Genomic DNA, 144,179 nt, shown 5'->3' with positions numbered 1-144,179 from the left:
CCCCTCTACTGTCACCCACTAACCACACACAATCCCCCTCTACTGTCACCCACTAACACCACACAATCCCCCTCTACTGTTACCCACTAACCACACACAATCCCCCCCTACTGTCACCCACTAATACCACACACAATCCCCCTCTACTGTCACCCACTAACACCACAATCCCCCTCTGCTGTCACCCACTAACACCACAATCCCCGCCTACTGTCACCCACTAATATCACAATCCCCCTCTACTGTCACCCACTAACCACACACAATCCCCCTCTACTGTCACCCACTAACCACACACAATCCCCCTCTACTGTCACCCACTAACACCACACACAATCCCCCTCTACTGTAACCAACTAACCACACACAATCCCCCTCTACTGTCACCCACTAACACCACACACAATCCCCCTCTACTGTCACCCACTAACCACACACAATCCCCGTCTACTGTCATCCAGTAACACCACACACAATCCCTCTCTACTTTAACCCACTAACCTCACACAATCCCCCTCTACTGTCACCCACTAACACCACACACAATCCCCCTCTACTGTAACCCACTAACCACACACAATCCACCTCTACTGTCACCCACTAACACAACACACAATCCCCCTTTACTGTAACCCACTAACCACACTCAATCCCCCTCTACTGTCACCCACTAACACCACACACAATCCCCCTCTACTGTAAACCGACTAACCACACACAATCCCCCTCTACTGTCACCCACTAATACCACACACAATCCCCCTGTGCTGTCACCCACTAACCACACACAATCCCCCTCTACTGTCACCCACTAACCACACACAATCCCCCTCTACTGTCACCCACTAACACCACAATCCCCCTCTGCTGTCACCCACTAACACCACAATCCCCGCCTACTGTCACCCACTAATACCACAATCCCCATCTACTGTCACCCACTAATGCCACAATCCCCCTCAACTGTCACCCACTAACCACACACAATCCCCCCTACTGTCACGCACTTACACCGCACACAATCCCCCTCTACTGTCACCAACTAATACCACAATCCCCCTCTACTGTAACCCACTAACCACACACAATCCACCTCTACTGTCACCCACTAACACCACACAAAATCCCCCTTTACTGTAACCCACTAACCACACTCAATCCCCCTCTACTGTCACCCACTAACACCGCACACTATCCCCCTCTACTGTAACCGACTAACCACACACAATCCCCCTCTACTGTCACCCACTAATACCACAATCCCCCTCTACTGTAACCCACTAATACCACACAATCCCCCTCTTCTGTCACCCACTAACCACACACAATCCCCCTCTACTGTCACCCACTAACCACACACAATCCCCCTCTCCTGTCACCCACTAACACCACAATCCCCCTCTACTGTCACCCACTAACATCACACACAATCCCCCTCTACTGTCACCCACTAACCACACACAATCCCCTTCTACTGTCACCCACTAACCACACACAATCCCCCTATACTGTCACCCACTAATACCACAATCCCCCTCTACTGTCCCCACTAACCACACACAATCCCTCTCTACTGTCACCCACTAATACCACAATCCCCCTCTACTCTCACCCACTAACCACACACAATCCCCCTCTTGTCACCCAATAACACCACACACAATCCCCCCTACTGTCACCCACTAACACCACACACAATCCCCCTTTACTGTAACCCACTAACCACACTCAATCCCCCTCTACTGTCACCCACTAACACCGCACACAATCCCCCTCTACTGTAACCGACTAACCACACACAATCCCCCTCTACTGTCACCCACTAATACCACAATCCCCCTCTACTGTCACCCACTAATACCACACACAATCCCCCTCTACTGTCACCCACTAACCACACACAATCCCCCTCTCCTGTCACCCACTAACACCACAATCCCCCTCTACTGTCACCCACAAACATCACACACAATCCCCCTCTACTGTCACCCACTAACCACACAGAATCCCCTTCTACTGTCACCCACTAACCACACACAATCCCCCTCTACTGTCACCCACTAATACCACAATCCACCTCTACTGTCCCCACTAACCACACACAATCCCTCTCTACTGTCACCCACTAATACCACAATCCCCTTCTACTCTCACCCACTAACCACACACAATCCCCCTCCTGTCACCCACTAACACCACACACAATCCCCCTCTACTGTCACCCACTAATACCACAATCCCCCTATACTCTCACCCACTAACCACACACAATCCCCCTCTTGTCACCCACTAACACCACACACAATCCCCCCTACTGTCACGCACTTACACCACACACAATCCCCCTCTACTGTCACCAACTAATACCACAATCCCACTCTACTGTAACTCACTAACCACACACAATCCCACTGTACTGTCACCCACTAACACCACACACAATCCCCCTCAACTGTCACCCACTAACCACACACAATCCCCCTCTACTGTCACCCACTAACCACACACAATCCCCCTCTACTGTCACCCACTAACACCACACAATCCCCCTCTACTGTTACCCACTAACCACACACAATCCCCCCTACTGTCACCCACTAATACCACACACAATCCCCCTCTACTGTCACCCACTAACACCACAATCCCCCTCTGCTGTCACCCACTAACACCACAATCCCCGCCTACTGTCACCCACTAATATCACAATCCCCCTCTACTGTCACCCACTAACCACACAAAATCCCCCTCTACTGTCACCCACTAACCACACACAATCCCCCTCTACTGTCACCCACTAACACGACACACAATCCCCCTCTACTGTAACCAACTAACCACACACAATCCCCCTCTACTGTCACCCACTAACACCACACACAATCCCCCTCTACTGTCACCCACTAACCACACACAATCCCCCTCTACTGTCATCCAGTAACACCACACACAATCCCTCTCTACTTTAACCCACTAACCTCACACAATCCCCCTCTACTGTCACCCACTAACACCACACACAATCCCCCTCTACTGTAACCCACTAACCACACACAATCCACCTCTACTGTCACCCACTAACACAACACACAATCCCCCTTTACTGTAACCCACTAACCACACTCAATCCCCCTCTACTGTCACCCACTAACACCACACACAATCCCCCTCTACTGTAAACCGACTAACCACACACAATCCCCCTCTACTGTCACCCACTAACCACACACAATCCCCCTCTACTGTCACCCACTAACCACACAGAATCCCCCTCTACTGTCACCCACTAAAACCACAATCCCCCTCTGCTGTCACCCACTAACACCACAATCCCCGCCTACTGTCACCCACTAATACCACAATCCCCCTCTACTGTCACCCACTAATGCCACAATCCCCCTCTGCTGTCACCCACTAACACCACAATCCCCGCCTACTGTCACCCACTAATACCACAATCCCCCTCTACTGTCACACACTAATACCACACACAATCCCCCTCTTCTGTCACCCACTAACCACAAACAATCCCCCTCTACTGTCACCCACTAACCACACACATTCCCCCTCTACTGTCACCGACTAACACCACAATCCCCCTCTACTGTCACCCACTAACACCACACACAATCCCCCTCTACTGTCACCCTCTAACCACACACAATCCCCCTCTACTGTCACCCACTAACACCACACTCTGCCTCTGCTGTCATCCACTAATACCACAATCCCCCTCTACTGTCACCCACTAACCACACACAATGCCCCTCTACTGTCACCCACTAACACACACAATCCCCCTCTACTGTCACCCACTAACACCACAATCCCCCTCTACTGTCAACCACTAACCATACACAATCCACCTGTACTGTCACCCACTAACACCACACAAAATCCTCCTCTGCTGTCACCCACTAAACACACACAATCCCCCTCTACTGTCTCCCACTAACACCACACACAATCCCCCTCTACTGTCACCCACTAACCACACACAATCCCCCTCTACTGTAACCCACTAACCACACACAATCCCCCTCTACTGTCACCCACTAACACCACACACAATCCCCCTCTACTGTCACCCACTAATACCACAATCCCCCTATACTCTCACCCACTAACCACACACAATCCCCCTCTTGTCACCCACTAACACCACACACAATCACCCTACTGTTACGCACTTACACCAACACAATCCCCCTCTACTGTCACCAACTAATACCACAATCCCCCTCTACTGTAACTCACTAACCACACACAATCCCACTGTACTGTCACCCACTAACACCACACACAATCCCCCTCAACTGTCACCCACTCACCACACACAATCCCCCTCTACTGTCACCCACTAACCACACACAATCCCCCTCTACTGTCACCCACTAACACCACACAATCCCCCTCTACTCTTACCCATTAACCACGCACAATCCCCCCCTACTGTCACTCACTAATACCATACAATCCCCCTCTACTGTCACCCACTAACACCATAATCCCCCTCTGCTGTCACCCACTAACACCACAATCCCCGCCTACTGTCACCCACTAATATCACAATCCCCCTCTACTGTCACCCACTAACACCACAAAAAATCCCCCTGTACTGTAACCCACTAACCACACACAATCCCCCTCTACTGTCACCCACTAACACCACACACAATCCCCCTCTACTGTCACCCACCAACCACACACAATCCTCCTGTACTGTCACCCACTAACACCACACACAATCCCCCTCAACTGTCACCCACTAACCACACACAATCCCCCTCTACTGTCACCCACTAACCACACACAATCCCCCTCTACTGTCACCCACTAACACCACACAATCCCCCTCTACTGTCACCCACTAACCACACACAATCCCCCTCTACTGTAACCCACTAACCACACACAATCCCCCTCTACTGTCACTCACTAACACCACACAAAATCCCCCTCTACTGTCACCCACTTACCACACACAATCCCCCTGTACTGTCACCCACTAACACCACACACAATACCCCTCTACTGCCACCCACTAACCACAAACAATCCCCCTCTACTGTCACCCACTAACCACACACAATACCCCCCTACTGTCACCCACTAGTACCACACACAAAACCCCTCTACTGTCACCCACTAACACCACAATCCCCCTCAGCTGTCACCCGCTAACACCACAATCCCCGCCTACTGTCACCCACTAATACCACAATCCCCCTCTACTGTCACCCACTAACCACACACAATCCCCCTCTACTGTCACCCACTAACACCACAATCCCCCTCTACTGTCACCCACTAATACTACAATCCCCCTCTACTGTAACCCACTAACCACACACAATCCCCCTGTACTGTCACCCACTAACACCACACACAATCCCCCTCTACTGTCACCCACTAACCACACACAATCCCCCTGTACTGTCACCCACTAACACCAAACACAATCCCCCTCTACTGTCACCCACTAACCACACTCAATCACCCTCTACTGTCACCCACTAACGCCACACAAAATCCCCCTCTATTATCACTCACTAACCACACACAATCCCCCTCTACTGTCATCCACTAACACCACACACAATCCCCCTCTACTGTAACCCACTAACCACACACAATCCCCCTCTACTGTCACCCACTAACACCACACACAATCCCCCTCTACTGTCACCCACTAACCACACACAATCCCCCTCTACTGTCACCCACTAACACAACACACAATCCCCCTCTACTGTCACCCACTAACCACACACAATCCCCCTCTACTGTCACCCACTAACACCACACACAATCCCCCTCTACTCTCACCCACTAACCACACACAATCCCCCTCTTGTCACCCACTAACACCACACACAATCCCCCCTACTGTCACGCACTTACACCACACACAATCCCCCTCTACTGTCACCAACTAATACCATAATCCCCCTCTACTGTAACTCACTAACCACACAAAATCCCCCTCTACTGTCACCCACTAATCACACACAATCCCCCTCTACTGTCACCCACTAACACCACAATCCCCGCCTACTGTCACCCACTAATATCGCAATCCCCCTCTACTGTCACCCACTAACACCACACACAGTCCCCCTCTACTGTCACCCACTAACCACACACAATCCCCCTCTACTGTCATCCAGTAACACCACACACAATCCCTCTCTACTTTAACCCACTAACCACACACAATCCCCCTCTATTGTCACCCACTAACACCACACACAATCCCCATCTACTGTCACCCACTAACCACACACAATCCCCCTGTACTGTCACCCACTAACACCACACACAATCCCCCTCTACTGTCACCCACTAAAGACACACAATCCCCCTCTAATTTAACCCACTAACCACACACAATCCCCCTCTACTGTCACCCACTACCACCACAAACAATCCCCCTCTACTGTCACCCACTAACACCACACACAATTCCCCTCTACTGTCACCCACTAACCACACACAATCCCCCTCTCCTGTCACCCACTAACCACACACAATCCCCCCCTACTCTCACACACTAATACCACACAAAATCCCACTCTACTGTCACCCGCTAACACCACAATCCCCCTCTGCTGTCACCCACTAACACCACAATCCCCGCCTACTGTCACCCACTAATATCACAATCCCCCTCTACTGTCACCCACTAACCACACACAATCCCCCTCTACTCGCACCCACTAACCACACACAATCTCCCTGTACTGTCACCCACTAACATCACAATCCCCCTCTACTATCACCCACTAACCACACACAATCCCCCTGTACTGTCACCCACTAACACCACACACAATCCCCTTCTGCTGTCACCCACTAACCACACACAATCCCCCTCTACTGTCACCCACTAACACCACACACAATCCCCCTCTACTGTCACCCACTAACCACACACAATCCCCCTCTACTGTCACCTACAAATACCACAGTCCCCCTGTACTGTCACCCACTAATACCACAATGTCCCTCTACTGTCAAACACTAATACCACAATCCCCATCTACTGTCACCCACTAATACCACAATCCCCCTCTACTGTCACCCACTAATACCACAATCCACGTCTACTGTCCCAACTAACCACACACAATCCCCCTCTACTGTCACCCACTAATACCACAATCCCCCTCTACTCTCACCCACTAACCACACACAATCCCCCTCTTGTCACCCACTAACACCACACACAATCCCCCCTACTGTCACGCACTTACACCACAATCCCCGTCTACTGTCACCCACTAACACCACACACAATCCCCCTGTACTGTCACGCACTAATACCACACACAATCCCTCTCTTCTGTCACCCACTAACCACACAAAATCCCCCTCTACTGTCACCCACTAACCACACACAATCCCCCTCTACTGTCACCCACTAACACCACAATCCCCCTCTACTGTCACCAACTAATACCACAATCCCCCTCTACTGTAACCCACTAACCACACACAATCCACCTCTACTGTCACCCACTAACACCACACACAATACCCCTCTACTGTAACCCACTAACCACACACAATCCCCCTCTACTGTCACCCACTAACACCACACACAATCCCCCTCTACTGTCACCCACTAACCACACACAATCCCCCTCTACTGTCACCCACTAACACCACACAAAATCCCCCTCTACTGTCACTCACTAACCACACACAATCCCGCTCTACTGTCATCCACTAACACCACACACAATCCCCCTCTACTGTAACCCACTAACCACACACAATCCCCCTCTACTGTCACCCACTAACACCACATACAATCCCCCTCTAGTGTCACCCACTAACCACACACAATCCCCCTCTACTGTCACCCACTAACCACACACAATCCCGCTCTACTGTCACCCACTAATACCACAATCCCCCTCTACTGTCACCCACTAATACCACAATCCCCCTCAACTGTCACCCACTAACCACACACAATCCCCTCTACTGTCACCCACTTACACCATAATCCCCCTCTACTGTCACCCACTTACCACACACAATCCCCCTCTGCTGTCACCCACTAACCACACACAATCCCCCTCTACTGTCACCCACTAATACCACAATCCCCCTCTACTGTCACCCACTAACCACACACAATCCCCCTCTACTGTCACCCACTAACACCACAATCCCCCTTTACTGTCACCCACTAACACCACACACAATCCCCCTCTACTGTCAGTCACTAACCACACACAATCCCCCTCTACTGTCACCCGCTAACACCACAATCCCCATCTACTGTCACCCACTAACACCACACACAATCCCCCTCTACTGTCACCCACTAACCACACACAATCCCCCTCTACTGTCACCCACTAATACCACACACAATCCCCCTCTTCTGTCACCCACTAACCACAAACAATCCCCCTCTACTGTCACCCACTAACCACACACATTCTCCCTCTACTGTCACCGACTAACACCACAATCCCCCTCTACTGTCACCCACTAACACCACACACAATCCCCCTCTACTGTCACCCTCTAACCACACACAATCCCCCTCTACTGTCACCCACTAACACCACACTCTCCCTCTGCTGTCATCCACTAATACCACAATCCCCCTCTACTGTCACCCACTAACCACACACAATGCCCCTCTACTGTCACCCACTAACACACACAATCCCCCTCTACTGTCACCCACTAACACCACAATCCCCCTCTACTGTCAACCACTAACCATACACAATCCACCTGTACTGTCACCCACTAACACCACACACAATCCCCCTCTGCTGTCACCCACTAAACACACACAATCCCCCTCTACTGTCTCCCACTAACACCACACACAATCCCCCTCTACTGTCACCCACTAACCACACACAATCCCCCTCTACTGTAACCCACTAACCACACACAATCCCCCTCTACTGTCACCCACTAACACCACACACAATCCCCCTCTACTGTCACCCACTAATACCACAATCCCCCTATACTCTCACCCACTAACCACACACAATCCCCCTCTTGTCACCCACTAACACCACACACAATCACCCTACTGTTACGCACTTACACCAACACAATCCCCCTCTACTGTCACCAACTAATACCACAATCCCCCTCTACGGTAACTCACTAACCACACACAATCCCACTGTACTGTCACCCACTAACACCACACACAATCCCCCTCAACTGTCACCCACTCACCACACACAATCCCCCTCTACTGTCACCCACTAACCACACGCAATCCCCCTCTACTGTCACCCACTAACACCACACAATCCCCCTCTACTCTTACCCACTAACCACGCACAATCCCCCCCTACTGTCACCCACTAATACCATACAATCCCCCTCTACTGTCACCCACTAACACCATAATCCCCCTCTGCTGTCACCCACTAACACCACAATCCCCGCCTACTGTCACCCACTAATATCACAATCCCCCTCTACTGTCACCCACTAACCACACACAATCCCCCTCTACTGTCACCCACTAACCACACACAATCCCCCTCTACTGTCACCCACTAACACCACACACAATCCCCCTCTACTGTAACCAACTAACCACACACAATCCCCCTCTACTGTCACCCACTAACACCACACACAATCCCCCTCTACTGTCACCCACTAACCAACCACAATCGCCCTCTACTGTCATCCAGTAACACCACACACAATCCCTCTCTACTTTAACCCACTAACCACACACAATCCCCCTCTACTGTCACCCACTAACACCACACACAATCCCCATCTACTGTCACCCACTAACCACACACAATCCCCCTGTACTGTCACCCACTAACACCACACACAATCCCCCTCTACTGTCACCCACTAACCACACACAATCCCCCTCTACTTTAACCCACTATCCACACGCAATCCCCCTCTACTCTCACCCACTAACAACACAAAAAATCCCCCTCTACTGTCACCCACTAACACCACACACAATCCCCCTTATTGTCACCCACTAACCACACACAATCCCCCTCTACTGTCACCCACTAACCACACACAATCCCCCTCTACTGTCACCAACTAATACCACAATCCCCCTCTACTGTAACCCACTAACCACACACAATCCACCTCTACTCTCACCCACTAACACCACACACAATCCCCCTTTACTGTAACCCACTAACCACACTCAATCCCCTTCTACTGTCACCCACTAACACCACACACAATCCCCCTCTACTGTCACCCACTAACCACACACAATCCCCCTGTACTGTCACCCACTAACACCAAACACAATCCCCCTCTACTGTCACCCACTAACCACACTCAATCACCCTCTACTGTCACCCACTAACGCCACACAAAATCCCCCTCTATTATCACTCACTAACCACACACAATCCCCCTCTACTGTCATCCACTAACACCACACACAATCCCCCTCTACTGTAACCCACTAACCACACACAATCCCCCTCTACTGTCACCCACTAACACCACACACAATCCCCCTCTACTGTCACCCACTAACCACACACAATCCCCCTCTACTGTCACCCACTAACACAACACACAATCCCCCTCTACTGTCACCCACTAACCACACACAATCCCCCTCTACTGTCACCCACTAACACCACACACAATCCCCCTCTACTCTCACCCACTAACCACACACAATCCCCCTCTTGTCACCCACTAACACCACACACAATCCCCCCTACTGTCACGCACTTACACCACACACAATCCCCCTCTACTGTCACCAACTAATACCATAATCCCCCTCTACTGTAACTCACTAACCACACAAAATCCCCCTCTACTGTCACCCACTAACCACACACAATCCCCCTCTACTGTCACCCACTAACACCACAATCCCCGCCTACTGTCACCCACTAATATCGCAATCCCCCTCTACTGTCACCCACTAACACCACACACAGTCCCCCTCTACTGTCACCCACTAACCACACACAATCCCCCTCTACTGTCATCCAGTAACACCACACACAATCCCTCTCTACTTTAACCCACTAACCACACACAATCCCCCTCTATTGTCACCCACTAACACCACACACAATCCCCATCTACTGTCACCCACTAACCACACACAATCCCCCTGTACTGTCACCCACTAACACCACACACAATCCCCCTCTACTGTCACCCACTAAAGACACACAATCCCCCTCTAATTTAACCCACTAACCACACACAATCCCCCTCTACTGTCACCCACTACCACCACAAACAATCCCCCTCTACTGTCACCCACTAACACCACACACAATTCCCCTCTACTGTCACCCACTAACCACACACAATCCCCCTCTCCTGTCACCCACTAACCACACACAATCCCCCCCTACTCTCACACACTAATACCACACAAAATCCCACTCTACTGTCACCCGCTAACACCACAATCCCCCTCTGCTGTCACCCACTAACACCACAATCCCCGCCTACTGTCACCCACTAATATCACAATCCCCCTCTACTGTCACCCACTAACCACACACAATCCCCCTCTACTCGCACCCACTAACCACACACAATCTCCCTGTACTGTCACCCACTAACATCACAATCCCCCTCTACTATCACCCACTAACCACACACAATCCCCCTGTACTGTCACCCACTAACACCACACACAATCCCCTTCTGCTGTCACCCACTAACCACACACAATCCCCCTCTACTGTCACCCACTAACACCACACACAATCCCCCTCTACTGTCACCCACTAACCACACACAATCCCCCTCTACTGTCACCTACAAATACCACAGTCCCCCTGTACTGTCACCCACTAATACCACAATGTCCCTCTACTGTCAAACACTAATACCACAATCCCCATCTACTGTCACCCACTAATACCACAATCCCCCTCTACTGTCACCCACTAATACCACAATCCACGTCTACTGTCCCAACTAACCACACACAATCCCCCTCTACTGTCACCCACTAATACCACAATCCCCCTCTACTCTCACCCACTAACCACACACAATCCCCCTCTTGTCACCCACTAACACCACACACAATCCCCCCTACTGTCACGCACTTACACCACAATCCCCGTCTACTGTCACCCACTAACACCACACACAATCCCCCTGTACTGTCACGCACTAATACCACACACAATCCCTCTCTTCTGTCACCCACTAACCACACAAAATCCCCCTCTACTGTCACCCACTAACCACACACAATCCCCCTCTACTGTCACCCACTAACACCACAATCCCCCTCTACTGTCACCAACTAATACCACAATCCCCCTCTACTGTAACCCACTAACCACACACAATCCACCTCTACTGTCACCCACTAACACCACACACAATACCCCTCTACTGTAACCCACTAACCACACACAATCCCCCTCTACTGTCACCCACTAACACCACACACAATCCCCCTCTACTGTCACCCACTAACCACACACAATCCCCCTCTACTGTCACCCACTAACACCACACAAAATCCCCCTCTACTGTCACTCACTAACCACACACAATCCCGCTCTACTGTCATCCACTAACACCACACACAATCCCCCTCTACTGTAACCCACTAACCACACACAATCCCCCTCTACTGTCACCCACTAACACCACATACAATCCCCCTCTAGTGTCACCCACTAACCACACACAATCCCCCTCTACTGTCACCCACTAACCACACACAATCCCGCTCTACTGTCACCCACTAATACCACAATCCCCCTCTACTGTCACCCACTAATACCACAATCCCCCTCAACTGTCACCCACTAACCACACACAATCCCCTCTACTGTCACCCACTTACACCATAATCCCCCTCTACTGTCACCCACTTACCACACACAATCCCCCTCTGCTGTCACCCACTAACCACACACAATCCCCCTCTACTGTCACCCACTAATACCACAATCCCCCTCTACTGTCACCCACTAACCACACACAATCCCCCTCTACTGTCACCCACTAACACCACAATCCCCCTTTACTGTCACCCACTAACACCACACACAATCCCCCTCTACTGTCAGTCACTAACCACACACAATCCCCCTCTACTGTCACCCGCTAAGACCACAATCCCCATCTACTGTCACCCACTAACACCACACACAATCCCCCTCTACTGTCACCCACTAACCACACACAATCCCCCTCTACTGTCACCCACTAATACCACACACAATCCCCCTCTTCTGTCACCCACTAACCACAAACAATCCCCCTCTACTGTCACCCACTAACCACACACATTCTCCCTCTACTGTCACCGACTAACACCACAATCCCCCTCTACTGTCACCCACTAACACCACACACAATCCCCCTCTACTGTCACCCTCTAACCACACACAATCCCCCTCTACTGTCACCCACTAACACCACACTCTCCCTCTGCTGTCATCCACTAATACCACAATCCCCCTCTACTGTCACCCACTAACCACACACAATGCCCCTCTACTGTCACCCACTAACACACACAATCCCCCTCTACTGTCACCCACTAACACCACAATCCCCCTCTACTGTCAACCACTAACCATACACAATCCACCTGTACTGTCACCCACTAACACCACACACAATCCCCCTCTGCTGTCACCCACTAAACACACACAATCCCCCTCTACTGTCTCCCACTAACACCACACACAATCCCCCTCTACTGTCACCCACTAACCACACACAATCCCCCTCTACTGTAACCCACTAACCACACACAATCCCCCTCTACTGTCACCCACTAACACCACACACAATCCCCCTCTACTGTCACCCACTAATACCACAATCCCCCTATACTCTCACCCACTAACCACACACAATCCCCCTCTTGTCACCCACTAACACCACACACAATCACCCTACTGTTACGCACTTACACCAACACAATCCCCCTCTACTGTCACCAACTAATACCACAATCCCCCTCTACGGTAACTCACTAACCACACACAATCCCACTGTACTGTCACCCACTAACACCACACACAATCCCCCTCAACTGTCACCCACTCACCACACACAATCCCCCTCTACTGTCACCCACTAACCACACGCAATCCCCCTCTACTGTCACCCACTAACACCACACAATCCCCCTCTACTCTTACCCACTAACCACGCACAATCCCCCCCTACTGTCACCCACTAATACCATACAATCCCCCTCTACTGTCACCCACTAACACCATAATCCCCCTCTGCTGTCACCCACTAACACCACAATCCCCGCCTACTGTCACCCACTAATATCACAATCCCCCTCTACTGTCACCCACTAACCACACACAATCCCCCTCTACTGTCACCCACTAACCACACACAATCCCCCTCTACTGTCACCCACTAACACCACACACAATCCCCCTCTACTGTAACCAACTAACCACACACAATCCCCCTCTACTGTCACCCACTAACACCACACACAATCCCCCTCTACTGTCACCCACTAACCAACCACAATCGCCCTCTACTGTCATCCAGTAACACCACACACAATCCCTCTCTACTTTAACCCACTAACCACACACAATCCCCCTCTACTGTCACCCACTAACACCACACACAATCCCCATCTACTGTCACCCACTAACCACACACAATCCCCCTGTACTGTCACCCACTAACACCACACACAATCCCCCTCTACTGTCACCCACTAACCACACACAATCCCCCTCTACTTTAACCCACTATCCACACGCAATCCCCCTCTACTCTCACCCACTAACAACACAAAAAATCCCCCTCTACTGTCACCCACTAACACCACACACAATCCCCCTTATTGTCACCCACTAACCACACACAATCCCCCTCTACTGTCACCCACTAACCACACACAATCCCCCTCTACTGTCACCAACTAATACCACAATCCCCCTCTACTGTAACCCACTAACCACACACAATCCACCTCTACTCTCACCCACTAACACCACACACAATCCCCCTTTACTGTAACCCACTAACCACACTCAATCCCCTTCTACTGTCACCCACTAACACCGCACACAATCCTCGTCTACTTTAACCGACTAACCACACACAATCCCCCTCTACTGTCACCAATAATACCACACACAATCCCCCTGTGCTGTCACCCACTAACCACACACAATCCCCCTCGACTGTCACCCATTAACCACACACAATCCCCCTCTACTGTCACCCACTAATACCACAATCCCCCTCTACTGTCACCCACTAATACCACAATTCCCCTCAACTGTCACCCACTAACCACACACAATCCCCTCTACTGTCACCCACTAACACCATAATCCCCCTCTACTGTCACCCACTTACCACACACAATCCCCCTCTGCTGTCACCCACTAACCACACACAATCCCCCTCTACTGTCACCCACTAATACCACAATCCCCCTCTACTGTCACCCACTAACCACACACAATCCCCCTCTACTGTCACCCACTAACACGACAATCCCCCTTTACTGTCACCCACTAACACCACACACAATCCCTCTCTACTGTCAGTCACTAACCACACACAATCCCCCTCTACTGTAACCCACTAACCACACACAATCCCCCTCTACTGTCACCCACTAACACCACACACAATCCCCCTCTACTGTCACCCACTAATACCACACACAATCCCCCTCAACTGTCACCCACTAACCACACACAATCCCCTCTACTGTCACCCACTAACACCATAATCCCCCTCTACTGTCACCCACTTACCACACACAATCCCCCTCTACTGTCACCCACTAACCACACACAATCCCCCTCTACGGTCACCCACTAATACCACAATCCCCCTCTACTGTCACCCACTAACCACACACAATCCCCCTCTACTGTCACCCACTAACACCACAATCCCCCTCTACTGTCACCCACTAACACCACACACAAGCCCCCTCTACTGTCACCCACTAACCACACACAATCCCCCTCTGCTGTCACACACTAAAACCACAATTCCCCTCTACTGTCACCCACTAACACCACACACAATCCCCCTCTACTGTCACCCACTAACCACACACAATCCCCCTCTACTGTCACCCACTAACACCACAATCCCCCTCTACTGTCACCCATTAACATCACACACAATCCCCCTCTACTGTCACCCACTAACCACACACAATCCCCTTCTACTGTCACCCACTAACCACACACAATCCCCCTCTACTCTCACCCACTAATACCACAATCCCCCTCTACTGTCCCCACTAACCACACACAATCCCTCTCTACTGTCACCCACTAATACCACAATCCCCCTCTACTCTCACCCACTAACCACACACAATCCCCATCTTGTCACCCACTAACACTACACACAATCCCCCCTACTGTCACCCACTAATACCACAATCCCCCTCTACTGTCACGCACTAATACCACACACAATCCCCCTCTTCTGTCACCCACTAACCACACACAATCCGCCTCTACTGTCACCCACTAATACCACAATCCCCCTCTACTGTCACCCACTAATACCACACAGAATCCCCCTCTTCTGTCACCCACTAACCACACACAATACCCCTCTACTGTCACCCACTAACCACACACAATCCCCTTCTACTGTCACCCACTAACCACACACAATCCCCCTCTACTGTCACCCAAAAACACCACATTCCCCCTCTACTGTCACCCACTAACATCACACACAATCCCCCTCTACTGTCACCCACTAACATCACACACAATCCCCGTCAACTGTCACCCACTAACCACACACAATCCCCTCTACTGTCACCCACTAACACCATAATCCCCCTCTACTGTCACCCACTTACCACAAACAATCCCCCTCTACTGTCACCCACTAACCACACACAATCCCCCTCTACTGTCACCCACTAATACCACAATCCCCCTCTACTGTCACCCACTAACCACACACAATCCCCCTCTACTGTCACCCACTAACCACACACAATCCCCCTCTGCTGTCACACACTAAAACCACAATTCCCCTCTACTGTCACCCACTAACACCACACACAATCCCCCTCTACTGTCACCCACTAACCACACACAATCCCCCTCTACTGTCACCCACTAACACCACAATCCCCCTCTACTGTCACCCACTAACATCACACACAATCCCCCTCTACTGTCACCCACTAACCACACACAATCCCCTTCTACTGTCACCCACTAACCACACACAATCCCCCTCTACTCTCACCCACTAATACCACAATCCCCCTCTACTGTCCCCACTAACCACACACAATCCCTCTCTACTGTCACCCACTAATACCACAATCCCCCTCTACTCTCACCCACTAACCACACACAATCCCCATCTTGTCACCCACTAACACTACACACAATCCCCCCTACTGTCACTCACTAATACCACAATCCCCCTCTACTGTAACCCACTAACCACACACAATCCACCTCTACTGTCACCCACTAACACCACACACAATCCCCCTCTACTGTAACCCACTAACCACACACAATCCCCCTCTACTGTCACCCACTAACACCACACACAATCCCCCTCTACTGTCACCCACCAACCACACAAAATCCTCCTGTACTGTCACCCACTAACACCACACACAATCCCCCTCTTCTGCCACCCACTAACCACACACAATCCCCCTCTACTGTCACCCACTAACCACACACAATCCCCCCCTACTGTCACCCACTAATACCACACACAATCCCCCTCTACTGTCACCCACTAACACCACAATCCCCCTCTGCTGTCACCCGCTAACACCACAATCCCCGCCTACTGTCACCCACTAATACCACAATCCCCCTCTACTGTCACCCACTAACCACACACAATCCCCCTCTACTGTCACCCACTAACACCACAATCCCCCTCTACTGTCACCCACTAATACTACAATCCCCCTCTACTGTAACCCACTAACCACACACAATCCCCCTCTACTGTCATCCAGTAACACTACACACAATCCCTCTCTACTTTAACCCACTAACCACACACAATCCCCCTCTACTCTCACCCACTAACACCACACACAATCCCCATCTACTGTCACCCACTAACCACACACAATCCCCCTGTACTGTCACCCACTAACACCACACACAATCCCCCTCTACTGTCACCCACTAACCACACACAATCCCCCTCTACTTTAACCCACTAACCACACACAATCCCCCTCTACTGTCAACCACTAACACCACAAACAATCCCCCTCTACTGTCACCCACTAACACCACACACAATCCCCCTCTACTGTCACCCACTAACCACACACAATCCCCCTCTACTGTCACCCACTAACCACACACAATCCCTCCCTACTCTCACCCACTAATACCACACAAAATCCCACTCTACTGTCACCCACTAACACAACAATCCCCCTCTGCTGTCACCCACTAACACCACAATCCCCGCCTACTGTCACCTACTAATATCACAATCCCCCTCTACTGTCACCCACTAACCACACACAATCTCCCTCTACTGTCACCCACTAACATCACAATCCCCCTCTACTGTCACCCACTAACCACACACAATCCCGCGTACTGTCACCCACTAACACCACACACAATCCCCTTCTGCTGTCACCCACTAACCACACACAATCCCCCTCTACTGTCACCAACTAACACCACACACAATCCCCCTCGACTGTCTCCCACTAACCACACACAATCCCCCTCTACTGTCACCCACAAATACCACAATCCCCCTGTACTGTCACCCACTAATACCACAATGCCCCTCTACTGTCACCCACTAATACCACAATCCCCATCTACTGTCACCCACTAATACCACAATCCCCCTCTACTGTCACCCACTAATACCACAATCCCCCTCAACTGTCACCCACTAACCACACACAATCCCCCCTACTGTCACGCACTTACACCACACACAATCCCCCTCTACTGTCACCAACTAATACCACAATCCCCCTCTACTGTAACCCACTAACCACACACAATCCACCTCTACTCTCACCCACTAACACCACACACAATCCCCCTTTACTGTAACCCACTAACCACACTCAATCCCCCTCTACTGTCACCCACTAACACCGCACACAATCCTCGTCTACTTTAACCGACTAACCACACACAATCCCCCTCTACTGTCACCCAATAATACCACACACAATCCCCCTGTGCTGTCACCCACTAACCACACACAATCCCCCTCGACTGTCACCCATTAACCACACACAATCCCCCTCTACTGTCACCCACTAATACCACAATCCCCCTCTACTGTCACCCACTAATACCACAATCCCCCTCAACTGTCACCCACTAACCACACACAATCCCCTCTACTGTCACCCACTAACACCATAATCCCCCTCTACTGTCACCCACTTACCACACACAATCCCCCTCTGCTGTCACCCACTAACCACACACAATCCCCCTCTACTGTCACCCACTAATACCACAATCCCCCTCTACTGTCACCCACTAACCACACACAATCCCCCTCTACTGTCACCCACTAACACCACAATCCCCCTTTACTGTCACCCACTAACACCACACACAATCCCTCTCTACTGTCAGTCACTAACCACACACAATCCCCCTCTACTGTAACCCACTAACCACACACAATCCCCCTTAACTGTCACCCACTAACACCACACACAATCCCCCTCTACTGTCACCCACTAATACCACACACAATCCCCCTCAACTGTCACCCACTAACCACACACAATCCCCTCTACTGTCACCCACTAACACCATAATCCCCCTCTACTGTCACCCCCTTACCACACACAATCCCCCTCTACTGTCACCCACTAACCACACACAATCCCCCTCTACTGTCACCCACTAATACCACAATCCCCCTCTACTGTCACCCACTAACCACACACAATCCCCCTCTACTGTCACCCACTAACACCACAATCCCCCTCTACTGTCACCCACTAACACCACACACAAGCCCCCTCTACTGTCACCCACTAACCACACACAATCCCCCTCTGCTGTCACACACTAAAACCACAATTCCCCTCTACTGTCACCCACTAACACTACACACAATCCCCCTCTACTGTCACGCACTAACCACACACAATCCCCCTCTACTGTCACCCACTAACACCACAATCCCCCTCTACTGTCACCCACTAACATCACACACAATCCCCCTCTACTGTCACCCACTAACCACACACAATCCCCTTCTACTGTCACCCACTAACCACACACAATCCCCCTCTTCTCTCACCCACTAATACCACAATCCCCCTCTACTGTCCCCACTAACCACACACAATCCCTCTCTACTGTCACCCACTAATACCACAATCCCCCTCTACTCTCACCCACTAACCACACACAATCCCCATCTTGTCACCAACTAACACCACACACAATCCCCCCTACTGTCACCCACTAATACCACAATCCCCCTCTACTGTCACCCACTAATACCACACACAATCCCCCTCTTCTGTCACCCACTAACCACACACAATCCCCCTCTACTGTCACCCACTAACCACATACAATCCCCCTCTCCTGTCACCCACTAACACCACAATCCGCCTCTACTGTCACCCACTAACATCACACACAATCCCCCTCTACTGTCACCCACTAACCACACACAATCCCCTTCTACTGTCACCCACTAACCACACACAATCCCCCTCTACTGTCACCCACTAATACCACAATCCCCCTCTACTGTCCCCACTAACCACACACAATCCCTCTCTACTGTCACCCACTAATACCACAATCCCCCTCTACTCTCACCCACTAACCACACACAATACCCCTCTTGTCACCCACTAACACCACACACAATCCCCCTCTACTGTCACCCACTAATACCACAATCCCCCTCTACTGTAACCCACTAACCACACATAATCCACCTCTACTGTCACCCACTAACACCACACACAATCCCCCTCTACTGTCACCCACCAACCACACACAATCCTCCTGTACTGTCACCCACTAACACCACACACAATCCCCCTCTACTGCCACCCACTAACCACACACAATCCCCCTCTACTGTCACCCACTAACCACACACAATCCCCCCCTACTGTCACCCACTAATACCACACACAATCCCCCTCTACTGTCACCCACTAACACCACAATCCCCCTCTGCTGTCACCCGCTAACACCACAATCCCCGCCTACTGTCACCCACTAATACCACAATCCCCCTCTACTGTCACCCACTAACCACACACAATCCCCCTCTACTGTCACCCACTAACACCACAATCCCCCTCTACAGTCACCCACTAATACTACAATCCCCCTCTACTGTAACCCACTAACCACAAACAATCCCCCTGTACTGTCACCCACTAACACCACACAAAATCCGCCTCTACTGTCACCCACTAACCACACACAATCCCCCTGTACTGTCACCCACTAACACCACACACAATCCCCCTCTACTGTCACCCACTAACCACACACAATCCCCCTCTACTGTCACCCACTAACGCCACACAAAATCCCCCTCTACTGTCACTCACTAACCACACACAATCCCCCTCTACTGTCATCCACTAACACCACACACAATCCCCCTCTACTGTAACCCACTAACCACACACAATCCCCCTCTACTGTCACCCACTAACACCACACACAATCCCCCTCTACTGTCACCCACTAACCACACACAATCCCCCTCTACTGTCACCCACTAACACAACACACAATCCCCCTCTACTGTCACCCACTAACCACACACAATCCCCCTCTACTGTAACCCACTAACCACACACAATCCCCCTCTACTGTCACCCACTAACACCACACACAATCCCCCTCTACTGTCACCCACTAATACCACAATCCCCCTATACTCTCACCCACTAACCACACACAATCCCCCTCTTGTCACCCACTAACACCACACACAATCCCCCCTACTGTCACGCACTTACACCACACACAATCCCCCTCTACTCTCACCAACTAATACCACAATCCCCCTCTACTGTAACTCACTAACCACAAACAATCCCACTGTACTGTCACCCACTAACCACACACAATCCCCCTCTACTGTCACCCACTAACACCACACAATCCCCCTCTACTGTTACCCACTAACCACACACAATCCCCCCCTACTGTCACCCACTAATACCACACACAATCCCCCTCTACTGTCACCCACTAACACCACAATCCCCCTCTGCTGTCACCCACTAACACCACAATCCCCGCCTACTGTCACCCACTAATATCACAATCCCCCTCTACTGTCACCCACTAACCACACACAATGCCCCTCTACTGTCACCACAAATACCACACACAATCCCCCTCTACTGTCACCCACTAACCACACACAATCCCCCTCTACTGTCACCCACTACCAACACACACAATCCCCTCTACTGTAACCAACTAACCACACACAATCCCCCTCTACTGTCACCCACTAACACCACACACAATCCCCCTCTACTGTCACCCACTAACCACACACAATCCCCCTCTACTCTCATCCAGTAACACCACACACAATCCCTCTCTACTTTAACCCACTAACCACACACAATCCCCCTCTACTGTCACCCACTAACACCACACACAATCCCCATCTACTGTCACCCACTAACCACACACAATCCCCCTGTACTGTCACCCACTAACACCACACACAATCCCCCTCTACTGTCACCCACTAACCACACACAATCGCCCTCTACTTTAACCCACTAACCGCACACAATCCCCCTCTACTGTCACCCACTAACACCACAAACAATCCCCCTCTACTGTCACCCACTAACACCACACACAATCCCCCTCTACTGTCACCCACTAACCACACACAATCCCCCTCTACTGTCACCCACTAACCACACACAATCCCCCCCTACTCTCACCCACTAATACCACACAAAATCCCACTCTACTGTCACCCACTAACACCACAATCCCCCTCTGCTGTCACCCACACACCACAATCCCCGCCTACTGTCACTCACTAATATCACAATCCCCCTCTACTGTCACCCACTAACCACACACAATCCCCCTCTACTGTCACCCACTAACCACACACAATCTCCCTCTACTGTCACCCACTAACATCACAATCCCCCTCTACTGTCACCCACTAACCACACACAATCCCCCTGTACTGTCACCCACTAACACCACACACAATCCCCCTCTGCTGTCACCCACTAACCACACACAATCCCCCTCTACTGTCACCCACTAACACCACACACAATCCCCCTCTACTGTCACCCACTAACCACACACAATCCCCCTCTACTGTCACCCACAAATACCACAATCCCCCTGTGCTGTCACCCACTAATACCACAATGCCCCTCTACTGTCACCCACTAATACAACAATCCCCATCTACTGTCACCCACTAATACCACAATTCCCCTCTACTGTCACCCACTAATACCACAATCCCCCTCAACTGTCACCCACTAACCACACACAATCCCCCCTACTGTCACGCACTTACACCACACACAATCCCCCTCTACTGTCACCAACTAATACCACAATCCCCCTCTACTGTAACCCACTAACCACACACAAACCACCTCTACTGTCACCCACTAACACCACACACAATCCCCCTTTACTGTAACCCACTAACCACACTCAATCCCCCTCTACTGTCACCCACTAACACCGCACACAATCCCCCTCTACTGTAACCGACTAACCACACACAATCCCGCTCTACTGTCACCCACTAATACCACACACAATCCCCCTGTGCTGTCACCCAGTAACCACACACAATCCCCCTCTACTGTCACCCACTAACCACACACAATCCCCCTCTACTGTCACCCACTAACACCACAATCCCCCTCTGCTGTCACCCACTATCACCACAATCCCCGCCTACTGTCACCCACTAATATCACAATCCCCCTCTACTGTCACCCACTAACCACACACAGTCCCCCTCTAATGTCACCCACAAATACCACACACAATCCCCCTCTACGGTCACCCACTAACCACACACAATCCCCCTCTACTTTAACCCACTAACCGCACACAATCCCCCTCTACTGTCACCCACTAACACCACAAACAATCCCCCTCTACTGTCACCCACTAACACCACACACAATCCCCCTCTACTGTCACCCACTAACACCACAATCCCCCTCTGCTGTCACCCGCTAACACCACAATCCCCGCCTACTGTCACCCACTAATACCACAATCCCCCTCTACTGTCACCCACTAACCACACACAATCCCCCACTACTGTCACCCACTAACACCACAATCCCCCTCTACTGTCACCCACTAATACTACAATCCCCCTCTACTGTAACCCACTAACCACACACAATCCCCCTCTACTGTCATCCAGTAACACCACACACAATCCCTCTCTACTTTAACCCACTAACCACACACAATCCCCCTCTACTCTCACCCACTAACACCACACACAATCCCCATCTACTGTCACCCACTAACCACACACAATCCCCCTGTACTGTCACCCACTAACACCACACACAATCCCCCTCTACTGTCACCCACTAACCACACACAATCCCCCTCTACTTTAACCCACTAACCACACACAATCCCCCTCTACTGTCAACCACTAACACCACAAACAATCCCCCTCTACTGTCACCCACTAACACCACACACAATCCCCCTCTACTGTCACCCACTAACCACACACAATCCCCCTCTACTGTCACCCACTCACCAAACACAATCCCCCCCTACTCTCACCCACTAATACCACACAAAATCCCACTCTACTGTCACCCACTAACACCACAATCCCCCTCTGCTGTCACCCACTAACACCACAATCCCCGCCTACTGTCACCTACTAATATCACAATCCCCCTCTACTGTCACCCACTAACCACACACAATCCCCCTCTACTGTCACCCACTAACCACACACAATCTCCCTCTACTGTCACCCACTAACATCACAATCCCCCTCTACTGTCACCCACTAACCACACACAATCCCCCGTACTGTCACCCACTAACACCACACACAATCCCCTTCTGCTGTCACCCACTAACCACACACAATCCCCCTCTACTGTCACCAACTAACACCACACACAATCCCCCTCTACTGTCTCCCACTAACCACACACAATCCCCCTCTACTGTCACCCACAAATACCACAATCCCCCTGTACTGTCACCCACTAATACCACAATGCCCCTCTACTGTCACCCACTAATACCACAATCCCCATCTACTGTCACCCACTAATACCACAATCCCCCTCTACTGTCACCCACTAATACCACAATCCCCCTCAACTGTCACCCACTAACCACACACAATCCCCCCTACTGTCACGCACTTACACCACACACAATCCCCCTCTACTGTCACCAACTAATACCACAATCCCCCTCTACTGTAACCCACTAACCACACACAATCCACCTCTACTCTCACCCACTAACACCACACAAAATCCCCCTTTACTGTAACCCACTAACCACACTCAATCCCCCTCTACTGTCACCCACTAACACCGCACACAATCCTCGTCTACTTTAACCGACTAACCACACACAATCCCCCTCTACTGTCACCCAATAATACCACACACAATCCCCCTGTGCTGTCACCCACTAACCACACACAATCCCCCTCGACTGTCACCCATTAACCACACACAATCCCCCTCTACTGTCACCCACTAATACCACAATCCCCCTCTACTGTCACCCACTAATACCACAATCCCCCTCAACTGTCACCCACTTACCACACACAATCCCCTCTACTGTCACCCACTAACACCATAATCCCCCTCTACTGTCACCCACTTACCACACACAATCCCCCTCTGCTGTCACCCACTAACCACACACAATCCCCCTCTACTGTCACCCACTAATACCACAATACCCCTCTACTGTCACCCACTATCCACACACAATCCCTCTCTACTGTCACCCACTAACACCACAATCCCCCTTTACTGTCACCCACTAACACCACACACAATCCCTCTCTACTGTCAGTCACTAACCACACACAATCCCCCTCTACTGTAACCCACTAACCACACACAATCCCCCTTAACTGTCACCCACTAACACCACACACAATCCCCCTCTACTGTCACCCACTAATACCACACACAATCCCCCTCAACTGTCACCCACTAACCACACACAATCCCCTCTACTGTCACCCACTAACACCATAATCCCCCTCTACTGTCACCCACTTACCACACACAATCCCCCTCTACTGTCACCCACTAACCACACACAATCCCCCTCTACTGTCACCCACTAATACCACAATCCCCCTCTACTGTCACCCACTAACCACACACAATCCCCCTCTACTGTCACCCACTAACACCACAATCCCCCTCTACTGTCACCCACTAACACCACACACAAGCCCCCTCTACTGTCACCCACTAACCACACACAATCCCCCTCTGCTGTCACACACTAAAACCACAATTCCCCTCTACTGTCACCCACTAACACTACACACAATCCCCCTCTACTGTCACCCACTAACCACACACAATCCCCCTCTACTGTCACCCACTAACACCACAATCCCCCTCTACTGTCACCCACTAACATCACACACAATCCCCCTCTACTGTCACCCACTAACCACACACAATCCCCTTCTACTGTCACCCACTAACCACACACAATCCCCCTCTTCTCTCACCCAGTAATACCACAATCCCCCTCTACTGTCCCCACTAACCACACACAATCCCTCTCTACTGTCACCCACTAATACCACAATCCCCCTCTACTCTCACCCACTAACCACACACAATCCCCATCTTGTCACCAACTAACACCACACACAATCCCCCCTACTGTCACCCACTAATACCACAATCCCCCTCTACTGTCACCCACTAATACCACACACAATCCCCCTCTTCTGTCACCCACTAACCACACACAATCCCCCTCTACTGTCACCCACTAACCACACACAATCCCCCTCTCCTGTCACCCACTAACACCACAATCCGCCTCTACTGTCACCCACTAACATCACACACAATCCCCCTCTACTGTCACCCACTAACCACACACAATCCCCTTCTACTGTCACCCACTAACCACACACAATCCCCCTCTACTGTCACCCACTAATACCACAATCCCCCTCTACTGTCCCCACTAACCACACACAATCCCTCTCTACTGTCACCCACTAATACCACAATCCCCCTCTACTCTCACCCACTAACCACACACAATACCCCTCTTGTCACCCACTAACACCACACACAATCCCCCTCTACTGTCACCCACTAATACCACAATCCCCCTCTACTGTAACCCACTAACCACACATAATCCACCTCTACTGTCACCCACTAACACCACACACAATCCCTCTCTACTGTCACCCACTAATACCACAATCCCCCTCTACTCTCACCCACTAACCACACACAATACCCCTCTTGTCACCCACTAACACCACACACAATCCCCCTCTACTGTCACCCACTAATACCACAATCCCCCTCTACTGTAACCCACTAACCACACATAATCCACCTCTACTGTCACCCACTAACACCACACACAATCCCCCTCTACTGTCACCCACCAACCACACACAATCCTCCTGTACTGTCACCCACTAACACCACACACAATCCCCCTCTACTGCCACCCACTAACCACACACAATCCCCCTCTACTGTCACCCACTAACCACACACAATCCCCCCCTACTGTCACCCACTAATACCACACACAATCCCCCTCTACTGTCACCCACTAACACCACAATCCCCCTCTGCTGTCACCCGCTAACACCACAATCCCCGCCTACTGTCACCCACTAATACCACAATCCCCCTCTACTGTCACCCACTAACCACACACAATCCCCCTCTACTGTCACCCACTAACACCACAATCCCCCTCTACAGTCACCCACTAATACTACAATCCCCCTCTACTGTAACCCACTAACCACAAACAATCCCCCTGTACTGTCACCCACTAACACCACACAAAATCCGCCTCTACTGTCACCCACTAACCACACACAATCCCCCTGTACTGTCACCCACTAACACCACACACAATCCCCCTCTACTGTCACCCACTAACCACACACAATCCCCCTCTACTGTCACCCACTAACGCCACACAAAATCCCCCTCTACTGTCACTCACTAACCACACACAATCCCCCTCTACTGTCATCCACTAACACCACACACAATCCCCCTCTACTGTAACCCACTAACCACACACAATCCCCCTCTACTGTCACCCACTAACACCACACACAATCCCCCTCTACTGTCACCCACTAACCACACACAATCCCCCTCTACTGTCACCCACTAACACAACACACAATCCCCCTCTACTGTCACCCACTAACCACACACAATCCCCCTCTACTGTAACCCACTAACCACACACAATCCCCCTCTACTGTCACCCACTAACACCACACACAATCCCCCTCTACTGTCACCCACTAATACCACAATCCCCCTATACTCTCACCCACTAACCACACACAATCCCCCTCTTGTCACCCACTAACACCACACACAATCCCCCCTACTGTCACGCACTTACACCACACACAATCCCCCTCTACTCTCACCAACTAATACCACAATCCCCCTCTACTGTAACTCACTAACCACAAACAATCCCACTGTACTGTCACCCACTAACCACACTCAATCCCCCTCTACTGTCACCCACTAACACCACACAATCCCCCTCTACTGTAACCGACTAACCACACACAATCCCGCTCTACTGTCACCCACTAATACCACACACAATCCCCCTGTGCTGTCACCCAGTAACCACACACAATCCCCCTCTACTGTCACCCACTAACCACACACAATCCCCCTCTACTGTCACCCACTAACACCACAATCCCCCTCTGCTGTCACCCACTATCACCACAATCCCCGCCTACTGTCACCCACTAATATCACAATCCCCCTCTACTGTCACCCACTAACCACACACAGTCCCCCTCTAATGTCACCCACAAATACCACACACAATCCCCCTCTACGGTCACCCACTAACCACACACAATCCCCCTCTACTTTAACCCACTAACCGCACACAATCCCCCTCTACTGTCACCCACTAACACCACAAACAATCCCCCTCTACTGTCACCCACTAACACCACACACAATCCCCCTCTACTGTCACCCACTAACACCACAATCCCCCTCTGCTGTCACCCGCTAACACCACAATCCCCGCCTACTGTCACCCACTAATACCACAATCCCCCTCTACTGTCACCCACTAACCACACACAATCCCCCACTACTGTCACCCACTAACACCACAATCCCCCTCTACTGTCACCCACTAATACTACAATCCCCCTCTACTGTAACCCACTAACCACACACAATCCCCCTCTACTGTCATCCAGTAACACCACACACAATCCCTCTCTACTTTAACCCACTAACCACACACAATCCCCCTCTACTCTCACCCACTAACACCACACACAATCCCCATCTACTGTCACCCACTAACCACACACAATCCCCCTGTACTGTCACCCACTAACACCACACACAATCCCCCTCTACTGTCACCCACTAACCACACACAATCCCCCTCTACTTTAACCCACTAACCACACACAATCCCCCTCTACTGTCAACCACTAACACCACAAACAATCCCCCTCTACTGTCACCCACTAACACCACACACAATCCCCCTCTACTGTCACCCACTAACCACACACAATCCCCCTCTACTGTCACCCACTCACCAAACACAATCCCCCCCTACTCTCACCCACTAATACCACACAAAATCCCACTCTACTGTCACCCACTAACACCACAATCCCCCTCTGCTGTCACCCACTAACACCACAATCCCCGCCTACTGTCACCTACTAATATCACAATCCCCCTCTACTGTCACCCACTAACCACACACAATCCCCCTCTACTGTCACCCACTAACCACACACAATCTCCCTCTACTGTCACCCACTAACATCACAATCCCCCTCTACTGTCACCCACTAACCACACACAATCCCCCGTACTGTCACCCACTAACACCACACACAATCCCCTTCTGCTGTCACCCACTAACCACACACAATCCCCCTCTACTGTCACCAACTAACACCACACACAATCCCCCTCTACTGTCTCCCACTAACCACACACAATCCCCCTCTACTGTCACCCACAAATACCACAATCCCCCTGTACTGTCACCCACTAATACCACAATGCCCCTCTACTGTCACCCACTAATACCACAATCCCCATCTACTGTCACCCACTAATACCACAATCCCCCTCTACTGTCACCCACTAATACCACAATCCCCCTCAACTGTCACCCACTAACCACACACAATCCCCCCTACTGTCACGCACTTACACCACACACAATCCCCCTCTACTGTCACCAACTAATACCACAATCCCCCTCTACTGTAACCCACTAACCACACACAATCCACCTCTACTCTCACCCACTAACACCACACAAAATCCCCCTTTACTGTAACCCACTAACCACACTCAATCCCCCTCTACTGTCACCCACTAACACCGCACACAATCCTCGTCTACTTTAACCGACTAACCACACACAATCCCCCTCTACTGTCACCCAATAATACCACACACAATCCCCCTGTGCTGTCACCCACTAACCACACACAATCCCCCTCGACTGTCACCCATTAACCACACACAATCCCCCTCTACTGTCACCCACTAATACCACAATCCCCCTCTACTGTCACCCACTAATACCACAATCCCCCTCAACTGTCACCCACTTACCACACACAATCCCCTCTACTGTCACCCACTAACACCATAATCCCCCTCTACTGTCACCCACTTACCACACACAATCCCCCTCTGCTGTCACCCACTAACCACACACAATCCCCCTCTACTGTCACCCACTAATACCACAATACCCCTCTACTGTCACCCACTATCCACACACAATCCCTCTCTACTGTCACCCACTAACACCACAATCCCCCTTTACTGTCACCCACTAACACCACACACAATCCCTCTCTACTGTCAGTCACTAACCACACACAATCCCCCTCTACTGTAACCCACTAACCACACACAATCCCCCTTAACTGTCACCCACTAACACCACACACAATCCCCCTCTACTGTCACCCACTAATACCACACACAATCCCCCTCAACTGTCACCCACTAACCACACACAATCCCCTCTACTGTCACCCACTAACACCATAATCCCCCTCTACTGTCACCCACTTACCACACACAATCCCCCTCTACTGTCACCCACTAACCACACACAATCCCCCTCTACTGTCACCCACTAATACCACAATCCCCCTCTACTGTCACCCACTAACCACACACAATCCCCCTCTACTGTCACCCACTAACACCACAATCCCCCTCTACTGTCACCCACTAACACCACACACAAGCCCCCTCTACTGTCACCCACTAACCACACACAATCCCCCTCTGCTGTCACACACTAAAACCACAATTCCCCTCTACTGTCACCCACTAACACTACACACAATCCCCCTCTACTGTCACCCACTAACCACACACAATCCCCCTCTACTGTCACCCACTAACACCACAATCCCCCTCTACTGTCACCCACTAACATCACACACAATCCCCCTCTACTGTCACCCACTAACCACACACAATCCCCTTCTACTGTCACCCACTAACCACACACAATCCCCCTCTTCTCTCACCCAGTAATACCACAATCCCCCTCTACTGTCCCCACTAACCACACACAATCCCTCTCTACTGTCACCCACTAATACCACAATCCCCCTCTACTCTCACCCACTAACCACACACAATCCCCATCTTGTCACCAACTAACACCACACACAATCCCCCCTACTGTCACCCACTAATACCACAATCCCCCTCTACTGTCACCCACTAATACCACACACAATCCCCCTCTTCTGTCACCCACTAACCACACACAATCCCCCTCTACTGTCACCCACTAACCACACACAATCCCCCTCTCCTGTCACCCACTAACACCACAATCCGCCTCTACTGTCACCCACTAACATCACACACAATCCCCCTCTACTGTCACCCACTAACCACACACAATCCCCTTCTACTGTCACCCACTAACCACACACAATCCCCCTCTACTGTCACCCACTAATACCACAATCCCCCTCTACTGTCCCCACTAACCACACACAATCCCTCTCTACTGTCACCCACTAATACCACAATCCCCCTCTACTCTCACCCACTAACCACACACAATACCCCTCTTGTCACCCACTAACACCACACACAATCCCCCTCTACTGTCACCCACTAATACCACAATCCCCCTCTACTGTAACCCACTAACCACACATAATCCACCTCTACTGTCACCCACTAACACCACACACAATCCCTCTCTACTGTCACCCACTAATACCACAATCCCCCTCTACTCTCACCCACTAACCACACACAATACCCCTCTTGTCACCCACTAACACCACACACAATCCCCCTCTACTGTCACCCACTAATACCACAATCCCCCTCTACTGTAACCCACTAACCACACATAATCCACCTCTACTGTCACCCACTAACACCACACACAATCCCCCTCTACTGTCACCCACCAACCACACACAATCCTCCTGTACTGTCACCCACTAACACCACACACAATCCCCCTCTACTGCCACCCACTAACCACACACAATCCCCCTCTACTGTCACCCACTAACCACACACAATCCCCCCCTACTGTCACCCACTAATACCACACACAATCCCCCTCTACTGTCACCCACTAACACCACAATCCCCCTCTGCTGTCACCCGCTAACACCACAATCCCCGCCTACTGTCACCCACTAATACCACAATCCCCCTCTACTGTCACCCACTAACCACACACAATCCCCCTCTACTGTCACCCACTAACACCACAATCCCCCTCTACAGTCACCCACTAATACTACAATCCCCCTCTACTGTAACCCACTAACCACAAACAATCCCCCTGTACTGTCACCCACTAACACCACACAAAATCCGCCTCTACTGTCACCCACTAACCACACACAATCCCCCTGTACTGTCACCCACTAACACCACACACAATCCCCCTCTACTGTCACCCACTAACCACACACAATCCCCCTCTACTGTCACCCACTAACGCCACACAAAATCCCCCTCTACTGTCACTCACTAACCACACACAATCCCCCTCTACTGTCATCCACTAACACCACACACAATCCCCCTCTACTGTAACCCACTAACCACACACAATCCCCCTCTACTGTCACCCACTAACACCACACACAATCCCCCTCTACTGTCACCCACTAACCACACACAATCCCCCTCTACTGTCACCCACTAACACAACACACAATCCCCCTCTACTGTCACCCACTAACCACACACAATCCCCCTCTACTGTAACCCACTAACCACACACAATCCCCCTCTACTGTCACCCACTAACACCACACACAATCCCCCTCTACTGTCACCCACTAATACCACAATCCCCCTATACTCTCACCCACTAACCACACACAATCCCCCTCTTGTCACCCACTAACACCACACACAATCCCCCCTACTGTCACGCACTTACACCACACACAATCCCCCTCTACTCTCACCAACTAATACCACAATCCCCCTCTACTGTAACTCACTAACCACAAACAATCCCACTGTACTGTCACCCACTAACCACACACAATCCCCCTCTACTGTCACCCACTAACACCACACAATCCCCCTCTACTGTTACCCACTAACCACACACAATCCCCCCCTACTGTCACCCACTAATACCACACACAATCCCCCTCTACTGTCACCCACTAACACCACAATCCCCCTCTGCTGTCACCCACTAACACCACAATCCCCGCCTACTGTCACCCACTAATATCACAATCCCCCTCTACTGTCACCCACTAACCACACACAATGCCCCTCTACTGTCACCACAAATACCACACACAATCCCCCTCGACTGTCACCCACTAACCACACACAATCCCCCTCTACTGTCACCCACTACCAACACACACAATCCCCTCTACTGTAACCAACTAACCACACACAATCCCCCTCTACTGTCACCCACTAACACCACACACAATCCCCCTCTACTGTCACCCACTAACCACACACAATCCCCCTCTACTGTCATCCAGTAACACCACACACAATCCCTCTCTACTTTAACCCACTAACCACACACAATCCCCCTCTACTGTCACCCACTAACACCACACACAATCCCCATCTACTGTCACCCACTAACCACACACAATCCCCCTGTACTGTCACCCACTAACACCACACACAATCCCCCTCTACTGTCACCCACTAACCACACACAATCGCCCTCTACTTTAACCCACTAACCGCACACAATCCCCCTCTACTGTCACCCACTAACACCACAAACAATCCCCCTCTACTGTCACCCACTAACACCACACACAATCCCCCTCTACTGTCACCCACTAACCACACACAATCCCCCTCTACTGTCACCCACTAACCACACACAATCCCCCCCTACTCTCACCCACTAATACCACACAAAATCCCACTCTACTGTCACCCACTAACACCACAATCCCCCTCTGCTGTCACCCACACACCACAATCCCCGCCTACTGTCACTCACTAATATCACAATCCCCCTCTACTGTCACCCACTAACCACACACAATCCCCCTCTACTGTCACCCACTAACCACACACAATCTCCCTCTACTGTCACCCACTAACATCACAATCCCCCTCTACTGTCACCCACTAACCACACACAATCCCCCTGTACTGTCACCCACTAACACCACACACAATCCCCCTCTGCTGTCACCCACTAACCACACACAATCCCCCTCTACTGTCACCCACTAACACCACACACAATCCCCCTCTACTGTCACCCACTAACCACACACAATCCCCCTCTACTGTCACCCACAAATACCACAATCCCCCTGTGCTGTCACCCACTAATACCACAATGCCCCTCTACTGTCACCCACTAATACAACAATCCCCATCTACTGTCACCCACTAATACCACAATTCCCCTCTACTGTCACCCACTAATACCACAATCCCCCTCAACTGTCACCCACTAACCACACACAATCCCCCCTACTGTCACGCACTTACACCACACACAATCCCCCTCTACTGTCACCAACTAATACCACAATCCCCCTCTACTGTAACCCACTAACCACACACAAACCACCTCTACTGTCACCCACTAACACCACACACAATCCCCCTTTACTGTAACCCACTAACCACACTCAATCCCCCTCTACTGTCACCCACTAACACCGCACACAATCCCCCTCTACTGTAACCGACTAACCACACACAATCCCGCTCTACTGTCACCCACTAATACCACACACAATCCCCCTGTGCTGTCACCCAGTAACCACACACAATCCCCCTCTACTGTCACCCACTAACCACACACAATCCCCCTCTACTGTCACCCACTAACACCACAATCCCCCTCTGCTGTCACCCACTATCACCACAATCCCCGCCTACTGTCACCCACTAATATCACAATCCCCCTCTACTGTCACCCACTAACCACACACAGTCCCCCTCTAATGTCACCCACAAATACCACACACAATCCCCCTCTACGGTCACCCACTAACCACACACAATCCCCCTCTACTTTAACCCACTAACCGCACACAATCCCCCTCTACTGTCACCCACTAACACCACAAACAATCCCCCTCTACTGTCACCCACTAACACCACACACAATCCCCCTCTACTGTCACCCACTAACACCACAATCCCCCTCTGCTGTCACCCGCTAACACCACAATCCCCGCCTACTGTCACCCACTAATACCACAATCCCCCTCTACTGTCACCCACTAACCACACACAATCCCCCACTACTGTCACCCACTAACACCACAATCCCCCTCTACTGTCACCCACTAATACTACAATCCCCCTCTACTGTAACCCACTAACCACACACAATCCCCCTCTACTGTCATCCAGTAACACCACACACAATCCCTCTCTACTTTAACCCACTAACCACACACAATCCCCCTCTACTCTCACCCACTAACACCACACACAATCCCCATCTACTGTCACCCACTAACCACACACAATCCCCCTGTACTGTCACCCACTAACACCACACACAATCCCCCTCTACTGTCACCCACTAACCACACACAATCCCCCTCTACTTTAACCCACTAACCACACACAATCCCCCTCTACTGTCAACCACTAACACCACAAACAATCCCCCTCTACTGTCACCCACTAACACCACACACAATCCCCCTCTACTGTCACCCACTAACCACACACAATCCCCCTCTACTGTCACCCACTCACCAAACACAATCCCCCCCTACTCTCACCCACTAATACCACACAAAATCCCACTCTACTGTCACCCACTAACACCACAATCCCCCTCTGCTGTCACCCACTAACACCACAATCCCCGCCTACTGTCACCTACTAATATCACAATCCCCCTCTACTGTCACCCACTAACCACACACAATCCCCCTCTACTGTCACCCACTAACCACACACAATCTCCCTCTACTGTCACCCACTAACATCACAATCCCCCTCTACTGTCACCCACTAACCACACACAATCCCCCGTACTGTCACCCACTAACACCACACACAATCCCCTTCTGCTGTCACCCACTAACCACACACAATCCCCCTCTACTGTCACCAACTAACACCACACACAATCCCCCTCTACTGTCTCCCACTAACCACACACAATCCCCCTCTACTGTCACCCACTAACACCACAATCCCCCTCTACTGTCACCCACTAATACTACAATCCCCCTCTACTGTAACCCACTAACCACACACAATCCCCCTGTACTGTCACCCACTAACACCACACAAAATCCCCCTCTACTGTCACCCACTAACCACACACAATCCCCCTCTGCTGTCACCCACTAACCACACACAATCCCCCTCTACTGTCACCCACTAACCACACACAATCCCCCTCTACTGTCACCCACTAATACCACAATCCCCCTCTACTGTCACCCACTAACCACACACAATCCCCCTCTACTGTCACCCACTAACACCACAATCCCCCTCTACTGTCACCCACTAACACCACACACAAGCCCCCTCTACTGTCACCCACTAACCACACACAATCCCCCTCTGCTGTCACCCACTAACACCACAATCCCCCTCTACTATCACCCACTAACACCACACACAATCCCCCTCTACTGTCACCCACTAACCACACACAATCCCCCTCTACTGTCACCCACTAATACCACACACAATCCCCGTCTTCTGTCACCCACTAACCACACACAATCCCCCTCTACTGTCACCCACTAACCACACACAATCCCCCTCTACTGTCACCCACTAACACCACAATCCCCCTCTACTGTCACCCACTAACCACACACAATCCCCTTCTACTGTCACCCACTAACCACACACAATCCCCCTCTACTGTCACCCACTAATACCACAATCCCCCTCTACTGTCCCCACTAACCACACACAATCCCTCTCTACTGTCACCCACTAATACCACAATCCCCCTCTACTCTCACCCACTAACCACACACAATCCCCATCTTGTCACCCACTAACACCACACACAATCCCCCCTACTGTCACCCACTAACACCACACACAATCCCCCTCTACTGTCACCCACTAATACCACAATCCCCCTCTACTGTCACCCACTAATACCACACACAATCCCCCTCTTCTGTTCACCCACTAACCACACACAATCCCCCTCTACTGTCACCCACTAACCACACACAATCCCCCTCTCCTGTCACCCACTAACACCACAATCCCCCTCTACTGTCACCCACTAACATCACACACAATCCCCCTCTACTGTCACCCACTAACCACACACAATCCCCTTCTACTGTTACCCACTAACCACACACAATCCCCCTCTACTGTCACCCACTAATACCACAATCCCCCTCTACTGTCCCCACTAACCACACACAATCCCTCTCTACTGTCACCCACTAATACCACAATCCCCCTCTACTCTCACCCACTAACCACACACAATCCCCCTCTTGTCACCCACTAACACCACACACAATCCCCCCTACTGTCACCCACTAACACCACACACAATCCCCCTCTACTGTCACCCACTAATACCACAATCCCCCTCTACTGTAACCCACTAACCACACACAATCCACCTCTACTGTCACCCACTAACACCACACACAATCCCCCTCTACTGTAACCCACTAACCACACACAATCCCCCTCTACTGTCACCCACTAACACCACACACAATCCCCCTCTACTGTCACCCACCAACCACACACAATCCTCCTGTACTGTCACCCACTAACACCACACACAATCCCCCTCTACTGTCACCCACTAACCACACACAATCCCCCTCTACTGTAACCCACTAACCACACACAATCCCCCTCTACTGTCACTCACTAACACCACACACAATCTCCCTCTACTGTCACCCACTAACCACACACAATCCCCCTGTACTGTCACCCACTAACACCACACACAATACCCCTCTACTGCCACCCACTAACCACACACAATCCCCCTCTACTGTCACCCACTAACCACACACAATCCCCCCCTACTGTCACCCACTAATACCACACACAATCCCCCTCTACTGTCACCCACTAACACCACAATCCCCCTCTGCTCTCACCCGCTAACACCACACTCCCCGCCTACTGTCACCCACTAATACCACAATCCCCCTCTACTGTCACCCACTAACCACACACAATCCCCCTCTACTGTCACCCACTAACACCACAATCCCCCTCTACTGTCACCCACTAATACTTCAATCCCCCTCTACTGTAACCCACTAACCACACACAATCCCCCTGTACTGTCACCCACTAACACCACACACAATCCCCCTCTACTGTCACCCACAAATACCACAATCCCCTGTACTGTCACCCACTAATACCACAATGCCCCTCTACTGTCACCCACTAATACCACAATCCCCATCTACTGTCACCCACTAATACCACAATCCCCCTCTACTGTCACCCACTAATACCACAATCCCCCTCAACTGTCACCCACTAACCACACACAATCCCCCCTACTGTCACGCACTTACACCACACACAATCCCCCTCTACTGTCACCAACTAATACCACAATCCCCCTCTACTGTAACCCACTAACCACACACAATCCACCTCTACTCTCACCCACTAACACCACACACAATCCCCCTTTACTGTAACCCACTAACCACACTCAATCCCCCTCTACTGTCACCCACTAACACCGCACACAATCCTCGTCTACTTTAACCGACTAACCACACACAATCCCCCTCTACTGTCACCCAATAATACCACACACAATCCCCCTGTGCTGTCACCCACTAACCACACACAATCCCCCTCGACTGTCACCCATTAACCACACACAATCCCCCTCTACTGTCACCCACTAATACCACAATCCCCCTCTACTGTCACCCACTAATACCACAATCCCCCTCAACTGTCACCCACTTACCACACACAATCCCCTCTACTGTCACCCACTAACACCATAATCCCCCTCTACTCTCACCCACTTACCACACACAATCCCCCTCTGCTGTCACCCACTAACCACACACAATCCCCCTCTACTGTCACCCACTAATACCACAATCCCCCTCTACTGTCACCCACTATCCACACACAATCCCCCTCTACTGTCACCCACTAACACCACAATCCCCCTTTACTGTCACCCACTAACACCACACACAATCCCTCTCTACTGTCAGTCACTAACCACACACAATCCCCCTCTACTGTAACCCACTAACCACACACAATCCCCCTTAACTGTCACCCACTAACACCACACACAATCCCCCTCTACTGTCACCCACTAATACCACACACAATCCCCCTCAACTGTCACCCACTAACCACACACAATCCCCTCTACTGTCACCCACTAACACCATAATCCCCCTCTACTGTCACCCACTTACCACACACAATCCCCCTCTACTGTCACCCACTAACCACACACAATCCCCCTCTACTGTCACCCACTAATACCACAATCCCCCTCTACTGTCACCCACTAACCACACACAATCCCCCTCTACTGTCACCCACTAACACCACAATCCCCCTCTACTGTCACCCACTAACACCACACACAAGCCCCCTCTACTGTCACCCACTAACCACACACAATCCCCCTCTGCTGTCACACACTAAAACCACAATTCCCCTCTACTGTCACCCACTAACACTACACACAATCCCCCTCTACTGTCACCCACTAACCACACACAATCCCCCTCTACTGTCACCCACTAACACCACAATCCCCCTCTACTGTCACCCACTAACATCACACACAATCCCCCTCTACTGTCACCCACTAACCACACACAATCCCCTTCTACTGTCACCCACTAACCACACACAATCCCCCTCTTCTCTCACCCAGTAATACCACAATCCCCCTCTACTGTCCCCACTAACCACACACAATCCCTCTCTACTGTCACCCACTAATACCACAATCCCCCTCTACTCTCACCCACTAACCACACACAATCCCCATCTTGTCACCAACTAACACCACACACAATCCCCCCTACTGTCACCCACTAATACCACAATCCCCCTCTACTGTCACCCACTAATACCACACACAATCCCCCTCTTCTGTCACCCACTAACCACACACAATCCCCCTCTACTGTCACCCACTAACCACACACAATCCCCCTCTCCTGTCACCCACTAACACCACAATCCGCCTCTACTGTCACCCACTAACATCACACACAATCCCCCTCTACTGTCACCCACTAACCACACACAATCCCCTTCTACTGTCACCCACTAACCACACACAATCCCCCTCTACTGTCACCCACTAATACCACAATCCCCCTCTACTGTCCCCACTAACCACACACAATCCCTCTCTACTGTCACCCACTAATACCACAATCCCCCTCTACTCTCACCCACTAACCACACACAATACCCCTCTTGTCACCCACTAACACCACACACAATCCCCCTCTACTGTCACCCACTAATACCACAATCCCCCTCTACTGTAACCCACTAACCACACACAATCCCCCTCTACTGTCACCCACTAACACCACAATCCCCCTCTGCTGTCACCCGCTAACACCACAATCCCCGCCTACTGTCACCCACTAATACCACAATCCCACTCTACTGTCACCCACTAACCACACACAATCCCCCTCTACTGTCACCCACTAACACCACAATCCCCCTCTACTGTCACCCACTAATACTACAATCCCCCTCTACTGTAACCCACTAACCACACACAATCCCCCTGTACTGTCACCCACTAACACCACACAAAATCCCCCTCTACTGTCACCCACTAACCACACACAATCCCCCTCTGCTGTCACCCACTAACCACACACAATCCCCCTCTACTGTCACCCACTAACCACACACAATCCCCCTCTACTGTCACCCACTAATACCACAATCCCCCTCTACTGTCACCCACTAACCACACACAATCCCCCTCTACTGTCACCCACTAACACCACAATCCCCCTCTACTGTCACCCACTAACACCACACACAAGCCCCCTCTACTGTCACCCACTAACCACACACAATCCCCCTCTGCTGTCACCCACTAACACCACAATCCCCCTCTACTATCACCCACTAACACCACACACAATCCCCCTCTACTGTCACCCACTAACCACACACAATCCCCCTCTACTGTCACCCACTAATACCACACACAATCCCCGTCTTCTGTCACCCACTAACCACACACAATCCCCCTCTACTGTCACCCACTAACCACACACAATCCCCCTCTACTGTCACCCACTAACACCACAATCCCCCTCTACTGTCACCCACTAACCACACACAATCCCCTTCTACTGTCACCCACTAACCACACACAATCCCCCTCTACTGTCACCCACTAATACCACAATCCCCCTCTACTGTCCCCACTAACCACACACAATCCCTCTCTACTGTCACCCACTAATACCACAATCCCCCTCTACTCTCACCCACTAACCACACACAATCCCCATCTTGTCACCCACTAACACCACACACAATCCCCCCTACTGTCACCCACTAACACCACACACAATCCCCCTCTACTGTCACCCACTAATACCACAATCCCCCTCTACTGTCACCCACTAATACCACACACAATCCCCCTCTTCTGTTCACCCACTAACCACACACAATCCCCCTCTACTGTCACCCACTAACCACACACAATCCCCCTCTCCTGTCACCCACTAACACCACAATCCCCCTCTACTGTCACCCACTAACATCACACACAATCCCCCTCTACTGTCACCCACTAACCACACACAATCCCCTTCTACTGTTACCCACTAACCACACACAATCCCCCTCTACTGTCACCCACTAATACCACAATCCCCCTCTACTGTCCCCACTAACCACACACAATCCCTCTCTACTGTCACCCACTAATACCACAATCCCCCTCTACTCTCACCCACTAACCACACACAATCCCCCTCTTGTCACCCACTAACACCACACACAATCCCCCCTACTGTCACCCACTAACACCACACACAATCCCCCTCTACTGTCACCCACTAATACCACAATCCCCCTCTACTGTAACCCACTAACCACACACAATCCACCTCTACTGTCACCCACTAACACCACACACAATCCCCCTCTACTGTAACCCACTAACCACACACAATCCCCCTCTACTGTCACCCACTAACACCACACACAATCCCCCTCTACTGTCACCCACCAACCACACACAATCCTCCTGTACTGTCACCCACTAACACCACACACAATCCCCCTCTACTGTCACCCACTAACCACACACAATCCCCCTCTACTGTAACCCACTAACCACACACAATCCCCCTCTACTGTCACTCACTAACACCACACACAATCTCCCTCTACTGTCACCCACTAACCACACACAATCCCCCTGTACTGTCACCCACTAACACCACACACAATACCCCTCTACTGCCACCCACTAACCACACACAATCCCCCTCTACTGTCACCCACTAACCACACACAATCCCCCCCTACTGTCACCCACTAATACCACACACAATCCCCCTCTACTGTCACCCACTAACACCACAATCCCCCTCTGCTCTCACCCGCTAACACCACACTCCCCGCCTACTGTCACCCACTAATACCACAATCCCCCTCTACTGTCACCCACTAACCACACACAATCCCCCTCTACTGTCACCCACTAACACCACAATCCCCCTCTACTGTCACCCACTAATACTTCAATCCCCCTCTACTGTAACCCACTAACCACACACAATCCCCCTGTACTGTCACCCACTAACACCACACACAATCCCCCTCTACTGTCATCCAGTAACACCACACACAATCCCTCTCTACTTTAACCCACTAACCACACACAATCCCCCTCTACTCTCACCCACTAACACCACACACAATCCCCATCTACTGTCACCCACTAACCACACACAATCCCCCTGTACTGTCACCCACTAACACCACACACAATCCCCCTCTACTGTCACCCACTAACCACACACAATCCCCCTCTACTTTAACCCACTAACCACACACAATCCCCCTCTACTGTCAACCACTAACACCACAAACAATCCCCCTCTACTGTCACCCACTAACACCACACACAATCCCCCTCTACTGTCACCCACTAACCACACACAATCCCCCTCTACTGTCACCCACTAACCACACACAATCCCCCCCTACTCTCACCCACTAATACCACACAAAATCCCACTCTACTGTCACCCACTAACACCACAATCCCCCTCTGCTGTCACCCACTAACACCACAATCCCCGCCTACTGTCACCTACTAATATCACAATCCCCCTCTACTGTCACCCACTAACCACACACAATCCCCCTCTACTGTCACCCACTAACCACACACAATCTCCCTCTACTGTCACCCACTAACATCACAATCCCCCTCTACTGTCACCCACTAACCACACACAATCCCCCGTACTGTCACCCACTAACACCACACACAATCCCCTTCTGCTGTCACCCACTAACCACACACAATCCCCCTCTACTGTCACCAACTAACACCACACACAATCCCCCTCTACTGTCTCCCACTAACCACACACAATCCCCCTCTACTGTCACCCACAAATACCACAATCCCCCTGTACTGTCACCCACTAATACCACAATGCCCCTCTACTGTCACCCACTAATACCACAATCCCCATCTACTGTCACCCACTAATACCACAATCCCCCTCTACTGTCACCCACTAATACCACAATCCCCCTCAACTGTCACCCACTAACCACACACAATCCCCCCTACTGTCACGCACTTACACCACACACAATCCCCCTCTACTGTCACCAACTAATACCACAATCCCCCTCTACTGTAACCCACTAACCACACACAATCCACCTCTACTCTCACCCACTAACACCACACACAATCCCCCTTTACTGTAACCCACTAACCACACTCAATCCCCCTCTACTGTCACCCACTAACACCGCACACAATCCTCGTCTACTTTAACCGACTAACCACACACAATCCCCCTCTACTGTCACCCAATAATACCACACACAATCCCCCTGTGCTGTCACCCACTAACCACACACAATCCCCCTCGACTGTCACCCATTAACCACACACAATCCCCCTCTACTGTCACCCACTAATACCACAATCCCCCTCTACTGTCACCCACTAATACCACAATCCCCCTCAACTGTCACCCACTTACCACACACAATCCCCTCTACTGTCACCCACTAACACCATAATCCCCCTCTACTGTCACCCACTTACCACACACAATCCCCCTCTGCTGTCACCCACTAACCACACACAATCCCCCTCTACTGTCACCCACTAATACCACAATCCCCCTCTACTGTCACCCACTATCCACACACAATCCCCCTCTACTGTCACCCACTAACACCACAATCCCCCTTTACTGTCACCCACTAACACCACACACAATCCCTCTCTACTGTCATTCACTAACCACACACAATCCCCCTCTACTGTAACCCACTAACCACACACAATCCCCCTTAACTGTCACCCACTAACACCACAAACAATCCCCCTCTACTGTCACCCACTAATACCACACACAATCCCCCTCAACTGTCACCCACTAACCACACACAATCCCCTCTACTGTCACCCACTAACACCATAATCCCCCTCTACTGTCACCCACTTACCACACACAATCCCCCTCTACTGTCACCCACTAACCACACACAATCCCCCTCTACTGTCACCCACTAATACCACAATCCCCCTCTACTGTCACCCACTAACCACACACAATCCCCCTCTACTGTCACCCACTAACACCACAATCCCCCTCTACTGTCACCCACTAACACCACACACAAGCCCCCTCTACTGTCACCCACTAACCACACACAATCCCCCTCTGCTGTCACACACTAAAACCACAATTCCCCTCTACTGTCACCCACTAACACTACACACAATCCCCCTCTACTGTCACCCACTAACCACACACAATCCCCCACTACTGTCACCCACTAACACCACAATCCCCCTCTACTGTCACCCACTAACATCACACACAATCCCCCTCTACTGTCACCCACTAACCACACACAATCCCCTTCTACTGTCACCCACTAACCACACACAATCCCCCTCTTCTCTCACCCAGTAATACCACAATCCCCCTCTACTGTCCCCACTAACCACACACAATCCCTCTCTACTGTCACCCACTAATACCACAATCCCCCTCTACTCTCACCCACTAACCACACACAATCCCCATCTTGTCACCAACTAACACCACACACAATCCCCCCTACTGTCACCCACTAATACCACAATCCCCCTCTACTGTCACCCACTAATACCACACACAATCCCCCTCTTCTGTCACCCACTAACCACACACAATCCCCCTCTACTGTCACCCACTAACCACACACAATCCCCCTCTCCTGTCACCCACTAACACCACAATCCGCCTCTACTGTCACCCACTAACATCACACACAATCCCCCTCTACTGTCACCCACTAACCACACACAATCCCCTTCTACTGTCACCCACTAACCACACACAATCCCCCTCTACTGTCACCCACTAATACCACAATCCCCCTCTACTGTCCCCACTAACCACACACAATCCCTCTCTACTGTCACCCACTAATACCACAATCCCCCTCTACTCTCACCCACTAACCACACACAATACCCCTCTTGTCACCCACTAACACCACACACAATCCCCCTCTACTGTCACCCACTAATACCACAATCCCCCTCTACTGTAACCCACTAACCACACATAATCCACCTCTACTGTCACCCACTAACACCACACACAATCCCCCTCTACTGTAACCCACTAACCACACACAATCCCCCTCTACTGTCACCCACTAACACCACACACAATCCCCCTCTACTGTCACCCACCAACCACACACAATCCTCCTGTACTGTCACCCACTAACACCACACACAATCCCCCTCTACTGCCACCCACTAACCACACACAATCCCCCTCTACTGTCACCCACTAACCACACACAATCCCCCCTACTGTCACCCACTAATACCACACACAATCCCCCTCTACTGTCACCCACTAACACCACAATCCCCCTCTGCTGTCACCCGCTAACACCACAATCCCCGCCTACTGTCACCCACTAATACCACAATCCCACTCTACTGTCACCCACTAACCACACACAATCCCCCTCTACTGTCACCCACTAACACCACAATCCCCCTCTACTGTCACCCACTAATACTACAATCCCCCTCTACTGTAACCCACTAACCACACACAATCCCCCTGTACTGTCACCCACTAACACCACACAAAATCCCCCTCTACTGTCACCCACTAACCACACACAATCCCCCTCTGCTGTCACCCACTAACCACACACAATCCCCCTCTACTGTCACCCACTAACCACACACAATCCCCCTCTACTGTCACCCACTAATACCACAATCCCCCTCTACTGTCACCCACTAACCACACACAATCCCCCTCTACTGTCACCCACTAACACCACAATCCCCCTCTACTGTCACCCACTAACACCACACACAAGCCCCCTCTACTGTCACCCACTAACCACACACAATCCCCCTCTGCTGTCACCCACTAACACCACAATCCCCCTCTACTATCACCCACTAACACCACACACAATCCCCCTCTACTGTCACCCACTAACCACACACAATCCCCCTCTACTGTCACCCACTAATACCACACACAATCCCCGTCTTCTGTCACCCACTAACCACACACAATCCCCCTCTACTGTCACCCACTAACCACACACAATCCCCCTCTACTGTCACCCACTAACACCACAATCCCCCTCTACTGTCACCCACTAACCACACACAATCCCCTTCTACTGTCACCCACTAACCACACACAATCCCCCTCTACTGTCACCCACTAATACCACAATCCCCCTCTACTGTCCCCACTAACCACACACAATCCCTCTCTACTGTCACCCACTAATACCACAATCCCCCTCTACTCTCACCCACTAACCACACACAATCCCCATCTTGTCACCCACTAACACCACACACAATCCCCCCTACTGTCACCCACTAACACCACACACAATCCCCCTCTACTGTCACCCACTAATACCACAATCCCCCTCTACTGTCACCCACTAATACCACACACAATCCCCCTCTTCTGTTCACCCACTAACCACACACAATCCCCCTCTACTGTCACCCACTAACCACACACAATCCCCCTCTCCTGTCACCCACTAACACCACAATCCCCCTCTACTGTCACCCACTAACATCACACACAATCCCCCTCTACTGTCACCCACTAACCACACACAATCCCCTTCTACTGTTACCCACTAACCACACACAATCCCCCTCTACTGTCACCCACTAATACCACAATCCCCCTCTACTGTCCCCACTAACCACACACAATCCCTCTCTACTGTCACCCACTAATACCACAATCCCCCTCTACTCTCACCCACTAACCACACACAATCCCCCTCTTGTCACCCACTAACACCACACACAATCCCCCCTACTGTCACCCACTAACACCACACACAATCCCCCTCTACTGTCACCCACTAATACCACAATCCCCCTCTACTGTAACCCACTAACCACACACAATCCACCTCTACTGTCACCCACTAACACCACACACAATCCCCCTCTACTGTAACCCACTAACCACACACAATCCCCCTCTACTGTCACCCACTAACACCACACACAATCCCCCTCTACTGTCACCCACCAACCACACACAATCCTCCTGTACTGTCACCCACTAACACCACACACAATCCCCCTCTACTGTCACCCACTAACCACACACAATCCCCCTCTACTGTAACCCACTAACCACACACAATCCCCCTCTACTGTCACTCACTAACACCACACACAATCTCCCTCTACTGTCACCCACTAACCACACACAATCCCCCTGTACTGTCACCCACTAACACCACACACAATACCCCTCTACTGCCACCCACTAACCACACACAATCCCCCTCTACTGTCACCCACTAACCACACACAATCCCCCCCTACTGTCACCCACTAATACCACACACAATCCCCCTCTACTGTCACCCACTAACACCACAATCCCCCTCTGCTCTCACCCGCTAACACCACACTCCCCGCCTACTGTCACCCACTAATACCACAATCCCCCTCTACTGTCACCCACTAACCACACACAATCCCCCTCTACTGTCACCCACTAACACCACAATCCCCCTCTACTGTCACCCACTAATACTTCAATCCCCCTCTACTGTAACCCACTAACCACACACAATCCCCCTGTACTGTCACCCACTAACACCACACACAATCCCCCTCTACTGTCACCCACTAACCACACACAATCCCCCTCTACTGTCACCCACTAATACCACAATCCCCCTCTACTGTCACCCACTAATACTACAATCCCCCTCTACTGTAACCCACTAACCACACACAATCCCCCTCTACTGTCACCCACTAATACCCCAATCCCCCTCTACTGTCACCCACTAACCACACACAATCCCCCTCTACTGTCACCCACTAATACCACAATCCCCCTCTACTGTCACCCACTAACCACACACAATCCCCCTGTACTGTCACCCACTAACCACACACAATCCCCCTCTACTGTCACCCACTAGCACCACACACAATTCCCCCCTACTGTCACCCACTAAGAACACACACAATCCCCCTGTACCGTCACCCACTAATAACACATTCCCCCTCTACTGTCACCCACTAATACCACAATCCCCCTCTACTGTCACCCACTAATATCACAATACCCCTCTACTGTCACCCACTTACACCACACACAATCTCACTGCCATCACCCGCCAATAAATTAGCTTATCTCCCTGTTGACCCGCGTTCCCGGCAGTTTTGCAGACTGGTGCGCTGGTTAAAGCCATGAACAGTGCTCTGTCCTGAAGGCCTTGGAGGTCCAACTTCCCTAATGAGGGATCTTTCCCCTGTGTTCCGAGGAGTGAAATCAGCTTCCCAGGGGTGCGGTGATTTCTAGCTTTTGTCACCCCCTTGGCACCCTCTGCTGGAGTAACCAGGCACCCTGGGCTGCGGTCTGGAAAGCTGGTGGTGAAGACACCCAGGCCATACTGCCCTGGCCGCCCTGGACCAGGATCTTGGGGCACAGTGAGACTGAGGCCACACAGGGGCCCCCGGAGTGGGCCTGGTGGGTTCCGGGACCAATCGCTGTCTTACACTGCCTCTCCATGGCCAGTCTAGGAATAACCGCCACGGGCCTTGGCAAACCTCAGTCGGCTGAAATGACCACCAAGTGGTACACTGGGTGGGCCCATCGGTTTCCTCAACAACTGTCCCTGCGCCTCCAGACACAGGGTGCTGCATCTCTTGCCCCACACACACCTGGGCATTGCCCCAACCTCCTACTCGCCACGTTCACGAGCTCAGCTGCCGCCGACAGCCCTGCCCACCGTGCACTGGCGCGGGCAGAGGCATCTCCCATCTTGCCTAGAACCTGCTCCTGGCCCAGGGTGGGGCCCGTGGAGGAGGAGGGTGTATCTAGCACTTGCCAGCGGGTCCCTAGCGGCTGAAGCCCAGTGGAGGTCTGGGGGTTTTGTGCCCTCACACAGACACGGACCACGAGGGACGGGCAGTTTCCAGGTTTCCTGCAGTGTACGTGCTGCAGGAGACAGGAGTGAGTAACGTGACAGCATCGGGGAGCCTGCCGCCACCAGCGTGGTCAGACCAAGAGGCAGAGAGGGATCCAGCCCCAAGCCCAGGCCGCTGTCCCTGCACGCGACACATGAGACAGGACCGGTAGAGGCCCAGGGGGCACACAGCCCCACTGCACACGGCCGTAGAAACGAAAGGGTCCTAGGCCAGAGGACTCAAGAATGCACTGAGATTTCACACCCACTCACACATACCCCATACACATGTACACATGCACACATGCCTCTACACATATACACTCAACATACACATAACACCATACACACCCCATATATATATATACTTACATATATCCCATACACACTCACACATACCCATATACATATACATGTGCACACATGCCCCCACATATACACACTCAACACACATACATACACAACATCATGAGTCAATGTCACTACACACTGTCACCCAGTCTTGACTCAGTACTGTCCCACTGTCACACACAATCATGACTCATACCCCCATACACATTACACTCACACATAGCCCATATACATATGTACTCACACACAACCATACATCTATACCTATTCACACATGCCCCCTCACATATTCAATACACATTCCCCCACAACATACACTAGCACATACTAACACATACCACATACACATATGCATATGCACACATGCCCCCATATACACATACACACTAAATACACATATACCTAAATATGCACACTCAACATATATTCACATATACACTTAAAAACATACACAACACACCCACAATTGTATATATACACACATACCCCTATACACATACACTCACACATATCCCAACACTCATACATATCCTCACATATACCCCATACATATATACATGTGCATACATTCCTATACACACATAAACACTCAAATACACCTACATACACTCACACAAACCCCGTACACATGCACTCATACTCTACACATCCAAAAGGCAGGTTGACACATATACATTCAACACACATACACACTCAACACATGTCTATGATAATACATATACCATACACATACATGTGCACACATGTACATTATATTCACAGGCATACACAACACAATAAACATGTACATACATATGCTTACATATATACTCATGCATATATTCTCACATACATATTACACAACACACATGCATACTCAACATATACTCACATAGATGTGTACACATTTGACATAAAACACACATGCACTTATATACACTCTCATATACATAATGCACCCTCACATACTTGCACCTCACGCACATGCACTCATACACACACATACATGCATAGGCTCTCATGCACTTGCATGTATTTACACATGCACTTATGCACACATATATACACATATATACATGCACTCTCATACACTTGTACACTTGCATGCTTGCATATACTGACATAAATGCACATTGACATACATAAATCATACATGTACTCATACATACATATGCACTGTCAGACACACATACACAAAAATGCATTCATAAATATGCACTCACATACTTTTATACACTTGCACATACACACATGCACTTGGATACACTCACACCCATATGTGCACTCCCACACACCTGTACATGCACCACTCTTACACTCACATATGTACATACACTCATAACTTTCATACACCTATACATGCATACAACCATACATATTTATACACCCATATATGTACTCACATACACACATACATGCACTCATACATATACATGCATTCATTCATACATGCTCATACATCCATATATGCATTCACAATTGCATACTCATACATACATGTATGCACTCAACAATACATGCACTCACACTCACATTTACATACATATATACACTCAACCAAACATGCACTCATACTCTCATACATCCGTCCATACATGCACTCATACACATACATGCACTTGTACACATATATCCATACATGCACTCTCACACTCACACTCATACACACATACATGCGCAGGAGCCCCAGTATCTCACCTGGAGGAAGCAGGAGGGTGAGCAAGCGTCCCTGGTCAGTGGCAGGATTTCGAAGGCTGGGGTACAGGACAGCCTTGCAGTGAGTTACTCCTGGGGAGCCCGACACGTGCTGTGGCCCTGGAGTGGCCATCCAGGTTCCACTCCCACCACTCTGGCCACCGGAACGCCCTCAAGTAGGCAGCCGAGGGGGTCGCACAGCCTCCCCCAAGCCTGGAGGCCGACTGCAGGCGTGAACAGCCAGGACAGGAGACCCCCCCAGCAAAGACGGCCTCTCCCCAGCTCTCCCTCGCACAGCCCTTTGCCCTTCCCCAGCAACGCAGGGAGAGCGCCCAGCAGCAGCACCTCAGCCCACATGGCCACGCAAGCATGTGTGTGGACGTGGCAGACACTGGGCATGCGTGTGGACAGACATGTGTGCACATGTGACACATGGGGGAGGGCAGTGGCAGACATGTGACTAATAGCAGGTGTGCATGTGTGGCAGACACCGGGTGTGTGTGTGTGTGTGTGTGTGTGTGTGTGTGTGTGTGTGTGTGAGAGAGAGAGAGAGAGATAGCAGGTGTGTGTGTCAGACAGATGGGGTAGACTTGTGGCAGATACTGGGTGGGAAAGACACAAAGCAGGTGGCAGACACTAGGATGTGTGTGTCAGTGCGCTCAATTGTGTGTGGCAAGCACACACCAGGGGTGTGTGCGTGTGTGGCAGGCACTGAGTGGGCAGGCACGTGTGCAAGTGTGACTCCTGGTGTGCAGATGCCAGGCCAGGTGTGTGGTGCTGCTGGTGGCGTGGTTCAGGCCCGAGTGCAGGGTGTCCCGGCTGCCCCTCACACACTGGCCAGCAGTGACCCGCATCCCTGGAAAGACGGCCAAGCGTGGGCTCCCCTGGGCTCGTGAGCCGGCACCGTGGTGGTTCCTGGGAACAGCTCCTCCCGGCCCGCGCCTGTTGACTCGAGCCCTGTCCTAGACCCGCCAAGACCCCTGCCGATCAGGGGACGGACTTCCGTGACCGAGGCTGCCCAGGAAAGATCCCTCTCCCCAGAGCAGAGTCCGGTCAGCGGCGGCCAGGCCTTGACTCCAAAGCCCTTGGAACAAGCTCCCCACGACCCCACCGCCCAGCCCCGCAGTGGCCGAGAAGCCTGCCTTGTCACATGAGTGAGTCTGACTTGTGACTGGCTGGGACCCCGTTTCCTTGGCCAGGATCCCTGACCTGGGCCTGGGGCTCACATGCGGCTGCAGGCCCTGTCCATGCTGCATCCCGAACTGGCCAATGAACCGTCTCTTCAAAAACCAAGGACAGAACCAATTCATCTGAAAGATAATTACTTTAATTCTCTAAGTTTTCACTTAAGCAACATAATAAAGGCAGATTTATGTGACTTGATATGACCTTTTTTACAAAAAAAAAACGTTCCCGCCATTCCTGGTCAGTAGATATAAATATTTACAATGAAAAAATAGGCAAGGAAAAGGAAATCTTCATTATTCAGGTTGGTTTCTTCCCAACAGAAAGCGTCCAGAACCCTGTCAGACAGACCTGCGCCTCACGGGCCCTGCCTCACACCCTCCGAGTCAGGAAATTAAATACAAAATGTAAACTCTGCAGGAAAGAATAGACGTGGTAAGTGCATTCGGATACAAAGGTTCTCACAGAGGTTAATATTTTACAACACTAAAAACCAAAATAAAATGCTCTATTTCTGAGCGGGATGTTTGCTCCATTCAGTTCGATTATATTCACAAACTGCGCCTGAGGGCGCTGGAGACAGCAGCGTGTACTCGTCTCTGCGGGGGGCGGGGACAGCCCCCACTCGACCTTCTCGGAAGCTTTTCAACAAGTGACAGAGACGCGGCCTCGCCCCGCAGGCCGGGGCTCACGTGTGGGAGCTGCGCCGGCCACGGGAGCCCAGGGACACGCGTAGCCGCGGCTCCCGCGCCCGGTAGTGCTCGTTGAAGTCCAGCCGGAAGCTGAGGAAACGCAGGCTCTCGTCGGGGCTGGTGGTCAGCAGCACCAGGAACTGCTGCACGATGCCCTGAGTGGAGAGCGAGGACTGAGCCCAGCAGCCGATGGACAGGCCCTCGTGTCCTCAGTCCTGTCAGCTCAGCAGCTGGCCCCAGGTTCCCTGCTCCTGCCCAGACACTCAGTCACACCTGCTTCCTGCGCGGAGCTCGGAGATGCCGCAGCATCCTGCACGCATGCACTGCGCTCTCGCACTCTCCTTGCTCTTACTCTGGCTCTTACCCTGGCTCTCCCTCTCATCTCTCTCTCCCTCTCATCTCCCTCCCTCTCATCTCTCTCCCTCCTTGCTCTTACCCTGGCTCTCCCTCTCATCTCCCTCCCTCTCATCTCTCTCTCCCTCCTTGCTCTTACCCTGGCTTTCCCTCTCATCTCCCTCCCTCTCGTCTCTCTCTCCCTCCTTGCTCTTACCCTGGCTCTCCCTCTCGTCTCCCTCCCTCTGGTCTCTCTCTCCCTCCTTGCTCTTACCCTAGCTCTCCCTCTCCCATCTCACTTTCGCTCTTGCCTTCTCTCGCTCACTCCCATCTCACTCTTTTCCTTCTCTCTCTGGCTCGCTCTCGCGCCCTCGGCGGGCTCTGGTACTCGGAGGCCTGGCATGCTGGAGGCTGAGCAATCGACACAGGAAGCTCCGGGCAGGTGTCGCCAAGGCTGGGCCAGGGCACGAGGGACAGCGGCCGACGGCCCGTGCAAGGGCACAGGCGGCACAGGCTACCCACCTGGTAGAAGTGGGTCAGGATCCGCAGCTGCGAGCACATCTTGGGGATGGATTCCTGGAACTCTCGGACCCGCTGGTTCTCCTCCTCCTCCTCTGCGGCCGTCACCCCCCACTGGCCCTGAGCAGGAAGAGCAGGGGAGCTGTCTGTCGGGGCCGGGAGGAGGGCATCCACACCCCGGTGAAACCTGTACCCGCTTCTGAGGCCATGGGTGCCATGCACCCCCGTCTCCAGAGAGGAGCGGGGTACCTGCCCCCGCTGGTACTGACCAGCCCTGCCCCACAGGGGGGGAGGCCGCACTGCCCCCGCACGGCTGGCGGGCGAAGATAGAGCGCGCCTGCTCCAGTCAGCCAGGCACGGCCCTGTGGGCTGCCGGGACCCATTCCTTTTCCAGGCTGGGCGGTACCACACAGCCCGTCTGGTCAGTGGCTGCCTGGCCTCTCGAAGACACACTCCCGAGCGCCCGGCACAGCCGGTTCTGCCTCTGGCCCTTCCGTGTCTGCAGCCAAACCGCCGGCACACCCACGACAGACCCAGAGCACAGCGGGAGGGAGGCTCTGCATGGGGCTGAGAGTGGGCCCCAGTCTGCGCACGGGTGGCGGACGTGGTGGACGACACGCAGACGAGGCCGAGAGCCTGCACAGCTGGGACAGGCCTCCCTGTGCCCAGAGCACTGCCATGTCAGCAGCAGAGCGGAGAAAAGCGAGCCTGCATGGGAGCATGGCAGCAGGGCCACAGGCATCTGTATGTGCGTGTGCGAGGGGGGGACACACACATGCACACATGCGTGCAGATGATGGTATGGGGGCTGTGCATGTGCGCCTGTGTAGATGGTACACAAGCATGTTTATGCAGTGTGTGTGTGTGTAAGACACATGTGGGGAGTATCAACGTGCCAGGCAGATGCAGGGCCCCTGTGGGGGTGGGGGCGTCTGTGATGTGGGTGTGTCTGTGTGTGATGTGTGCCCGCTTTTGACGTAAGTGTGTCTGTGTGTGTTGTGGGTGTGTCTGTGTGACGTGGGTGTGTCTGTGTAACGTCGGTGTCTGTGTGAGGTGGTGCGTCTGTGCGATGAGTTGCATCTGTGGGTGCGTGGTGGCAGCTGGGATGTGGGTGTCGTCACACCATCTCAGGATGGAGGACCGCAGAAGCAGGCCTTGCCTGGCGGCAGTCGTGACACAACTCTGGGGTATTGTGTCTCTGGGGACAGCAGTGAGGGGGTGCTGGACTCCAGGGCAGGGAGGAGCTGTCCCAGCTCTAGGAAGTTTGACCAGAAAGATGCATGTCCGTGTCGTCCACCCCACCCCCACCCCGCTTCCTGTCACACAGCCGACCCCCACCTGCTGCTATCCCCGGCTCCTGCGCAGTCACGCTCAGCCACACTCAACCCACTTCCCGTGACCCCCCACACAGCTCTCCCACTTCCTGTGACCCCCCCACAGCTCTCCCAATTCCCGTGACCACCCACACAGCTCTCCTACTTCCCGTGACCCCCCCACAGCTCTCCCACTTCCCGTGACCCCCCACACAGCTCTCCCACTTCCTGTGACCCCCCCACAGCTCTCCCACTTCCCGTGAGCCCCCCACAGCTCTCCCACTTCCCGTGACCCCCCCACAGCTCTCCCCACTTCCCGTGACCCCCCACAGCTCTCCCCACTTCCCGTGACCCCCCCCACAGCTCTCCCACTTCCCGTGACCCCCCCATAGCTCTCCCCACTTCCCTTGACCCCCCAGCCACAGCTCTCCCCACTTCCCTTGACCCCCCAGCCACAGCTCTCCCCACTTCCCGTGACCCCCCCACAGTTCTCCCCACTTCCCGTGACCCCCCACAGCTCTCCCCACTTCCCGTGACCCCCCCACAGCTCTCCCCACTTCCTGTGACCCCCCCACAGCTCTCCCACTTCCCGTGACCCCCCCACAGCTCTCCCCACTTCCTGTGACCACACAGGTGCAGCTCTGCCCCGTGTCCTGTGCCCCCAGCTGGTACCTCTGTTTCCCGCTGCTTCTTCCTCTCCTCAAACTGGAGGCGCCTCTGCAGCTCCCCGAGGGCGGCCCTGTAGATAGCATCCTGCGTGTTCTGAAGCTCGATGATCTGATCGAACACAGCCCGGAGCTGGTTCAGGAGCGTCTGCCACGAGAAGACATTTTTCCCGTTAACGGAGCCCCACGCATGCACAGTTCCTAGCACAACTCAGCACCGGGGAGCCCAGCTCCCGCCCACCTTACCCTGGAGTCTGCGTCCAGCAGGCACCGGGAGATGATGGTGTCCAGGAAGACCTCGTGCGCGGCGATGATGTGGTCCAGGTCCTGGGCCTGCCGCACCTTGCTCCAGAGCTCGTCCCAGGAGCACTCCAGCACCTCGAAGGTGATGTAGTACTGCATCTGGTGGATGAAGTGCACCATCTCGGACGCCAGCACGTGGCAGTGGTGCAGCACACCGGAGAACTCTGCAAGAGCCACAGCCGCCTCAGCCTGGGGGCCAGCACGGACGCCGGGTCTCCGCCGGCCCCAGGTACAGCAGGGCGGCGGGAACTGCTGGGAAAAGCCACGGCCAGCAGCCCGGCTTCCTGCCGGACACCCGCCTCCCAGCTGTTGGGAGAAAAGGGGTCATTTCCTTGGGACGAGCTGTCACCTGTCCCCCCAGGTGGCCACAGGAACCCAGAGACGCCACTGCCAGCGCCCCCTAAGCTGCCCTGGCAGGAACACTGTGCCACGCCGCGGGCGCAGACATCAGCGAGGTGCCCAGCGGCACGGGACGGGAAAGGCCCAGCCCACCCCGAGCAAGGCCTGTCCATCGGCACCAGGGCACACTCACTCAAGCCCCGCTGTCCTCCAAAGCCCAGCTCCACAACTGCCCGGGAGAGGGGACACGGCCCGTGTGTGGTGGCCAGACAGAGCCCCTTCCTCCTCGGCGGCGGGCGGCACCCGGGCCTCGTCCTGCTGCTTCACGAGACTCACAAGAGGCCACAGCAGCAGCTGCCCTAAGCCAAGCTCGATGCACTGCACGAGCGGAGGCACTGCTTCTCCCGGACTCGCCTGACGGGCTCCAAGGACGCCACGGACCCTCCACGAGCCTGCCCCAGACCTGTGCAGACATCCTCACGCCCGAAACCCCCGGCCCTGGTTCTGCATGGTCTGGGCTGTGTCCCTGGCCAGACGCAAGCCCACTGCACCTTGGGCCATGACCGGACGGTGGCGTGAGGAACAGGGCCTGGGAACTGGTCCCGATCAAGGACGTGCGTGGAGGCCCCGTCCCAGCCCACAGGTCACGCTGGCCAGAGCAGACAGCCTCGAGCGCCACCGAGCAGCCTGCAGGGGGCTGGGGCGGCACCCAGGGCGTGCCCAGGCCCAAGGGTGCAAGCACTGGCTCCGCACATGACCCCGAGCACACATGGCCCCGCCCACCCCCTCCCGGCTCCCCCGTGGACCTGGGAAACGCCAAGGGACGGCGGTCAGGTCACACCCTCCTAAGCCCTACGGCAGAGACACCAGAGACCTGGACCCTCGCCCTCGAGGGTCAGACAACAGTGACCCCCCCTACAGACCTAGCCCACACTGTGAACACGTCTGCACACACTGACACGCAGACGAACGGGGCGGGTAAGGCTGGCACAGGGGTGCAGGCACCCAGTCTCACCCCATCCTCTGCAGAGGCGGCTGTGGACTTCGAGACTCTTCACTGCCCTCTAGAGCTCTCTGGGAGAGCTGCACGTGTGATGGAGCTGACACTTCCGCCCACTCAGACCCCGAAGAAATCCTCTATCTTTCTCCCAAAAGGAGAGAGACCCTCACAACTCCAAAAGCAGCCGCTGCTAGGCGGAAAGGCTCCACCACAGTGCTCCTGCCTGCTCTTGAGGCCAGGGACCCAGAGCTCGTTCAGGCTCCTGCGGGTTCCCGGCCAGGGGCAGTGGGCAGTCACCCTCACTGTCTCAGCATCCGCAGAGGGCCCAGGCGAACACCTCGCAGAACCTACACCCGAACGAGCTGGACCACGAGCCACGTGCTCCTGGGGCTCCTGGCTGTGACTGACGCCACAGCGCTTCCCTGTATGTGGACAGGCCAAGGGGACAGCGCCCGCCCTTCAGTGCTCACCCTCCTCTGCGAGGAGCTGAAAGGATGCCTGAACACTGGAGGAACTGAGTGGGACCCGAGGGCAGAAGCGACAGGACAGCGGGGAGGGCCAACCTGGGATCGATCCCCAGCATCCGGGGTCCCCTGAACACCTCCAGGAGTGACTCCTGAGTGCAGAGACAGGAGAAACCCCCGAGCATCACTGGTGTGCTGCGACCCAACCTTACACACGTCCTCCGGCTCCCACCCAAGTCCGAGAAGCATTCTTGGCAAGTGCCTGGCTGGAAGCACCAGGACGGGCCTCACCAGCGCCGGCTCACCTGGCATGCCTCGCAGGAGCTTGGCGTTGCACATGTGGCCCTTGCGGATGTCAGTCAGGATGTACTCCATCCGTTTGGCCCTCCAGAGGAAGTTGAAGACCCTCAGGTAGTGGCTCATACACTCCCGGGTGAACACCTGGAGGAAACGGGTGGTGAGCACACACGTCAGCACACCTCAGTGGCGTTCCTGTGTAGGAAGGCTCCAGGCTGCGACGCCTCCCTCCTCTCCACCACAGACACACGGTACCTCCAAGGAGCCACCAACCACTGGGGCACCTCGGCACTCACAACTGACACTGCACCACTCTGGCTCACGGCGTCACAGGGAGGTGCCGGCACCAACACTGGAAGGCCGTCAGCCCCCAGCACACCCGCAAGGGCCTTACCGTGGCGATGGGTCCATCGACGTGGTAATCCAGGCTGAACACGTCCCATCCGGTGTCCCCCGGGGAAACCTGAACAAAGACAAGCAGCACCACCCTGCTCAGCGTCACAGGGCATGCAGGGAGGGCAAAGGCAGGCAGGGCGGGCACGCTTTCCTGGGAACTTTTAAGTCCTTCCAGAAATGCACGGCCCCTTTCTACAGCACAGAAGGGCTGTCTTCTAGGGCAAGTCCTGAAAGTCAGTCCTGGAGAAACAAACGGCTCTGCTGGCAGCGAGCAGGCTCTGACTTTCTGGAACCATCCCCTGGGAAAAGTCAGCACACAGTGGTCCATCCCACAACCCCAGCCACCGCGGGAGGGTGAACGCCCTGGGCCCAGCGGGCAGCCTGAGCCCCCCAGCGGCCAGTGAGGAGCGCGGGGCTCTCCCCCCATCCCCGCAGATTGTACCTCCAGCAGCCGCACGTCCAGCCTCCGGAGGATCTCGGGGCTGTCGAACTGGGCATTGGTGGCCCGGACGGCCGTCTCCAGAATCCCAGTCAGGTTGTGCTGGTACAGAGTCGTAGCTGGACGGACGAGCTCTGGCCTTAAGAGGGTTTTAGAAACGAGAAGTGGCATTACCCGAATTCTAAATGAGCTCCGTGAAAGCTTGCAGCGCAAGTTCCAATTACAGAATCAAGAAAATAAATGTGATCGCAACAACACAAGAACTCCAGCCCCACAGTTGGGGGGTGGAATAGCCTTTGCAATCAGAGCCAGGCTCCTGTGCACCACCTATGTTGGCCGATCCCAGCGTAGGCGCACACAGCCTGCGAGCGCCAGGCGAGCACGGAGCAACTCGGCTCCTCGTGGGACACAGAAGGTGCCGGCCAGCTCTGAGCCCAAAGGCGGGCCCTGCTGAGCTGTGCTGCTCGCCTGGGTGCGGCAGTGGCCAGCCGCTGGCCAGGCAGCCGGGAACAGGGGCTGGGAGGTGGGGGTGCAAGCAGCAGCGAGGCGGAGATGCTCCGAGGAAGCTGTGCACCATGGCAGGGCCCAGGCACCTCCCGAGCACACTGTACTGACCCCTCAGCCCACAGAACCCTGTGCACAGGAGTCTGCATGGCCACAGTTGTGCAGCCAATGAACGAGTCACCCTGAGCCAAGGGAAGCCCCGGAGCAGGGGTAGCTGCCACCCCCCGCAGCCGAGCCTAGCCTGGCATCACCGATGGGGTGTGACAGGCCAAGTCAGTGCCCAGGTCTCTCCTGGTGGCTCCTGCATGCGGATGGAGCCAGACGTCTCCCCAGTTCAGCAGGGAACTTCCGTGTCCCCTTCTTCCTCCTGCTCCCTCCCCTGCACGAGGCTGCTGCACCCCACCAGGACCCCTGTCTGTGGGAGCTGCACCGGGGGGCGCCAGTGACAGTGACCTCGGCCCACTTACCGCTGGACCCTTTGTCATCTAATGAGAAACCCAATGTTTCTTTCCAGCAACACCTACCCAATACGTGAAACAGGAGGCTTGCCTTTCACACAGGCTGTGTTCCCGGGACAGCCCCAAACTCCTGAGCCTTGGGGTCCTCTTCCCCGCCCCCCACCACACACACACAAGCACATACCCTGTGAGCCGTTGGGGCCCTGTTCACACACACACGCGCACCCCTGTGAACCGCAGGGTGACCGCCAGGCCCCACGACAGCAGTCCGGAGCACCGGTGCATCGCAGCCTTACTTGAGCAGGTCCATGAGGTGGCGGATGAAGTCCCCCTGGCCGAGGAGCAGGTAGCGCCGCATGGCCTGCATGTGGTCCAGCAGGCTGTACCTCTGGCTCAGCACATCCAGCAGGTGCCGGCTCGTCTCAAAGTAGGCGGCGTCGATCTTGCCCTGGAACGTGCTCTCCAGGTCTGTGAACAAGTCGGCAGCTGGGGCAGGGAGAGGGGTGCCGATTAGCCTCCGCTGAGGGCGCAGCATGCATGCGGGTGTGCAACACACACACACACACACTCTCCCGTGCACCCTCGAACACTCACGGCACTCTTCCCCGCTCACACACCCCCAGCCCTGCTCTCCTGCAGGGTGCTCAGCGCACTGTGCCAAGCAGGGGCGCCAGGGAGCGGCCAGGAAAGGAAACCGAGCACTGGTGTGGGGAGCTGTGAAGCTGGGTGGGACAGGTTGCCAGAGCCTCAGAGACCTTCCGGAACGGTCTGCAGTTCTCAGGCCTTGGGAGCCCTGCAGACTGCACAGGTGGACACGGCCAGCTGAGCAGAGTGCACGAGGCAGCGCCTGGCCTCTGCACACGGGCAGGAGCAGACACAGCACACGTGTGCCACCGGGCCTGCCGTTCCCGGGGGGACCCAGCCTGGCTTCAGCTGCTCAGGGAACTCGAGATGGGCAGGCGGGTGCACGGCAGGACGGCAGGTGCTGGCCCAAGCTGCTGAGGACGTCTCCCCGGGACAGCTAAGAGCAGCCCGCTCTGGCCCACAGGAGAGACTTCCGGAGCTTTCCCCGGCGACCCTCACACTCTCCAGAAGACGGAGAACCCGAGAGCCATCTTCAGGGCCCACCGCACCGTGTGGTCACGTGGTCCCTCACGGGAGGACAGTGGGCTGTGACCTGGTCCTGATCATCACCCACAGCAGCTGCAAGGAGCCTGAGCCCCAGGAAATCCTCTCAGGGAGTCGCCAAGTGGCAGCCGTCTAGGGCCGCTGGTAACACCCAGGTGGCCAGCACAGACCGCTCACATGCACACCTGGGCTTTACCTCGGCCACAACACAGACCACACACGGAGCTCACTCGGCCACAACACGGACCACACACAGAGCTCACTCGGCCACAACACGTACCATGGACAGTGCTCACTCGGCCACAACACGGACCGTGGACAGTGCTCACTCGCCCACAACACGACCACACACAGAGCTCACTCGGCCACAGTGGACAGTGCTCACTTGGCCACAACACGGACCGTGCACACAGGTGACACTGATGTTGGAGCGGCCCCACATGTACATGTGTCCTGCTCCTGGGTGGGGTCTGGCAGGGAAGGAAATAAACTCCCTGTCTCAGGAGACCCCCCCGGGCATCTGAGCACAAATCCCCCAGCACAGCAGGAGCACCACGAGTCCCCTGGGGATGTGAAACGCAGGAGGCCTGCGCCAGGACTGACACTGAAACCCACACAAGGAGGGACTGCCTGCGGTGCCAGTCTGTGGGGCAGAACTGCCCTGATGGGCCAATAGTCACCGACGGGGGGCACCAGAAAGGCTCCGGGCAGAAGCCAGCCCCCACACCACGCCCACTCACCGTCCTGGGGAGACTCTGCAGCCCTGTTCACGGCCATCATCTTCGTGGGAGGTGTCTGGTCGTGGCAGACCTGATGCAGGAAATTGATGGACTTTCCGATTAGAAGCACCTGCAAGGAAACGGCCCCGGTCACTGTCCCCCGCCCCGCAGCTCCGCCCACAGTGCAGAGAGTACTGCCCCCACCCCAGGCCCCCAGCACCCACACTGCAGAGAGCACTGTCCCCACCCCAGGCCCCCAGCACCCACACGGCAAAGCCAGTTTCAGGGGCCGAAGAGGCACTTGTCTTGCTGACCAGGGTTAATCGTCAGCACCACCGAGCTTCCCCACGCCCCACCAGGAATGACCCCCGAACAGAGTCAGGAGTCAGGCCTCAGCAGTAGTGGGTATGACCACCCCCAAACACAAAAAAAGAAAAAGTAAGTTCCGTGGGATAAAAGAATCCTGTTAGGGTCTGACCGAAAGACACAACACTGGGATACGTATTACATTTACTGGAAATGGGTTAACACTATCGGACTACTATATTCATGAGCAGATGCTGAGTGACAAAGACACGGGCAGTGCCCGGGGCCCCTAAGAACTGAGGAGCCGGGGCCGGAGAGGACAGTCGACAGGGTGCTAGACCTGCAAGTGGCCGGCCTGGGTCCCACGGCCAGCATCCCATATGGTCCCGGCCAGGAGGAAGCCCTGAGCATCACCGGGTGTGGCTCAATAACCAAAACTAAAACAAAATTAAAAGACCCACAACAGAAACTGAGGAGTGACATGTGGACAGACTGGCTGGGGGGGCCGCGCAAACGCAGCAGCTCTGCCCAGTGGCAGCTGGACGCGGCCCCTCTGGCCTCACCTTCCGAGACTGGTCCATGGTGATGAAGGAGGGGATCATGGACTTCCTCAGCGTGTACTTGTCGTGCCACAGCCGGTCCGCCTTGACCGTGGGGTCCGACGCTACAAAGAACTGAAAGGACGCGGTGTCTGCGCGGGTCGAGGCCCCAGCACCCCACAGGACTCCTGGGAAAAGTGTCTAGACCCAGCCCTATTCCAACCTCAACTGCAGCTTGGGGCCCTGCAGCAGGAGCGAGCAGAGGGCATGGGCGAGCGGGGCGAGGGCTCGAGGCCAGCTCCCAGCCAGGAGGCGGGGGCTCCTTCCGCCTGTCGGTTCTGACGGCAGGCCCCAGCTACACTGCCCTAGCGACCCCGCGCACACAGCCCTACAGCTTCCCCCAGGAAGCCCACCTGGACGACACGGCACCCCTCTGCTCCCTGGTACCTCGTGGTAGGCATCCTCCAGCTCCCCGTCATAGATCCAGCGGTACAGGAAGCTCAGCACGGGGTGCGACACCAGGCTGAGGATGTGCCGGACCAGAGAGCGCATGGACGGGTCCCCCGTCTTCGTGTAGGCGTGCACAGCTGAGGCCAGTTCCCCGCCCTTCCGGCCTGGGGGCGGCACCACAGCCCTCACCTCACAGCAGGGACCCCAGCCAGCCCCCCCGCCCGACTGCCCCCAGCCCCCCATCTCCCGCCCCTCCGCCCTGCCCCCCAGCCCCCACTGCCCGCCTTTTGTCACGGCTGACGGGGGCCTGGCTGACCTCGGCAGTGGTCCACCAGGGCCGCCAGGGTCTTCAGCCTCGTCTTCGGGTCATACGTCCAGACCAGGAGGCGCCGGAGCGTCAAACTGCTCTCAAGGCCCAGATTCACACCCTGATCGTCCTCCAACTGCAGCTGGAAGACAGGGACCGGGATGGGCCAGCTGACATGAGTGGACACGGCAGAGCCGCAGCCCAGGTGCCTTTAGCCACCGTGCAGGCTCCTCTGTGCAGTGCTCACTCGCCACTACTCACTGCCATGTCTGCACACCCCAACACAACCCACGGCACCGGCCCCCAGCAGGAACCTTCCAGGGCACAGCACTTCCTCCAACGTCGGGCAGGGGGAAGGTCCACGGTCACACAGCCCCACACCCCACAGTCACATGGCCCAAGGCCCATGCTGCCGTGACCACACAGCCCCACAATCGCAAGGCCCCCTGCTACACAACCACGCGGTCCCATAAACACATGGTCCCGCGGCCCCACGTCCCTGCAGCCCTGTGCCCCAAGGGCAGCGCCTACCTGGGAATGCAGGACGGAGAGGAGCCGGTAGTACTCCTTAAGTTCCTGGTGCAAGGCAGCACAGAAGCTCTGCGGGGGAGGGAGAGACATGGGACCCTCCGTCTGCGACGTCCCAGCGGCCGCAGGGAGTAGAGCAGGGCTTCCCCTCGTGAATCTACGCGCACTCACTCCAACAACGGGTCTTTAACGTGGTTCCCTCCCACACCTCCGTTACAGAGCGGCCCCGGGGCCAAGCCGGAGAGGGGAGGCACCGATCCCAGTTCCCGCTCGTAAGCAGAGCCAAGGGCAGCCCTTCCTCAAGCCCCGCTGGGTGTAGACCCCTGCCACCCCACCCCCTTCCGACACACACACAAATTCCCAAAGCCAGAGAGACAGGATGGGAGGGAAGGAGCTGGTCAGATGGGAGGAGCCGGGGGAGTAGGGGCCTGTCAGCCAGGATGGGAGCGCAGGGGCCGGTGAGACGGGACAGGACAGGGGAGCAGGGGCCTGTCAGCCGGGATGGGGGCGCAGGGGCCGGTGAGACGGGACGGGAGTGTAAGGCTCACTCGCATGTGCCAAGCCAATTCATGGCGCCAATTCAAGGCCCTAAACCAGCACTGGCGCCTGCGGCCCCGTGTCTGCCTGTGCTTTTGTGTTCATGGCCACGAGGGCGCCTCCTCCCTGGGCCGACCATGGCCGAGGCGCCCACTCTCAAGAACCCTTGGGGGCACCATTTCTGAGCTGGGACAACACTCAGAGCACTGGAGCAGGAGCCGCACCTGGCCGACCAGTCCGAAGGAGCGGTCGAGGCCCCGCTGGTCTGTGTACCGCCGGACCTTGTTGTGCAGCCAGCCCAGCTCAGCGAGTCGCACAGTCGTGTCCCTCAGGGACTTGCTCAGGGTCGCCTGCAGAGAGACCGGCCAGAGCTGCAGTCACTCCGGCCTTCGTGCGTCCGACCGGACCCCACCCAGTGCCCACGCAGCAGCAGAGTCAGAAGTGTGCAGGGCTGCGGGAGAGAAGGTTCTGGAAGAGGGCAGCGGGGCGAGCAGAGGGGCATGCCCGAGCCAAGACCCGGGCAAAGGGGCCAAGCCTCCCCCAGACCGGCTGGGCCAGGCCGCACCTTGCCCTCCACCCGGTAGCCGTCCTCAGAGCTGCTCATCCGCACGTGTTTGCCGTCGATGCCCTGGAAGACGTACAGGATGTCCCTGACCAGGGCAGCCTCGCACACCTCCGCAGTGCCTGCGAACAGCCAGGGAAGCAGACCGAGCTGAGGGCGAGGCCCGTGAGGCGAGGAGAGAGGCCCAAAGAGGACGCCCCGGCACTCAGGAGGCAGCCCTGGGCCACACGGCCACGACATCGCAGCCACGGCCCTGCAACAGAGCAAACGCTCCAGGAAGAAACTTAAGGGCCAGCCCCAAACAGGGCAGCAAACCCACAGCCAACACCGGGCAGGGCCGGGGGGCACTCGGGACCAGGAGCCCAGGCAGTCGAGAGACAGGCAGGACACGGGACGGGGCAGGACATGGGACAGGACAGGACACGGGACAGGGCAGGACACGGGATGGGGAAGGACATGGGACGGGGCAGGACACGGGACGGGGAAGGAGACGGAATGGGGAAGGACATGGGACGGGGCAGGACACAGGACGGGGCAGGAGACAGGACAAGGAAGGACACGGGACGGGGAAGGAGACGGGACGGGGAAGGACACCAGACAGGGAAGGACACCGGACCGGGAAGGACACGGGACAGGGAAGGACACCAGACGGACTGGACTCCAGGCGGGATGGGCGCGGGACGGGCAAGGCAGGGCATGGGGCAGGGGCAGGACGGGGCGGGGGGCAGGGACGTGAAGGTCAGGTGACACGAGGCAGAGGTCTAGGCCCCGTCAGGGTAGGACTCATGCCGAGCACCCCCAGCCAAGGCCGTGTGCGAGCGGCCCCCACTCACCTCCCGCATCCCCGTCTCTCCTCGGCCTCCCCACGGTGCGCGCGGCAGCGCTGGGGGTTCCCTTGGAGGAAGCGGTCTGGGAGGAAGGCGGGTTCGCAGTCAAGGTCCACGCAAGCCGTGAGCCCAGCTGCTGGCGAAGGCAGTCCCCGACGCCCGGGGCCTGCTGCGTCTGTCTGCGGGGAGGAAAGCCATGACTGCCCGGAGCCAGCTCAGCCTCTCCCGCCCTGCCTGACGGGGCCCAGGCACACACGCACACACGCCGCCCATCTCGGCCGGCCCCGGGCAGGGGAGCACTCGCACCCCTGCAGGCCCGAGCTCCTGGTAGGCCAGCCCCATGTCCACACCCAACATGGAAACACCCACGGAGTACCACCGGCGGTAGGGCCACCTGCGGGTGGCTGCTGGTGTCCGTGCGGCTCCCTAAGCAGAAGCAGGGGACCGTGGGGGGCAGCGGAGGCCGCCTGAGGCCATCCCCGACACAGCCCGGGACTCAGGCTCCCGGGGACCGAGGGTCCTGCCCCTGCCTGCAAGCCCCAACGCTGACAGCCAGGAAGGACAGCAGAGCCCAGGGGGACTGTGCCCCCATCAGCTCCAGGGTCAGCTGCCACTGGCAGGGGTGTCTGAACTGACGCTCCGCCCTGGAGTGCCACCCTCAGAGTGATGCCTGGAACAGAGCAGCAAGGAACTGTTCATGGGTTCCTGTCCTGGCCCTGCAGGGGCCTGTGCACTCACACTGGCTCGTGCTCTCTCTCTCTGTTTCTCTCTCTCTCTCTCTCTCTCTCACACACACACACTCACACACACACACACACACACACACACACACGTGTGCACACACAGGCACGGAAAACACCGACTTCCCCAAGGGAAGTGGATCTCGCACACTCACGCACGCTCATGCACGCGCGCACACACACACACACACACACACACACACACACACACACATACACAGCTGCTTCCTGGGAGAGGAGGGCGGGTCCTGCAGGGGTCTGTGCAGGTGGGCACACTCACGCACGCACGCACGCCTGCTTCCCCGGGGCAGCCCTTGCGGCCAGGCCGCGGCGTACACGCTGCTGCTGCTGATGCCGCTGCTGCCCAGGCTGCCCGAGCTGGGCACCGACTGAGTGCCGCGGTCCTGGTAGTTGAGCGGGAGTGTCTGCGGCCGAGCACAGTAATAGGGCGTCGAGTGGGCATCTCTCGGCAACGCTTGAGCAAACAGGGAGGCATAGCTGGAGACCTGGGCAGAGAATGGAGACAGGGATGAGGGCGGGCAGACCCCCTGGGGTCCCGTGCAGGAACAGAGGACGGAGACAGGGATGAGGACGGGCGGCCCCCTGGGGTCCCGTGCGGGGACAGAGGACGGAGACAGGGATGAGGACGGGCGGCCCCCTGGGGTCCCGTGCGGGGACAGAGGACGGAGACGTGGAGCACACAGGGTGAGCCGGGCATCCCATGACTCCAGAGAACTCTCAGCAGACAGGCCCTCGCTCACTCGCTCGCTCTCTCACCTTATTTGGCGGCTTGCGTGGGTCTTCGCTAAGGCTCAGCAAGAGGTACAGGGTCGACCAGACGTTCCTCAGAACTCCCTGTGGAGAGAGGACATGAAGAGGCCGCCCTTCCCTGGGAGACCGACTCCTCTGCCATCAACTCAGCTCCAAAACAGAACTGTGCCACAACGGCAGAAACGCACCCTGGAACCCAGGATTTTAAGCGAAAAGGACGACCTGCGATCAGCAGCCAGCCCGGTCCGCACGCCCACTGCCCCACCAGCCTGCAGGCCCAACGTGACCCACGCAGCACCCAGGCCCACCTGGGAGTGGAGCTTCCGGTGCAGCTCCGAGAACAAGGCAGCATCCCCGTCCCTGCGCTGGCGGACCACTGCAAAGCAGAAGGGACGGTGTGTGGACACGCCTGCGCACGTCCGGGCCCCGCGGCACTCCCAGACTGGACAGGACGCACGAGCACACAGCCCAGCAGGCTCTCCCGAGGCGCAGGCCGCGAGACCCAGAGCAAGGCGGGAAGCAGGTGGGGACACGGTGCTGCGTGCCTGGCACGGAGAAGGGCCAAGGGCTCGGGACAGGGCCCCAGGTGCCTCTGGTCCCCACCGACTCACTCTGAGCAGCTCAGGGACACACAACACACCTCCTCCTCCCGGAGGGCAGCACAGCTCCATTTCCGCCTCCACAGGCCAGCACATGCCCAGCCCGGGCTGCAGTCCCCACATGCCCACGGGTCAGGCTCTCTCAGTGCTGCGGAGGGCCAGGGGGCAGGGGGTGCTGGACAGCAGACACAGTCCCCCATTGGCACACGGTCCCTACTGCACAGTGCTGCTCTGCACTCCCCCCTCAGACACTGAGGGCTGCTCTGCACTCCCCCCTCAGACACTGAGGGCTATTCTGCACTCCTTCCTCACTGAGAGCTGCTGTGCCTCCTCCCTCAGACACTGAGGGCTGCTCTGCGCCTCCCCCCTCAGACACTGAGGGCTGCTGTGCCTCCTCCCTCAGACACTGAGGGCTGCTCTGCGCCTTCTCCCTCAGACACTGAGGGCTGCTGTGCCTCCTCCCTCAGACACTGAGGGCTGCTCTGCGCCTTCTCCCTCAGACACTGAGGGCTGCTGTGCCTTCTCCCTCAGACACTGAGGGCTGCTGTGCCTCCTCCCTCAGACACTAAGGGCTGCTCTGCGCCTCCCCCCTCAGACACTGAGGGCTGCTGTGCCTCCTCCCTCAGACACTGAGGGCTGCTGTGCCTCCCCCCTCAGACACTGAGGGCTGCTCTGCGCCTCCCCCCTCAGGCACTGAGGGCTGCTCTGCCTCCTCCCTCAGACACTGAGGGCTGCTCTGCGCCTCCCCCTTCAGACACTGAGGGCTGCTCTGCCTCCTCCCTCAGACACTGAGGGCTGCTGTGCCTCCTCCCTCAGACACTGAGGGCTGCTGTGCCTCCTCCCTCAGACACTGAGGACTGCTCTGCGCCTCCCCCCTCAGACACTGAGGACTGCTCTGCGCCTCCTCCCTCAGACACTGAGGGCTGCTGTGCCTCTTCCCTCAGACACTGAGGGCTGCTCTGCACTCCCCCCTCAGACACTGAGGACTGCTCTGCACTCTTTCCTCAGACACTGAGAGCTGCTGTGCCTCCTCCCTCAGACACTGAGGGCTGCTCTGCGCCTCCCCCCTCAGGCACTGAGGGCTGCTCTGTGCCTCCTCCCTCAGACACTGAGGGCTGCTTTGCGCCTCCCTCAGACACTGAGGGCTGATCTGCACCTCCCCCCTCAGACACTGAGGGCTGCTCTGCGCCTCCCCCCTCAGACACTGAGGGCTGCTCTGCACCTCCCCCCTCAGACACTGAGGGCTGCTGTGCCTCCTCCCTCAGACACTGAGGGCTGCTCTGCGTCTCCTCTCTCAGACACTGTGGGCTGCTGTGCCTCCTCCCTCAGACACTGAGGGCTGCTCTGCACCTCCCCCCTCAGACACTGAGGGCTGCTGTGCCTCCTCCCTCAGACACTGAGGGTTGCTGTGCCTCCTCCCTCAGACACTGAGGGCTGCTCTGCATCTCCTCCCTCAGACACTGAGGGCTGCTGTGCCTCCTCCCTCAGACACTGAGGGCTGCTCTGCGCCTCCTCCCTCAGACACTGAGGGTTGCTGTGCCTCCTCCCTCAGACACTGAGCACTGGAAGAGCAAACACTGGGACTGAGTCCACTTCCAGTCCACATTCCAGGACTGGCCTCCGCTTTATTCTAAAGTCTGGGGGCCGAGAAAGCAGCCGCCACCCGGCTGTCTGTCTGAAAATGAAGGCAGGCGGGATGATAATGGTTTGTCTCACAGAAGCAACAGAAACATTTTCCACATACACAAGATGCACGTGCAGAAGTGTGACAGGTGGACAGAGCACACAGACGACTCAGAGTGACACTGGGATATCTCTGAAGAGAGTAGAAAGCTTAGAGTGACCCTGCTCCAAGAGTCAGAGAAAGGCCGTTACAGTATTGGTCCTCAGGTCCCGTTCCTCGTTGGATCATTTATTGAGATTATTTTATAGTTATCTTACTTCTGAAAATACGACTATCTATGAATACTGGTAATCTTGTGGGCTTTCCTGAATTTCTACATTAAACTTCTGTTTTTTGATGGTAGCTCACGTGTTTTCAAGGCTGCTTTTTATCAGACTGAAGATGACTAGATCTTCCTAAACCATAGCTGCACCCTGAACTGACTTGTGGAAGGCTCACAGACCTGCCCTATCAACGAGGAGCCACAGAGGTCTCTCAAGGCCAAGGCTAGGGTAAGACTCACCCTGTAATAGGTGTGGGTTTGACATGTAAGTTCAGGATGTAATTTACTTTTCTAACATGACCTTTAGTTCCTCTAGTTCGTTCTATTTTTGCTTTTTTTGGGCCACACCCAGCAGTGCTCAGGGCTCACTCCTGGCTGTCCTCAGGAATCATTCCTAGCAGGGTTCAGGGGGCCATTTGGGGTGCCAGGGATCGAACCTGGGTTGGTTGTATGCAAGGCAAGCGCCCTATCTGCTGTGCTATTGCTCTAATCCCCTAGATTTTTGGGTTTGGATTTGTTTTGTTTTGGGGGACACACCCACTTATCCCTAGGAGTTCACTTGTATCACATTATCCCATTGATTTTCAATTTGCTCGAGTGGGCGCCAATAACGTCTCCATTCATCCCTGTTGTGTGCTAGTGTAGCCCAATGGTATATGCTCGCTCTAGGACACAAAGAGCCTCAAACTGTTCGCTCAGGGTTTTAACCATCTCGTAGCTGGGCAGCCACACGGTCTTTTGACATCCCGTGGAATCCAGTCGGTAACAGCTCTAGTCCAGCTCAGGAGTTATTCCTGGCATTGTGCTCAGGGATCACTCCTGACAGTGCTCGGGCGACCACATGGGCTGTCAGAAATTGAACACAGATCGACCATATGCAAGGCAAATGCCTCACTCGCTGTCCTCTGGCCCCAAGCCCCCAAGTTTTCCATCATTACCCCTCATGACCCACTCAGCTCTTGGAGGCCCCCCGTCAGGTGCAGGTCCCTGTAGGAAAAGTCCCGAAGATGGGGGCCAGGGGAGCTCACACACGAACACTCTCGTCCTGCTCTGCCACGTTCTTCATCTCGTTCTTGTTCCTAACGTCCTGTAACTGGTGACTGAAGTTTACAATTTACTTGTTTACTCTGGCTGAAGCGATAGCACAGCGGGTAGGGCATTTGCCTTGCACGTGGCCGACCTGGGTTCAATTCCTCCGCCCCTCTCGGAGAGCCCGGCAAGCTACCTGTGGTGGATTCGATATGTCAAAAACAGTAACAAGTCTCACAATGGAGACGTTACTGGCACCCGCTCGAGCAAATCGATGAGCAACGGGACGACAGTGACAGTGAATGTGACGTGACCTTTGTGATGTTTTGGTTTTTACTGATTCGTTGTTTTTTGTTTTTGGGCCACACCAGCTGTGCTCAGGGTGTAGTCCTGGCTGTGCACTCAGGGATCACTCCTGGCATCACTCCTGGCAGAGCTCACGCGGCCAGATGGGCTGCCAGGGATGGAACCCAGGTCAGCTCACGTAGGGCCAGCGCCCCACCCACTCCAGACCCACTGATGTGTTGTCATTACTTCCACAGCTTTGTACCCGAGTCAAGAGTAAGTCCAAGCCGTCCAAAGAGAAGAGGAGACACCTAACAGCGACACGGGAGGGAGAGGGAGAGGCAGCTCCCGGCCCGAGATACGCACGCTCCTTCTTGATCTTCTCGGCCACCAGGAACTCGTCCCTCTCCACGGTGGGCGCGAAGTTGCTGCCGATCACGCGCACGGCGTACTGGAACTGCTGGGCCACGTCCGCTGGAAGACACGCGGGTCACCCGCACGCCCGGGGAGAAACGCTCTGGGACGGGGCAGGGGCGCGCGGGGACGAGGGGCCAGACGGAGACCCCGCGAGGGACCGGGGCAGCGAGACGGAGAGCGCGAGACCGCGAGATGGCGAGGGAGACGGGGAGAGACGGGGAGAGACAGGGAGGGAGACGGGGAGAGACAGGGATAGACAGGGAGGGAGACAGGGAGAGATGGGGAGGGAGATGGGGAGAGACAGGGAGGGAGATGGGGAGAGACAGGGAGGGAGATGGGGAGAGACAGGGAGGGAGATGGGGAGAGACAGGGAGGGAGACGGGGAGAGACAGGGGAGACAGGAGAACAGGGAGAGCCAGGGAGAGACAGGGAGGGAGACAGGGAGAGACGGGGAGAGACAGGGAGGGAGACGGGGAGAGACGGGGAGAGACAGGGAGGGAGACGGGGAGAGACGGGGAGGGAGACGGGGAGAGACGGGGAGGGAGATGGGGAGAGACTCCGGGGAGGGAGACGGGGAGAGACGGGGAGAGACAGGGAGGGAGACGGGGAGAGACGGGGAGGGAGTCAGGGAGAGACGGGGAGGGAGACGGGGAGAGACAGGGAGGGAGATGGGGAGAGACAGGGAGAGACTGGGAGGGAGACGGGGAGGGAGTCAGGGAGAGACAGGGAGAGACGGGGAGAGACGGGGAGAGACGGGGCGGGACAGGGCGTCGGGGCGTCGGGAGTGAAGGAAGCGGTCAGGGAGACCGCGGGCAGGACGTGAGCAGAGGATGGAGTAAGTGCGCGTGTGTGCGCGTGTGTGTGCGCGCGTGTGCCCGTGTGCGTGCCCGTGTGTGCGTGTGTGCACGCGTGTGTGCGTGCCCGTGTGTGCGTGTGTGCGTGCGCGCGTGTGCCCGTGTGTGTGCCCGTGTGCGAGCGCGTGTGCCCGTGTGTGCGCGCGTGTGCGCCCGTGTATCCGCGCGTGTGCCCGTGTGCGCGCGTGTGCCGAGTGTGTGCGGGGTCAGAGGGCACCGCCAGTGTCCGCCGCCTGCGGCAGGCCCGCGGCGCCCGGGCGAAGCCCCGCTCGGCCGTCTCGGCGCGCGCCCGGCCTGACGGGAGGCCCCGCGGGCGGGCGCGCAGCCGCGCGCTACCTTCGCTCCGGCCCAGGATGCGGCAGCACAGGCTCTGCAGCAGCACGTTGGGCGACTTGTGGTCGGGGGTCGCCATGCTCGCCCGGCGCGCGGCCGCCCGCTACGGCCCCGCCGGCCCCGCCGGCTCCCGCGCCGCCATTTTGACGGAACCGCCAAAGCGGGGCCGCTCCCACAATGCCCCGCGACCCGCCCACAATGCCCCGCGGCCCGCCCACAGCGGCCCGCGGCCGCTCCCACAATGCTCCGCGGCCCCGCCCACAGCATCACAGCGGCCGCTCCCACAACGCCCCGCGGCCCCTCCCACAATGCCCCGCGGCCGCGCCTGCAACACCCCGCCGCCCCGCCCACAGCGCCCCGAGGCCCCGCCCCATTTCCCCGCCCACACGCCCCGAGGCCCCGCCCTGTGGCCCCGCCCACAGCGGCCCGCGGCCGCGCTGCCCCGCCCTGCGGCAGGGCCAGGCCCGCCGGCGCCCGGGGCGCCCCTGCAGAGGCAGAAGAGAGCCGAGGGGCAGCGGCCCCAGGACTGCCACCCCGGGCCGAGCGTGGGTCCCCAGGTGGATTCTCGGCCGAGCCCCCCCGGGGGCTTCCCGAGTGCCCCGCCCGTTGCCGGGAGGAGGACTTGGCGGCTGGGTGCCCGGCTCAGCCTCGCGGACCCCGCGGTCCGGCCCCAGGGACATGCCCCGGGGACATGTCCTGCTGCAGGGCCCGGGCTCGGAATCGCTGCCGCTGCGCACACCTGCCGGCCTGGGCCGCAGGGGCCGCTGAGAGGAAGGCCGTGGGGTCGCTGCCCCAGGCCCAGGCTGGACCACGTCACCCCTGGCCCCTGCTGGGCAGCAGAGTCCCGTGCCCAGAACCCAGGATCACCCCCGGTTCGCTGCCCCAACACTGGAAGATTCTAGAACTGATGTCTCATGCGTTTGGTCCATGTTATCAGCTTGTAATGGACTGTGTCGGGCGCGATTAGCTCATCGTCTTTTGCAGACTTGGCCCTGAGCTCTGTTTTCTCGCTGAGCCCACGGGACCGGGCAGCAGCCTGCACCCAGGGTCAGGATGGGCCAGAGTCAGGATGGGTGGCGGAAACTCACGCAGACGCCACCTCCCTCCAGCTGATGGGTGGCTCATGTGGGGTCCGAGGAGGAAAGCAGAGTCCGGTGGTCAGCCACAGGTTCCGCCCATTCAGAGCAAGAGCCCATCAGTTCCAAGCTCTGGCTTACGGGTCTGCATTCCCAGACTTCATAGCCCAGATCAGGATCTGACAGGTGATTCCCACATCCCATAGTACAGAGAATAGGACACTTGCCTGCCTGCAGCCAACCTGGGTTAGACCCCCGACACCCCATATGGCCCCCGGGCCCCATCAGCAGTGATTCCCACGTGCAGAGCCAGGACTGAGCCCTGAGTACCACTGGGTGTGTCACAGCACACACACGCACACACACACCCGTCTCCGAGTCTTACAGAACCAAATCCCCAGGTCCTACAGGCCCAGATACCTGAGTCTTACAGAACCAGACCCCCAGGCCCCACAGCCCCGGGTTCCAAACTTGCGCCAGCAGGGAGGGCGTTCCAGCGCCCCTTTCCGTGCTCCGGGGTGCCCTTCTGGCTTCTCCCTGATGGAGACTGAGAGACGCCAGGATCGGGTGTGCATGGACAGACAGATGCCCAGCCGCGTGCCCACGTGCAGGTCCAGCCCTGTGGCCCTGTTGCTCGGTGCCGCCTCTCACACTCGCCTCCGTGGGGCTGGCCAGAGTTTCAGACGCCAGCGATGAGGCTCAGCTAGTTGCCCTCGGGAAGTTTTAACCCAGGATTACAAATTGTCCACTTAGTAATTCTGTCTCTGGAAATGTTTCTGATTACCCAGTGAGGCTGGCGCGGGGCAGTGATGAAACCCAGGAGGCCTGAGGCTGCCAGGAGAGGGGAGTCGCCGCCTGGAAGACCCTTCCAGAGACGGCAGACGCCCCTCGGAGAGAAGCTGCGGCGGGAACTAGTGCCAGGAAAGAGATAAGCAGAGACCATCGGCTACTCCCAGCTCGGCCTTCTTGGCAACCGCCCTGGCAGCAGACTCTTCACTGGGTAGAGGCGCGGGTGGGCAGCTTGGGAGAGACCCCGGGAGAGCCAGCTTGAGCCCAGGAAGCTCTCGGTGTGCCCGAGCACGTGTGTCATCCACCTCTTTCCTCCGGAGACGTGGACTTCCATGGCTTCATATTTACAAAATATCACTCGCCCCACTCTGGAGAAGCCCGCATTCTCCTGGGCACGTCTCTCCCCCCTCTCTCTCTCTTTCTCACTCCCTCTCTCTCCCTCTCCGTCTCCCTCTGTCTCTCTCCCTCTCTCTCTTTCTCACTCTCTCTCTCCCTCTCTATCTCCCTCTGTCTCTCTCCCTCTTTCTCTCTTTCTCACTCCTCTCTCTCCCTCTCCGTCTCCCTCTGTCTCCCTCCCTCTCCCTCTCTCCCTCTCTCCCTCCATCTCTCTCTCCCTCCCTCTCTCTCCCTCTCCCTCTCTCCCTCCCTCTCTCCCTCCCTCAGTCTCTCTCTCCCTCTCCGTCTCCCTCTGTCTCCCTCCCTCTCTCTCTCTTTCTCACTCCCTCTCTCTCCCTCTCCGTCTCCCTCTGTCTCCCTCCCTCTCTCTCTCTTTCTCACTCCCTCTCTCTCCCTCTCCGTCTCCCTCTGTCTCACTCCCTCTCTCCCTCTCTCTCCCCCTCTCTCACTCTCCCTCTTTCCCTCTCTCTCTCCCTCTCCGTCTCCCTCTGTCTCTCTCCCTCTCTCCCTCCCTCTCTCTCACTCCCTCTCTCTCTCACTCCCTCTCTCCTTCTCTCCCTCTCTCCCTCCCTCTCTCTCACTCCCTCTCTCTCTCACTCCCTCTCTCCCTCTCTCCCCCTCTCTCTCTCCCTCCCTCCCTCTCTCTTCGTATCTCCCTCTCTCTCCCTCTCTCACGCTCTCACTCTCTCTCCCCCTCTCTCATTCTCCCTCTTTCACTCTTCCTCTCTCTCTTCTGTCCCTCTGTATCTCCCTCTCTGTCTTCCCCTCTCTCTCTCCTCTCTCCCCTCTCTCTCCCTTTCTCTTTCCCTCTCTCCCCCCTCACCCTCTCTCTCCCTTTCTCTCTTTCCCTCTTTCCCCCTCTCCCCCTCTCTCTCTGTCTCTCTCCCCCTCTTTCTCTCTGTCTCACACTCTGTCTCTCCAGCCTCTTTTCTCAAACCTTCCAAATTAAATGTGTTTACTTCAGTGCTCTTCTCCTGAAAAGCTTTTCTGAGAGCAGCAAGGCCCGGGGAGGCCGGGGACAGACTTTCCTTCCGGCAGGCCCTTGTCAGCCCTAGTTCCCGAGCCCAGAGACCAGCCGGCAGGTTCCCGTCCCTGCTCCTCTCCTCGCACCCTGAGTCCCCTCTGCAAAGGGGGGGAGGGTCACAGGCCTGAGGTGAGGGAAGCTCCCCGCCAGGGCCTCACCTGCTTCTGCCCTGGGAAACAGTTACACGGTTGTGTTTCAACACCCCTTCCCACCACAGGTCCCCAGTTTCCCCACCACCACCCGCTTGCCTTCTCCCTCCCTCTCCCTCCCTCCTCCCCTCTCCCTCCCTTCCTCTCCCTCCTCTCTCTCCTCTCTCTCCCTCCCTCTTCTCCCTCTCCCCCTCCCTCTCCCTCTTTCTCTCCTTCTCCCTTTCTCCTTCTCCCTCCCTCTCCCTCCCTCTCTCTCCCCTCTCTCTCCCTCTCTCTCCTCTCTCTCTCCTCTCTCTCCCTCCCTCTTCTCCCTCTCCCTCTCCCTCCTCTCTCTCCTCTCTCTCCCTCCCTCCCTCCCTCTCCCTCTCCCTTTCTCTTCCCCCCTCTCCCCCTCTTCCCCCCTTCTCTCCCCTCTCCCCCTTCTCTCTCTCCCTCTTTCTCTCCCTCTCTCTCCCTCTTTCTCCCTCCCTCCCTCCCTCCCTCTCCATCCCTCTCTCTCCCCCTCCCCTCTCTCTCCCCCCCCTCTCTCCCCCTCCCCTCTCCTCTCCCCCCCTTCCGGGCATTATGGCTTGCCCACACTGAAGGGTCACCGTGTATTTCCCTCAGCCTCTCCAGGCCTCAGTGTCCAGAGTGATCTGGGAGCTTCTCGCGCTTCCTCCCTGGCCTTTCTGAGAGCCCAGTGGGACGCGGGGTCAGGGGAGCCAGCGCAGACCTGCCCGAGGTGTGGCTTCTGGTGTGCAGCTGAAGGACTCTCAGTGCCGGTCAGCGCCCAGGCCCGGCCTTCCTCAGCCTCCAGCCTCCTGTCTTCACCCCTGGCCACACATACGAGTGAGCTGCCCAACATTCTCTGCCTGTGTAACATGTGTTCACATGTGCTCAGGTGCCCCCAGGTGTCTCCACGCCTGGATGGTTCCGGAAGCTGACCCCTTGCGCCGCCCCCCAGGGAGGTGTAGGGGCGTCGGGTGCCCTGCGCGGCCTGTGCCGCCTCCACCCCTCTGCGGGCCGCAGGGTCCCGGCTTTGCTCCTGGCACTGCCCTGCTTGGGCTCCTGACCCTCCCTACCAGGTGCTCCTGCCCCAGTGCTCCACGCCTGCAGTCTCTGCGACCCACGCAGCCCCCATGGGCACCTGTGCCCAACAGCAGCAGGAGCAGGACTCACGCCCCTCTGGCTGTGTTGCTCACACAGTGGCAGCAGGATTGTGCCCCGTCGGGGACCAGCCCCGAAGAACAGGGTCACGGCATGGGGCGGGGCTGAGAACCTGCGTCCAATTGCAGCTGACCCATGCCTCCTAGCAGGGGGTCCCCACGCCCCCACGAGCTTGGCGGGAGACTCAGGCCCCCGGGGAACCGCACCCCTCGGTCGACTGGGTTAGGGCCCGACACGTTTCACAAGGGCACACAGTGGCCACCAGGCCGGAACGCTCAGCGCTGAGGCGGGCGAGGCCGCTGTGAGGCCCTGGGCAGGGCGGGCAGCGTGAGCGGGTGTCCTGAGGGGGCCGAGGAGGCGCCAGCGCAGGGCAGCAGAGCGGCATGACGGGGTCAGGGCTGTTTCTAACAGGATCCGCTGTCAGTGCCAGAGCCGGTTGCTGAGGGGCATGTGTCAGATGTCATACGTGTGCACACATGCACATGTGTGTATGCTGGATTCACAGTGTACCCAGACACACACGTGCACACAGATGTACACAGATTCACATACATGTGCACATACACATGTATACTGGCTTTCTCATGTGCACACACGTGTATATAAGACTTGGGGCATGCACGCCTGCACACAGACTCACATGGTCCACAAGGTGACACATGTGCACATTGACTGTTTTACATGCACACAGGTATTCACGTACACACATAGACTTGCATGTGTGCATGCACGTACCACATGCATGTATACACATGTTGGGGGCAGCATGCAGGCACATGCCAGTTCCCGGGCTCCCCCTGCACCTGGACCCCAGGCGAAGCCCCGGGGCAGGCGGGCACGGCCGGCAGAACAGCCCCTGTCAGCGTCTGGCAGGAGTGAGATCGATGGCTGGGGGGGCAGGGGAGGCAGCTCGGGTTTCCAGAACAGAACCCGCTTGGGGCTGGCGGCACTGCCCACGGCAGGCAAGACCTGTCCAGGAGACGGTGGGCCCCCCCGGGGGAGGCCAGGTCGGGGGCTCGAGGACAGGGTGTTCTGAGGTGGAGCTTGGGGGGCTGCTCAGGAAATACCTCGTGACCCTGTCGCTGGCCCCCTTGGGCGCTGAGGACACAGACGAGGGCCTGTTGGCCCGAGCTCACACATGCGGCCCCCGCCCAGAATGGCGCAACCGGAGATCAGTGGGTTTCTCAGCCATAGCAGCGGTGTGGGAACCCCAGAACGGAGCTCCTGGCCCCGTCATGGAAGCGTGGGGCGAGCGAGGCATGGCTTCCTCTCGCTCCCCGGCCGTGGGCAGCCCCCCAGTGGGGCAGGGCCCCGGGGAAGTGGCCGTGGAGTACAGAGGCGGCCGAGTCTGGGCAGCAGGAGGGGCTGGGTGGGTCAGAGTGCTCAGAGCTGAGTGCCATCAGCGTCCAAGAGCCGCTGAGTGGGCTCTCGGGGCCTGAGTGTCTGGGAGGGTATGTGGTGCGAGAGGGTTCCCGGAACCTGTGTGGGCACCTGGGCCTGAGTCTCTGGGGAGTGCGCGGGCGTGAGGAGCGTTCCGGGAACCTGTTGGGCCCGGGCGCTGAGTGGGGGGGGGAGGGGGCAGCATGTGGGCAGGAGGAGTGTTCCCGGAACCTGTGTGGGCACCTGGGGCCTGAGGACGGATGGCTGTGTCCCTGAGACCCCGGGCATGGCCCCGAAACCTGAATAAATAAACAGCAGATCTGTGGAATCACACCGGGCACTGAGGGGCAGGGAGCCCGGGCCTCAGCAGGGCGTCCCGCAGAGGCTCAGGCGCAGGCCGCCGACACTGTCCCTGCCCGCCCCTCCGATGCACTGACCAGGGTCCCAGGGCCCAGGACACTCTCTGGGCCCCAGCTTGGGCTTCCGGGTGGTCTGGGTGACCCGGCGGAGGCCCCATCTTGGGGGCGGGGGTCCACAGCTGTGGGGCCCCGAGGAGGAGAAGTGTTGACACCTGGGGAAAAGTCCTGGGCCCCGCCCAAGCCCTCGGCCACTTCCCGGAGGTGACTCAGAGGCCCAGGGCGGGTCCGCAGCCTGGAGAGGGGGTGGGACCACAGGAGACTGAACCAGCCGACAGCCTCCTGCTAAACAGTCGGCGTCGCCAGTGCTCAGGAGCACTCCATGGGAGCACAGCAGGGAGAGCATCAGGCACTGGGACACTGGCCCCTGACCCCCGCGACCCCTCACCTCAACCCTACCCCCTCTCCCTCCCCCTGCTCCCTCTGAGCTCCCCTTGTTCCCAGGACCTCCCCCAGCCCCCTCTGACCCTCCCCGTTCCCTCTGACCTCCCGATGCCCTCCAGGCCTCACGTGGCCTCTGGGGCTACCCGGCCAGCAGCAGCCCAGCGGGCAGTGAGGGCTGCTGCCCTCTCGTCAGGCACACTCCCCCGGGCACTTCGCACGCTCCACTGGGCTCTGATTCCATCTCCGGGCGTGGCCATGATGGGGTCTGGCTGTGCCCGCGGGGGCCCATACAGCTCACGGTCACGGTGCAGCGCAGTGGCCGCCAATGGGTGGTCCGTGGGAAGCGCCGCAGTGTGGGTGGACACTGCTGTGGACTCCACAGCCCTCAGAGCGGGCCCTCCACTGACCACAGGAGACGGGTGATGCGGCCTAGAGCAGCAGCACACGGGGAGGGCGTCGGCCTTGCACACGGCCGACCCGGGTTCCATCCCCAGCGTCCCATTGGGCCCCCCGAGCACCACCAAGAGTGGAAAACAACAAAGAGACCGATGACGCTGGCACGGAGTGGGCTTCAGCCCTGCACACGAAGCCCTCCAGGCCCTCCCGCCGCCCACGGTGCCGGCCAGGCACGGGCACACGGTGCCCCCCATCTCCGGCCCACGGAGAGGGCTCTGCTCCGTGAAACACTAGATAGATGTGCCCCCCCTCAAGGTGAACCCCAGGCCCCGTGAGCACCAGGCCCCGTGAGCACCCAGGCCCCGTGAGCAACAGGCCCCGTGAGCACCAGGCCCCGTGAGCACCCAGGCCCCGTGAGCACCCAAACCCTGTGACCACCAGGCCCTGTGAGCACCAGGCCCCGTGAGCTCCAGGCCCCGTGAGCACCCAGGCCCCGTGAGCAACAGGCCCCGTGAGCACCAGGCCCCGTGAGCACCCAGGCCCCGTGAGCACCCAAACCCTGTGACCACCAGGCCCTGTGAGCACCAGGCCCCGTGAGCTCCAGGCCCCGTGACCACCAGGCCCTGTGAGCACCCAAACCCCGTGAGTACCCAGACCCTGTGAGCACCAGGCCCCGTGAGCACCAGGCCCCATGAGCACCCAGGCCCCGTGAGCAACAGGCCCTGTGAGCATCCAGGCCCCGCGAGCACCCAGGCCCCGTGAGCACCCAGGCCCCGTGAGCACCAGGCCACGTGAGCACCAGGCCCTGTGAGCACCCAAACCCTGTGAACACCCAGACCCCATGAGCACCAGGCCCCGTGAGTACCCAGGCCCCGCGAGCACCCAAACCCTGTGAGCACCCAAACCCTGTGAGCACCCAGACCCCGCGAGCACCAGCCCCCGTGAGCACCAGGCCCCGTGAGTACCCAGGCCCTGTGAGCACCCAGGCCCCGTGAGCAACAGGCCCCATGAGCACCCAGGCCTCGTGAGCACCCAGGCCCCGTGAGCACCAGCCCCTGTGAGCACCAGGCCCGGTGAGCACCAGGCCCCGCAAGCACCCAGACCCCGTGAGCACCAGGCCCCGTGAGCACCCAGGCCCCGTGAGCACCAGGCCCCGTGAGCACCAGGCCCCGTGAGCACCAGCCCCCGTGAGCACCAGGCCCCACGAGCACTGCAGACATGGTGTGAGAACTACACACCTCGTGTAGAGCCACAGACCCCGTGTGTGGGCTGAACTCGGGACACACACAGGTTGGCCAGGGTTCCTCAGGAAGGTTGCCGGCTGGGCGGGCATGGTTGGCCGGCCTCACCCTCTGGCCTCACCCTCTGACTCGACCTTGCCAGAGGCCCAGCAGGCCACGTCCACCCTCGAGCAGGGTGGCGCTGAGAACTGAGAACTGTGGGCACACCACTTGCTGCCAGAGGAGGAGACGGCATAGGGGTGGTGCTGGGCACAGTCCCACCTCTGGACAGTGGCGGCGGCCCGAGGCCACACGGGCTCACCTCCTGGTGGGCCCAGCCCCTCCGGACCCCGGCGAGCCCTTCATCCCCAGGGCTCCTGGGGCTGGGCCTGGCCTGAACCGGGCTGGCTTGGGAAGCACTCGAATCCCCAGGGGCGGGAGTGGACAGTCCCTGCCGGCCTCCCCAGCTGGGAAAGGCCCTGGGGGAGCTGCTCTCGGCCCTTCCAGAGCAACCAGTGTCCCGTCGCCTGAGGAATCAGCTCCGAACACCCCGTCCGTACGCTCCGGCCCTCCCCGGAGCCTCCGCGACACAGCCCTGCTCACGCCCGCCACACGCGGCCCCGGCACAGCCCAGCCTCTGCGACCTGCGAAGGGCCACAGTCCAGGAGGGCTCTGGGCATCGAGGCAGAAAAGCCTACCCGCAGGTGCCCACCGGTGGGTGTGGGCAGGTGCCCGCAGGTGAGCAAAGGTGTCCATGGGTGCGCCAGGCGACCATAGGTGTGTGCGGATGTCTGTGGGTGAGTGTAGATGCCCGCGGGTGTGTGCAGGCATGCCAGGTGCCTGCATGTGTGTCCAGGTGCCCGCAGGTCCGTGCAGGTGCACACAGGTGTGCAGGTCTCAGTGTCATCCTGGCCCCTCCGCCCCCTCCTGCACTTCCCGGACTCCAGGTCATGCTGACGGCAGCTGCCCGCGAGGCAGACGGCGGCAGAGCAGGGGAGGATTGGCGCCCCCAGGAGCTGTCGGGCAGAGAGCGAGGCCCCCTCGGCTCCACTGTCCCCTCCCGACGCACGGGTGCCCTGGCAAGTGCTGCCTCTCGCGGTCACCATGATGCACATTTGCTGGCGACCTACAGGTTTGGGCTGAATTAAATATTGAAGTGAGCTCCAGAAATATCTCAAAGGAAGCAGGGAGGGATCGATGGCGGCTCGTAAATAATTCAAGCGCCCTCTGTGGCTTCCCCGCCAGCGCCTCCGGCTCCCTGCGGGCTGAGGTCCGGCCAGACTCGCGTCCAGGGCGTTCTCCAGGAGCCCGGCCAAGCAAGCCCCCTCAGCGCAAGTCCCCCGGGGGTGGCCTGGCTCCCAGCAGCCCCCTCAGGCACACGCGGGGTCCGCCAGCATCAGGCGCTCTGCGTGGGGCTCGGGCTGGGGGATGAGCTGGGGAAGGCTCTCCGCGCCTCTCTCCTTCCACAGGGACCAGCTGGCACCTCTGGCCACGCGGAGGGCCGAGACCTGAGGGGCCACAGGACCCCTGGTCCCGGCTGTGAGCACTTGGAAACACAGGCGGGGCGGGGAGTTCCATGCGGGAGGCCACGTCTCCAAGTGGCAGCTTAACGTGGTGGGGGAGGGCAGGCAGGGGAGTGGGCCGGGTCTTGCTTTCAGCTTTGATAAAGAAGGCTGAGGCCAGCAGGTGTGGCAGGGCTGCCCGGGGGGTCAGGAAGGGCTGTGCGAGGTCTCACGGGGATTCCTCCTCCCAAAGCCCCGGGCTCCGGTGCCAGCCCTCAGCAGCTCTCCGGTGACAGGCTTAATCCCGCCGCGTGGGAAAGGGCGGCCAGGAGACCGTGGGGCAGGATGGCAGGGTCAGGGGCCAAGCCGCGGCCAGCAGTGGGGTCTCCCACTCCCACTCGCCCCTGCCCCCTGGACTTGGGGGTCGCAAAGGCCAGCCCCGACCCCAGTGCATCTGCAGTCTGAGAGTCTGATGCTCCACAGGGCTGACCCCCACAGGCACCCCCACAGCCATCTGGAACATTCTAGAAGGTGGCGTGGTCTGAATTCCTGGCCCCTCCCGCTGCTGCTGGGCCCTTCTGCCCATTTCTCCTGGGTCACAGCTGGACTGCCATGGTGAGGAGTCCCTCCCATTTACCGCAGATCAAACTGTTCCCTCTGAAACAGATTTCCTTTTTATGTCATTTTATTGTTTGGGGGCCACAGCCCTGGGGGCTCAGGGGTCACTCCTGACCGTGCTAGTGGTAAGCCCCGGACTATGGGTTCCCAAGCAGCGAGACGAACAGAGACACTAATTCGATAATACGAAAGCAGCAGGAGTTTTATTCAAGTATGCTGGGCTCCACCACCTCACCCACAGAGTGGTCACCCGACTTCAGGCAGCAAGCAGTTTATACAGGGTTTGGTTACACAAGCGGTTCGTGCCTTACTGTTTCAGAAAAAACCTTACCTAGTTACCAAAGGTTTTTTTGGAAGTGTCTGGGGTAACTGTGGTCAGGCAATAGTTAAACAATAGTTTCCACTGGCAGTTTACGGCTCCATAGGCTACTCATTCTCTTAGGTTTAACAAGAGACAATTTCCGGGGCATTTTGACTGGGGCATAGTGATGGATTGAGCCCTCCTGCTGGGCCGGGGAACTTTCCCAGGTGGGCTCTGGTTGGCTAGTGACACATTGTTTCATTGCTGGGAAACTGTTTCCTGTCCAGGAGCTGAGCCTGAGGCTGTCCTGGCTGCACTCTGGCTTGGTCAGAATCTCACACTTAGAGGACATGAGGGCCTGGGCTGAGTCCCCTGAGTGGACAGCACATAGCCACCGAGAGCCCCCAGCGTCCCCCGTGGGTGTCCTGGGAGCGAGCTCGCCGTCCCCCTTCCCTGCGCTGCCCGCCTTTTCAGGGTGTGTGGTCTGGGCCCACCCCGCTCCGCCTGCTTCCGTCTCCGAAGGAGGGGGCTGCTAGGACACGGCTCTCAGCCGGGCTCTGGTCTCCGGAGACCCCCACACGCGCCTCTACTCAGTCTGGCCACAGGCTTGCGGTACTGAGGGGCCAGGCAGATGGGGGCACTGCTGACCCACCAGCTTGTCTGAACAAGCCCCTCCTCCAGGAAACAGCTGCTGCGTGCCCCCCACTTCCAGCCTGGTGTGGGGGGGCTTGCAGGCACCCCTAGTGATGAACTCCGGGATGTGGCTTGGGCTGCGCTGCTGTCACTGGAAGCCCCATCCACTGCACCCTGGAACGTTCTGGACTCAGCACCCGCAGCTGGACTTGCTGTGAGCCTGCCGGGCAGCTGAGGTCTAAAGAGACCCCGCCTGCCGCCCCTGCATTTCCTGGGCTTGGCTTGACGCCCACCTGGGCTGTGGTTGGTGGTGGGGCTGGAGGGGGTCTTTGCACCCACCCTGGCAGTTGCTGAATCTCCTGTGCCCTACATAAGGGCTGCTGACCCCCCAGCCAGGCTCCCCAGGGACAGACCCACAGCCCCGCCCACTGGCCCTGCCCCACTGCCCACTGTGAAGGACAGAGATGGGCAGGCAGCATCTGGCCACTGGAGGTGCTGTGGGGGCCGGCCCTGCTGTTCTGGGGAGGAGGATCTGGAACCTTCCGAGTGTGTCCCCGTCAGCTTGTCCTTGTCAGCTTTCTGTGCAGGAATGCTGGGCTTCGGGCTGGGCAACAAGGCCAGATGTGGCTGCATACCTCTGACCCCTGACCTTCCTGCAGTCCCCAGCCCCCCACCCGCCTGCCCCAACCCACCTTACAAGAGCCATGGCAGCATCTTTGGGGCTGGGCCAGACTCGTGGCCTGTGAGTGAGCTTAGGGTGGCTCCACGAGCCGGAGTGACCGGCACCCCTCACACACGCACCCATGGGTCCACGGGCCCTTCCCGGCATGCACACGCCTGGCACACACGTGCCCCACAGCACAGCGGCTCTGGGTTGGGGCCTGGCCCAGCTGGTGTGGAGGCGGCTGCAGGGAGAGGAGCTCCGCACAGCAGCCGGGGGGCCCACAATGCCACCCTGGACAGTCTCGGGACAACCAGATGGACACTGGGGGCAGGCCCCAGCATTGCCCATGCCCCCCAGGCTCACTGCCCCATGGGCAAGAGCCTCCAGTGGCTGGCCAGGGTCCAGCTCAGAAAGGAGGCGGCCACTTAGACACCCTGAGTCTTAGGGCAAGATAAAATCCCCCCCACACACACTGTAGGCGGGCTCACTGAGAGACCCTCAGCCCCCACAGTGCTCCACTGGCTCTGGTTCCAGGGAGGATGGGAGAGCTGGACAGTGCCCACTGGCTCTGGGGAGGATGGCCTCCATACCACAGTGCTCCCAGAGTACACTCGGCTCCTACTGAGACTGGTCCACCTTGTCCCACGTGGAGACAGTGCCTGGACCACGGGTGGAGCCACGGCCACCGGAAGGTGACTACAGCACCGTCCCCAGCCGTCCAGGCCCATGTGGTGCCAGAGGCTACCCCTGGGCCACGGACCACCCTGGAGTGGGCCCGTCCCAAGAGCCTCAGGCCCTGCTCCACCTCACGGAGTGGACAGTGCCCTTGGGCGGCCTCTCATGGGCGCGGGGGCCTGGCGCACGCCCTCTCTTCTTGATCTTTGCAATCTCAGGGAAATGGACACTATTTTTATGAGAGGAAGGAAAAAAGCCAGGAAAGGCCTAAAAATAAGCTGTGTCAAAAAATAATAATAAGCTCCGTCACTGCCGCAGAGGGAGCCAAGTGCCCTGTGGGAATGCACTGCAGAGGCGTGGCCTCGGGGCGTGGCCAGGACCTGCTGCCGTGGCCAGCAGCACCCAGCAGCCCTCACAGGCACCCCAGGACGGACACAGCCAGGCCACACCGGGGGCGTGTGCCACGGCCGGTGCGGTGGATTCCAGCCGGAAGGTCCCCCTGGAACCAGGACACTGGCAGGGCCAGGAGACGCTAGGGCGCAGGAAGTGCCTGTTTGCGGGACGTGTCCCTGACGCGACTGTCAGTAGCCCTTGGGCCTCCCTGACCGAGGCAAGCTCTGTCCTCACGCCAGCTCCCCAGCCCAGGCCTGGCCACTGTGTGCTGGTGGTGACTGGGTCTCTCGGTGCCGCTCGAGACAGTTCCGAGTACACCCGCCCCTCCTGCTCGCAGGGGATCAAGCTTCGGCACGGAGTTTGCCCGTGTGTCCTCGGCAAACTCTCGGCCAACAGGAGCCTGGCCAGGCCCGCGGCTGAGCAGATGGACAAGGGCTAGGCGGTGGCCCGGCGGGGCGGGGCCATGAGGCCGGGGACGAGGACTTGCTAAGCCAGGTGGCAGCTCCGAGCATTAGCCAGGGGCTCTCGCCGTGGCTCCGGGTTTGGCTTATGCTTGGCTCTGAAGGACCAAGTTAGAGGAGATAAGCTTCCCGGCTTCCTCCTCTCCGCGGTTAATGGCATTTCTTTGGCAAGTTGAAGGAAATTAGTTGGAGGTGCAGGAAGTCAGTGGAAATTTGATCCTCGGGGCCTCGTTGGGAAGAAAGAGGGAGGGCAGGAGGCCGGGGAGACCCAGTCACCCTGCCTGCCGCCCCCACGCCTGTCCCGTGCCCACCCCGGCACACGCCAGAAACACGCGTTTGGGGACCCCGAGTGGGGCTCCCCACGCGTCCTGGCCACGGCGCGGCTTAGCAGGCATGTGGGTGGTGGGTTCCCTCCCCCTCCCAGGCCCTTCTCTGTGGAAAGTGATCAAAGGCCCAGGAGGGCGGATGGAATTTCAGGAGAGCACCAGCTCTGTAGACAAAGCGTCCCCAGGGGCCTCCAGCCTCCCCGGGCCCCTGGGGCCCCTCCCACTCTCACTCTCACCCAGACCCATGGGGGGGCGGGGAGGCTGCCCCGTGCTGGGCTCAGACCATCTGGGCCCCCCTGTGGCCGGGGTGTGGCCCTGAACTAGGATGTAGCCCCCGGCTTCTCCTCAGGCCCTGCACCCTGGGGGGAGGGGAGCCCAGCCTTAGTTCTGATTCCGGGACCCCTTCCCTGGGCTGCTGCAGCAGCCCGGGCTGAGCTTATCAGCTGCTTATCGCCCTGCTGCCTGTGGCTTTGGGGCAAATTTGCCTCACTTCCTTCCGAAAAGAGCACTGCACGAGAGCTATGGGGGCTGCCTGCCCCCCTCCCCTGCCCCTACCTGAGGGCCCCTACCTGAGGGCCCCTGCCCCCCACACCCACTCCGTCGAGGGGCCTCGTCCCCCCCCACTTGTCCCCTTAGAGGCCCTCACAGCCGCTCAGCTGCACCCGGCTGAGCAGGAAGAGATTTTTGTGGATTTCGAATTTTCTTGGGTTTTGTTTCGGGGTCACACCGGGGCTGGGAGCCGGGCCGGGCATGGAGGCCGCTCCTTCCCCAGAGCCAGCGCCGTAGTCCAGCGTTTGGAAAGGAAGAAAAGATGAGAAACTAGAAATCAAGCCTGCAGGGCCAGAAGCACCAGGCGGGAGGCTGCGGGAGGGCGGGGCTGGGGGCTGCGGTCAGGCGGACTCTCGGCAGAGCCCGAGGACACGGGAGGCAGAGGTCAGACGTTCCGGATGGGGCTAAAAATGCTAAACTCTGACAAATCACACATTATTTTTAGGAATAAGTAAATCGATTAAATATGTATTACGTAAGCGTGCGGTTCCTTTGCTCCAGTAAGTTATGTTTCTATTGATTCCCCGATGAGGAAAGATGAATTGTCCTAATAGTTTTAGGAACCAAGCGTTGCATTTTAATCTTCATTATGGTGGTATTGACCAGCCCCATCTTGCTGTCCCCTCGCCCGGCACTGCAAGGGCCGTGCCCTCGGGGTGGCCGTCCGAAGGTGCCCCGCCATGGAGCCCAGGGAGCCAGCGGCCAAAGGCTGGGCGGGCTGGCCACGTGCAGGTGGGCGGAGGAAGGACGGGCCCAGCCGCCCTCTGAAGGTGAGGCGGCTTCGCGGCACACGAGGAGCCAAGCCCCCGCCCCTCGCTCCCGGCGGGCATCCTTGCCCTTGCCACGGCGGCGAGGACGAAGACAGGACACACACCAGCCAGCGTAGCCACATGGGGAGGGTCCAGAAGCCAAGTGGAGCAGACCCACCCTGAGAAAGGACCCAGAGACCCCGCAGCAGCCCTGGGGGCGCCTGGGCGGGGTGGGAGTGGCAGGGGCACCGCCAGGCGCTTCACGCCCCACTGGCTGCCCAGAGGCCGGGCCTGCCCCAGCTGACAGGACGCGTGGCTGAGTCTGCACCCCAGCCCTCGGTTGGCGCCCCAGGAGGGGTCTCTGTCACTTGAGCGGCTGTGGGTAGACTCTGGGGCGGAGGGCGGTGCACCCCCACTCGCCCCGCCCAGGTCCGAGACAGCCCCCTGGAGCCAGGCGCCCTCGCTTCACCCTGGCCGAGAGCAGGCCGGCTCCCTCTGCTAACCCCCCCGCAGCCCGCCAGGACCGTGGGGAGTAGGGCACAGGGACCAGACAGACAGGCCTGAGGCCGACCAGCAGTGAGGAAACACACCAGCTTCTGAGAAAACGGAAGTGCAGGGCCCACAGCAGGCGGCAGGCGGAAGACACCTCCCCTAGCAGGAAAAGGCTCCGCATCCACTCAGTCCCCGCCCGGCCCCCAGCCCTGAGTGCACTTTCCCCAGCCCATGCCCCCAGCCCCGCCCCCGCCGTCCACACAGAGCGCCTCACCCCCTGGGAGAGTATGGGAGCCCTGAGCCACACAGCAGGCCGGGCGCAGGGCGAGGCCCCCCGCAGACACGCGCTGTCGGGAGAGCCAGAGTCCTGGGTGCCGTGTAACTGTCCCCCGGCTGGGCCAGTGGGACTGGGGCCTCCCCGGGCCCGCCCGGCGCCCTGTTCCCGTGGGGGGACCCAGCTGCCCAGGGTGGCCCTGGGGACGTGGCTCCCGTCGGGCTCCCTCAGGCCCCAGCAGGGCTCGGCTGGACTGCGGAGAAGGGGTCACCCGCATGCCTGCTGCGTCTTGGGGGCCCCGGGGAAGAGCAGCGCTGCTCCAGGAGGAGTCGGGCCGGCAGCAGGGCCGCGGGCTGGAGGTGAGGGTCACTTGGGCAGGCGGGCAGCACTGATCAATAGAGGGAGTTAATGCAGCACCACCGTTAGAATAACAGTCAGGAGAGTAAAGCTGTTCATGATTGTACGGTAACAAATACCAGCGTCCAAAAATAGGCCGGGCAGTGCTAAGTGTCCAGGTACAGCGGCGGCCAAGGCCATTAGTGTCCAGGGTCATCGGTGGGTTGGCCCGATCGATCTCACGTGCACAGAAAGACGAGCAGGAAACACCTTGGTGGCCTCTGCCTGCCACGGAGCCCGCCATGGCCCACGCCACCCGCAGACCCCGCCTCAAGTCATGCTCACCCGGACCCCACCACAGGTCACACTCACCATGGACCCCGCCACGGGCCACGCCGCCCACAGACCCTGCCACAAGTCACTCACCGCGGACCCCGCCATGGGCCACACTCACCACAGGCCTTGCCATGGACCCTGCCACAGACCATGCCACCCACAGACCCTGCCACAAGTCACTCACCACGGACCCCGCCACAGGTCACACTCACCACAGACCCTGCCACAAGTCACTCACCGCGGACCTTGCAACGGGTCACACTCACCACAGACCCTGCCACGGACCCCGCCACGGGCCACGCCACCCACAGACCCTGGCACAAGTCACTCACCACGGACCCGGCCACGGGCCACACTCTCCTACCAAACCTGCCCCGGGCCATACCACAGGCCCCAGGAGGGCCCGCACTCACCACAGTCACTCACAAACCCTGCCACGGACCACGCTCCCCCCACAGCACGCCGGGCCACCTCCAGGGACAGGGCTGCTGAGACGGGCCACCTGTCCAGTCCTCCCGACTTCCCGGGGCCTTGAGGACCCGAATTCAACAAGTGGGTTAGGGGGAGAGAGAGGTGGAGGCGGGGAGAGGAGGACACAGCAGAGGCCGGGCCCCCGTGCCCCCCGGTCCCAGAGGGCAGAGCCCCAGAGCCCCGTGGGGGCCGAGGCGGCCTCCCTGGCGCCGTCTGTCCCGCGGCCCTGCCTCAGAGGATGCCCAGCTCAGCACTTTCCCTCCTGGCTCAGTTTACAGGAAACCGGGAGAGAACAAGCGCCCAGACAGAGCGGCTGCGGCACATCAGACCCCGCTCTCCGCCCCGGGCCAGGGGTGCCCCGATACTGTGCCGTCCTCTCCCTGCTGCAGAGCAGGCGGCACTGGGGGCTCCTCAGGGTTTGAGGGCGGAAGGCCCCAGGGCCGCGTCGCCCAGGGCTGGAGACGTTCCGCATCGCACACGTGGAACACGGGCTGTGCTTGATGACATTTTAATTGAAGTTCTAATTACCAGTCGGGGCAAAAGAATTAATTTTCCCCTCCAGCCCCAGGGGCCTGGGGGCCGCACGCTGCAGGGGCTCGCGGGCACCCGGGGCCCAGTGGGGGGCTGGGACGGAGCCCCCAGCTAGGCCCCACCCAGACCTCGGGACTCGGCCTTGCTGAGACAGCTCGAGACGTGGTGTGGTGCCCTCCTGTCCCGTGGGCAGCTCCTCTGGGGGAGGCAGAGTGAAGGCCCTGCCCAGGGGGTCGTGCTCCTCCTCTTCACGGGTCTCCCATCCAGGTGTGGCCAAGAGGAAATCCACACTCGCAGTTTGCTTGGCCTTTCATGGAAAAACCACTTGGCTGACCTACCGGCCGGCTGGAGGGCCCTGAGCGCCCCCCGGGGGCCGCCACTCGTCCCCCTCCCCTGCGTGCATCAGGCCCCGCGTGCAGTTAGACGATGTCGCCACGCTGCTCTGCCGGCTCTGCTGCTGGGACAGCCACGTGCCAAGGGACCCCCACCGCCACAGGCCGGGCAACACTCCGAGCCCAGCTGGCCGCGGTGAGAGCCACTCCCGGGGGCGCTGAGGCTGCAGGGGGCGGGCACAGGTGGTGCCGGGGCGATGGGGCAGGCGGGGCGGGCGCTGGGGGCTCTCGAGGGCACCACAGCCCCTTCCCAAGCCCACTCCGCACTCTGAGAACCAGGAAGGAGGGGCCGCCCCTGGGCGAGGCAGGTGGTGTGGGCGGAGGGTGAGGGTCCCACCAGGCGGCTCTCTGGGCAGAGGTGAGGTGGGGGGAGGTAGGGGTGACTGCAAAGTCCCTGCAGGCCCCGAGGGGCGTCCAGACACTGCAGGGGCCGAGACACAGCGGGGGCCCAGGGAAACGGCTGCACTGTTCCTGCCCAGGGCGCGGCAACCAGGGGGCCCCAGACACCCTGACCGTCTGCCCCCAGAGGACCGCCCTCTCTGAGGCCAGTGTCCACCTCAGCAGGGCCTCTGGGTCCCGGTAAGGGCGAGGCCTTCCTCCCGCGTCCCTGCAGCCTCTGCCCGAGCACAGGCCCCGGTTCCCAAGGGCAGGGGGTGCAGGCGTGGGCCCCAGGCCCCTGGAGCGAGGTGAGAGGCCGTGGGTGGCCACCATCCCACAGGCAGCTGCCCCCCTGACCCTCCCACGCATCTCGCTCAGGGACTGGTCCCCTGCCCTCCCAGCTGAGCGGCGCCGGGCCCAGCTGATCCAGTCACAGGGCTGGGCGGGGGACGGTGCCCTCAGCCTCAGGGCAGGTGCCCGCGTCCACTCAGACTCTGTGGGCGCCCTGACGGCCACCGCAGGACTCCTCCTAGGAGTACGCCCCACGCACTCCCACGAGTCCCGTAGGGGCTGAGGGACAGTCCGGGGGGAGGGCGTCGGCCAGGGTTCTATCCCCGACATCCCGTGGGTCTCCGAGGCTGCCAGGAGCAACCCTGAGTGCAGAGCCAGAGTGAGCCGAGAACACTGCCGGGTGCAACCCCACACGCAAAGAAACAAAAACCGGGGCTGGAGCAATGGCACAGTGGGGAGGGCATTTGCCTTGCACGCAGCTGACATGTGTTCGATTCCCAGAATCTCTTATGAATTACTCGAGCACCGCCAGGAGTAATTCCTGAGTGCAGAGCCAGGAATAACCCCGCGTGTGACCCAAAGAGAAAAATATAAAAGAAACAAAAATCGATTCTGGTCCCTGCTCCCCGAGTCCAGAACGGTCCTTTCCAATGGACGTGGCCGCAGGAAGTTTCCAGAACTCCTGGCTGCAGGCTTTTAGGGGCTCCACGGTGCTCACTCTGGGCCTCCTGGGAGTTGTCCTTGGGAGCAGGTGAGGCTGCTGAATGCTGAGCATGACTTTCGACCCCCCAGGTTACTGCGCCCCCGAGAGTGCAAATGTGAGGTGCCCCAGCCAGCGGCAGGCGCCCAGAGCATCCGGCAAATGCAGGCTCCTGTGTGAGAGCCCGAGTTTGCAGTGGCTCGTTACTCAGAGAGACAGGAGCCCCTCACAAGGAGAGCTGGATCTCCGGGGGCTTTGGCAGAGAGACCCAAGTTGTCTGGTTCCATGGGCTTAGCCTTGGATGTCGTTAGTGCCAGCGATGCAAACTCCAGTCCAGTCAGTGGGCTGAGCTCAGGCCCAGGCACCGCGGCCAGACAGCAGCAGGGCCAGTGGATGCCCAATGGATGCCCAAGGCACAGGCAGGTGGCACCCCGTGGGCCATGTTCTGCAGGCCACCTCCTGTTGCAGGTGCAAAAAGGGCCGCCCAGCATCGGCCATCACACCCAGACTCTGGTAGGAAATGGGGAACCTTTTTTTCCATGCACCTTCTGAAGGATTGACGGGTGTGAACTGAGGCGGTGGGGCAGGGATGGGAGCACTTAACGCCGTGGGCAACCCCTCCTTCCCAGGCATGACACCCAGTGAGGCTGGCACTGCAGGCTGAGGTCCAAGGGACGCCTGCAGGGTCGGGCCGGCTCTCCTTGGGGGCTGTGCCTGTGCTGCCCTGGGGCCCAGCAGAGGGCTGACCTCTCACCGGGAAAAAGCCGGTGGAGACCCAGAAGAGCAAGGCCCCGACCAGCACGGACAGTCCCCCTCCGGGCTGTGTGGGACTCAGGAGTGGGTGACAGTAGGGACCCTCGACCCTCTGTCGGCTCCTTGGTGTCTGAAGAAGCCGGAGGGGTTCAGTCTTGTGCCCGCTTCAGTGCCCGCTGTGCTTTGGCCCCGTGACCAGCAGGGACTGACCTTCCAGTGCTCGCCTGGCCCCAAGCAGCAGCCACTGTGGGGCTGGGGGAACACTGGGGAAGCCTCCTGGAATGAGGCTGGGCTGGTGTCGCGGGTGGCTGGTGGCCCTGGGCACAGGGCAGGGCAGGACTCTGCGTCCAGGTGGGGGGCGGCGGCGGGACTGGACGGCAGGGGTCCGGGGCCGACTCAGCCCCTCCCTGCCCCGCTGGGCAGCGCGCGGGTCCTCCCGAGGGCCGCTCGCACCTGCCGGCCCCTCCCGGGCCGGGGCGGGCGGGCGGCGGGCGGGGCCGGGCATGCTCACTCGGGCCGTGACGCGCGGGCGGGCGGCGCGGGCGGCGGCGAGCGGCGGGCACAGGCCGCCACCGACCCGGCCGCGGTGCGCGCGGGGCATGAGCGCCGAGGGGCCGCGGCCGCCCCCCAGCCCCCGCGCGCGCCCCGGCCCATGGGCGCAGAGGAGCCATGGACTGCGGCCTCGTGCGGACGCTGGTGCGCAGATACGTGAGTGCGGGCACCTGCGGAGCTGCCCGGCGGGATGGGAGTGTCCCCGGGGAAGTTGGGCTCCGGGCGCGCGCGGCACCTGCCGGAGACCCCTCCCGCGGGCTGCCGGCCGGGCGGGCCGGGGCTCACCAGGGCCCTTTGTGCGGCAGCCCGGATGCAGGTCCTGGAGGCCCCCCGGCCAGGACCCGAGCGAGCGGGAGGTTGGCGGTTAGGGGCGGGAGAGCTTTGGGCAGCGGGCCACCGAGAGAAAACCCCGAAAGCGTGCCCCGGAGCTGCGTCCCTGGAGGCAGAGCTTCCCCCCATGCGCCCGCCTTCCCCCTTCCTGGTCTCCATGTCCGTGTCCGTGATACACTGGGCAGTGTGGAAATGGCTTTCTGGTGCCCGGCAGGTGCCCGCCCGCGAGGGCAGGCAGGACCCCACATGCACCTGTGTAGACCCTGTGCCAGGGAGGTGGGGTGGGCGGGCCCGGGGCCAGGCTGCCGCTCTTTGGGCTGTACGGGGCGTCCAGGGGAGTCGCCTGTCCCTGTGCCTCATTCCTTCCTGGGTCATTGCCCCTGTGCTGGACTCCTTCCAGGGGCATCGCACCTCACCCCATGCCAGGCTTCTTCCTGGGAGTGACTCACCTGTACCCATGTAGCCTCCGTCCCGGGGACTCACATGTCCTCATGTCAGACTCCGTCCCAGGGACTCACCTGTCTCCACGTCAGACTCTGTCCCGGGGACTCACCTGTCCCCATGTCAGACTCCATCCAGGGACTCACCTGTCCCCATGTCAGACTCCGTCCCGGGGACTCACCTGTCCCCATGTCAGACTCGGTCCCGGGGATTCACCTGTCCCCATGTAGCCTCCATCTCAGGGACTCACCTGTCCCCATGTCAGACTCCATCTGGGGACTCACCTGTCCCCATGTCAGACTCCGTCCCGGGGATTCACCTGTCCCCATGTAGCCTCCATCTCAGGGACTCACCTGTCCCCATGTCAGACTCCATCTGGGGGCTCACCTGTCCCCATGTCAGACTCCATCTGGGGACTCACCTGTCCCCATGTCAAACTTCGTCCCGGGACTCACCTGTCCCCATGTAGCCTCCATCTCAGGGACTCACCTGTCCCCATGTAGCCTCTGTCCCGGGGACTCACCTGTCCTCATGTCAGACTCCATCCGGGGACTCACCTGTCCCCATGTCAGACTCCGTCCAGGGACTCACCTGTCCCCATGTAGCCTCCGTCCCGGGGACTCACCTGTCCCCATGTCAGACTCCATCTGGGGACTCACCTGTCCCCATGTCAGACTCCGTCCCGGGGACTCACCTGTCCCCATGTAGCCTCCATCTCAAGGACTCACCTGTCCCCATGTCAAACTCCATCCAGGGACTCACCTGTCCCCATGTAGCCTCTGTCCCGGGGACTCACCTGTCCTCATGTCAGACTCCATCCGGGGACTCACCTGTCCTTATGTCAGACTCCATCCGGGGACTCACCTGTCCCCATGTCAGACTCCGTCCGGGGACTCACTTGTCCCCATGTCAGACTCCGTCCGGGGACTCACCTGTCCTCATGTCAGACTCTGTCCTGGGGACTCACCTGTCCTCATGTCAGACTCCATCCAGGGACTCACCTGTCCCCTTGCAGACACTGAGTCTGTCCCGTCATCTCACCTCTCCTGACCGCCCTCACAGGGGCTCACCTGTCTGTGTGCCTGCCTGCCTCCCACCTCCCGGGGCGTCTCTACCTGCGTTGTGCGTCCCATCGCTGTGTGTGGCCAGACAACCCCCGAGCCCTCACGAGGAGTCCTGCATGCTGTCCCTTGCCTGGTTACTGGGCCTTAGAAGCTGGGTCCCTCTCGCAGCCGCCCTTCGCCCAGCATTGCCTGGTCACCCAGATGGTCCCGGTCTGCAGGCTAGTGGCTGCACCAGCAGTAACTCAGCTCCTTCAGCAGTGCTCCGTTCATTAACCCTTTCTGTGCAGTCAGACTGCTTGGCATCACCACGTCCAGCCACGACATCAAAATAATGTCTGGGAGTGACCCTGGGGCTCTGGTTTCCTGATGAGATTCACCTAAAGTCATGAAAACTGTAGGTCCAGCCCCTGGGTTCATATAGGTCACGCTGTAAGGCCTGGGCTCAGTCACGCTGTAGGCCCTGGGCTCAGTCGCGCTGTAGGGCCGACCTTTGGTTCAGTCATGCTGTAAGGCCTGGGCTCAGTCACGCTGTAGGGCCTGGGCTCAGTCACGCTGTAGGCCCTGGGCTCAGTTACACTGTAAGGCCTGGGCTCAGTCACTCTGTAGGCCCTGAGCTCAGTCACGCTGTAGGCCCTGAGCTCAGTTACGCTGTAAGGCCTGGGCTCAGTCACGCTGTAGGCCCTGGGCTCAGTTACACTGTAAGGCCTGGGCTCAGTCACTCTGTAGGCCCTGAGCTCAGTCACGCTGTAGGCCCTGAGCTCAGTTACGCTGTAAGGCCTGGGCTCAGTCACGCTGTAGGCCCTGGGCTCAGTTACACTGTAAGGCCTGGGCTCAGTCACTCTGTAGGCCCTGAGCTCAGTCACGCTGTAGGCCCTGAGCTCAGTTACGCTGTAAGGCCTGGGCTCAGTCACGCTGTAGGCCCTGGACTCAGTCACGCTGTAGGGCCTGGGCTCAGTCACACTGTAGGCCCTGAGCTCAGTCACGCTGTAGGCCCTGAGCTCAGTCGCGCTGTAGGCCCTAGGCTCAGTCACGCTGTAGGGCCTGGGCTCAGTCACGCTGTAGGCCCTAGGCTCAGTCACACTGTAGGGCCTGGGCTCAGTCACGCTGTAGGCCCTAGGCTCAGTCACGCTGTAGGCCCTGAGCTCAGTCACGCTGTAGGCCCTGGGCTCAGTCGCGCTGTAGGCCCTAGGCTCAGTCACGCTGTAGGGCCTGGGCTCAGTCACGCTGTAGGGCCTGGGCTCAGTCACGCTGTAGGCCCTGGGCTCAGTCGCGCTGTAGGCCCTAGGCTCAGTCACACTGTAGGCTCTGGGCTCAGTCACGCTGTAGGCCCTGGGCTCAGTCGCGCTGTAGGCCCTAGGCTCAGTCACACTGTAGGCCCTGGGCTCAGTCACGCTGTAGGCCCTAGGCTCAGTCGCTCTGTAGGGCTGACCTTTGGTTCAGTCACGCTGTAGGCCCTGGGCTCAGTCACGCTGTAGGCCCTGAGCTCAGTCACGCTGTAGGCCCTGGGCTCAGTCGTTCTGTAGGGCCGACCTTTGGTTCAGTCGCGCTGCAGGGCCCAGTTCTCTGCCTGCGACCGGGGTTCCCGCTGGTTCCATTCCCTTTGTCCGTGTCTCAGCGAGTCCTGAGGGTCTGGGCGACGTTGCCCTCTCTGATTCCTGTCTGTGCAGGAAACCGTGGGGGAAGGAGGCCTGTCTGGGCAGGCGTTGGCCGCCGACTGCCCGTGAGCTGCCCCGGGCTGCTCACGGAGCATCTCTGTCGCCTCCACTGTGGGCTCGTCCCCGGGGCCTCCCCACGGGGGTCTCGGAGGTGGTCTCGTGGGAGTGTGGCTGCGTCCTGGCGCTCTGGCCTGAGCATGTGGGCTGCAGGGTCCTTCCTCCAGCGGGGCACCCTGGGGGGCTGGTACCGGGGCCTGGCGCGTGTCCTTTGGTCTGGACCCCGCCGCCCGTCCCTGCTGGTCTGCGTGTTGGACTTTGGCTTCCCGGGACGTGTCTCACCCTGTCAGGGCCGAGCAGCCTCTCTCTGAAGAGAGCCGTGGCACGGAGGGTACGGCCAGGCCAGGCGTGTCAGGAAGACGCCTCCACTCCCACTGGCACCTGTGTGTGCGTGCTGCCCGTGGTGGCCTGTCCCGCCGCCCAGACCCCAGGGAGAAGACCTGGGCTCTGGTGTGCCCCTCCCCTCCCTCCCTCCAGCAGCGGGGAGGTCGCTGCGCCCAGGAGGCCAGCAGGGTGCGGGGGCCCCGGGCCAGGGCCCCTGGGGCCGACTGCAGGCTGGCTCCCTGACTCAGAGGCGGGCGCCCGGCCAGGCAGATGCAGGAAGGCCCCAGGGAACAGCCAGGCCCAGGAGGGCAGCCCTGGGGCCCCGCCTGGCCGCCTCTCAGCCTGGCACCGGGCAGTGCAGCTCCACGTGCAGCGCAGAGCCGGCTGGGGGACCCTCCCTCTGGACCCCACTCGTCCCCGGCCGCTGCCCGGGCGTCACGTCTGGGGCTCGCGGGTGAAGACCCGAGCACCCTGGCCCCTCGGAGCTGCAGCCCATCTGCCCTGCCGTAATCGAGGCTCCCTCGGCCCCGATCCCCAAGGTGACAGCACTGTGGCGAGACACGCGGCTCCTCGTGTGGCGGGTCCCTGTGGCCAGGCTCCCTGAGCACCTCTCGTTGGCTCAGCTGAGTGAGGAGAGAGCCTGGGGTTCCCCGATGCTGTGAGCACTCGGCCCTCTCTCCCTGTCAGAGTGGGCAGACACAGACCCCAATCCAGACACACAGACTCACATACATGTAGACACACAGAGACACACAAACATGTAGAGACACACACATATGCACACACACGCACACGCACATACACGTACACACATGCACACACACATGCACACACACACACAGGTGTCACAGCCCCCAGGTGGATCCCTCTCAGGTTCTGGCAGTGCTCAGGCCAAGCAAAGCCCAGAAGAGGGAGCACGGCCCGGGGAGGGAGCACTGCCCACGGAGAGAGTATCGCCCAAGGGAGGGAGCATCACCAGGGGCAGGGAGCACAGCCCAGAAGAGGGAGCATGGCCCGAGGAGGGAGAGCACTGCCCACGGAGGGAGTACGCCCAAGGGAGGGAGCACGGCCCGGGGAGGGAGCACTGCCCATGGAGGAAGTATCGCCCAAGGGAGGGAGCACGGCCCGGGGAGGGAGCACAGCCCAGGAGCGGGAGCACGGCCCGGGGAGGGAGCACTACCCACAGAGGGAGTATCGCCCAAGGGAGGGAGCACGGCCCGGGGAGGGAGCACAGTCCAGGAGAGGGAGCATGGCCCGGGGAGGGAGCACTGCCCATGGAGGATGTATCGCCCAAGGGAGGGAGCACGGCCCGGGAAGGGAGCACAGCCAGTGGCGTGGGTCCTGTCTGGCACTGAGCAGCTTCCATAGCTGGGCCACCCTGCATGAAGGGGGTTCCCTCAGCATCAGGTGTGGGGGCTCCCACCCTGACCAGGCCGGGTCGGGAAGGACTTGGCCCAGGTGCGGCCACCCAGTCCTGGTTGCTTGCCCCTCCCCTGACCTCAGGCTGAGGCGGTGCCCCCACTGGCAGAGAGGCTGCCCTCCCCCCTGCTCCCACAGGGGGGCGCTCGTGAGCCCGCTTCCTTCACAGATCTGCTGCCCAGAGGCAGTGGGCCGTCTTAGGGCCCGGTGCTGAGGGCCGGCCTGGGGCTGATGAGCAGCATCGGGGTCCCCTCCCCCTTGACACCCGAGGGTGCTCCCGTGGGCCTGCTGTCCCCCGGCGGTGCTCTTGCCCACCCAGGGTCACCTGGTGCCCATCTCGGTGCTCCAGGGCTCGGTGGAGCAACGGGTGCTGAGCTGCAGTGCCCGTCCCGCGTTCTCGCCAGCACACGTGGCCCTGGGAGCTGGGGCGCATGCGGGCGGCAGCAGGCAAGGGCAGAGACCCCGCAGCCGGGCTGCCTGCGAGGCCCCCTAGCCGGCGGGCTGTCCCCTGGAGGTGTCCGTGCGAGACCGTGGTCCAGCAGGCGGGGTGGGCACAGCTGCTGGGCGGGTGCACGGCGCCCCGGGCAGCTGGGGGCGGTGTCCCGTGGCGGCAGACGGGACGGGCCCGGCCTGGCCTGTGCTGCGGCCTCAGGCCTCGCGTGGGGCTTTGCGCGGACGTCCCGGGGCCGCCCCTGCCTTGTGCTGGGCGCAGACACGGCCTGGCTGAGCACGGCAGGAGGACACGGGGCCCGGCTGGAGGTGGTGGCTGGACGCTGAACTGGAAATACCAGTTAAAGCAGAGGGGCGTGCCCGAGCACCGCCTGTCCGAGCAAGCCGAGCACTGCCCGCCCCTCTGCTCAGGAAGGGCCTGGGGTCCGGCCTGGCGCTGGCCTGCTGCACACACAGCAGCGAGCTGTCCCCTGGGCTGCCCTGCGCCCCGGGACTTGGGAGTGAAGTGAGAGCTGCAGGGCCTGGGCCTCAGCACCCAGCGAGGGCTCGGCTGGGTCCCAGGTGCTGGGCCCACAGCTGCCCTGGGGCGCAGGGGCCAGTGCAGGAGAAGCGGGTGGGAAGGTGACCGTCACCCCAGCCAGCGCCCAGGTCAGAGGGCAGGGTGCAGGCACGTGGCGTGCAGGCGCGGGGTCACTCCTGAGCACAGACGGTGGCCCCAGCCCAGAGGACCTTGCGGCCGAGCGAGAACACGGCAGCCAGCAGCCCGGGCAGGCCTGTGGAGCCCCCTGCTCTCCTGGCCGCGCTCGGCCCTCTGCGCCCCTGCCGCCCAGCCGGGTTGCCCTGCGGGTAATTTTGAGCCATTCGTCCTGTGTTTGAGACTGTAGAGCTTGCCTTGTGGAAACCTGTTTTCCTTTTACTCGATAAAGCAGTTGCCGCCCAGGGTCCCGGAGGCTGGGCGGCGGCCCCTGCGGGAATCTGCGCCCCAGGGGCAGCCCTAATGCTGGTGGCTCTGTCCGAGCCCCTGGGAGTGCCTCCCCTCGGGGCTGTCTCCCTGTCTCCAGCCACTCCCGGCAGGGCGGCCTTGCCAGGAGTGGAATCCCGGCCTTCCTTCCCGTTCTTCTGGGCTGCACCCTGCCGGGTTCAGCGCCTTTTCCAGGCACTCCCGAGACAAACGCCCTGCCCCTGGGGATGGAGCGGGAGAAACTCCGTCCTCGAGGTTGTTGGTCTGAATTCTCCCTGCAGCATTCTCGAACCATCTACACCAAGGGTCACCGTACTAATCCGGCCCTTTCTAGGAAAGAAATCCTAACACGCACCCCGGCCCCCAGAGACCTCCCTGCTTCAGACAGACAGAAAAGGCCCAGCCGCACCTGAGGCTGCCACGGCCCACAGGGGAGACGCATAAACTCGGCAGCCCCACAGGAGTGCTGCAGGGAGCCGGCCCAGGAGGCTGCTCTCAGAGAGAAATGAAGGCCCAACTCTCCCCAGGCCTGTGGACAGACAGCAGCTGGGTGACCTGTGCCCCAGGGGGCTGGGCACCTTCCTCAGGGGCTCCTGTGGCCCTTCCCTCGGACCCCTCTGAAGAGGTGACTGACAGGACGCGGCAGCAGGCCTGCGGGAAGGGCAGGGAGGACGAGGGAGGAGGGCAGGGAGGGGAAGGGAGGCCGAGTGTCGAGCGGACAGGGCAGGAGTGTTCTGCCCAAGATGTCCCGCCACTACATGCCGGGACCCTCTGTCCCTGGTGAGGGCCCAGTGTGGGCTCTAGAGAGGGGCTCGAGGTGTGAGGCACCGGGAATCCAGGGTGAGGGACACACGGTGGAATTCAGGGTGAGGGACACACTGTGGAATTCGGGGTGAGGGACACACTGGAATTTGGGTGAGGGACACACTGTGGAATTCGGGGTGAGGGGCACACTGGAATTCGGGGCGAGGGACACACTGGAATTCGGGGTGAGGGACACACTGGAATTCGGGGTGAGGGACACACTGGAATTCGGGGTGAGGGACACACTGGAATTTGGGGTGAGGGACACGCTGTGGAATTCGGGGTGAGGGACACACTGGAATTTGGGGTGAGCGCTGTCTTCTGGCGATGGCGTTTCCTGCCATGAGCCTTTGGTGCCGCTGTGGCCGTCAGGCTCAGCCAAGCCCACCTCGCCAAGCACCCTGGGAGCTGCTGCACATCCTGAGCGTGAGCTGCCCATCCCCAGCTGCCCTCCGTGCCCCTCCCGCGGCCTCTCAGGGAGCTGGGGCCGGGGCCCTCTGGGGGTGCCTGCTCGCGTCTGGGGCCGAGAACGAGGCTGAGCCTATTGTCTGGGCAGGGCCTGGGTGGGCCCCGGGTGCAGGGCTGAGCAGGGCCTGGTTGTGTGCAGTCGAGAGGACGCGCCAGTGTCTGTGGCAGTCGGGTGGCCGCTGCTCCGGCCCTGCTGGCTCACCGTGGGGTGGGCTGCAGCCAGAGATGCCGTCCTGGCCAGGAGGACTCGACCGTTGGCCCCCAAAGGCGGCCTGTGGCTCATTCCTCAGGCTCAGGCTATGCTCTGGCTGCTGCGCCACCCCTGCCTCAGGTGGCCCGGCTTCCTCCCCTCCCCCTCCCTCCCCCTCCCTCCCCCTCCTTCCCCCTCCCTCCCCCTCCCTCTCCCTGCCTCCCCCTCCCTCCCCCTCCCTCCCCCTCCTTCCCCCTCCCTCTCCCTGCCTCCCCCTCCCTCATTCTCCCTCTCCCTCCCCCTCCCTCCCTCTCCCTGTCCCTCCTTCCCCCTCTCTCCCTCCCTCTCCCTCTCTTTCCCTCTCTTTCCCTTTCTCTCTCCTTCTGCCCACCCTCCCTCTCTCTTTCTCTTTCACTTTTCTTTCTCTGCCTCCCTCCCTCCCTCCCTCCCTCCCTCCCTTCCTTCCTTCCTCTCTCTCTCTCCCTCCCTTCCTCCCTCCCTCCCTCCCTTCCTTCCTCTCTCTCTCTCTCTCTCTCTCTCTTCCTTCCTTCCTTCCTTTCTGTCTTTCTCCTCACCCAGCAGTGCTCAGGGCTAACTCCTGCTGTGGAGCTGCTCCTAGCAGGTTCCAGGGACCTTTCAGGGTGCTCGGGATCGGACCCGGGTCTGCTGTGTGCAAGCCAGACGCCCTCCTCGCGGGACTCACGCTCAGGCCCCTTCCTCTTTCCTGATGACAAATCCGGCCTGGGGATTGGGCCACTGGGTCTCTCCAGGGCGGCCCCGGGCAGGGTCCCCATCCCCAAGGCGTGGCCCCGTGCAGGGTCCCCATCCCCAGGGGGGGCCGGGGCAGGGTCCCCATCCCCAAGGCGGGGCGGGGGCAGGGTCCCCATCCCCGAGGCGGGGGGGGGGGCAGGGGAGACGCGCAGTCCCCGGTTCACTGAGCTGAGGCGGGACCTGTGTGGCTCTGGCATCGGGCAGTTCCAGGCCACGTGGGTGCCAACGTGCCAGCCCGGACCAGGCCCCCTCCTGCCCCGGACTGCCTCTGGCTGGACAAGAGCTGCCCGCCTATGGGGGGCCGCGGGTCTGGAGTCACCGACGCTCGTGCCGCTGTCTGGTTTCCCTGTGTCCCCGTCCTTGTGCCTGGGCCTGTCCACACAGGCCTGTCACACTGCCACTCACATCCAGTCCCAGGAAACCTGTCCTGCGTGGGTGCCTGTCACCCACCCGTGTCCCCTGGACCCTGTCCACTCTCCCCATGTCCCCTGGACCCTGTCCACTCTCCCCATGTCCCCTGGACCCTGTCCACTCTCCCCATGTCCCGAGGGCCCTGTCCACCCGTCCCGTGTCCCCTGGACCCTGTCCACCCGCCCCGCATCCCCTGGACCCTGTCCACTCTCCCCGCGTCCCGAGCACCCTGTCCACCCACCCCGTGTCCCCTGGACCCTGTCCACTCTCCCCGTGTCCCCTGGACCCTGTCCACCCGCCCCGTGTCCCCTGGACCCTGTCCACCCTCCCCGTGTCCCCTGGACCCTGTCCACCCTCCCCGTGTCCCCTGGACCCTGTCCACCCTCCCCGTGTCCCCTGGACCCTGTCCACCCACCCCGTGTCCCCTGGACCCTGTCCACTCGCCCCGTGTCCCCTGGACCCTGTCCACTCGCCCCGTGTCCCCTGGACCCTGTCCACTCTTTCCATGTCCCGAGGACCCTGTCCACTCGCCCCGTGTTCCCTATCCACTCAACTGTGTCCCCGGACCCTGTCCACTCTCCCCATGTCCCAAGGACCCTGTCCACCCGCCCCGTGTCCCCGGACCCTGTCCACTCTCCCCATGTCCCAAGGACCCTGTCCATCCGCCCCGTGCCCCCTGCACCCTGTCCACCCGCCCCGTGCCCCCTGGACCCTGTCCACTCTCCCCGTGCCCCCTGGGCCCTGTCCACCCGCCCTGTCCGAGGCCCTGCTGCGCCTCCCAGTGCTGGCCTCTCCTTGTGCCGAGCCTGCACACAGAAGCGTTTGTTCCACTTCTTGGCCACAGAGCACCGGGGGGACGTCCTTGGAGCCCAGGCTGTAGAGGGCCCTGACACTGCCGGCCCCGCCCCAGCTCACACCCGGTGGACTCGCAGGGAAGGCTGGCCAGGTGGTCAGCGCGGAGGTCGGGCTGGCGCCCCTCAGCGTCTGCAGTAGGGGCGTCCAGCTGCTCCTCCGCTGGCACTGACCGAGCGGGCGCTGCTGAGGGCACGCCCATCCCAGGCCCAAAGTGACCGCCCCCGGGCAGCCGGAAGCCTCGAGTTCCCGAGGCTGAGCCCGACTGCAGGCGGCAGCTTTGATCTGTACCTGAGGCCGCCCTGCTGCCCCCCGCCCCCGCCCCGCATGGCCGGTGCCTGGCCCGCCTTGCCGCCAGCTGGCCCTTGCTGGTTGGAGCCCCTTGTCTGGTGGTGGCAGAGTGGGGGGCCCTGCGGCTGGTCGTGCTCCCGCACACCCATCTCTGCCCTGCTTATGCCCGGGGGTCCCCTCCATGTCTCCCGCTGCTCAAGGCGCCCTCCCCTCCCCTGCGTGTCCCAGCTGATGGCAGGATGTGGCCGTTCCTCCTTCATAGACTCGCTGGCCTGTGAGGTGCTCGCCGGGGAGGGACGCCCCAAGGTCCCTGAAGTGAGGACCCGCCCCCGGTGGCCAGGGGGCATCTGACCAGAGCCACCTGGGTGGCACAGCCTTCTGCTCTGCTCTAGGGCCAGAGCGCTGTCCGGGCCTGGGGGCCAGGGCTGTCCGGGTCTGGGGGTCAGGGCTGTCCTAGCCGTGGGGGTCAGGGCTGTCCAGGCCGTGGGGTCAGCGCTGTCCTGGCAGTGGGGTCAGCGCTGTCCTGGCCGTGGGGGTCAGGGCTGTCCAGGGCATGGGGTCAGGGCTATCCGGGCCGTGGGGGTCGGGGCTGTACTGAGCTCAGGGGCACAGGACCGGGTCTCTGTCCAGGCCCGGTCGCTGCCCGGTGCCCGTGCTGGCGGGTTTCTCTTGGCGCCGGCGTGGTCTCCGGGGCACGGGCTGGCACGGCCGGGGATGAGTCAGCCGCGGCTCTTTCCAGGAAGCCTCTCTGCGCGTCCGCTCCCTGGCAGCCCGCCCGCCCGCCCGCGTGCCCGGGGCTCCCGCCCTTCCCTGGCTGCCCCAGCCCCTCCACGGGCCAGCGCCAGGGTGGGCAGGGGACCGTCCACGCGCTGCCCCTCATGTGCGTCTGCGCGGCCGGGATGATGGCGGGGCCGGTGCCCCTTGTCCCCGCAGTGTGCCGGCGAGGAGAGCTGGGTGGACAGCCGGACCATCTACGTGGGGCACAAGGAGCCCCCGCCTGGCGCCGAGGCCTACATCCCGCAGAAGTACCCCGACAACAGGATCGTCTCCTCCAAGGTGAGGCCCCGCCCACACCCCACCCTCCCGCCCCACCCTCCCTCTGCCTCCTCCCTGCCCTCCCCGCCCTGCCCTCCCCCTCCCTCCTCCCTCCTCCCCGCCCCTCACGCCCTGCCCACCCCCACCCTCCCGCCCCGCCCTCCCCCTCCCTCCTCCCCACCCGCCCTCCCCCTCCCTCCTTCCCCTCCCACCTCCCCGCCCCATTCTCCTCCCTCCCTGCATCTCCCCGCCCTCCCTCTCCCTCCTCCCCACCCCCACCCCACCCTCCCTCTCCCTCCTCCCCGCCCTCCCTGTCCCTCCTCCCCGCCCTCGCCCTGCCCTCCCTCTCCCTCCTCCCCGCCCTCCTGGAGTCCTCCGCTGCGAGGCTCCCAGGGCCCACAGGGCACAGCTGGCTGCCTGAGCGTGGGAGTGATCGGAGTAGGGCAGGGGTGGCATCAGGCAGCACAGGACTGTCCCTCTTAGAGCCACACCTGGGTGCTGAGGGACGAGCCACTGACCCTCCCTGGGCTCGGGGGTCCTGGGCTACCCCCACCTGCCGGAGAGAGGGTGGAGCCCGGGTCCCCACACACTGCTGGTGGCGGCAGGGTTCGCGTGTGTTCCGCGGCTACCCTGGCTGTGCCGGACCTGGCAGGTGCCGTCATGTCCACTGCATGCCGGGCCGTGCTGGACACCCAGGGGCCTGGACTGGGAACTTTATGGGCAGGGGGCCCTGGGGAAGGTGGGCAGGAGCCAACGATGACCACAGCTCCCATGGGGGTGCACATGTGTCTTCATGTGTGCCTGTGTGTGTCGTGTGTGCATATGTCTGTATGTCTGCATGTGTGCATTGTATGTGCATTGTGTGTGCATACATCTGCATGTGTGTTATATGTGAATGTGTAGGTGTCTTCTTCATGTGTGTCTGCATGTGCACTGTGCGTGCTTTTGTTTATTGTGTGCATGTCATCTGCATGTGTGTGTTATGTGTGCATGTGCATATGTATCCACATGTGTGCACTGTGTCCATGTACACCTGTATTTGCGTGTGTGTGCATTGTGGACATGTCCGCAGTGTGCATGCATATTTACATGTGCACATACATTTGCCTTTGTGTTTGCATGTGCATTGCATGTTAATGTGCATGTATGTGTGCATTGTATGTGCATCCTTGTGTGTATGTGTCTGTATGTGTACTATGTGTGCATGTTCACGTGTCTGCATGTGTGCATTGTGTGTGCATGTGCACTTGTTTTGTGTCAGCAGGTATGTGCGTTATATATGTGCATGTGTGCAGTGTGCATGAAGCTTGTGTGCCTATAGTGTGCTCATGTGTGCATTGCATCTGTGTACATGTGTGTGCAGGTGCACATGTGTGCGGTATGTGTGTGCGTGCACACCCCCCACGGCAGACTGGGGCCAGTGTTCTCCCGCCCACCCGGGGGCTCTGGGCCTTGCGGTGGCAGGAGGGGCCGCTCACGCCTGTGGCCCCCCGCAGTACACCTTCTGGAACTTCATCCCCAAGAACCTGTTCGAGCAGTTCCGGAGAATCGCCAACTTCTACTTCCTCATCATCTTCCTTGTCCAGGTACGGCCCCTGCCTGTCGCCTCGGTGGGGGTGTCTGTGGGCTCTCATGGCCAGCACTGGCCCTGCACCCAGCGCTCCTGCAGAGTGGCCGGGGCTGCCTCACCGTGTTCCCGGGGTGGGGAGCAGGCGAGGGGCGGCCGGGCTGCGACTAGCCCCCGTCCCTGCCCGCCGGGTCCCTGGCCACTGACACGCGTGGGGGCAGCTACAGCAGGGCAAGAGGCTGGGCAGTGGCGGGTGCCCTGCCAGCCCGCCGAGCGCCTGCCTGTCCCTGCAGCTGATCATCGATACGCCCACCAGCCCCGTGACCAGCGGCCTCCCGCTGTTCTTCGTCATCACCGTCACTGCTATCAAGCAGGTACCGCAGGAGGCCGGGAGGATGCACCAGGGCGGGTGCGGGCTGGGGCCTCGGCCCCGTCCCCGTCCGTCCCCGACCTGCCCCCATCCCCGTGCAGGGCTATGAGGACTGGCTGCGGCACAAGGCGGACCGGGCCATGAACCAGTGCCCTGTGCACTTCATCCAGCACGGCAAGCTGGTGCGCAAGCAGAGCCGGAAGCTGAGGGTGAGTCGGGCCGGGCACCCGGGCAGGGCCTGGGGCCTCAGCCGCCGAGAGCCAGCCCCTCAGAGGAGGCCGGCTGGCCGCGGCCACAGCCCCCGCTTCCCCGCCTCCACCCTGTGCTGCCGCCTCCCACCGGCGGGCACGTGGCCCAGCACAGCCGCGACACCCGGCCCCGAGGTGCCTGTGCTGACCAGGCCGGTCTGGCCCCGTCCTCGGCAAGGGACGCTCAGCTGGCCCCGCCGTGCCCGCCCGCGTCTGCACTCCTCGCCCACGCCCGGGCGGGCGCCATGCCCCCCCAACTCGGAGTTGACCGGGGGCCGTGCTGCCTGCCCAGGCCAGCTTCCTCCAGGACAGCCACGTGCCAGTCCTGACATGGGCCCACGTGGCCCGTCCACAGAGCCTGGGGCTGGGGAGACGTTGTCGCATCTCTCAGGATGGGGGTCACGTGACAACCTGGGCTCCCTGGAACCTGCTCATGGCCGTGGTGACGTGGCCCCTCACTCACCTCCCCACGCTTGGCCTGGCTCACTCTGCCCACCTGCCAACGGCCTTTCCTGCTGTCCTTGGGCCGCACTCACAGCCCTGCCCTCCTAGGAGCACCACACGTGTGTACAAGCATGCACACGCATGTATACACACTCTCACACGGACACACATTGAGCTCCTGGTCAGTCAGGCCTGCCTCCTGGGTTATCTGTCCTCACTGTGAAAGAGTCCATCCGCCTGAGGCCCTGTCTACACCTGCCTGATCCACCCTCCTGAAGCCCCGTCTACACCCGCCCTGATCCACCCTCCTGAGGCCCTATCTACACCCGCCTGATCCACCCTCCTGAAGCCCCATCTACACCCGCCCTGATACACACTCCTGAATCCCCATCTACACCCGCCTGATCCACCCTCCTGAATCCCTGTCTACACCTGCCCTGATCCACCCTCCTGAATCCCCATCTACACCCGCCTGATCCACCCTCCTGAATCCCTGTCTACACCCACCCTGATCCACCCTCCTGAAGCCCCGTCTACACCCGCCCTGATCCACCCTCCTGAATCCCTGTCTACACCCGCCCTGATCCACCCTCCTGAGTCCCTGTCTAACCCACCCTGATCAGTCTTCTTGGCACCCCGTCTCCACCCACTGGCCAGTCCTGAGGCTTTTGTCTCCCCTGCCCCGGGCAAGCCTCCCGAAGCCTCAGCTTGGCGCCTGTGCCACCGTGCCCTGGGCAGGAGGCAGGATGTCCCCTTTCTAGAGGCCTGCGGTCACCACAGTGATGGTTCCGGGAATCCCTGGGCTCTGGGCTCTCATGGGCGCAGTGACATGCTGAGCCGTCTTCTGTCCTGCAGGTCGGGGACGTCGTCATGATCAAGGAGGACGAGACTTTCCCCTGCGACCTCATCTTCCTCTCCAGCAGCCGTGGGGACGGGACCTGCCACGTGACCACCGCCAGCCTGGACGGGGAGTCCAGCCACAAGGTGTGTCTCCCCGAGGGCCCCACCTCAGCCCCAGCTTGTGCCGGTGTGACAGTGCCGAGCTCGGCACGGCGGGTGATTGGAAGGTGTGGGCACAGCTACGGGGAAGGGTTCCGTGGACGGCAGGTTTCAGATGGGTGAGTGGGGGACGGGCCTGGACAGACTGTGAGTAGGGGGCAGGGAGACAGGGTTAGGGAGAGGGTAACAGGAAGTCAAGGCAATGGGGGGTGACAGGCAGCTGAGGCAGGTGTGGGGGCACAGAGTGGGAGGAATGGGCTGACGGTGGACAGTCACAGGTTGATGATGGACAGTCATGGGTATGGACGGTGAGGGACACGGGTCGATGGTGGACGGTCACAGGTATGGAGGGTAGGCGGAGGGGACGGGCTGTGGGCAGTGGGAGTGAGGGGCTGTGGGCGGTGGGAGGGGAGGGGCGGTGGGCGGTGGGAGGGGCCGGGCTGTAGGGAGTGGGAGGGGAGGGGCTGTGGGCAGTGGGAGGGGACGGGCTGTGGGCGGTGGGAGGGGCCGGGCTGTAGGGAGTGGGAGGGGCCGGGCTGTGGGCGGTGGGAGGGGACGGGCTGTGGGCAGAGGGAGGTGCTGGTTATAGATGTTGGTGCGGTGACGGCTGAGGACGTGGTGGACAGACGGTAGCAGGGTGGAGGGGAGCCTGGCGTCTCAGTGACCGCTGATGCGCGGTGGATGACCTCACTGAGGCAGAGGTCAGGTGGTCCCGTGGCTGCCCAATGTGAGTGCCCACCCCGGTTCTGGTTCTTCCGACGCCTCTCCGGGGCACAGCCTCGGACCCTGCCCACAGCCTGCGGCCGGGACATTCTCTCCTGACGGTTGCGTGTCTTCTGTCTGCAGACGCACTATGCAGTCCCGGACACAAAGGGCTTCCACGCGGAGGAGGACATCGACGGGCTGCACGCCACCATCGAGTGTGAGCAGCCGCAGCCCGACCTCTACACGTGAGTGGGGGGCACCGTCACGCCCGCAGCTCTGCCTCCCCGCAGTGCTGGGTGCTCGGCTCCGTGGGCCTGACTCTGGGACCCGGCTCCCTGGGCCCTGACTCGGGGACCCCCGGCTCCCTGGGCCTGACTCGGGGACCCGGCTCCCTGGGCCCTGACTCCGGGACCCCGGCTCCCTGGGTCCTGACTTGCGGACCCCGGCTCCCTGGGCCCTGACTCGGGGACCCCGGCTCCCTGGGCCCTGACTCGGGGACCCCGGCTCCCTGGGCCCTGACTCGGGGACCCCGGCTCCCTGGGCCCTGACTCGGGGACCCCGACTCCCTGGGCCCTGACTCGGGGACCCCCGGCTCCCTGGGCCTGACTCGGGGACCCCGGCTCCCTGGGCCCTGACTCCGGGACCCCGACTCCCTGGGCCCTGACTCGGGGACCCCCGGCTCCCTGGGCCCTGACTCGGGGACCCCGGCTCCCGTGCAGCCAGAGGGACTCCAGCCTCCTGGGGCCCCGGCTTTGTAAGCTGGTCCTGGGGATCGAGGGTTGAGGCCTCCCCTGTTCTCGGGCGCAGAGCAGGCGCGGCACGTGCCGGGGACAGGGACAGCAGACCCACTGCTGACTGCCCGCGGTGACGCTTTCCCTTCCAGGTTTGTCGGCCGCATCAACGTGTACAACGAGGTCAGCGATCCCGTAGTGAGGTAAGCTGGTGCATGTGCAGGCGTGCAGGTGACGCGTGTCCTGCGGAAGCCCAGGGCCTGGCACCGAGGCCTCTGCCCCTCCTGCAGGCTGGCCGTGCCATTCGGGGAGGGTCGGGTTCTGCTGTGCCACGGTGTGGAAGGTGCACGGCCTTCCTGGGGGACCCGTCCTGCCCTGGGCGGGCTGAGGGAGTGTCCAGGGATCCGCCCCCAGGGGCAGAGCCTTCGGGGCCCCAGGACCCCTGCAGATGGCTCTGCCCAGGTGCAGAGAGCAGCTGGGCTTGTCCTGCCCTGACTTACCCACGGCACGTCTGTGAGCGGTAGAAGTGGGGTCTCCCTCTGTGGGGACACCCTGGGGTCGCCCGCCTGGGGGCTCACTTGAGACCCTGTGTGTGACCTTCCACCCGGAGGCACGTCCACGCCGTGGCATCCTGACCTTTCCCAGGTCTCCCGAGGCCATGGGGACCCTTGGGTGCTCCGTGCTGCATGTCAGGCCTCGGTCAGTTCAGCACGGGGAGTGGGGTACAGTGGGGGCTGGTGGCCGCGGGGCTGGGCGTCGCCCGCCGGAAGGGGCTCAGGTGGGCTCAGCCTCACTGCCCCTGCAGGCCCCTGGGGTCGGAGAACCTGCTTCTGCGAGGGGCCACACTCAAGAACACCGAGAGGATCTTTGGTGAGTGCCCGCGGCTGCTCGTGCCTGCCGTGCGTCTGTGGGTCCGCAGGAGTGGATGCGGGCCCGCTCCCGGGGTCCTGCTCTGGGAGGACCACTGCCTGGCACCCGCCCACCTTCTGCTGCTGCTGCTGGGGAAATGCCTCCTGAGCAGAGCACAAGCTCCGCTGACCCTCAGGCGCCCCGGCCCTGGGCCCTGTACACGCGCTGTCCCCCCAGTCTCCTGTCCACACGCCGTGTCCCTGAGCCTCCCGTCCACTCTATCCCCCCGTGTCCCACGCTGTGTCCGAGTCTCCTGTCCATTCTGTATCCCCCCCGTGTCCCACGCTGTGTCCCTGAGTCTCCTGTCCACTCTGTCTTCCCCCGTGTCCCACGCTGTGTCCCTGAGTCTCCTGTCCACTCTGTCTCCCCCCGTGTCCACACTGTGTCCCTGAGCCTCCCGTCCACTCTGTATCCCCCCGTGTCCCACGCTGTGTCCCTGAGTCTCCTGTCCACTCTGTATCCCCCCGTGTCCACACGCCGTGTCCCTGAGCCTCCCGTCCACTCTGTATCCCCCCGTGTCCCACACTGTGTCCCTGAGTCTCCTGTCCACTCTGTATCCCCCCGTGTCCACACGCCGTGTCCCTGAGTCTCCTGTCCACTCTGTCTCCCCCCGTGTCCACACGCCGTGTCCGAGTCTCCTGTCCACTCTGTATCCCCCCGTGTCCCATGCTGTGTCCGAGCCTCCTGTCCACGTGCTGTCTCCCCCCGTGTCTGTATCTCCCTGTCTCCTGTCCACACGCTGTTGCCCCCGTCTCCTGTTCGCGCACTGTGTCCCGAGTCTCCTGTCTGTGCTCCTGCCCCCGCCCGGCCCGGCCCGGCCGCTCAGGCCTGTCTGCTTGCAGGTGTGGCCATCTACACGGGCATGGAGACCAAGATGGCCCTGAACTACCAGTCCAAGTCGCAGAAGCGCTCGGCCGTGGAAAAGTAAGGCTCGGGGACCTTGGAGCCCCCTGGCCCCTCCCTGGCCAGGAAGCAGGAAGCATGTCCTCGGCCTCTCCCCGGGCGGGCGGGCGGGCTCGGGGTCTGGCTTGCAGGAAGTGCCCGAGGCTCGGGCTGCTGGAGGGGGCTGGCGGCCCAGAGCACACACCCCAGGCCCGGGGCCGCGCCAGGACCCCCTCCACTTCTCCTCGGGGCCCCCTCGACCTGGCTGTGTCCTGGTCTCAGATGCTCACAGAGCCCTGCTGTGACCCCCAGGGCTGAGGCGCCCCCTGCACTCCTGGTCACACACCGTGGTGCTGGGGGGGCGCCTCTCAGGTGCTCTGCGTTGCAGGTCCATGAACGTCTTCCTCATCGTGTACCTCTGCATCCTCATCAGCAAGGCGCTCACCAACACTGTGCTCAAGTACGTGTGGCAGAGCACGCCTGCCCACGACGAGCCGTGGTACAACCAGAAGACGGAGGCTGAGAGGCAGCGGAACCAGGTATGGGCACCCACAGGCCCACGGAGCGTGCAGGAGGAGCCGCTCTCGCACGATGTGTCAGCACTGTCCAGGCTGTCTGCCAGAGCTGCTGACCTCACCGGGAACCATGCCGCAGGGTCCCTGCACGGGGCCCGTGGAGGGTACATGAGTGCAGGCAGCTAGGGCGAGAGGGAGCCTCACCCCTATATTTGCCTGTCAAAAGTATTTTGACCAAAGCCGTCCAAATAATTGCATTGGACTTTGTATATTTAACACAGTACTGTCTTTGGGTTGGCTCCCAGTTCAGAATAACGTGGTATGCATATGCAGTGGGCAGTGTGCATGGATAAAGGGAGGCGTGCGTGCACAGAGGGAGGTGTGTACCACAGAGAGGGAAGTATTTATGCACAAGGAGGTACACACAAACAGAGGAAGGTGTGAACTCACACAGGAAGGTTTGTACGCAGGAACATGTGCTTGCACAGAGGAAGGTGTGCATGCACAAGAAGGTGTGCATGCACAGAGGGATGTGTGCACACACGGGGAGGTGTGCACACAGAGGGATGTGTGCACGCACGGGGGGAGGGTGTGCATGCACAGAGGTATGTGTGCACACATGGGGAGGTGTGCACACAGAGGGACGTGTGCACACACAGAGGGAGGTGTGCACACAGAGGGACGTGTGCGCACAGGGACGTGTGCACGCACAGGGGAGAGGGTGTGCACGCACAGAGACATGTGTGCACACACGGGGAAGTGTGCACACAGAGGGACGTGTGCACGCACAGGGGGGAGGGTGTGCACGCACAGAGAGATGTGTGCACACACGGGGAGGTGTGCACGTGAGGGTGGGTACAGAGGGTTCCTGGGAAATGCGCGGTGCCTGTGGCTGTGGCTCTGGGGATGCACCTCTGAGGCTTCCCTGTGTCGCTGGTTGTCACCCGTAAGTCTGGTCCCCTGCCAGAGTCCCCTGCACATGGCCTGTGCAGTGCCCCTGCCCCTGCGGAGCTGTGACCTTCCTGCCTCGCGGCCACACTGGAAGGCCGGGCAGGCGTGTGGGCGAGCCCCGCTGCCAGCCGGTGGGGCCCCAAGGCCGCCTCCCTCAGTTCCTCCAGGCGTTCACCGACTTCCTGGCCTTCATGGTCCTCTTCAACTACATCATCCCCGTGTCCATGTACGTCACTGTGGAGATGCAGAAGTTCCTGGGCTCGTACTTCATCACCTGGGACCAGGACATGCTGGACGAGGAGACGGGGGAGGGCCCGCTGGTCAACACCTCGGACCTGAACGAGGAGCTAGGCCAGGTGGGAGACACTGCCCGGGGGGGGCGCGGGGGGCGCGTGGCGGGAATGGTGCCGTGAGCCCCACCTGCAGGTACAGTACGTGTTCACCGACAAGACCGGCACGCTCACGGAGAACAACATGGAGTTCCGGGAGTGCTGCGTGGAGGGCCACGTGTACGTGCCCCACGCCATCTGCAACGGGCAGGTGCTGCCCGACTCCGCGGGCATCGACATGATCGACTCATCCCCGGGCCCCAGCATGAAGGTGCGACACTCTGACACGCGCACACAACATCCACGCCTTAGCCACACACACACACACACACACACACACACACACACACACGCATGGCCATGGGCCCTGCACGATGCCCACACATGTATAACACTCCCACACGTGCAGGTATGTGCACATGCAGACATACACCTTCCACTTGTGTGGCCATGTGTAGGGTATATGCACACACCCATACCTGTAGACACAGGCACACCTCCCACATGTGTGAACACATGGACAAACTTCTCTCACGAGTAAATACGGGTGCACAGACACGTGCACACAGGCACCCATGTGTGTATACACTTGTGCATACAGACACATGTGTAAGCACATGAGCACAAGACACCCATAAACATGTGAATGCAGAACCCATAGATAGAGACTGATATGCACAGATACCCATACATGTAGACACGTGTACACAGAAATACCCATACACATAGAAATGTGACATAGACACCCATACATGTAGACGCGAGCAGAGACACCCATACATGCAGACACGCATACACACAGACACCAGTACTCATAGACACATGCAGAATCACCCTCTGTGGCCACGTGCACACAACCTCCTGCACGCATTGACGCATGCACACAGACACCTGCCCCGGGCTGTAGGTGCCTGGCCCCACGTCAGCCCTGGTGCACGATGCCCAGGGGTGCGGGAGAGGCCGGGCGCGGCGCCCTGCTGACTCTGTGCTGTGTGCAGGAGCGGGAGGAGCTGTTCTTCCGGGCCCTGTGTCTGTGCCACACCATCCAGGTGAAGGACGAGGAGGACGTGGACGGGCCCCGCAAGTCGCCCGACTCGGCCAAGTCCTGCGTCTACATCTCCTCCTCGCCTGACGAGGTGGCCCTGGTGGAAGGGATCCAGCGGTGAGTGCCCGTGTGCGGGGTGCGGGGTGCATGCTCCTCCGCTGCCCCGCCCTCTGCGCCCTGGCTCAGGACCAGCCTCTGAGCCTCGGGCATGGTGCTTCCACGGAGTCCCGGGCCTGCTGGGCGGTGTCCCCCGGCCTGCTGGGCGGTGTGCCCCGTCCCCTGCGCTGGGGAGACTCGGGAGCGGCCTCACCCTGGAACATTTGCTCGGGCCTCGAGGGTGCCCTCTGCCCCCCCCAGCTCCTGGGTCTCATGATCCTGCCAGGGGCCCCCAGCTCCGCTGAGCCGGCCTTCATGGCGCTCAGACGATCCCGTCCAGCCCCCGGGTGACGTCAGGCTTGTGGGCCCTACGGCTCCTCCGGGCAGGGCCATGCAGGCGGGACGCACCCACTGCCCCTCCCACAGGCCAGAGCCGGGAGGGGGCTGCCCCTGGAGCCGCTCCCCTGCTGGGCACTGTTTAGCGTCTCATGCTGGGGCCCCGGGGCTCCTTGGGACAGTGGGTCTGGGGCCACACACACCCCCAGGGCAGAGACCCACGGGGAGGCGCGAGGGGAAACCGAGCCCGGCACTGCTGCCCCGACCCCAGCGTCTGCACTTTGGACGTGTTTTTTTTTCTTCCATTGTTCTTATTTTTTTATTTTATTTTTCATGAAGTTGCTCACAGTAATTGATTACTTTCGTTATTTTAACACCGATCCCACCCATGACACCCTCCACCACCATTTCGAACTTCCCCACCACCACTCACGCCCGCCCCCAGGCAGATGCAGGGTAATTTGTTTCTGTGTTGCCTGTGGTGAATAGCGTCAGATGTCCTGGAATTCTAAAATTTTAAGTAACTGGGTTCCGATCCATCTCCGCAGCAGGCTGCTCGGTTCCCAGATTCCTTTGTGAGGGTCTGGATCTTGGCCGTTGATGGCTTAAGTGGCATCGGAGCCAGCTTGTGGGCATGACAGCCCGACCCTGACGGGTGGGGAGATGGGGAGGAGCAGCCCGGCCGGCCCCTTGAGGCCTGGAGTGTTCAGTCACTGGTCCCGCGTACCTGGGTTTTTCACTGGGTTCTGGAGGTTGGCGGCTGCTGGGGTTCCGAGGGGGTGGGTGGAGGAACGCCGCCTGGTCCCGCCTGAGGCACCCATCGGCCTGGCGCAGGGTCCGGAACACCTCTGGGCGAGCTGCCTGGTCCGGGGTTCTTCCGTGAGTCCCGGGACGAGCTTTCCTGATGGGGCCTTGCCGTGCAGCTCACCAGTGCCCTCTGCCCGCAGGCTCGGCTTCACCTACCTGCGGCTGAAGGACGGGCACATGGAAATCCTCAACCGCGACAACGACCTGGAGCGGTGAGTCACTGGTGCTTGCCGTGGCGCCCTGCGGCGACCCCAGGTCCGGATGGGCCATGCCAGGGGCAGCCCCCAGCGGGCCCTGGGCCCCGTGAGACTGCGGCAGGCCACTCCACTCGTGCCCCCAGCCCGTCTCCGTGAGACCGGCAGGCCAGGGGCCGAGGGCTGGCGGCCAGTTCTCAGCCCCCGTGGGCTCACTGGACGCACTGCGCCAGCCCCACGCAGGGTCCACACACCCTGGGTCAGCCCCCGCCGGAAGCCCCCGGCCCCGCCAGCCCCGCGTGGTCCCTTCCAGGTTCCAGCTGCTGGAGACGCTGAGCTTCGACTCGGTGCGGAGGAGGATGAGCGTGATCGTCAAGGCCGCCTCCGGTGAGCCGCCCCGCCCCCCCCCCCCCGCCCGCTCCGGCCACAGCCCCTCATCCACCCTCTCAGGCTCCGGCTGCCCGTCGAGCTTTAGGTCCAGCTCCAGGAGCATTTCTAGGACACAGTGAACACGTGCGGGCGGGCACAGAGGTGTTCAGGCCCTGCCCTGTGGAGCTGCGAGCTCGCTCCCCGAACCAGGGCCCCGGGGCCCACACTCGCCAGCCCTGCGCACCCTCAACAGCCCTGCCCCTCACCCCTGCCCGCACCCTGGCCCAGGCCCTCTGGCTCGCGGTGCAGGAGTGCCAGGAGGCCCTGGCCTTCGGGTGCCGTGTGACGCGGGGACCCGCGCCGTGGCCCCTGCCTCCCCCACACGCCCTCACGGTCCCTGAGGGAGCCCCAGCGCACACTTGGCCCGCAGGTGCCTGTGCTGGACACTCCCCCAGGCCTCACCCCCAGCACGGGCGTTTGCCAGCTCAGTCCCTGGCTGTGAAGGCCCAGTGCTGCCCAGCCCAGTGGCCGCCCCCCGGGCGCCAAGCTGACCATTGCTCCCATTTTGCAGGAGAAATCTACCTCTTCTGCAAGGGGGCCGACTCTGCTATCTTCCCCCGAGTGGTCGAAGGGAAAGTGGAGCAGATCCGGGCGCGGGTGGAACGCAACGCAGTGGTGAGTCGGGGCTCGTCCCGGGCCTGGCCAGGAACTTCTTGGTTGCTCCTCCGGCCTCCTGGAGGCCTGAACTGGCCGCTTCCCAGAGGGGCTGCCGATACGGTGGGGCCGGGCACTGCCCTCTCGGGACTCAGGGCTGGCCCAGCCACTCCCTGGCCTACGCTGTGCCTGACACTGCCTCTGGGGACAGGATGGAAGCAGACCCTCTCCTCCAGCCCCCTCCCGAGGGGCAAGCCCCTGAGTTCTGTGACCTTTGTCCACGCCTGTGCTGGAATGTCGTCTCTGCCAGGGGCCGCTACCCATCAGCAGCATTTTCTCCCGCAGAGCTCCTCACCTCTGTGCTCTGCCCCTGTCTGCTGGGGGCAGGGATTGGTGTCCAGCTGTGTAGAAAGTGTCTGTGTAGGAATTCTGGTAGTGTGGGACGTCTGACTGTTGGGGGAGTGTCTGTGTGGGAATTCCAGCTGTGGGGGAAGTGTCTGGGTGGCAGCTGTGGCTGTGTGGGAAGGGTCTGTGTGGGAATTCTGGGCTGTGTGGAGAGTATCTAGGTGAAATTCTGACACTAAGAGGAGTCTGTGTGGAAATTCTGGCTATGTAGGAAGTGTCTGTGTGGGAATCCTGTCTGTTTGGGAAGTGTCTGTGTGGGAATCCTGTCTGTGGGGGAAGTGTCTGTGTGGGAATCCTGTCTGTGGGGGAAGTATCTGTGTGGGAAGTGTCTGTGTGGGAATCCTGTCTGTGTGGGGAGTGTCTGTGTGGGAATCCTGTCTGTGGGAGAAATGTCTGTGTGGGAATCCTGTCTGTGTGGGAAGTGTCTGTGTGGGAATCCTGTCTGTGTGGGAAGTGTCTGTGTGGGAAGTGTCTGTGTGGGAATCCTGTCTGTGGGGGAAGTGTCTGTGTGGGAATCCTGTCTGTGTGGGAAGTGTCTGTGTGGGAATCCTGTCTGTGGGGGAAGTGTCTGTGTGGGAAGTGTCTGTGTGGGAATCCTGTCTGTGGGGGAAGTGTCTGTGTGGGAAGTGTCTGTGTGGGAATCCTGTCTATGGGGGAAGTGTCTGTGTGGGAAGTGTCTGTGTGGGAATTTTTTCCTGTCTGTGGGGAAAGTGTCTGTGTGGGAATTTTTCCTGTCTGTGGGGGGAAGTGTCATTGTGGGAATCCTGTCTGTGGGGGAAGTGTCTGTGTGGGAACTTTTCCTGTCTGGTGGAAGTGTCTGTGTGGGAATTCTATCTGTAGAGGAAGTGTCTGTGTGGGAATTCGGCTGTGTGGGAAGTATGTGGCCCACAAACAAAAACACAAGCAATGTAGAGCTCCCGTGGTTCCTACAAGCCTCAGCCATGGGGTGGGAACCATTTGCAGACCACTTCTTGTAGGACAGCCCATTGCCCCGCCCTGACTAGGGAGACTGAGGGTCTGTCAGGCGCTGCAGAATCCAACAGAGGGTCTGTGCAGCTGGCGGGAAGGACAGGCCGGGCAGCCCTTGCCTAGTCCAGGAGTGCCGAGCAGGGTCTCCTGCAGGGCCTCGGGTGATGCCCGGGTTCGGAGTCGAGACTCAGCAGGCGATGCAGCCCCCGTGGACGTGGTTTGCCCGTGGCCCACAGCCAGCGAGTCTCGAGCAAGACCCAGGAGGCTCCGTGCCCCAGACGGGCTGACGCTCCCGCGGCTCACTGTCGGGGCAGCTCCAGCTGGACAGAGGGAAGAGTGGAGAGTGTTTGCTTCCCTCCTGCCGCGGGCCTCCCGTGCCGTGCTCGGTGCTGGTGAGGGCTCGGAGATGTGTGCCGGGGGCCAGCCTGGGCCGGCTCTGACTACCGCCCGCTCTGCTAGCGTGACGATGTCCCGATCGGCCTCCTGGGGTCTGGGCTGGATGTGGCTCTGGGCACGCGACGCGAGAGCCCAGGTGGCACGGTCGCACTCAGGCCGCCCGTCGTGCCCGCAGGAGGGGCTCCGGACACTGTGTGTTGCCTATAAGAGGCTGTCCGCCGAGGAGTACGAGGGCGTGTGCGGGCTGCTGCAGGCCGCCAAGGTGGCCCTGCAGGGTCGAGAGAAGCAGCTCGCCGAGGCCTACGAGCAGATCGAGAAGGACCTGGTGCTGCTGGGGGCGACGGCCGTCGAGGACCGGTGAGCACAGCGCCAGGGGCACGTGTGCGGCCGGGGGACAGGCGTGAGGCCTGCGCCCCTGAGCGCATCCCTGCCCGGGGCCTGGGCCTGAGGGCGAGGTCAGCCTGTGGCCTCAGGGCAGGGCCGGCTGTTCCGAGGCGGGAGCATTCCCCACCACCGTCGTGCCCCCAGGGCCGCTGGCGGGAGCAGCGTGTGGCAGGCGCAAGGGCCCCGTGGCCGCGAGCACTGTCCTCTGGCTCCGCGCGCAGAGCTTCAAGCACGGGTGTCTCTGTGCCGAGTGGGACAGTCTCAGAGCCGGCAGGCAGACCCTGAGCTCTGCACGTCAGGCCCCTAACGCACCCCTGGCTCCCGTGCCAGCCGTGTCCTGCCCGTCCCGGGCCCTGCGTCGCATGCCAGCCTGAGCGTCGCCTGCGTGCGGGCCGGCGTGTGCTGGGGGCCTCGGTGGGAGCTGAGCCTCGTCTGCTGCAGGCTGCAGGACCAGGCTGCCGACACCATCGAGGCGCTGCAGAAGGCTGGCATCAAGGTGTGGGTGCTCACGGGCGACAAGATGGAGACGGCGGCCGCCACCTGCTACGCCTGCAAGCTCTTCCGCAGCGGCACGCAGCTGCTGGAGCTGACCACCAAGCGCGTGGAGGAGCAGGGCCTGCACGACGTGCTGCTGGAGCTCAGCAAGACCGTGCTGCGCGGGGGCGGCACGCTGCCCCGGGAGGGCTGCTCGGGGTAGGCGCCCGGGAGCACCGCGAGAGACAGCTGTGTGTGCACGTGTGCGCAGTGCTGGGTGTGTGTGTGTCTGTGGTGAGTGCTTATGTGGACACGGGTGGGGGTGAGGAGCCGTGTGGACACGGCTGGGCGTGAGGGGCCGTGTGGACACGGGTGTTGGGTGAGGGGCCATGTGGACACGGCTGGGGGTGAGGGGCCGTGTGGACACAGGTGGGGGTGAGTGACTGTGGACACAGGTGGGGGAGTGTGTAAAAATAAAAAGAAAAGGCGCGCAGGTGGCGAGGCAGGCGAAGGAAGGAACAAGGCCAAACTGGTTGCTCGATCGGTTTATTTCATGTCCATCTCCATTCTCCTCTGATTCTCCTCCTGCTTCTTTCTCCCCCATCCTACTTCATTCTCTCTCTCTCTCTGCCTCTCTCCCGGCTCTTGGTCTCTCTCTCTGGATCTGTGGATCTGGCTCTCGTGGATCTGGCCCCGTTGATCTGGCCCCCATGGATCTGGCCCCCGTGGATCTGGCCCCCAACCCACTCTTACAGCCTAGTTAAATCTCCACAGCATGAGGGGGTTGGGGCATACACATAGGTGTGGTCAGCAATAGGGTAAGGTTCTTTTCCCTCAGGGGATGCTTCTCCTAGGACTTAATTCTCTATCAGCAGGAGGATCCACCCAAGGGCAGAATCCCATGAATGTGTTTCTCTTCTCCTCAGCCAGCAAACATATAAGAATTCATAATATTAATTATTTTGTATGGACACAATAAGAGATGCATTAAAGCGTATAGAATTGCTCTCCTGGGGGCATCTCAATCTCAGACTACAGTGCTCAGGCCAGATCAGTCTTTCCTATCCCTGGCAGGGTCCCAGTCTCATAATTACTATTGGATCATGACAGCATTTGTCTATGATCAAGCTCTTAACTTATAGTTAAGAATTAGGCACTTTGGCCAGGCCCATCTCGATGCCAGGGTAGCATATAACTCACCGCTTGCCCTGGATCCTTCCCGTCCCACGTCGGGGACCCTACTTTGGGGTGCTAGGAACTGAGGGCAACTGAGGCTTAAGTGGAGAAAGCAGATGCCCAGGAGGGAATATCGAGGCCAATTAAGTCTTAAGTTATAAAAACATAATATTGTCTTCTTGTGTCTATACAAAAAAGACATAGCTTTAAAGTAAATTATTCAAAAGGCATAAAGAGGAGAGAAAGGCAATGTTATAATATTCAGTGTCCTAGGAAGTTCTGACCTTACCAATTCAGAGTTTGATTAAGGGAAGAGCAGATAAACTGGTAGAAATGGTTACAGATAAACAAAGGAATGGGAGTGACTTGGGAGCACTTTGATGGGTGTGACTGATAAACCTAAGTTCCTAGTGGCAAGGGGGAAGGGACAAACCAATGATATCCAACAGGGGTGAGGGGCCGTGTGGACACGGGTGTTGGGTGAGGGGCCGTGTGGACACGGGTGTTGGGTGAGGGGCCGTGTGGACACAGGTGGGGGTGAGGGGCCGTGTGGACACGGGTGTTGGGTGAGTGATCGTGAGGACATGGGTGTTGGGTGAGGGGCCGTGTGGACACGGGTGGGGGTGAGTGACTGTGGACACGGGTGTTGAGTGAGGGCCTGTGTGGACTCGGGTGTTGGGTGAGGGGCCGTGTGGACACAGGTGGGGGTGAGGGGCCGTGTGGACCAGTGGGCATGTCCAGGGTGTGGAAGGGAGTGTGACTCGCTGCTCTGAGGAGGCACGGCTGTCCCGCGGCGGGGTGGGAGTTCTCACCTGCCCCCACCTGGGTGCCCTCTGGAGCGGGGAGGCGGCCCCTCTCGGCTTCACCTGCTGACTTGCCGCTGTGTCCTTGCTGCGGCGTCGGTGAGCTCAGGCTGTTCCCAGGGAGCAAACAGCCCTCCGCTGTGTGCGTCCTTCTCGGGGTCTCATCGGGGGGTACGCGGGGCCCCTGGAGTCAGAAGTGGCCGCGGCAAAGGTCAGGCCCCTGGGCTCCGACTGAGTGTGGCAGCTGGCCCCAGGGGAGCGAGCAAGCCGGGCCGGCTGCCTCCGTCACACTGCGGCCTGCTCTGGGGTGTCCAGGGGTCCCTGAGGGCCTCACAGGGGGCCGTCCCCCAGCGCACCGCGTCCAGCTGGCCATGCCGGCTGCCCGCCCCGAGGGCGAGGGCCCGCTGACCCAGCCCCGCCGCCCGTGCTCCAGCCCGGCTCCCCAGAGCTGCTGGCGGGCAGGACGGGCGGTGAACGGCGGCTCCCCACAGGCTCTCCGCGGACCTGCAGGACTTCGGGCTCATCATCGACGGGGCGGCGCTCACCCTGGTGATGCGGCCCCGGGAGGACAGTGGCTCCGCGGGGAACTACCGCGAGCTCTTCCTGGACATCTGCCGCAACTGCAGCGCCGTGCTCTGCTGCCGGATGGCGCCGCTGCAGAAGGCCCAGGTGGGCGGGAGGCTCTCCCGGGCCCCCCAGCCGTGGGGCCAGGCCCCCCTGCTCCCAGGGCAGTGCCCGCGTCCTCAGCCTCTGACCCCACAGGGCACTCGGCTGCGCTCCAGCCGCCTCTGGCGACCGGACTGCCCCTCCCGGGACTGGGGGGCGTGGCAGGGACCCCAGGGGTGCCGCAGACTGACAACTGCCCGGGCTCGGCACCCTGGGTGGGACGGCAAGCGGGGATGGCACAGTGGACACCCCGGCTCGGGACTGTCTCGGCCGCCTGCTCCCCGAGAGAGGCCCCTTCCGGTCAGCCCCGGGCCGGGCCGGACGCCGCGGTCTCCCCGCAGATCGTCAAGCTGATCAAGCTCTCCAAGGAGCACCCAATCACCCTGGCCATCGGCGACGGGGCCAACGACGTCAGCATGATCCTGGAGGCCCACGTGGGCATAGGTGAGTGTCGCCAGCCGTGCCCGGGGCTCTGGGCAGGCTCGGGCCTGGCACAACGGCTCTGCCCCCCCAGGTGTCATCGGGAAGGAGGGCCGGCAGGCCGCCCGCAACAGCGACTACGCCGTGCCCAAGTTCAGGCACCTGCGGCGCATGCTGCTGGTGCACGGACACCTGTACTACGTGCGCATCGCGGAGCTGGTGCAGTACTTCTTCTACAAGGTGTGCAGTGCAGGTCGCCCCCAAGGGCCCTGTGGGCCGTCCCCATCTCCGCTGGTCGGGCCTATGGGAAATCAGTGCTTCTGCAGGGACTCGGGGCTACTGGAGGGGGCTGGGTGCTTGTCCAGGGGACTTGGTACTTCTACAGGGGGCCAGGTGCTTGTCCAGGGGACTTGGCACTTCTACAGGGGGCCAGGTGCTTGTCCAGGGGACTTGGTACTTCTACAGGGGGCCAGGTGCTTGTCCAGGGGACTTGGTACTTCTACAGGGGGCCAGGTGCCTGTCCAGGAGACTTGGTACTTCTACAGGGGGCCAGGTGCCTGTCCAGGGGACTTGGTACTTCTACAGGGGGCCAGGTGCCTGTCCAGGGGACTTGGTACTTCTATAGGGGGGCAGGTGCCTGTCCAGGGGACTTGGTACTTCTACAGGGAGCCAGGTGCCTGTCCAGGGGACTTGGTACTTCTACAGGGGGCCAGGTGCCTGTCCAGGGGACTTGGTACTTCTGCAGGGGGCCAGGTGCTTGTCCAGGGACGAGTGAGTCCTCCTCGGGGACTCTGGCTGCCTCCCAGGCCTGGAAGCGCAGGCCCCATCTCGGCGTCCGTCCACTCTGCCCTCGTCAGCTGCCCCCGCCTTGCTGCCCCCTCCTGCCCGTGTCCCCCAAGTGCCCGGCGTGGCTGAGCGTGGAGGGCGTGCAGGGCCCGGTGCCGGCGTGCTGCCCGCCCTGAGCTGCCGCCTCTTGCCTTGCAGAACGTCTGCTTCATCTTCCCCCAGTTCCTCTACCAGTTCTTCTGCGGCTTCTCACAGCAGGTGCGTCTCCCGGGCGCACCACCCGCCTCCTCGCCCACGGGGGCTGCGGGGAACCCCGTACCCTCTCACTGCACAGCCGCAGGCCGGTGGGGGGGCGGGCGGGTCGGCCGGCAGGTGTTGGGGGTGGGCGGGGCTGTAGCCTGGGCTCCGGCCGTGGGTGACAGGGAGCGCCCGTCCTGTCCTGCAGCGCCCGTGCTGGACTGGGCCCCGGAGTGTCCGAGTCCAGGCCGTCCCCTCTCTGCACGCAGAAAGGGGCGGGGCAGGCACTGCCCCTCTGGCCCTGGTCTGCCCGGAGGGAGGCAGGGGCCGGCGGCGGGGGCCAGACCAGGTGCAGGCAGCTCGGGCGAAGCGAGCCTGCGAGCCCGCGGGCCTCGGTGGCTGAGCGGCGGCCGCCCCTGCAGACGCTGTACGACACGGCCTACCTGACCCTCTACAACATCAGCTTCACGTCGCTCCCCATCCTGCTGTACAGCCTGATGGAGCAGCACGTGAGCACCGACACGCTGCAGAGGGACCCGGCCCTGTACAGGTAGCGCCGCGCCCACCGGCGTCGGGGCGTGGTCCCACGGCGCGGCTCTCGGCCCAGCCACGCGGCGACCTCAGGGCCAAGCCTGGCTGCTGAGAGGCGACCTCGTGTCTGGGGACTCGCCGTCTGAGCGCTCGTCCCCTCCCTGGGGGACACCTGACCCAGGGCGTCCACAGCACGCCTGCTCGACGACACACGTCCCCACGTGCTCATGTGTGTGCACACATACCCCCTCAAGCTCATGTGTGCACACGTCCCCACATGTGCTAGTGTGTCTGCATGTGTTTGTGTGCACACATGTCCCCATGTGCTTGTGTGCATGCACGCATATTCCCCTCATGCTCATGTGTGCACACATTCCCACGTGCTCATGTGCGTGCATGCATATCCCCCTCATGCTCATGTGTGAATATAGCTCCATGTGCTCATCTGTGTGCACATATCCGCATGTGCTTGTGTGTGCACACGTGTCCCCATGTGCACACGTGAGGTATGCACATACATTCACATTTTCATATGTACACACACATCCCACGTGCTCGTGTGTGCATACATCCCCACATGCTCGTGTGTGCATACATCCCCACATGCTCGTGTGTGCATGGATCCCCATGAGTACATGGTGTCCACGTGTGCATTCGTGTGCCTTAAGGGCATGTGCACATGTGTTCTTGTGTGTGCACATGTGCCATAGGAGTATAAATGTGCACATGTGCCATAGCAGTATAAATGTGCATCTCCATGTGCCATCAGAGTGTGTACACATGTGCACTTGTGTGCAAATGTGTCTGTAACGTGTCCGTGTGTGCACGTGTGTTTCCTGTGCCCATACACAGCCCACTGCCCACTGGGGCAGAAGCCGCTTGTGAACGTACGTCCCCTGAGAAGCTTGTCCTGGCCCTGCAGTGTGGATGCTGGACACCGGCACGGGCTGCACCCGGGGTCTCGGACTGTGGCCATCAGACCGCCTTGCCCTCTGTGACCCCAGGGTTAGAGAGAGGACCCGTGTCTGTGGGCAGGGTGACCGCTGTGTGTCCGGTCATGCTGTGAGGCCTCTGCCCCGGGCCGACCCAGCCCTTGTAGAGTCTCGTGGTGGGGGGGGTGTGAGGGAGCGGGGCCCTGAGCTGAGCAGCCACAGAGGTGTGTGGAGGCCACCGTGCGTCCCCGCCCAGCCAGCCCTCCGTGTCCTGCAGGGACATCGCCAAGAACGCGCTGCTGCGCTGGCGGACCTTCATCTACTGGACCTTCCTGGGCGTGTTTGACGCCCTGGTGTTCTTCTTTGGTGCTTACTTCATCTTCGAACACACGACCGTGGGCAGCAACGGGCAGGTGAGTGGGCGCCACGGCCAGGCTCGGGCCCCGGGGGAGTGCCGCTGCCCAGCCCTGTGCGGGCACAGCAGTGCCGGGGTCAGGGCCTCCGCGCGTGTCGGCCCGCGCCTGCCCCGGGGCCAGGGTGCCTGGGTGCAGCTGCAGCCCCAGAGTGCACTGGGGCTCTTCCCGGGACGAGCCGGGAGCCGCTTTATTTGCATCTGCTTTTCTTCCCCCTCGCTCCCTCCCCTCAGACCCTGAGCGCCAGCACACAGACGGTAAGACGGCCGCCATGCGTGTCCCATTTGCGGTGCTCAACCGGAAATATTTCCCAGAAATATTTCCCCCTGGCCCTGTGTGCTGTGCCGGGGGTCACGTGCAGGGCTTCCCTCCCCGACACGCACAGGCCTGCCTGCCGCGTGGAGGGGGGAGCCCAGAGCTGGGCGGGGGTAGGCCATCGGGGCTGCTCGGGGACCCTCGTTTCTGCTGTTCCTGCTGGAGAGTCGGCGCTGGCTTCCCCAGCTCGAAGGTCGTTCCTAGCAGAGCGACCAAGAGCTTTTCCAAACCTTTCTTCACCCTCGAAGCTCTCCGTCTTCCCAGAGTCTTCCTCATCTGCCACTCCGTGATTTCCCGGGCCTCCAGCTTGTCACTGCCACCCTTTGTGTCATTGGCAGGCGAATGGGGTCTCAGGAGGAGGGGCACGGGGTCCCGAATTGCACATGGTAACCCCAGAGACTCCACCCAGAAGTCCAGGCCCTGGGGGCAGGGCTGCTGCCCGCACTGCCTGACCCATAGCTGCTTCATGCAGCCAGACCCAGGCATACCCAGGCATACCCTGCCATACCCAGACATACCCAGGCATACCCTGCCAGACCCAGGCATACCCAGGCATACCCTGCCATACCCAGGCATACCCCGCCATACCCAGGCATACCCAGGCATACCCTGCCAGACCCAGGCATACCCTGTCAGACCCAGGTATACCCTGCCAGACCCAGGCATACCCAGGCATACCCTGCCAGACCCTGCCATACCCAGGCATACCCAGACATACCCAGGCATACCCAGGCATACCCTGCCAGACCCAGGCATACCCTGCCATACCCAGGCATACCCTGCCAGACCCAGGCATACCCTGCCATACCCAGGCATACCCTGCCAGACCCAGGCATACCCTGCCATACCCAGGCATACCCAGGCATACCCCGCCAGACCCAGGCACACCCTGCCAGACCCAGGTATACCCAGGCATACCCCGCCAGACCCAGGCATACTCTGCCAGACCCAGGCATACCCAGGCATACCCTGCCATACCCAGGCATACCCCGCCATACCCAGGTATACCCAGGCATACCCCGCCATACCCTGCCAGACCCAGGCATACCCTGCCAGACCCAGGCATACCCAGGCATACCCTGCCATACCCAGGCATACCCAGGCATACCCTGCCAGACCCAGGCATACCCTGCCATACCCAGGCATACCCAGGCATACCCTGCCAGACCCAGGCATACCCTGCCATACCCAGGCATACCCTGCCAGACCCAGGCATACCCTGCCATACCCAGGCATACCCTGCCAGACCCAGGCATACCCAGACATACCCAGGCATACCCTGCCAGACCCAGGCATACCCAGGCATACTCTGCCAGACCCAGGCATACCCAGGCATACCCTGCCAGACCCAGGCATACCCTGCCATACCCAGGCATACCCAGGCATACCCTGCCAGACCCAGGCATACCCTGCCATACCCAGGCATACCCTGCCAGACCCAGGCATACCCTGCCATACCCAGGCATACCCCGCCAGACCCAGGCATACCCAGACATACCCAGGCATACCCTGCCAGACCCAGGCATACCCAGGCATACCCTGCCATACCCAGGTATACCCCGCCATACTCTGGTATACCCCGCCATACTCTGGTATACCCCACTATACCCAGGCATACCCCGCCAGACCCAGGCATACCCAGCATACCTGCATGCCAGTCATACTCAGCCGTACACGTCCATACCCTGGTATTCAAAGCCACGCCCCCTCCCGACGCCTCTCCCCTGGCCCCGCCAACCTGAGTCCTCCTTCCTAGTTCCGTGCTTCCCTGGCATACGACCCCGTGTTTTGGGACGTTGTCACTGGACTGCCCTGAGCTGAGTGGGGTGCAGCGGAGAGCTGCCCACATGCTGGCCTGGCCACTGGGCCCTCACAGCTGTCCATGGGGCTGAGAGCTGGCGGCCAGCCGCACCATTGAAGGTGGTGTGTGCGGGGGTCCCTGGGCACAGACCATCAGGTGGAGGGTGGGCAGCAATGGCAGCAGCGTAGCCCCCCACAAGCGGTCAGCGGAGCCCCCGTGCCTTTCTGCCCTCTTCCCGCTGGCACCCTGTCTGCCGCAGCCCTGCGGGCGCCCACTGCCCCCATCACAGGAGGCTCCCGCGCTTGCCTGAAGGATGGCGCCCACGCAGGCGCCCTCTCAGGTCTGTGGGCGCCCAGTGGCCTGGACGCCGTGGCTCCAGCCTGTATCCACACAGCTCGGGTGTGCCCGCTGAGGCGGGGGAAGATGCAGCCCGGGCAGAGCCCCACGTCCCGGCCCACGGAGAGTGGGGCAGAGCAGCCCCGGGCGACTCCGGGCTATGACTCGGGGCATCGTGAGTCCTGGACCCTGCCTCAGACGAGGCCCGAGGGGGCTGCTGTGTGTGGAGGGTAGGGACATGCCACACGGGCACGTGTGCCGGAGTTGACACACACCGCCTGGCAGCCGCCCATCCGTGCGTCTCACCCGCCTCAGACCTGCGGGGCCTGTCCTGCCCAGCCGGGGTGGAGCAAGGCCGACCCAGAGCTGCGCCAGCCACCGCTGCGGGCCCAGACGCTCTGGCGCAAGGGTCCCAGTGTGGCTCCCGGGCGCACTGCCCTCCTCCCCAGCGTGGCCCCCGTGTCTTGGGGGCGAAGCATTACCCCGGAAAGCGGCATGGCTTCTGGAACCCTCTGGTCAGAGGAGCCAGGTCGCGTCCCCGTGTGGTCACAGACCTGGCTCATCGGGACTCTTCCTTGTCCACGTGTGACTCCCCTCAGTGCCTCGGGCCTGGCTCCCGGGGGCTCCCCCTCAGTGCCTCGGGCCTGGCTCCCGGGGGCTCCCCCTCAGTGCCTCGGGCCTGGCTCCCAGGGGCTCCCCCTCAGTGCCGCGGGCCTGGCTCCCGGGGTCTCCCCCTCAGTACCTCGGGCCTGGCTCCCGGAGACTCCCCTCAGTGCCTCGGGCCTGGCTCCCGGAGACTCCCCTCAGTGCCTCGGGCCTGGCTCCCGGAGACTCCTCTCAGTGCCTCGGGCCTGGCTCCCGGGGTCTCCCCCTCAGTGCCTCGGGCCTGGCTCCCGGGGACTCCCCCTCAGTGCCGCGGGCCTGGCTCCCGGAGACTCCCCTCAGTGCCTCGGGCCTGGCTCCCGGAGACTCCCCTCAGTGCCTCGGGCCTGGCTCCCGGGGTCTCCCCCTCAGTGCCTCGGGCCTGTCTTTCCACAGGTGTTTGGCCACTGGACGTTCGGGACGCTGGTGTTCACCGTGATGGTGTTCACGGTCACACTGAAGGTAACACTCCCACAGCCGTGTCCTGGGCCCCGCGTTGAGACCAAGGAGCAGGTGTCCCGCACACTGGTCAGGCCTGGGAGTCTCCTGCGGGGAGCAGATTGGGGAGAGGCCCAGGCCAGCACCCACAGGAGCCCGGCTGAAGGATCGCGCACGGCAGCAATCCAGCCCTCTCAAGTCAGGTTCTGTGCACAGCTGGCGCCCCAGACAGTGACACCGAGAACCTCCCACACTGTCCCCACCCCAGAGATGTGCCTCGGGCCTCCCTGGGGCCCACTGGTGGCTGCTGTCTCTGTGGGGACCCTTGTAGTCTCAGGGCCACTCCCAGCTGGGCTGGGTGCCAGGCACACACTCCTGGCCGGGCCTTTGAGTGTTTCCTACTTCTCTTCCCACTGCCTGCCCCGGACACCTGCTGACCACCTCTCAGCTGGCACTGGACACACACTACTGGACGTGGATAAACCACTTTGTGATCTGGGGGTCTCTCCTGTTCTACATCGTCTTCTCCCTGCTCTGGGGAGGGATCATCTGGTAGGTGTCCGCCCACAGCCAGCTGCTGCCATCAGTGGGCCGTGCTCAGGCCCCTTTTACCGTGCTCTGGGCGTGGCTGGGCATGTCCAGGTGAGCAGCACACTGCTGGGCCCGGAAGCACCAGCATGGAGGCAGCAGCACCTTCAGAAGGGAGGTTCCAGATGCCACTTGCCCAGAAAGAACTCCCCTGAGAGAGGTTCCCCTGAGAACCTGGGCTCTGTAACCTTTTAGGGGCTCCTAGAGAGAAACTCCCCTTTGAGGGGCTCCCTGAGAGAAACTTCCCTGTGAGGGGGTCCTTTGAGAGCGACTCTCCTGTGAGGGGCATCCTGAATGAGACTCCTCTGTGAGGGGCTCTCTGAGAGATTCCCCTGTGAGGAGGTCCTTTGAGAGAGACTCTCCTGTGAGAGACTCCCTGAGAGAAACTCCCCCTTGGGGCTCTTCTGTGAGGAGCTTCTGTGAGAGAGACTCCCCTGTGAGGGGCCGGCTCCCTGAGAGATTCCCCTGTGAGGGATCCTTTGAGAGAGTCTCCCCTGTCAATGCTCCCCGAGTCTCTCCCTGAGAGACTCCTTACGAGCTATTTGTCACGGCCTGGAGCCTGTGGTCTACTTGTGGTCTCTACTGTGTTCTCCATCATACGCTGCTGTCTGACCCTGAACCTCCCTGGGATCGCTCGTGTCCTCCATGATATCCCAGGGTCCCCCAGAGCGTGCTTGCCACCCTCACCTCCTTGGGGAGCCCCAGACCCTGAGGAAGCGTGTCTGTCCTCGCCCCGGTTCTGTCCTTCTGTCCCCTCAGGGTCCCGCTCCCTTCAGAGGTGTCTCCTCCGCACTGTTGGGGACCCACTGGAGGGCCGAGACCAGCCCCAGCTCCTTCTTGCCCACCAGGCCCTTCCTGAGCTACCAAAGGATGTACCACGTGTTTGTCCAGATGCTGGCCAGCGGCCCTGCCTGGCTGGCCATCGTCCTGCTCATCACCGTCAGCCTCCTTCCCGACGTGCTGAAGAAAGTGCTGTACCGGCAGCTGTGGCCCAGTGCCACGGAGCGGGTGCAGGTGAGCAGGGCCTGGGCGAGGAGGGACAGTGCCCGGGCACTGCCAGCCCCGAGGGGACAGAGGAGCTCTCTGAGGACAGGCTACTGCTGGGGTCCAGGCCCTTTCCTGGGTGACCAGTTTGATGTGACACGGTCCCTCCACCAGGAGCCCCAGAAACTGGACAGAACCCTGTGTCCCCACTCCCAGTCATGGCCCCAAGGTTAGAACCCAGGTCAAGAAAGAAGAGGGAATACGGTCTCCTCCGTGACCTCAGGACACCCCTCCCCGTGACCTCAGGACACCCTCCCCCATGACCTCAGGACACCCCTCCCCGTGACCTCAGGACACCCCTCCCCCATGACCTAAGGACACTCCTCCCCCATGACCTCAGGACACCCCTCCCTGTGACCTCAGGACACCCTCCCCCATGACCTCAGGACACCCCCCCATGACCTCAGGACACCCCTCCCCGTGACCTCAGGACACCCTCCCCGTGACCTCAGGACACCCCTCCCCGTGACCTCAGGACACCCCGACCCCATGACCTCAGGACACCCCTCCCTCGTGATCTCAGGACACCCCCTCCCCCATGACCTCAGGACACTCCTCCCCCATGACCTCAGGACACCCCTCCCCCATGACCTCAGGACACCCTCCCCGTGACCTCAGGACACCCCTCCCCATGACCTCAGGACACCCCTCCCTCGTGATCTCAGGACACCCCCTCCCCCATGACCTCAGGACACTCCTCCCCCATGACCTCAGGACACTCCTCCCCCATGACCTCAGGACACCCCTCCCCATGACCTCAGGACACCCCTCCCCGTGACCTCAGGACACCCCTCCCCCATGACCTCAGGACACCCCTCCCTCGTGACCTCAGGACACCCCTCCCTCGTGACCTCAGGACACCCCTCCCCCATGACCTCAGGACACTCCTCCCCCGTGACCTCAGGACACCCCTCCCTCGTGATCTCAGGACACCCCTCCCCGTGACCTCAGGACACCCCTCCCCCATGACCTCAGGACACTCCTCCCCCATGTCCTCAGGACACCCTCCCCGTGACCTCAGGACACCCTCCCCCGTGCAGAGGTGGTGGCAGAGGCAGGTGGAAGCCCCCGCCTGACCCGACCGGCCCCAGTAGGATTAAAGTGCCCTCAGCTCAGCCCGCGAGGGCAGGACTGGTCAGCAGGCCAGGGCAGGATGGGCGCAGCCCACCAGGGGGGCGGGGGGCAGGGGTGCGGGCCAGGAGGAGCCACCTGCGCTCGGGGCTGGGGCTGTACGTGACTCACCTGTTCTCTCCTTCCTTCCCTCCTTCCTTCCTGCCTCCTTCCGGCGCAGACCCGGAAGCAGTGCCTTTCTGGCGAGCAGCCCACCGTCTTTATGCTCTCCCAGACCTCCAGCAGTCTCGCTTTCTGAGCACAGGTGATGGCTCCCGCCCCCGCGTCCGGCCTGCCGGGGACTGGCCGTGTGCGGGCCGGCCCGTCTCCCCGTGGCCCCTGCCCCAGCCCCGCGCCCCGGCCTCGCTGAGCCGTGAGTCTCGGGCCCGGCAGGCGGTCAGCCCTGGGGCACTCCGAGACCCAGACGCCTGGGGAGCTGGCCTCCCTTTGCTCGGGCCGGCGTTGCCCAAAGCCCTGTCCAGCCCCGTCCCTCCAGGGACGCTCACACGGTCCCTCGTGCCCCGTGAGAAATGCCGCAGCAGGATAGCGGGACGCGGCGTCCTGGTGTGCGGGTGCCCCGAGCGTTCCCAGTACCTGTGCCCCGTCCCCACTCCGCACACGTGTCCACCCACAGCCGGAAAGGCAGCCCGCACAGGGCACACGCAGGTGCCCTCCCCGTGCCACGGCCCACTGTGGCTGGCCTGGCCGCTGACCGAGGGGGCCGCACGCCTCCCCCACACGCGTGTGGGCGAAGATGGTGGGGTGCAGGGCAGTGCGTGGGGCGCCACTCGGGCGCTGGGCCCCTTCCCGGGGTGCAGGGCAGTTTGTCTCCCCTCTCTCGCCGGCACTTCTCTCCGCTCCTCCCTCCGCTCCTCTTCCTCTGTGTGAGAACTCGGGGGTCTCACGCCACCTGCAGCCTCAGACACACCAGCTCGAGGGCAGGCAGGCAGGGCGACAGGAAGGGCAGGGACGGCCTGGCCAGGGGGGCCCCACACCCAGCCGCCTCGCACCTCACGCTGTCCCCGTCTTGCAGACGAGTGAGAGGCAGAGAGTGCGGGCGGAGGCCGTGCCCTGCAGCGACAGGCCACTGCTGAAGGACCTCTTGCGGAGGGACCAGCCGGCGGCCAGGTAACGGCTCCTCCTCCAGCCCTGCGCGGGCTGCTCGGCCCGGACACCACCCGTCGTCCTGCGGTCATCCCGTGGCCCCAGCTGGAACCCAACGCCTCACCCTCGACCCCGAGGAAAAGCCTCTGGACAGCGTGGGGGACACTCTCGTGTCCCAGGACATTCGGACCCTGGCCCCGGACACCGGGCGGGTGGCACAGCCACACTGAAGCGGGCATCTGTCCATCCCTCAGCCCTGGGGCCGGTCCCCTTCACGTCCCCTGGCGCTGCGGGCCGGGCACCTGCGGGCACCTGCGGGGCGTCCAGGGCCTGTGCTGTGGGCGGCTCCGTGCCCGGGCGGATTCTCCTTCCCCGCTCCCGGCAGACGGAGCCCCTTGGTTCAGGCCCCCTCTCGGAGCCCCCTCCTCCTGCTGCCCTGGCCAGCCCTGAGCAGGGGACGGTGCTGCCAGGGTGCCACTGCAAGAGCCACGCAGACCCGTTCCCCGGCCCCCGTGTGCACGCACCACCGGTCACACGGGGTTGGGGGAGGTGGCCACTGCCCTCCTGCTGCGTCAGCCCGTGTGGACACGGCTGACCACCAGGACTGGCCCCCGGCCCCCGCCCACTGCAGCCCTGTGCTTAGCTGTCAGGACCCGCCCCCGGGGGCAGAGTGGGGGTGCCTGAGTGTCCCCGGTCAGGCGGGAGTTCGCGGCCTGAGACACGTGTCCCTGGCCTCACAGCACACCGGCCCTGCTGGACTGTCCTGGCTGGTACGGGTCTCCCGGCCGGCCACCGGGGCTGAGGCACAGTGTGCTGCCCAGGCTGGCCCACCCGCCCGCTCCTCTTCCGTCCCAGATTTCTGTTTTAGAAGCAGCCTATTGACATACTAGCCTTAACGGTCCTTAAGGAAGACATTTCAGTTCAGGCTTCAGACTCGGGGTGGGGGGGGGGTGTCGCTGTGCTGGGCGCGGTGTGGGGGTCTGTCTCGGCCGGGCCGGGTGCCTCGGGGTCCTGCTGGCATGTCTGAGCGGAGCACTCCGTGGCGAGGGCGGCAGAGGGTCGGTCACCGCATACCAAAGATCAGGACTTGGGCCTTGCAGGACGGGAGGTGGCCGCAGCCCAGGGCCTCGCCCACCGCCCACCCCCCAGCCCGCAGGCCGCAGCGGGCACGGCCGCTCTGAGGGCAGCAGCGGGCAGACTGTGCGCACATTTTTTTGACAAACTGTGTGTAATGTATTTTTTTAGAACTCCTCCAGTTGCCTTTACACTGAAGTATTTTCATAGCAGTTTCTACCTGAGTTATTCGTCCACACGCCACACCTGATTTCTGAACTGTCTTTAAAGCGCGTTACTTTTTAAGTTGATGAGAAGTGGGCACTGAGTTAAGCTGTGGGCAGCGCTGGGCAACTTTCCGGGGGCGTTGCCGTGACCACCGCTCCTGGCTTGCTTGGTTCCTTCCTTCAGCCTTAAGAGCCCTCGCCAGGGGACCTCACCTTCCCCGGGAGGAGCCGGCGCGTCTGTCCCGAGCGAGCGGCAGCCTGGACCCTCAGAAGGCTGGAGTGTGCCGTGGGGGGGGTCGCAGCCGAGGGCTGTTCCCCAGGCCGCCGTCCAGGAGGGGATCCGTCCCCAGGACAGCTCGTGTTTTTGCCTTAACTCGCCTTAAGTGTGCCCCGGGCGCCCGGAGCCCCCGCACTGTGTGCAGCTGACCACGCCTCTGGCCCCCGCCTGCCCCCAGTGCTCACACGCCCTCCGCCCTGGCCGCTCCCTCCTGGGGGCCCCCTCCCCGGCCCCACTGCCTCCCGCTCCCGCGGCCCCCGGCGGGAAGGCAGCACCCCCCTGGGCGCCTGCTGGGGCTGGTCTCTGGGTTCCCCGAGATTCCTGTAAACGACGGAGCTCCCGGTTTGCACTGACACGGGCGCCCCTGGGCCCTGGGCTTCCTGGGAACGGCCAGTTTGTCTGCAGGGACCCCCGCTGGCCACTGCGGGCAGAGGCATGAGCGTGGGCAGGCGGTGGACACCGGAGTCGTCTCGAGGGAAACAAAGCTTTAATGGAGGCTCGCGGCGAGTGCTATGAAAGTCTGATTCTACTTTTGCAGAAAAATCTAAAGATCAGTTTATATAGCTTTATTTTTACCTTACCGAAATATACAGATTTTAATATGTGTTTGTCGACTCTGACGTCACACCGCTGTGTGTCCGCCTGCTGTCCGGAGCGCCCGTCCACTGCACGGGGCCTCACAGCCGTACCCGTCACGGGCGCCATCGCCGCCATCCACGTGGGTTTATTTCTAAACTGTTGAAGCTAGTAGGCACAATTAAGGTTATAAATCAGCCTCCAAACGATAATGTTTAATTGATGATGATTCATTAACCTGCTCTGAAGAATTAAATGATGAATTAAATCCAGCCTCAGTGTGTGTCTGTGGACAGCGGGGCCAGCTGTGCGGGCTCGGTCAGCGTGCAGCACGGACTCTCGGGGCCAGAGAGGTGGCACGAGGTCACGGCATCTCCCTCGCACGCGGCGGATCCGGGTTCGATCCCCTGCACCCCATACGGTCCCCAAATCCCATCAGAAGTGATCCCTGAGCACTGCCAGGTGTGGCCCAAAATCCAAAATTCATGCCGGAGTCCATAGTGCACCGTGTGTGGGGTGTGGGGAGCAGACCGGCCTCGCTCCCCAGTGGGCTGTCCAGGTGAGGGGAGGAGCCAGGACACCCCCCCCCCCCGGCACGGGGCCGCCCCGGGCCTCACCCTGGGCGTCCCCAGTTCCTCTCAGATCCCTCCAGAGGCTGCCCCCGCTCGCCCAGATCCTTCCCCTCTGCCCAGGCCACTCAGACAGGCCGCTTGGTGCCCGGGCACTGCACCCACCCCAGTACACTACACCCACCCCAGGACACTGCACCCACCCCAGGACACAGCACCCTGCCCAGGACACTGCACCCACCCCAGGACGCTGCACCTACCCCATGACACTACACCCACCCCAGGACACTGCACCCACCCCAGGACACAGCACCCTGCCCAGGACACTGCACCCGCCCCAGGACACTGCACCCGCGCCCAATGCTGCACCCGCATCCAGGACACTACACCCACCCCAGGACACTGCACCCACCCCAGGACACAGCACCCTGCCCAGGACACTGCACCCACCCCAGGACGCTGCACCCGCCCCAGGACGCTGCACCTACCCCATGACACTACACCCACCCCGGGACACTGCACCCACCCCAGGACACAGCACCCGCCCCAGGACACTGCACCCGCCCCAGGACACTGCACCCGCGCCCAATGCTGCACCCGCATCCAGGACACTACACCCACCCCAGGACACTGCACCCACCCCAGGACACAGCACCCTGCCCAGGACGCTGCACCCACCCCAGGACGCTGCACCCGCCCCAGGACGCTGCACCCACCCCATGACACTGCACCCGCCCCAGGACACTGCACCCGCGCCCAATGCTGCACCCGCATCCAGGACACTACACCCACCCCAGGACACTGCACCCGCCCCCAGGACACAGCACCCGCCCCCGGGACGCTGCACCCACCCCAGGACGCTGCACCCGCCCCAGGACGCTGCACCCGCCCCAGGACGCTGCACCCACCCCAGGACACTGCACCTGTCTCCAGACACTGCACCCGCCCCGGGACGCGGTGCCCGCCGAGTGTGCCTGCTGCTTTGTCCCCATCCATGCCTGTCTCTCTGGAGCCTGTCTGCCCCTGCCTGCTGGCCACTCCACCTTCCATCTATTTTGTCCCGGAACAAACATCAAAATCTTCAAAGCATGATGCTATCCCTGGCATCCAGGGCCGCAGGAGCACGGGGAGGAGTTAATCACTGTGCCCAGAATTTGGCCCTGAAGAGCGGCCCGGCTCTGTGAGTCTCCAGCAGACAGCCGAGGGGAGACGGGAGGGTCACCTGGACCTTCCCGCAGCATCAGGTGGGGCAGTGGGCGGGGCGTTGGGTGGGCGGGGATGGAGGTGGGCGGGGCGTTGGGTGTGGGCGGGGCTGATAGTGGACGGGACAGGGACACGGGGCCTGGGCAGGGAGGTGGGTGGGGCTTGGCTAGGGGGCGGGGCGGGGCGGAGCGTGCTGGGGCGGGGGCTGGGGGGGCAGCAGGGCTGTGGGCGTGGTCACTGGGGACGCGGACGAGGGGCGGGCCAGGCAGCGGGCGGGGCGCGGTCCAGGGGCGAGCGCTGAAGCCTGACCCGCTGCTGCGCCCCAGGGTCTCCGCGGCCGCTGCTGGCGAGTGGACAGGGGAGCCCCCCTCTGGTCTGGGCCGGCCTGGGGCTGAGGGGGACTCGGCGGGGCGGAGTGGCCGGAGTGGCCGAGCAGCAGCTCCCAAGCAGGAGCTCGTGGTCACTCCGAGGAGAGGCCCCAAGCCCGGGGGCAGCCCAGAGAGGGCCCCGCAGCGGCTGTGCCGTTGTGGGGCCTGGGCAGAGCTGGGCAGCCGGACAAAGCCAGGCGTGCTCGGCTGAGAACTGGGGGGTCTGCACCCAGCGCTGGGCACCGCTGGCCGGCTCGGGGCTGGGCCTCGCTCAGGGCTTCTGATCACCTGCAAGTCCAGCGGGGGGCGCGCGCAACGTGCGGCTCCAGAACCGTCCACCAGAGGGCAGAGTGATGCGCGGCTGGAGGGAAAGGCCTGTGGGACGGTTCTGGGCCTCGGCAGCAGCACCCGGGGTCTGCACAGGGGTCTCTGCACACGGGTCTGCGTACGGGGTCTGCAGACGGGTCCCTGCACACGGGTCTGCGTACGGGGTCTGCAGACGGGTCCCTGCACACGGGGTCTGCGCACAGGCCCCTGCACGCAGGCCTCCTCCTCTCAATCTCTCGATCCTGTATCCAGCTGGCCCCAGGGTGTGTCCAGTGATGTCACGGGTGGGCAGGGGTGGGCAGAGCCTCTGGCCAGCAGGGAAGAACGGGAGCACTGGCCCCCAGAGCAGATCCTCAGGGGATGACGCTGAGAGTGGGGTGCGAAGGGGGGTGTACAGACTCCATGTACAGCACCTGGGCAGCTGCCATGAACAGCAAGAAACCCCGTCCATGAGCCCCACATGTCTGGGGAAGACCCCGTCCGTGGGCCCCGTGTCTGGGGAAGACCCCGTCCGTGGGCCCCGTGTCCAGGGGGGACCCCGTCCGATGACCCCTGTGGCCCGCACTCTGCTGACAGTTGTGGGCTGGGCCATGCTCTCGGACTCGCTGGCCCGATGGCTCCCCGAAGCAGCCAAGCGCCACTTCCTGGCCCGAGGGGGCACATCTGTGGGTTCTTGCCTGAGCTGGAACGTAAACAACCGCGTCAGAGCGGACGGGCTCTTGTGTGGGCCATTGTCCCAGCTTCCTGACCACCGAGAGCCGCTCTGGGGGGGCCCCCCGCACGGTGGAGGTGCAGGGTCACACCCCCGGGCCTCCTCCAGGGCAGCAGGGCCTGGGCCAGCCCAACAGCAGGGGTCACCTGGCCCGCACTCCACCACAGCTCCCAGCAGGGCAGACCTGGGGCACTGGGCCCCCCCCAGCCCACGGTGTGTGGGGTCCCGAGCAGCTGGGCCAGCAGCCTCCCCGCAGCCTTCCGGATGTCCACTGACCCCCACAGCCTGTCACACCACTCCCCAGCCCCGGCCAGGCGCCTGTCCCCCGAGGCGGGGCCGTGGGCCTCAGGGGGTCTCCCCAAATCCCTGGAAGCAGCTGCTGCCGCCGTGGGATGGGGGCTGGAGGGGCTGGAGGCCCTGGGGGCAGTTCGAACCTGAGGGCCCACAGCAGGTGATGCCGCTGTGAGGGGCCGGGGCCCTGCCTGCTGTGACGGCTGTGGGCCGGCCACTCTGGCGGGTGGGGAGGACTCTGTCTGTCGCTCAGCCAGCCCCCCCTCTGCTCACTGCAAACTTCCAGCCTCTGGGAAGTTCTGCACCCCCACAGCCCTGCAAAGCAGATACGGCGGGGCCCATTTTCCAGAAGGGCAGAGGGAGGTGGGGAAGCCCCGCGGGCCGGGCCGGGCTATGGAGCCATCAACCACGCTCTCGTGCTGTTCCGTAGGGTTCTGGAACCCCGACCTCCAGAGCCGCTGCGCCCCAGAGGCCCTTTCCTGAGGTTTTCCTGACTGCCGGATGCGTGGGCGAGGGTCAGGGCCTCACCGCCTGCTTCTGTGCTCGCCTGAGCTTTGGCCGGCAGCACGCCGTGCCTGTGAGGACCCTGGCACACGTGGGAGCACTCTGGGTACAATGGCGGCAGGAGCCTGTTTCCTGGGCACGCTGCGCGGCGGGTGGCCAGTGTGAGGACGTGTTCTGTCCAGCTGTGTGCCCGCCGTGCCCACAGCCCCGCCGAGCCAGGCTTCCTCTAGGCTGGCCCAGGGCCGGGAGAAGGGGGTCCCGGGCAAGCGGGAAGTGCACCCTCCGCCCGCCAGAGCCCCTCCCGAGGGTGCCCGGCTCACGCTTCCCGCACCCCCACTTCCTTCCCACAGCACACGCTGACCCGGAGGCTGCCCCACGGAGAACGGCCAGTGCTTGGCCGAAGTTGCAGAGCACGTCCCCCGGGGCCTCGGACAATGGGCTGGCGGGGGCCGCTTCCCGGCGGGATGCTGGTGTGGGGGTAGAACCCAGCCCCGACCCCCAGCTCCCACCCACCCGGTCAGCCCCACCTGGCCCCCCCACCTGGCCCCCCCACCTGGCCCTCCCCGCCTGCCCTCCTCTCCGGGCGCCTCTCCGAGCCCCGGGGGGCATCTCTGCCCCAGGGCCCAGGCCTGCAGCAGCGCCCTGAGTGCCCCCGCCTGCCCACCCCCTCTCCGGCCACCCTCGGCCCCTGAGAGCCGAGGGGGCGGGGCCCCAAGGCGGCGCCCAGCCTGGCAGAGTGTGTGGGCAGCACACAGGACAGCAGCTGACACGTGGCCCAGGGCCAGCAGTGTCCAGTGTCCACCGTCCACACTCACCCACAGGCTGGCTGGATGGTGCTCCCTGGGGAGAGGCCGCTCACACTTGGCTCACAGAGTCTCTGCTCAGCAGTGCTCCCAGGGACATCATTCAGGGCCCCTGCGGCTCCTCCCCCTGCCCGGGGCTCCCTCTGGGCCCTGAGCTGAGGGAGGGTCGAAACTCAGCCCAGCTGATGGCCCGTGCACAGGGGCATGTGCCAGGCACGGGGAACAGTAGTGGACCCTGGGGCACACTGGTGGATCCCGGAGACACTGATGGATCCTGGGGACACTGGTGGATCCCAGAGACACTGATGGATCCTGGGGACACTGGTGGATCCCAGAGACACTGGTGGATCCTGGGGGATACTGGTGGATCCCAGAGACACTGATGGATCCTGGGGATACTGGTGGGTCCTGGGGACACTGGTGGATCCCAGAGACACTGGTGGATCCTGGGGGATACTGGTGGATCCCGGAGACACTGGTGGATCCTGGGGGATACTGGTGGATCCCGGAGACACTGGTAGATCCCAGGGACACTGGTGGATCCTGGAGACACTGGTAGATCCCGGAGACACTGGTGGATCCTGGAGACACCGGTGGATCCCAGGGACACTGGTAGATCCTGGAGACACTGGTGGATCCTAGGGGACACTGATAGATCCTGAGGGACACTGACGGATCCTGGGGACACTGATGGATCCTGGGAGACACTGATGGATCCTGGGGACACTGGTGGATCCCGGGGACACTGGTGGATCCTGGGGACACTGGTGGATCCTGGGGACACTGATGGACCCTGGGGGACACTGATGGATTCTGAGGGACACTGGTGGATCCCGGGAGACACTGACAGATCCTGGGGACACTGGTGGATCCCAAGAGACACTGACGGATCCTAGGGACACTGACAGATCCTGGGGACACTGATGGATCCTGGGAGACACTGACAGATCCTGGGGACCCTGGTGGATCCCAGAGACACTGATGGACCCTGGGGGACACTGATGGATTCTGAGGGACACTGGTGGATCCCAAGAGACACTGATGAATCCTGGGGACACTGACAGATCCTGGGGACACTGGTGGATCCTGGGGACACTGATGGATCCTGGGAGACACTGACAGATCCTGGGGACACTGGTGGATCCCAAGAGACACTGACGGATCCTGGGGACACTGATGGAGGGACTGCTGAGATGCTGCTTGTTCTGTGGGTGTAAACAAGAGACCCCAGGTAGAGGGACACCCCCTGGACCAGGGTCTCGGCTCGGGCGAGTAGCTGGCAGCCCCTAGGATGAAGGTGCAGCTCTAGGCCTAGGGCCGGCTTCCTGGCTGGGAAGGCTGCAGGCAGCACCTCCAGACCCTGCCCCTGCCCAGCTGCTCCCTCTGCGGCTCAGCTCCAGAAGGTGGCTGGTTGCTAGGGGAAGGCGCATCCGGTGTCCTGTTCCCTGCACTTCCCACCTGGGAAAAGTGTCTGCTGCTTCTCAGAGACAGGGGGGAGGTGCGGAGTGAAAGGCAGGGAGTGAGGGGTGAGGGGCCAGGGAGGAGGATGGGGCGTGAGGAGTGAAGGGCAAAGGGGCAGGGTGAGAGGTGAGAGTGGGTGTGGGGGTAAGGAGCGTGAGGGGAGAGGTGAGAGAGGATGAGGGGGTAGGGGTGGGGCTGTCCCCGGCTAGTCCACCCCTGCCCCGCACAGTGCAGTTCTCAGCCCTCGTGGGGCGAGGCCCAGCAGGAGCAAAGCCCGCCTCAGCATGGTGCCCCCCCCTCCCTGCCGGCCCTTGAGCGCACAGCCCCAACTTCTCTTGGTCCCCCTCTGTGAAACGGGCGTGGGCTGCCCCCGGGCTCTGCAGACAGGGGAGTGAGACCTGGAGAAGCTCCGGCCAAACTCCAGAGCCCAGCCCCTCGGTCAGGGTCAGGCGGGGGCAGTGGGGACCCGGGACCCGGGAGGGGTGCAGGGGAGGGAGAGAGCAGGGGAGCCCATGGCAGAAGGAGCCGGGCTGTGAGCGGGAGGCCTCAGAGGTGAGGGGGTTTCGGCTGCCTGCCCAGGCTCCTGGTAAGGCACAGGCCAGCAGGTGCCACTGCCCCAGGGAGCAGCAGGTTCTGTGTGACAAGGAGGGGAAAGGGTCACGGGGTGGGGGAGGGGCATCTGCAGCTCCCTAAGCTGCGGGGGAGTGGGGGGAGGGCTGGTCCAGCCCCAGGCTCTGGGTGAGCAAGCCCTGGGGGTCCAGCACCACCTGCAGCAGGAGACAGAGACAAGGGCGGTGTGGGAGGAAGGGTGCACGGTGAGGGAGGTGGCAGGAGGAGGGGGGCACGGGGAGGGGGGTGGCGGGAGGAAGGGAGCACGGGGAGGGGGGTGGCAGGACAGGGGCAGGGGTGCAGGACGCAGGTGCGGGGAGGGAGCTCAGTGCGGAGGGTGACAGGAGGGGAGCCCAGCGGGGAGCACGGTGGAGGTGGCGGGAGGAGGGGGCACGGGGAGGGGGGTGGCAGGAGGAGGGGGCACGGGGAGGGAGGTGGCAGGAGGGGGCACGGGGAGGGAGATGGCAGGACAGGGGCAGGGGCG

General features: G+C 60.0%; 2 protein-coding genes across 4 annotated transcripts; one reads left to right on the top strand and one right to left on the bottom strand.

Annotated features, from left to right (window-relative positions):
* Window positions 1–53,843: 53,843 nt before the first annotated feature.
* Window positions 53,844–74,507, bottom strand: TUBGCP3 (tubulin gamma complex associated protein 3). The gene is made up of 21 exons (XM_055147488.1): window positions 74,322–74,507; window positions 73,081–73,188; window positions 69,164–69,231; window positions 68,862–68,939; window positions 68,421–68,590; window positions 67,351–67,523; window positions 66,521–66,639; window positions 66,180–66,305; window positions 65,422–65,490; window positions 64,900–65,032; window positions 64,581–64,747; window positions 64,158–64,268; window positions 63,310–63,418; window positions 61,738–61,927; window positions 60,483–60,618; window positions 60,039–60,107; window positions 59,653–59,788; window positions 57,488–57,708; window positions 57,249–57,389; window positions 55,267–55,383; window positions 53,844–54,566 (listed from the first exon to the last, which is right to left on the bottom strand). Exons 1-21 carry the CDS (start codon window positions 74,395–74,397, stop codon window positions 54,408–54,410), a joined length of 2,676 nt encoding a protein of 891 aa, XP_055003463.1. The 5' UTR covers window positions 74,398–74,507; the 3' UTR covers window positions 53,844–54,407.
* Window positions 74,508–95,064: 20,557 nt separating this feature from the next.
* Window positions 95,065–137,110, top strand: ATP11A (ATPase phospholipid transporting 11A). 3 transcript variants are annotated; one of them, XM_055147453.1, is made up of 30 exons: window positions 95,065–95,227; window positions 106,493–106,615; window positions 108,091–108,180; window positions 108,455–108,535; window positions 108,633–108,740; window positions 110,079–110,207; window positions 111,069–111,172; window positions 111,811–111,861; window positions 112,464–112,528; window positions 113,410–113,491; window positions 113,838–113,988; window positions 115,074–115,271; window positions 115,342–115,515; window positions 116,243–116,406; window positions 117,669–117,740; window positions 118,036–118,109; window positions 118,663–118,766; window positions 120,691–120,872; window positions 121,341–121,592; window positions 123,844–124,021; window positions 124,360–124,462; window positions 124,533–124,678; window positions 125,423–125,482; window positions 125,884–126,011; window positions 127,202–127,337; window positions 130,828–130,893; window positions 131,318–131,421; window positions 132,306–132,471; window positions 133,793–133,876; window positions 134,645–137,110. In XM_055147453.1, exons 1-29 carry the CDS (start codon window positions 95,189–95,191, stop codon window positions 133,868–133,870), a joined length of 3,408 nt encoding a protein of 1,135 aa, XP_055003428.1. In that variant the 5' UTR covers window positions 95,065–95,188; the 3' UTR covers window positions 133,871–133,876; window positions 134,645–137,110. The 3 variants fall into 3 exon arrangements, with proteins under 3 accessions (XP_055003428.1, XP_055003422.1, XP_055003418.1); XM_055147447.1 differs by lacking the exon at window positions 133,793–133,876 and having other exon boundaries at window positions 95,065–95,215; XM_055147443.1 differs by lacking the exon at window positions 133,793–133,876.
* The last annotated feature ends 7,069 nt before the right edge of the window (window positions 137,111–144,179 follow it).

Source organism: Sorex araneus, chromosome 1 (assembly GCF_027595985.1).
Source record: "Sorex araneus isolate mSorAra2 chromosome 1, mSorAra2.pri, whole genome shotgun sequence".
Classification (NCBI taxonomy): Eukaryota; Metazoa; Chordata; class Mammalia; order Eulipotyphla; family Soricidae; genus Sorex; species Sorex araneus.
The sequence above is the reverse complement of the archived record's forward strand: the minus strand, read 5'-3'. Positions and strand labels throughout refer to the sequence as shown.

What these genes read in the sequence shown, in the direction of transcription:
- TUBGCP3 (XM_055147488.1), bottom strand. Translation starts at nt 74,397, where the DNA reads ATGGCGACCCCCGACCACAAGTCGCCCAACGTGCTGCTGCAGAGCCTG. An exon ending in TCTCCGTCCTGCATTCCCAG is followed by an intron (nt 65,033 to 65,421) that starts GTAGGCGCTGCC and finishes CCTGTCTTCCAG; the next exon opens with CTGCAGTTGGAGGACGATCA. An exon ending in TGGAGGATGCCTACCACGAG is followed by an intron (nt 64,269 to 64,580) that starts GTACCAGGGAGC and finishes GCGTCCTTTCAG; the next exon opens with TTCTTTGTAGCGTCGGACCC.
- ATP11A (XM_055147443.1), top strand. Translation starts at nt 95,189, where the DNA reads ATGGACTGCGGCCTCGTGCGGACGCTGGTGCGCAGATAC. An exon ending in ACGGGGAGTCCAGCCACAAG is followed by an intron (nt 110,208 to 111,068) that starts GTGTGTCTCCCC and finishes TTCTGTCTGCAG; the next exon opens with ACGCACTATGCAGTCCCGGA. An exon ending in CTGAGAGGCAGCGGAACCAG is followed by an intron (nt 113,989 to 115,073) that starts GTATGGGCACCC and finishes CGCCTCCCTCAG; the next exon opens with TTCCTCCAGGCGTTCACCGA.